The sequence below is a fragment of the Fistularia commersonii genome, chromosome 29, assembly GCF_037954325.1.
Source record: "Fistularia commersonii isolate RoL2024-O1a breed Wild chromosome 29, RoL_Fcom_v1.0, whole genome shotgun sequence".
Lineage (NCBI taxonomy): Eukaryota > Metazoa > Chordata > Actinopteri > Syngnathiformes > Fistulariidae > Fistularia > Fistularia commersonii.
Genome location: NC_141312.1, coordinates 5,572,260 through 5,682,500, shown reverse-complemented (window position 1 = coordinate 5,682,500; position 110,241 = coordinate 5,572,260). Strand labels below are relative to the sequence as shown.

At 43.9% G+C, this 110,241-nt stretch overlaps 3 protein-coding genes across 6 annotated transcripts in view; 2 read left to right on the top strand and 1 right to left on the bottom strand.

The window, feature by feature from the left end:
- Nucleotides 1–18,201, top strand: part of rtn4rl1a (reticulon 4 receptor-like 1a) — a 141,003-nt gene extending 122,802 nt beyond the window's left edge. For all 3 annotated transcript variants that reach the window (XM_086177301.1, XM_086177299.1, XM_086177300.1), the window contains 2 exons: nt 14,252–14,706; nt 15,207–18,201. In XM_086177301.1, coding sequence (XP_086033427.1) covers nt 14,252–14,706; nt 15,207–16,109 — 1,358 coding nt within the window. In that variant the 3' untranslated portion in view covers nt 16,110–18,201. The remainder of the gene's footprint in view (nt 1–14,251; nt 14,707–15,206) is intronic.
- A 37,011-nt stretch (nt 18,202–55,212) lies between these two features.
- LOC147216773 (replication protein A 70 kDa DNA-binding subunit-like) lies at nt 55,213–94,369 on the bottom strand. 2 transcript variants are annotated; one of them, XM_086176771.1, is made up of 17 exons: nt 94,253–94,369; nt 93,894–93,941; nt 93,255–93,333; nt 92,890–92,998; nt 92,557–92,645; nt 92,380–92,469; nt 85,493–85,655; nt 82,806–82,908; nt 82,614–82,682; nt 79,900–80,092; nt 76,043–76,179; nt 74,498–74,646; nt 72,337–72,466; nt 65,016–65,192; nt 64,767–64,874; nt 64,487–64,573; nt 55,213–56,667 (listed from the first exon to the last, which is right to left on the bottom strand). In XM_086176771.1, the coding sequence occupies exons 1-17, from the start codon at nt 94,283–94,285 to the stop codon at nt 56,566–56,568; spliced, it is 1,866 nt and encodes a 621-aa protein (XP_086032897.1). In that variant the 5' UTR covers nt 94,286–94,369; the 3' UTR covers nt 55,213–56,565. The 2 variants fall into 2 exon arrangements, with proteins under 2 accessions (XP_086032897.1, XP_086032898.1); XM_086176772.1 differs by lacking the exons at nt 93,255–93,333; nt 93,894–93,941; nt 94,253–94,369 and adding an exon at nt 93,121–93,239.
- A 343-nt stretch (nt 94,370–94,712) lies between these two features.
- smyd4 (SET and MYND domain containing 4) lies at nt 94,713–101,302 on the top strand. Its single transcript, XM_086176770.1, has 10 exons — nt 94,713–94,899; nt 95,095–95,239; nt 96,059–96,148; nt 96,613–97,588; nt 98,482–98,730; nt 98,926–99,113; nt 99,497–99,644; nt 99,725–99,841; nt 100,000–100,123; nt 101,039–101,302. The coding sequence occupies exons 1-10, from the start codon at nt 94,766–94,768 to the stop codon at nt 101,166–101,168; spliced, it is 2,301 nt and encodes a 766-aa protein (XP_086032896.1). The 5' UTR covers nt 94,713–94,765; the 3' UTR covers nt 101,169–101,302.
- Nucleotides 101,303–110,241: the final 8,939 nt, after the last annotated feature.

Genomic DNA, 110,241 nt, shown 5'->3' with positions numbered 1-110,241 from the left:
TTGTTGACAACGTAGTGGTTGAATTTCCGTGTGTGCATGTGTATTGTGACCGAAAGAAACTGATTTATTTTTGCTATTAAGAAGTGCTGAAGGAAAGAAGATCAGAGGAAGATTGACCTTCGGATTAAGAGTCACAGTCCTCGTGACCTAAGCCACCGTCGCCAACCTTATTAATGCAATTTTTTGTTTTTTACCAATAATTCCACATTTGTCACTTTGACAAAGTCGCTTTTAGAGGGCAGTGGTCAGTATTTTTTATGAAAAAAAAATTATAAAAATTCGGAGCTCCACAGCCAATCTGTATAACGTGTGACACTGGAGTTCCTGCCTTCAGCTTCAGGTTGAGTCTGCTCAAGGTCGAAGTATAAAATTTAGTTTGTTCGTTATTTGGATTTGATTTTGAAAGGCGTCGCGAGTGCGGCTGCCTCGTTGTTAGTGAGTTTACAAGCAGGAACGAAGACAGATCTTTTATCGGCGCGCTGGCTTTTCATCAATATGGCTGGATCTCATTTTATGCATGAATAACTACGAAATATTTTTCCCAAAAATCAAAATAAACAAAACCCAGGGGGCAAAACTGCACCCTGTCCACTCGCGATGTTCAAGGAGCAAAAAGATCTCCGGGGTCTGTGAGATCAGCAAACCATTTAAAAAGTCTAGGGCAGGGGTCGGCGACCTTTACCACTCGAAGAGCCATTTGGGCCCGCTTCCCGGGAGCCACACAACACTATTGAAATTTAAAATTAATGAACACGGAATATAACATAATTTTTTTTTTTTTGCCTTTATGCTATGTATAAACAAAATGTGTTGCATTTTAATTCTTTCAAACCGATGAACAACTGCAGAGAAAATGAAAAGGCATTTCTGCATGCAACAGAACAGACGTTGGGTTGAAGGTTACTTTTAAGCAAAATATTCAATGCCTATTTGAGTCCTTCTTGTATTTGTGAAAAAAAAAAAAAAAGCCAAACTTAAATCTTCCACTATCAGCAAAGCAAAAATACTGTCTCTCTCTGTGTGCTGCCATTCTTTTTCTGGCATGTGCAGTTGATTATTAAGAGCGACAAAATTACTTTTAACACATTCTATTTAGATGTTACCAGATCACCACAATTTTCAAATTTAATATCACATTTTAATGATGAACAAACTAAAATAAAATGCATTTTAATTAATTCATAATTTAATCTAATTTAATTTCAAGCAGCCACCAAAGCTGTAACGAAGGCCGCCGTCTCCAGCCTGGCAATACATCCCATTGTGACCCATTTTCTTTACAGGATTGAGAAATACCCATCCCGATGACATCAAAAGCAATCACCCTTTCGGATTTAGTCATATTGTCAATCTGGAAGATTCAATTCTGAAAAAAAAAAAAAAGAAAATTGATTTTTATGGCTCTCGACCATCATTTTTGATGTATATGACAGTAAAAGAGGGAATCCCCCCCTGGAAAAAAAATAATAAAAATGTCATGAAACTTCTAGGACTGACTGGGTGTTGCAGTTATTTATATTATCTTGAAAAAACAAGTTATATATAGCACTAAATGTGTAAATGTAATATATTTCAATGCGTAACAGATCAGTCCATCTCAGCTTTCCAATAGCGTTTACTCAAACCTCATTTTGAAAATCAGAGGTTGATGATTCTCATATATGTGCATTTTCATTCATTTTTCAGGAAATACGACACGGACCTTGGCTGAGCTCCGTGTTCTCTGAGTGCACTCATGCTAAAGTAAACGGATATCGAAGCATCATGAGGAATAAAAGGTTGCAATATGACGGCTCGGTCAGGAAACCGATCCTGATTACCGGGTCTGGCTTACTCTTTATAGACCGGCCGACTGTATTCATTTAGATCATTATTTTGAAAACAAACATGTTTCTATGCTTTGGCTCTCTGATTTCAAGGGTTTCCATGATATGTGGAGCTCTGCTCTGCAAGATCATGATTTCTTCATAAAATGATTGTTTATAATATTCACCTGGATTCCTCCTGAGGCCGAGAAACCGTGAATGACACTTTTTTTTTACCGACTTTATTAGCGGTTGTTTAAGCACGGCTCTGTGTGCGAGGCATCATTATGTTTGCACTCGAAGTTCCCTGGTCTCTGTCACCCCATCAGGTGAGCAGAATCTTTATGATGTGATGTCATTACATCCCAAACTCATAATGGACCCAAACTCTGTGTCTTTTGTCATTTTTGGACTATTGAGCACAGCTGAATATAAGCCGCACCGGTGAAAAATGAATAAATATATATATGTGTACATCTGTAGACTGCACTTGTCTTTAAGCCACATGTGTCCATGTTTTAACATGAGATATTCACAAGAAACATTTTTTTTTAACTTTTAATTAAATACATACCACAAATACTGGAGATACTTTTTTCCCAACAATGCCTGTAACACGGCTGATGAAAAAGATTAATAATAAATAACACAAGGAAGTCCATCCATCCATCCATTTTCTATCCCCGCTTTGTCCTACTCCAGCTGATCGCTATTCTCGTCTTCCTCCTGCACACTAGAACCATAAGAGTTGTCTTCTTCATTGTTGGAATCGAACAGCCTCGGTATTTCCAGATAATGTCACTGATCCGATGCGCGGCATGAAGCTCAATTGCCCATCGATAACTTGGCCACCTTATTGCGCGTAGCGTCCAAAGCGTGTGGAAAAAAATGTAGCGGCTTATAGTCCAGAAATGACGGTAAAAAATAACAAGGAAATGGTTGGATTCCTTACAGGAGGCCTTTCTTTGTGGGGTCTCCATGTCCCCCCGTTGTTTGCATCGGTTTCCATTACGGTTCTCCACTTCCTCACAGTCCAAAAACCTGCAGGAGTTTCATAAGAGACTATAAAAAGGCCGTCAGTGTGAATGAAAGGGTGAATGGATTGTGTCTCTAAATGACATGTAGATGACAGAGACAACGCTTGTATGTCCATATGACATGTGGATGAAAGAGTGTATAGTTGTACGTCTCTATATGATGTGTGATTGACGGAGTGAACGGCTGTTTGTGTTTACATAAGCCTCTCGTCCAATGACAGCACGCCCGCGACATTGAGAGCAGGATTCGCAGTTTAGATAATAAAGGAAATGAATGACTGAGTATCTCCAAAATACGGTCCGGTGATCGGTCACGACACGATTTGTATACGACGGGCAAGATGCATTATTCGTGTTCTCGTGTAATCACAAATTGAGACAATGATCGGCGTGGAAAACAAAACAGTTCCAGATGGCTTCGGCCTTCACGGGACCAAAGTTTAACCAGTTTAACCGGCAACCTTCGAATCAGCGTGAAGTGCGGAAAGTCTAGCAGACGCTCTCTCCTCCCTTCATCCATCTCCCTTTGGTCTGACGTGAAAGAGCTGTGACACCACCTCCTGTTGTCCCCTCGTACTTCCCTCCGCTGCCTTCTGCCTCACTTCTCATATCCCCTGACTAATGTCTCCTCTCCGCTATTTCTCTGTCATTCCACCTGAATGTATTTTCCTCCGGCTGCACGGTGTGAAAAATGTCAACAAGTAAAAGCAGGCTAAAGGGGAGCGCAGACGCCTCCATGATAAGATCATGCTAATGGCGCCGTAGAAATGTCTGAATTGCTGTCAATTGAACGCTATTACAACCGGCTCGGTTTGACATTCTGCATTTAGATGAAGGCTGTTGATCCAGGATATTCATTGTAGTAAGATGTGTGTGTGTATGTGCACGCGCTGGCGTGTGTGTGTGTGTGTGTGTGTGTTGTTATGCTCTCAGACCATTAATCATGTTATTGTTTTGTTTGTAGCTGTAGGTCTCGCATTTGTCAGCTGCTGCAACATTCATTTTTGAAAATAGTAAGGAAAAAAAAAAAAAAATGCCTGTCGCATTAAGTGCTGACATTTCTAGAGTGCTTAAAATGATTCTCAGAGGGAGGCCTCTTTAAAGACACAGCCGATGTCGATCTTTCCGCCTCTTGTCCGGGTCAACGCGGCTGAAAAACTGCCCGATTCCTGCTTGTGATTGGTTGAGTCAGAGGCGGGGACGCCTTAATGACTTGTTATCTGATAAAACGCCGCGGTGACAGTTGACGCCTTGGACATGTCACCGCCATGAAATTCCTCACATCAGTTGTCATCCCGGATTCGCAACCCTTCATTTTTTTTTTTTTTTTTTTTGCATTTCGCCTCCACCGACTCTTTCTTCCCTCCTTTTTTCCCCCCCCGAATCAGCGTGCGTCTGATTTACAAGTGTAATCCCCGAGCATGACGGAAATTACTCTCTCCGCGAGACCCGGAAAGAACTACGGCGGAAACGAGGTGCGAGAGCGAAAGAAAAAAAAAAAAAAAAAACAGCATTAAAAAAAAAAGTCATGGCTACGGAAGATTTATACAATAATAAGTCCCGATGTACTTTGAAAAGTCTTTGTAATAGAGACAGATGGGAAACAAACCTAACAGCACGGAGCGCGGAGGAGGGTGACAAAGGGTGATTCATACCTGCGGCGTAAAGCCGAGAGCAGGGAATGATCTAGTCACAAGGAGAGGAAGAGAGCTTTTCCTCTTACTGGGGGAATTGAGTAAACAGCTATTAAGAGAAGATCTGGCGAGCCCCTCCGTGCTGCACTTCCTCTTCCTCTTCCTTCCGGGCCGGACGGATGGCGAGCCGGGACCGGGAGAACCGGCGCTTTAGCCTTCGCACTCAGACACAAATATTTCATTTGCGTTCACGCAAAGCATCTGAGCGGACACGGACGTCTCCTGCCGGATCGGGGTCAGTAAACTGTGAAATTCCGTCGATTGGCGTGTATTTGCTCCGCAGCGAGTACACATCTGTGTATTCATGCGCCTCTGCACGCGTGCACCACCCGCGAGCGCGTGTTGCAATTTCCCTCGGACTGGTGGACTTTACGGCGTTTGAAGACGGCTCGCCGTTATCGCCCAAGACCACTCGAAAAAAACAATCTAGGCCAGCTTTGCCGCTCCCACACAGGGACATTTTATTTTCTTGCTTAAGAGGATTGCGATCGGCGGTTTGGACTAAATAAGGCCCTCCGTCAATACGGACAGCTCATTGAATAAACAGAACGGAAAGGCGATGATGTGCTGGTTGTTCACCGCGGCCGTGTTTACTTCTTCCCCACGCTCTGAGAGCCTATGCTGATGAGAAGTCTGGGCTTCCCGTGTCCTTGTTTTCCCACGTACATTGATTTTATGCATTTGGGCTATTCGTCGCCTCAGGAGGAGGTACGACACCTCCTCCTTCCAATCCCGACGTCGCCCCTGGTTCCCAACGACACGTGTCCTCTTGTCAGTCTGTATCAGCGTCTCGTTTCGGTTTCTGCAGCGCGGGTCGGGCCGCAGAGCCGGGGCCCGTATCCTCATTAATAAGCAGTTAAATAGCAAAAATCTGTGACCTGCATCATCCAACTATGAACATGCAGACTGTGTGTGTGTGTGTGTGTGTGTGTGTGTGTGTGGGTGTGTGTGTGCGAGGGATTTCTCGAGAATAATTAGGGCTTGATTAGTGCTGAGATAAGTTTAGCCTTTGAAATGACCCAATTACTCCATGTAAAGAGGGCAGGGGTTATTTTTCATTTATTTTCCTCGCCTCCCTCCTTCCACCCGTCAACGGCCTGCCCCCCCGCACGGACACACAAACTCACTCGTCGTGATCAGAGGAGGGAGTTTTTGTTTTTTAATGGGGGGCCGGTGTGTTGTGTTCGGACCAGATGTCAAATCGGGGCGCGGCTGAGTGACACATCATTCAAGAGCGTCGGCCCGAAGAAATGCACCTCAGAGGACCCGCATTAATTATAAAATACCTGGATGACTTGAAAAAATAGAATTCAGAACAGCTTTATCGAGTTTTCCAGCACTATGTAATAATCAACATCGATTTTTCTTTTCTTTCTAAAGTCCAGCCACCCTGCCAGACTAAAGAAAACACCGCGCAGTTAAATATCATGTTGATTGTCACAGCAAATGCTTAATTGAAATAATGGCGTTTCGGTCACCATTTGGTTTTTTTACATGAAACTGTCGTCTTTTCAGGGTCCCGCCCTCCCTGCCACACATGCTGCCATCACCGACTCGCTCGTTCCCCGTCCACACGGGGCAGCACGCCGAAAATTATCTGACACCACGAGGACAATTTTGAAAGGTGTCATTGATGGTGCGTTCAAGGACAATTAAGTAACTCCCCCACCCAAAAAAAAAGAAAAAAAAAAAAAAATAGTCAGCTATTGAGGATCCCGAGCTTTTATTTCTGTTTGTCACAAAGCTCAGTTGGGTCGAGACAATCAAGGGCACCTCACTTCACCAGGTTTGTGCAGGAACATTTTAAAACAGCGGCGAAATCGCCATTTTAAAAAACCGCGACCGACACGGGTGACTGCGGCATGAAGATGCGTATCGGACGATGGGAACGGCACTGTTGAATTTGCAGACTATTTTCCTCCTTCATTAAGCAGGTGTTTGAGGTAGGAGGTGGAAAAGTCAGACGTCTGATTTCGTATTTCAATCCGAACATTAACCGGCAATCAAAATAGCTTTTGTCCCTAAATGATTTGATTTGAGCATACGCTCCGCGGGGTATATTCACGTCAATTTCTTATCGACCAAGCTTCGGGGAAGAAATATAATCACGGGCTCGTCCCGAATGGAAGGAGCTGTGCAACCAGCCAATGAACATCTGTCTCAGACACGATACTCTTAAGCTGGCCGATATTAACAATAAATTCAATATTTATCGACTGACACTATTGTTTGAATGTTGACGTTTGGTTGAGTGTAGAATTTACACCCGATCAAACGTCAACCTTCAAACATCGGTCGGTGTCATTGAATCTGATATCGAATGTCGCGGAGAGCGGCGATCATGACGAACGCCGAATTTCTCGAGGGCATTTCGTCTCTCGCCCAAGAAACCAAGAGGTTTGACCTCGAGGAAAAACACGCGACTTCTGGAGCCGCCCAGAATTCAGGGTGAGGGAGTTGCCGGGTTAGCGTGAGACTCAGGTGAGCAGGGACATATTTCTGCCTGCAGAAACCTTCATTGTGGTGGGCGGCCGTCCAGAAGGTTCCAAACACGGTCCTTGCGGCGTCTTGCATCCTCGGTTCCTTGCGGTCGTGACCGCTCCTGAGGCGAAAGCTATACATTGATTTATTCGACTTTGTCAGCGAAAATCCCGCAAGTTCCCGATGTGATGTTTGGCGTCGGCGACCGGAGGGATCGAGCTGATACTCAGCTGCAGAGACAAGACGTTTTTGTCAACACACCCATTCAGCCACTTATAATTCAGTCCCGAGATGGACTAACACCCGCCCACCCGTGCCGACGCAAGAAAAAGACCCAAACGCCTCCCGAACGTATCACCAACCCCTTTTCACCCCGGAGTTTCCATTCTACACCCCCACCACGATTAACTTAAAAACTTCTCTCTGATTTCTCGTGTCGTGTTGGGTCACGGAATTCAAACACGGAGAAAGTTCACGGATCGGAAAACAGCGATTCCTAGCAGAGAATTACTGGTGCAGAGCCGGCAGCGTTGACCTGATTTGTCTCCAATATGAAGATGGATGCAATGATTATGTAGTATATTACATGAGAGGGGAGGATTATATAGTGCAGAGATATTTCAGCTGTGTCTTTGAGGCAATGACGCCATAAAAATCTCTCATTAACTCTGCCACAGATTTATCACCATTTCAATGAGCAATACTAAATGATCTTTGGGATTACGCTAAGCTAAATCAACCACCAACAAGAGGGGAGCAGCGTCTATATTGAGCATGTTAACTAGCCATCTTTACTCCTGTATCCTTTCTCTCTCGCCGCTCTCTCGACACTTTTTTTTTTTTTTTATTTCTTATTCCTAAATTTGACTCGCAAACATTTTCGCTCTCGTTCCTCCCCCTGTTATTATTTTTCTATTCTTATTTATTTTACATACAGCATATCCTGGTAGTGCTCCTGCTGCTGCATAATCAGTTTTATTTATGCAGGTGTGTGTGTGTGTGTGTGCGTGCGTGCGTGTGTGTGTGTGTGCCCGCGGCCCGCTCACACATGTACCTGAATGCAGAAGAGAATGCCTGTTGACAGTGAGACAGTGTGTGTGTATGTTTGTGTGTGTGTGTGTGTGTGTGTATGTGTTTGTGTGTGTTATCAAAGTGTTTACCTGACTCATCTTACAGAAAGTCATGGAATTAGTTGGCAATTCATGTCAAAGTCGTGTTCGGCGCCGAGCAGACAGGCACGTACACACACCTACCTATATAATGGCCTGCACTCCACAGTCGATCCCTGTCATCCCCATCATCCATTTTTAGCTGTAGCCTCACACGCTTTGCTGTCTTTTCCCTCCCACACCTCCCCGCTGCGCTTCTCCCCTTGCCTGCGCTTTCATGTTTTTTAGAGCTCCTCATTCCCTCTCTCCTCCCTCTTGAACATTCCTCGCTCTGTTACCTTCTCCTTGCATTTGCCTGAGTGACTGACAGCTGTCTCCTCCGGATCCCGACTCGTACGGGAGGCAGCTGTGATGATGGCCTGACATGCAGCATGTGATGGCGGTTTATTTTGCACACGTGTGTGTGTGTGTGTGTGTGTGTGGAGGGACAGGAGAGAGAGAGAGAGATTGCTCTTGTAATTGAACTCTGGCTGTGCCTGATGAAGCTTTCAGCAAATATCTAACCAGGGAGGCTAAGATGAGAATTTAGACAAACAACAAGCGGGAAAGGGATCCTGACGCAAAGAGGGCCAAAGGACAAGGGATTGGGGGGGGATTTTCATTAAAAGGCTGCACTTCTGTTAATTGACAATTACGAGAATTAAGGAAAAAGCAAGCCTGCCTACGTTTTTCGGAAGGGGAACAAAAGGGAGCGAGCCTCACCCATGTGATTATAAGCAAAACATCTCGGGCTGCGCTGGAAAGATCTCTTACTTTCAAATGGTTAAAGGAAAAAAACATAGGCGGAGCGATAAGGGCATACGATGCGATATGTCCCGTACGTTCTGCAGAATAGATGTCAACTAAATTTCCCTGTTCCGCGGGATGCGACGAAAGATTAGCGGTTGCTCGGCGGCTCCTAAATTTTGCCTCTGTTTCAGTGAGCCACTTGGTCTTTTTCAAGTAGCGGTGGGAAGTCTGTTCACACCATTTGCAGAGTGCACTCGCAAAGAGAATTCAATTAAAAAGGACATCAGTAGTTCACAGACGGCGTCCTGAAGTTTGAGCCGCATAGCCGAGGATTCGAACTCTTAAGTTTGGACTTCGGCGCTTAAATATTAGATGCTGCGTCGACGCGCCGTTCGAATTCTTGCTTACTTAAGTGCGTCTGTGTTTGTGTCTCCGGCAAGAGCTATTTCAGATACGGACGAAGTCAATCAGAAAAAAACCCGACGTTGCGGATTAAAGGTTGGATTCTGACCAGATGAAAAGAGGCCGATTTGATGAGATGCATCTGATGCAAAATGATGTAAAACGTCTTCCACGAGGAAGCTCTGAAACCACAAGAAAGTGAACGATGTTGCCATTTAAGTTTATCACCCGCGTTTTACTTAATGAATTCCGGCACAGATATTTAACGATATAAACATCTGGTATGATCTGCGACCAGAGAAGCTCGTCTCTGCTTTGAAACGAGAAAAACTGCGTTTCTCAGGTCCAATGATGTTTCCGCTTGATAAACAGCTGAGGCGGGCGGAGAAAACGAAGAGCTGGAATGCGAGCTGGCAGGAGCCGACCAATCAATGCCCACTAAAGTCGGCAAATTAAGTTGTAATTCACATTGAAACAACAAGGAACTCATTTGGAAACTCTGAAGGAATAACGGGGAAGTGTTTCAGTAATTATTACAGGTGAGGAGATGCCGATGCACATCGAGCCGTCGAGAATTAAAGGTTGGGATTTAATTCCGATCGGATCCTTCGTCTGACTGCAGATTTTCAGCGTATTTACCATTCAAGCTATTCGAGTGAGGCTGATGCAGACGGCAGGCGACAACCACGCACTGTATTTCATCCCAAAACCCAAAACTCTTAAACATGTTTATCGCGTTAAATCGCATCGTTAAACGCGTTCGATAATTCTTTTTCTAAACCGGGAAGTCTGCGATAGAGGTGATGCTTACACGTGTTACGCAATCGACTTATACAACTCACAGGATGGGAGGGCGCAGGTGATTTTCAGCGCAAACCAGATTGCTTTCCTGATGCGCCGAACGAAAATAGATTCCTCAAGGTGGTGCGTCTTTTAGGGGCAAGAGACTCGTTTGACCGATGCCAGAGAAGGACATCGGAGTGCACATCTCCCAGCAGCTGGATGGTTTATTTTTTTCCAAATTGTATCAATTTAACAGCTAAATTGGGAAGAGTCGAATGACTTCTGTGTTATACACCTCCGTACCGTGCCTGTAAACTCCCGGCGCCGGCCGAAAGCTCGGGCAGATAATCTGTTCTGACTAGTCTGGAAGTGGTGAACACGCCCGTGAGCAAATTAGATCCAAAATTAGCAATTATTCCGTCGCGTGCACGGAGAAATGTGATACCTATCTGTTCGGAACAAATTGAACTGATGTTTTATTGTCAATTACAGAGCTCTTGTTGGCATGCAGATTGCTTTTCCTATGAAAATATAGAGGTTTAAATCCATTTTTTTTTCCTTTTCAAGGAGGGAAAAAGTGGATAAATCATTTCAGAATCACACCCGGTGTGACGGACGGACGGACGGACACGCATAATGGACATGCTCTCGTGGCATTCCATAGCACGCTAAGTGCAGCTTTCTATCTAATTAACAGACACGGCAGGCAGGGCGGGAAGATAAAGCATCGGAGGAAGGCGCGTGTAAACGAAAGAAGGCGGAGAGGCACGAAGCAAAGGGCAACCCAGATGGACGGATAAAGCGGCGGAGTCGAGAAACGCGGGCAAAAAAAAAAAAAAAAGGGGGAGAGATAAAATCATTTTAAATTCCCCGGGGGAGGGGGGCAGAGGGATGGATACACACTGTACGTTACGGCTTATAACAACAACATTTGACCAATCAAGCCTGCGGCGTAGATAGCAAGCGGGAGAAAAGGGAGTGCAGAAGAGATAAGTGTTGACACGGGAGGATTGGGGAGGAGGGCGACACGCTGTCGGGAGCGGTGGCTGGCTCGGAGCCGCATTTGAATAACATCACGTTGATAATATATGTTAATGAGAAAATCGTTTCGATAATTTAATTTCGCGACGCTAATTCCATGCTCTTCAAATTCACCTGCAGCAAGATAAACCACCGGTGAGTCGCATTACGACAAATGAACTCACTTTATACGTGTTATATTTATATACATACATGGGTCGGGTGGGATGAAGCAAATTGGGATAAATAATGTTTTCATGTTATACAAGTGCACGTTGAGACCCTGAAATAATCACAAATTTAGGGCCCTTTGGTCGCCATTTTACCTCACATTTTTATCATTTTTTTACGACGCCTGTGTTTTATTGGTACCGTTTTCAGTCTCCTATCATGGACCAATCAGGTGAATGGTGACATCTTAATATAAATAATGAAATGAGTGTGTCTGTGTGTGTGAGTAAGTGTGTGTGCCCAGGGGGCACAGAGGAGAGGTAGAGCTGCGGGGAAGGAGCATCTGTGTGTGCGTTAAGCGAGGGGATCCCTCAGGAGCCGTGCTGTAAGGTGGAGACGGAGTTTTGACCATGACAGGTGCAGACATCACCTCTCTGTACCTGATCATGTGCCGTTAAAGAGCTCATGACAGGCCCCGGCTGCTGCGAGGCGTTTTTTTTTTTTTTATTTATTCGCAAGATGTTCAGGGCCTGAAAAACTGAGCCGGAGAGCTCAGAGTTTCGGGACTCACCGAGACACGTCAGTGCAAAATGACACTAATGAACAAATTGAAGGAAAGTGTCGAGTGGGTGAAATGCCCTTTTTGTTTCAGTTTAGGGTGACACGCATGTTTAAAGAAAACAAGAATAATCCAGCCTTTTTGTCCTCCTCCGAGTCCATGTCAGTCCCCACGGCCCCTCAAATGTAAGTCCGCATTCAATCTTTTGCTATAACAGACCATTGCAACAATCAGTTTATTATTATTGTCAGTAGATCACCGAAAAACATACCGGGAATTTCCCTGAAATATTTCAGGGAATTTCCCTGGAACACAGAGAAGGTGAATAACCTAATTCACTTAAGGGAAGGGTGGGATCAAGGTGAAAATACTGGATTTTTAACCTTTTTTTCCTTCCCTTATTCAACTTGGCAAGATAAGGTATTTTTTGACGTTTCCATTAATATCTCAGGAAATGTGACACGGAGCTCTCAAGGTTTTCGGCTCTTATCAAATTCAAATATGGCCCAAGAACTCTTTGAAAATCCGTGTTTCACACAGAAAAAAATTTGTCGTTTGTCTTTTTTCTCCATCCTTGGTAAAAAGCCCGAAAAGCCCTTCGGGTCTTTTTAATACTTCGATCGGCGATTTTGCTCGCCTAAGCACCCGACTCTTCTCACCTGGCCTCTGATGACTTTGTCTAAAAAGAAAAGAGGGGGGAATAAAATGCTGGCGTATCTAAATTGATAATATCTACATGCGGGAGTTAGTGCAGATCCACGGCCGGGTGATGAGTGGTCTGCTGGCCTTTGCCGAAGTTTTCCTAGAGTGCCCTTCTGGGTTCTTGTTTTGTTTGTTGTCCCTGAATGAAAAAGGTCAGACTTGTCAAACAGGAACTACTCTCACACAATATATTTATTTATTTATCTATCTATTTATTTATTTATTTATTTATTTTCAGATAAAATGTCATAGAAATAGAGAGGCATGCTCATCCCACACAAACACATCCACCTGTTTGTGCACATGGTTACACAAGTGTACTTAGAACAACAATGAGTACAATACTATATAATACTGCTCAGTCCACATATTAGAACATGCTGTTCTTTGTGGAGTAGCAGGCGTCCCGGCCAACCTGGGCAACCTGACATCTGTCCTTCACATCTGTCCATGTTACTGACACACACACACACACACACACACACACACAGACAGCGTCACAGATGGAGAGAGAGGTTGCACACGCGTCTCTCTGTTTGAAAAATTCCACCTGGGATCGGCGAGTCTCCGCCCTCATCACCATTTTATTTTACCACGCTCTTCCTCTCCGGTCCCACAATTCATCAAACACCAAGGCAGATGTGATAAAAAAAAAAAAAATAGATACCAAGATGAGGGGTATCTGTGAAGAAAAAGTAATATCCACTTCACAGGGATACATCCCATGGATGATTCCTGCTTCATCCCCCGCTGTCTCGCTTCTCGTCTCTCCTGCTCCTTTTCTCTTTCATTGTGGGGCAGGATTACAGGTGCGGTGGGTGTTCACTTGTGTGCCGGAGCAACATCGTTTCTCCGTTGCCTTTCGCCGATAAGCAAAGCACCCAGCGAAGAGTGAGATGCAATGTTATGTTGTGTACATGTGTGTTTGTGATGTTGGAACACGTGAATGAAAATGTGTGTATTTGTTCACCTTTGCAATCTCTCTCCGTCTGTGCGTGCGGTGATGAGGTGCCTCTCACCATTTGGGATTTTCTTGGAAAAAAAGAAAAAAAAAAGGAGGTTGAAACGATAAGTTACGAGCAAAGAGACGGGGGATTGAGTGAGGCGCAAAATATGAAAAAGATTAGGCTCACAAAATAAAACACGGACGTCTGTGTGCACAATGTGTGCCGTTTCACAAATGCACGAAAAAACCTGAGATTATCTCGGCTTTGCACAGATGGTCTGTTTGTGCGGAAGGGGGAAAAAAAAAAAAAAAAACAACGTCCAAGCAGGTTGGATCGGGCCTGAACGCAGGCTAGTTGCTGCTAGAGCAGCACCTTCCGCAGCACCCGTGTCCGTGTTTGTCACGTGACCGGACATCAAATTACACTCCAAAACAAGCCAAAAAGGATGCAAAAATAAAAAAAAAAAGATCCGACCGGAGTTGAGTGTTTTGGTTGCATCGTGCCACTCCACCCTTCTAAAGGGGGTTAAAATGCTAATGTGAGTGTGTGTTTATTTGCTATGAATCACTCCTGTTGTTGTCCCTGTAAACAAAAAGTGACGAGCATCTTGTTCAAGATGTGTTTGATAACGCAGGCTCTGCCAAATAACTTCAATTAACTGCGCTTGCAATTCGCTCGCTCTTAATTTGTGTCTGTGTTTCATCCTCACGTCCTCGTCTCTCTCTCTCTCTCTCTCTCTCTCTCTCTCCCAGGTTATGGCGGGGTGGAGTTACTGTTGGTGCTGTGTGGCCTGGATCTCTCTCTGCCTTGCCCTCGCCACTGCATCTGCTACACCTCGCCCAGCACGGTCTCATGTCAGGCCCACAATTTCCACGCCGTTCCCGAGGGCATCCCCGCCCAGAGCGAGCGTGTCTTTCTGCAGAACAACAAGATCCAGCGGCTGCTCCGGGGCCACTTCTCGCCCACGACCACCATGCTGTGGCTGTACTCCAACAACATCTCCTACATACAACCGTCCACGTTCCACGGCTTCGACCGCCTGGAGGAGCTTGACCTCGGGGACAACCGGCACCTGAAGGCGATCGCTTCAGACACCTTTGTGGGCCTTGGTCGGCTTCACGCCCTCCACCTCTACCACTGTGGCCTGATCAGCCTGCCCCCAGGGATCTTCGCAGGCCTCCATAATCTCCAGTATCTCTACCTGCAGGTACGTGTGAACAGCCACCCTCTACCGCCCCGGTATATTGCGTCCGCGGCCACAATCGCATTACGGTGTAATCTGTCCGGCAGCCGGGCTCGGCGCCCCGTGCGCGCTCATCAAACGCCAGGGTTCCCACGTGCTTATCGCTGATCAAAAATCAATCGGTATCGATCGCGCTTGAGAGGGGGGTCAAAGGTCAGGGTTTGAACGCACTGATTAACGACCCGCCGACCTGCGAGACAATTTGAATTCCCCCGCGCGGAGCAGACCTATCGACACAGCTGATTGTGTATTAGTGTAATAAGACAAATCTCATTAGGTGAGTACATTTGTGCGTTCTTTTTTTCATAACGTAATCGTTTCTTACGGCTCGTGCGATCGCGACGCGCTGAAATTTTCCTTTCAAAAGCACGGGAATATTTTATGATATTTATAAGTGAATCAAAAACAATCCTGCTCTTTAACACTTTTTCTGCTCCCTTAACTTGGCTTCTCCATCCTGGCAGGATAACCAATTAGAGTTCCTGGAGGATGATCTCTTCATTGACCTGCTCAACCTCAGTCATCTTTTCCTCCACGGCAACCGATTGTGGAGCCTTCGTCAGAACACATTCCGCGGTCTGGGGGTCTTAGACCGCCTGCTTCTCCACCAAAACCGAATCCAATGGATTGACCGACAGACGTTCCATGACCTGCGGCGCCTCACCACCCTTTTCCTGTTCAATAATTCTCTAACTGAGTTATCCGGCGCCGTCCTGGCCCTTCTTCCGGCCCTCGAGTACCTTCGACTTAATGACAACCCGTGGGAGTGCGACTGCAAGGCTCTCTCGCTTTGGGACTGGCTACGGAGATTCCGGGGCTCAACCTCGTCGCTAATTTGTGTTTCGCCACCGGAGTTGGCGGGAAAGGACCTGAAAACACTGAAGAAAGAGGAGCTTCCCAGTTGCTTGTCGGAAGAAGGCCACGCACGGGGCGGACCGTCCGTCGAAATGGAGCACGGGGAGTCTTTGAACCACCTGAATCGCCATCGAAGCCATCACGACCGCCACCAGCGGCCGTACTTGCCACACGGGGACCAATACAGCTTACCCTCGCCGTCGCCGTTGCCACGACCCCCCAAAGCGGGCCGCAGAAACTGTACTCGCCGGGGCCGCAAGACAAAAGGGGGCCTCAATGAGGTGCAGATACAGGAGATTGGGGACAAAGACTATACCCCGGACGGAGATAAATATGACCTGTCTGCAACGGCAAGAAGGAAGAACAAGTGCATCCCCAGAACTTCGGTAGGCCCACCGAGCGGGGTGCAGAGGGCAAACAGTACGGCTGCGTCACACTTTGCGGATTTTAATGTTTGTTTCGCATCAGCTGTGCTGATACAACTCATCGCACTGATGTTGTGCCGATCCTAGAGAAAACTGACAGGTGGGGGAATTGATGACAAATTCTTCTGAGCCGCCGCTTCCTGACGTTTCAGCTCAGGCATGTGTGAGCAACTAACTGTCTGTAAATGACTGTGTACAAAGAACATTATCAAATATATACTGTTGAAAATCCCACATCATTCAGGCAGAGGCGTTTAGGAGACCGTATCACGACGTGGAAGTCAGGGAAAAACTAGCAAGCCCATTGCTTTGACGATGTCACCAAGGGGACCAACAGGAAAACTCCATTCATCTCCGTGGCATCCGATCGTTTCACGGATATTTACATTCTCGAAAAGTGTACAGTCGCGTAAAACAACAAGCCAATGAGAAACAAACCACTAAAGCCATGTGACTGGAAAGACACTAGGTTGAAAGAGTGCCTCATGAGAGCCGGATGCGGAGCGGAGACCTCCACGAACCTGAAGGGTCAATACGTGCGGGCCGATTCACGAAGCGTCCAACTCCCTGAAACCCCTATGCACAGAAAAAAATTTAAATCAAGCAGCTCTGTATTCATACGTGGCAAATCACCCGGATCCGGAGGGACGGACATTCAGGGAGGAGAACGCTCTCCTCGGCAACAACGCTGCAACATCTGCCTGCGCATTGGTTTACCAGCTAGCGAGGACGGAGGAAGAGCGACAGATCGGCTTCGGAATTCGTCTCTTGTCCTCCCCGGCGTGACTTATGTGCTCTCGGACCGATGGGCGTGATGAACTGACGTTGATGAGCGGGGAGTCGGACTGTAATGCTGCTATGTCCCAGGAGAGTAAGTCCTGGAGCCTCTTTCTACGGTTTTCCATTCTTCTTCAGGAAATAACAAGGACAGAGCAGAGTGTGGGACACCGTGCCCTGTGTGAACTCCAGTGGTTAAGCACACACACACACACACACACACACACACACACACACACACACCTCCCAACAATCCCGACCGGTCACCTTCACAGCCTTCTTGTCCTCCCGCCAACCGCTAATCCCCGTCAGTCCGAGGCTTTGGAATCCCACGGCGGAGTGTCGCGGTCTTCAGACCTGAGCCATTTCAGAGTCAAAGTCCCCGGAGGCTCCATCGTGTCGTGGGTGGCGAACCTGTACAGATTAACAGCACCCCTCCGGATACCTGACGGTAAAAGATTTTTTTTTTTTACAGGTGTATATTTTCAGAAAGAGACGGCCTTGTATGCAACGGTTGCCTTGGCGACACATCTGCAGTCATGACATGCTGATGAAAGCACAAAAAAAAAAAAAAAAAAACGATCACACGATCGAAAGGTTTGGCCAGGAAAGCGAGTGCGGGTGTTTCCCTGCAGAGCCCTGGGTTTTCATGTCTATCTATCTAAATGTCGGGGACGAATGGAAGTCACTGGTGTCGTTTCTCCCGACATGTAGGATTAGAGACCCCTACTGGTGAACCTGTCTGTGCTGCTGTGACCCCCCCCATTCTCCCGTCCCCACCCACGCCCATCCCAACCCACCCAAAGGTGATGTAAATTTTGTGTCTGTTTATTCCTGTGAGGATGACTTTTGTAAGAAAATAAATAAATAAATAAATAAATGACATTAAAAAAAAAAAAATTTAAAAGAAATGCAAGAAGGGAGAAAGCCAGAGAGCAAACAAAAAAAAAAAAAGAAAAAAGGAAGGAAAGATGAAAAAAAAAAAAAAAAAAAAATCAGACTCAATTGTGTCTCTGAAGTTTCTGGAAAAAGATAAATGGGAGCTTGGCAGCGGAAGTTTATTTTTTATTAATACCATTGTTTCTTTTTCTTCATTCCTGTTGTTTTGCTGACTCATTTAAGATAAAGTGTACTCTGCACTGTCCTCCGCCCGCCAGGATTTTCTTTGCTATCCGATCCCTCGCTCCTTCTGTCCCCCCGCCTTTTCTTTCTGCTTATTCTACTCCTCCCTTCTTCCCTGCTCCTTTCTCCTCTACCCTCAGTGGCCCTGTCTCCCTATTCTCTTCCTTTCCCTTTTTTTTGTGCGCCCCCCCCCAATTTTTTTTTTTTTATGTGGTTATCAAACAATGCCAGACTCGAAAGCTGTTTATAAATAACATTAAACAGAAAGTGTCCTCAAATGGCTGAGGTGGTCCGTGTTTGTTTGCCTCCCTTTTTTGTTCGAACGTTTTCACGTCTGTCTTTGTGTGTCTTTGTGTGTATTTGTGCTTCTGTGTGTGTGTGTGTGTGTGTGTGTGTGTGTGTGTGTGTGTGTGCTTGCGGCTAATAAACAGCCCCAAAATATAAAAATTAAAAAAAGAGAGACCTGAGGCTGCATGATAAGCTAGGAAAAGGGAAGTAAAACAGTTGAAGAAAAATCGGTAGTGAAATAAACACATCCAGTGACGGGACGGGAACACACCACTTCCAACCCGTCTATATTTTGGCCTTGTTCATGTCCTAGTTCTGCTCACACACTCGGCAGCCTCATATGAAATATGCATCGGGATGACGGCTGTAAGCACATGCGCTCACATACACACCCACGCATTAACCCTCAAATGCGCACACCTGTCGAGCTGGATTAGTTGTGACGGTTTGAGGGAGGTGTCATACGTCGGGTCAAGGTGAGTCGAATACACCGTTAGTATGTGCTCCGTCCACTTCCGCTGTGTGTATTTGCATGTGTTTGCATGTGGCGCCAGGGTGAGCATTGGCCGTGTGTGTTGCTTGTCCATTGGCGTTTGGAGAATGCGCGGGTGTCATGGCAGATCCGGCCTGACAGGTCCGGTAAGGGCAGGAGAAGAGGCGTACCTCTGAGATATAGTATCACCTCCTCATTGGTAAAACAAAGATGACAATCATGAGCGGGAGAATGGAAGACAGAGAGGACGACACTGGGATTCAAAGGCCGAGGATTAGGGATATCTGTGAAAGAGATCCGTGAAGTAGTTATCAGAATCGAACAGAGCGGCAGCGAGGGAGCTGACGGATACGTGGCTCTGAGCCGAGTTTGTCAGTCACAATGTTGCCTTGGAACCGGGGCCACTGCGTGCAAGAGGCACTGAGGAGGCAAGGTTAAAGTTGCAGCACAAAGATTGCTTCAAAATTAGTTTGGGGAATTTGACAAAATAAGAACATGCTAAACCCAAACCCAAACACTAACCTAACCCTAAACGTAACACCAACCCTAACCAGAGCCCCTAATACATCCCTGATTCCAACCCCAACCTCTAATCCTAACCCTAACCCTAACCCAGAACCCAACCCTTTTCCTAATCCCAACCCAACCTTAACTCTAAACTGAACCCTAACAACCCGATCTGCTAACTGCTAAATCCTAACCATAACTTCCCTAATCAGAACCTAACCTAAAGCTAACCCTAACCCTAACTCTAACCCAAACACAACATTAATCCTAACCAGAACCCAAAGCCTCTCTCAACTCTAACCCAAATCCTAACCCTAAACTAATCATAACCCTATACCTATTCCTAACCCTAAACCTAACCCTAACAGTAACCCTGACCCCTACCCAAACAATAACCCAACCTTAACCCCAACAGTAACCCAACTTTAACCCTAAATCTAACCCTAACAGTAACCCAAACCCTAACCCTGACCTTCACTCTAAATCGACACTACCCCAACCCTAAACCCTAACCCTCACTTGAACCACAAACCCTTAACCCTAACTCTAACCGCAACCAAACTCTAACCTGAACTGTAACACTAAACCCTAAACCTAAACCCTAACACTAACACTAACCAGAACCCTAAACCATAATACATCCCTTATCCTAACCCTAAGCCCTTGCACTAAACCTGATCCAACCTTAACCCTAATCCAACCCTATCCCTAATCCTGACCCCTAACTCTCACCCTCAGCCTTCTGACGGTTGGCCTTTCTCATTGGAGTTTCCATATTCCATATTCCAACATTCCATATTCATATTTCCATTTTTTGCTGAGGTTTCAACACAGTTCCCCAAAAACATGCGGGAGGTTCATTGAAGACCCAAATTTCCCAGACGTGTCGTATGTCTCTGCATGTGGCCTTCTGATCGCCCGCTGACCCGTCCAGGGTGAACGCCGCCTCTCGGCTAGAAACAGCTGAAATGGGCTCCGGCGATCCTGTTCCTTGTATCATGAATGGCTATAATGATATATTATAAAGCATGTATATAGCTCATATATTTCCAAAAGCAAAGTAATGGTCTCAACTTATATAACCTTGCAGTATCAAAGCATTTTACAGCTCTGCCACACGCCGACGGTGGCAGAGCTATCCAGGCCAACGGAGAGTAACATGGGGTTCTTGCACTAGGACACTCTGGCATGCAAAAACAAACAAAAAAAAAAAGGGTCGAGCCGCCAAACTACTGATTGTGGGACTGCACCTTCTACCGACTGAGCCGCAGCCGCAAGGGACATTAATAATTAAAAAGGGACAATTTTTATTAATGACTGATAGGACGGGGGATGAAACAGTTAAAGGTTAGAGATATAAGAAGAAGCGTCGTATAAAGGATAAGTCATGAAGGTAAAATAGTTCAAAAAGATGAAGATAGAGAAGTTTTATATTTACCTGAATTTTCGCATGATCTGCTAAATCTAGATTCACAATTTAAAGAATAGACTGATATCTATCATTAAAATTTAGCTTTCAAAAAATCGGAGAGGGGAAGAGAAGCGCGAAAAACATAGCGACAATAAGGAGGCATGGAAAGAAGTTACAAAATGAAGAACCGCGCTCAGAGAGAGCGGCCCGAAGAAAGTGATGGGACGTACATTTAAATTACAGAGCGTTGCAAAGGGCAGTCAGAAGTTTCAAGGATATGGAGAATTAAAGAAACAAGACGGCGAGGGAAGAATTGTGGAGGACGTGCTGCATTGGGGAAGACAGAAATCATCCATGGAGAGGCCTGCGTGCAGGCTCCATGATCAAACAGAAGAACAGCTCATCCACTGTTTCAGTCCCAGAGCAGAGGATCTGAAATAGCCGCATGTGAATATTTAAATATTCCTGTGTTCCCTGGCAGAAGCAGAGGGGCCAGGCAAAATTGATTTCTCAATGTGAATCCCTGAAGAGTTGAGACTCGACGAGAAAAAAATAGAAAAAGAAGAACAGGAAGCAATGAGAAGGGAGAAGGAAAAGCATCCAGTCAAAGAGCGGCGGAGGATTTCGTGAATCAAGCGAGATGGGAAACACCGACGAAGACGCAAGATGCGATGCATCCTTCCCCCAAGAAGAGCCTCCCCGACGTTTGGATGGATTTTTGTCGTCGCTGGCTGGTGAGCGCCAACGTTTTTTCACGCATCAACTCACAGTGCATCGCTGTGAGCCCCGTTTAACACCTGCCTCCACCTCCGTGCCATCAGGCTAAATTACACTCATTATGGGCTGATATATGCATCTAATAAAGTTGGACAACCTCTAGCTTACATGATCAGGAAAATGTAGTACTCTGCTGCTTCAAGTCAAAATATTTGTGGACGACTCCTTGCACTCTGCCAGTTAGCATTTCAGCACCAGAGTCGAATCTAAGAACTGAAAAAAGGGCATTTGCCCAATTCTTTTGTCATTTGTTGCGAACCCAGCCGGCCGCTACGAACATTTCCGAGTCTTGCCGTGGGTCCATTGAGCGTTTCATCATCCCGAATTAATGTTTCGAATATGTGAAATCCGTATGTGAGAGGTGAGCGTCTCAAAGACGGACAGCTGGGAGGAGGCGGACGGCTGAGAGCTGGCCGTCACCGCCGAACCTTAAAAGTCGTGACAAACCAAGGATGAACGAAGGTGGAGATTTGAAAGTATTTGTGACCATAAAAACAAATAATCCAAAGAGAGAACCCTGAATGGACTGGTACTTAAATAAGAAGTACTTCTCTGCCGACTGCACCGAGTTATTTTACTACAATAGGAGGATATAAAAATAACTGTGCTGAAAAGAAAGTGTCCGCAACCCCCCGGTAGAGAACCTGAAAGTTGCTGATTGTCTTGATACTATGATTATTGAAAATTTTTCCGAAGGCCTCCAGTGAAGTAAGTACTTCGAACAGAGTACTGCAATGTCAAGAGTATTTCCTGCTGGACTGACCTGGATAAGGTCGGGTTTAGAACCAGCCACGAATGAGTTGAAGAAGTATCTCTTCCGGACATGTTCCAGCTTTGCTTTGGTTTCCCATCTGGCTTGAGCTCCATATAAAATCCCAGGTGGCGCTTTTAGTCCATGTATCATATTTATTTATCGATGGGATTGGACTAATCTCAAGGAACAGAGCCGTTGCAGTGAGATCTACTGAAACGGCTGGGAAACCGAACGGTCAAAATGCTCATCTGGGTTGTACTTTAAGCGCCACCGCCCACCCAGATGTTGGAGGCAAGCTCAGGGTGGCGACTTGGCCTCCAACTTCAACAGATGGACAAACAAGCCTGATCTGCGAAGGCCACATTTGCAAGAAACAGGACTTTGAACGCTCTGCTGCAGTTTTCTCGGTCCTACATCCCATGGTACATCTTCAGTCAGGTGGTTACAATGATATGGCTGACTGGTGCCTATGTCGCCATGGATATTTCACATCTGCAGCAAAAAGGAAAATACGTCCATTACGTACATTTTCGGGGGAAAAAAAGGCCCACAATCCCAGGACGTAAATGATAGACAAGGGGGAGTGCTTCGTCGAAAGGCAAAGGGTCCTCATTCGTATGTAAACAGTGCCAAATATATGAATGGAATTCCTGCGCTGCATATTCAGTTTTCAAAGAGGTTCCCTGAAACCGCTGCCACTGCCAGGAATGTGATAATTGTCTTTGCTGCTGTGGAGCTCTGCTCATCCATGCGGAGGCATTCATCTGCACCCCAAAGAAGGCGAGCCACCGCAACCTTTCTCCACTGCATATAGGCACACAAAACAATGACCATTTTTTTCACATACTGCAATAGAACTGTAATAGACATGAAAAATCAATTAAATTGGAATTCTTTTGACATTTCTACGTGACCGACCGGTGACTCCAAACGCACGCGTCCGTATTACGGCTCCTACGTCCCGCAGCCCGCTATCCCTCATCAATTCATAACTGCTTCCTTCTATATTCACAAGACGGACAATTCTTTAAGGTCTGTAAGAGTCTACAAATGATTTAAATCAGAACCGTCTCCATATCAAATGTCTTAACACGAGCGTTAATTACTCCGACACCGACTTCATCTGTGTTCAGAAGCGTTTAAATGGCAGTCTTTCATTCTGTGTGTTGTCTTTGTCATGTCAGTGTTGTAATTGCTGTCGTTGACTTTGGTGACACGCTGTGCCGACTCCCCTCAAATGCTTAACTGATTGGATCTCGGCAGGAAAAGCCAGATTGTCATGCATTATTCACACCGAGATCTCTAATTATGTCAGACCCTGGTGAGGCGTCGGTGCAAGAGGGTTACCCTCTGACCGGTGACCTGTGGAAACAACCAACTACGGTACCTTGACGTGTCACAAGTTATTATTTGATCGATGTCAGCTGCGCGGCGTAGCCGGTGAGTCAGCAAGGAGACTCGAAACACAACCCCCACCCTGCACCGAGCGCTCTTCAACATGATGGCAGCTCTTCTTAAATAAGAAAACATTCACGAAAAAGCTTTAAAAAGGCCTTCTGCCCAACTTTCTTCTAAAGGAAAAAAAAAAATACTTGGAAACATCATCCATAACTTCTCCGCTAATGGGGTCTTATCTATTATTTCTAAGTCTTCTGCTGTACTGGGTGGTTTAAAAACGCTTCCTAGAAGAGACATCATCTCTTTTAGTCTCCCACCTGTCATCTAGACGTTGTACCAACTTAATTTCTACACTATGAGTCCTTCTATTTTATTAATCGGCTTTTTGCACAGTGACTCACTGTTTCAATCTCAGGGACGCCTCACCTTCTGTATTGATCAAGAACTTGTTTTTTTTTTCCCCGTCGCTTCGTCCCCACTTTTGAACCCGTCGCACCATCTAGTTTTGCAAAGGCGATAAATACACAAGGAATTATGCATTCAATTCTTGGGATTTTTTTTCTTCCCTCTCTTTTTTTCTAAAAGAAGGAGGGATTCATCATTTTTGCATGTCTTCATTCAGCTGGAGTGTGAGGGAGGCTCGACAGCTGGAAGCGATCTGGATTACTGGAGCTCCTCTCGGAGGTAGGAGATGTCACTGAGTTTGAACTGCTTCGCTGACACACGGCGTGTGTGTGACGCGTCTCGACGTAACCGGCCAGGCGTAGGACCGTGACTGTTTTAGCACTCGCATTTCAAAATGTTATCCCGACTGTTAAAAACATCTGTTGACACTGAATTGAATCATCGAATCTGTTTCCTCACTGAAGATTTGGAGGAAAATTTATATGGGAATTTAATCCAGTTAATTAGAACTGCTGGCCTGGTTTTGACATTGTATTTCTGGAAAACAGTTTGTAATTCTCATCAGCTCAATAAATCTGGAGCTCCTCCTGTAGGTGCAGAGCCGTCCACAGCGATCCATCCCGTGAGTGAACGGGTCATTTTATCCAACTTGGACATTTTTTTCTGAATCTGAACCCTGACCTGTGGTCAGGTGGTGACTGGCCACACTCTGTTTGCTCTTATTAGCAAGTCTGTCATCTTCCGTAGCACAGCTAACATTAGCAATTTGCGTGCTAGTGCTAAGCTAATATCATTGACCTGCATGTTTGTTCAAAGATAACATTACATACCTGCATGCTTGCCCCAGCTTGTTTAGCATTGAGGTGGTAACAGAGGGTGGAGTTGCCCTTGTGATACCCAAACCTTCCTGCTTATAGTGCAAAGTACAGCATTTCTATTTCTTATATTTTAATTTCCCTTCAACCAACATCTTCTCATCTGCTACGTCCATCTTGCTAAATCACTGTGCGTCATGTAATCTGTCCCCATGGAAGTCGTGCAATGAGAAATTTTCTGCGGTGCAAATTAAAGTGCGATTAAAATGATTTTTTTTCCGTTGTTAATAAATCAAAATTAATGCGTTAAAGTCTCAGCCATAATATAAGCCATTTCTCAGCCTGGATGGGAGCTTTACCCCATGAGTCAAAATTTTTGACTCATTTTTGACTCATGTATGCTGTGTGAGTATTAACTTATGTACTATACTGGTGATGGGCAATTTGACGGCCTGCCGCCTGTGCAGTCCAGGGCGATGTGTTTGTAATAACGGGAAAATGGGAATCTGAATATAAATTGAAAATAAAACAGACAACTACAAGAGCTAAATGGCAGAATGTCGACATGACATTAATGTTAAAACAGAAAATTAAAAAAATGACAAATAGAGGAAAGACAACAAAAAATATATTACACATACAGACTGTTGCATAGTAATCGCTGCTAGTCTGCAGTTACATTCGCTTGTAAATTGGTTTCTGCAGCAAATGCAATTTGTTTGTAGATGCTTCCCTCTGTTTTTTAACCAGGCGCCAGCCAAAAGGAGCATTCGAGCTAAATATTGTGTGTTCTCGGTGATGAGGAATACGAGGAGGTGATTCGATTGAGGTTCTTACTCACCTGTTTCACAGGTGAATCACAAGGACCCTCTTGGATCCTCAGGAATGTGACCGCCACTGTTCACTTCCTCCCCGCACATCCTGAAACGGGGACCTTGCAATCCTCTCTGCCTTTTCCTCGTGTCGGTAGAGCTCTGAGTGGATCTCAGGAGAAAAGATCGGTTATCATGGCAACATGTGGGCCCAAAAAGGCACCTGTGAGTTATGACTGGCGGTATGGCGCAGACATTTATACAGTTTAAAATGCTGGATGCATCAAGTTGTGTGCATTGCACAACTGGAGAGAGAAAGCCTCATTATGCAAATATAGTATAAATTAGCTGGAGTTTGTGTTTGCTCTCTGACCCTGCCGGTGGAGCGGCGGTAATAAATTCCCCCAATAGATACAAATCACTTCCCCACATATAAAGTCAGCATGGTTATTTTCTAAAATGAGCTCTGAATTTACAATAACCACTGCTTTCTTTATTAAAGCTTGGTGTTGAGATAGACATGAAGTTAAAATGAAAGTACATTCTGTATTTTCAGTTCATGTCTTCAGTTTATCCTTTTCTGTGCAAGCATTTTTAAAATGCTTGTACGTATTGTATTCGTGCTCCGGCCACATTAAAAAAAAAAAAAAGCAACTGAATTGGCCAAAAATATTAGAATAACCTGTTGACATGCAGGTATTCACACATGTCTTGTTTTGTTACCGCTGGTGTGTTTTTATTGAGCGAGTGCATCTTTCCCAGGCAGGATTGAAACCTGGACGCCGACCAAAAGACAAGAGGACAAAACAGGGGGCGTCAATCCGGTTACAAACAAACTTTTTAAGCATTTAATATGCCAACTCGGTCCGAGTAAAGACAACCAGGACAACTCAGCACTTTTGGCAAAAATGCTTCCCACCAACAGGTCTATGTAGAAACCCGGGAAATGAATATTCATTCATTCATTCATTCATTCCTTATCTATACTGCTTATACTGCTGTCGGGGGGCTGGAGCGAGGATTAATCTGGACCTCATTCACACATCTGAGCGATGTAGGGTCTCCGATGAACCCCCTGCATGTTTTCGGACTGTGGGAGTACTTTTTTCCACTCGGATGTGCAGTCTCAGTGTGTACTATAAGGTTATCTTTGAATACATTTCAAAATAACGTGCACCGTAATCCCCCTGCTCTTTATTTATTTTGCGAGACAATGAAACAGATTTATTCACAGTGAACTGTATAATAGTGACATTAATCACCCTCTCACCTTGAATTATTACCTCAGATCCATAACTTGTATGACATTTCACTCCAACTCCATATCATCTCTCACAATCAGTCCGCCGCCCGAGACGAGACAGCAGGTCTGACCAGAAATAGAAAATGTAACTAATATGGCGATGATTGACGTCAAGTCGGCAGTTTCTCGTGTCGGAATCTGTGGAAATTAAAATACTATGGTGATGGAATATTTCTCTCCTGCTCTTTTTCTCTCCACCGGGAAACAACAATTATAGTCAGCTATTTTGTCATAGATAATTTTTTTTCAATTATTCCCTGTCCAATTTTGCCTTATTTTGTTACACACGGCCTACCTACCGCTATTAATTAAAATGCTGCTTGAACTGCAGAGGTAACCGCAATCCGCACGTTCGGTCCCAAAATGATTCTTAATTGTGGCAATTTTCCACTCGATTTTTTTTTTTAAAGACATTTTGAAACATCTAACAACCAAACAGGAAATAATGGAACTTAACCTGCTGATTTGATGCCGCGGACAGAAAGATATCTGCATAGGTCTCACCGTTGGAGAGCAATCAATGCCCGGGGGTTTCTTTATACATCTTGTCACAAGCTATATGGGGCCTCTTTATAATCATATTCGGCCACCCTGTCGTCAAGTGGTTATGTTGATATTATCCCCGCTGTCCAAATCAAATCACCAGCTGTTTACACTCGGCGGTAAAGACACAAATTGCGGTGGTGACGATGTTTTCCTTAATCAGAAAGGAAGGGGTGTTGACCTTTACGGCCGACGCAGACCCACTTTGTCGGAATGTCTGTCGTCCGCTGCCGTCACTGCATCCTGAAGCCACGTCCAACTCAGTCCCGTAAAAGGTCCGCCAACTCACCGACTTTCCACCTTGTCTTATATTTATCTTAAATTGGATTAACAGCCTGATCAGATTTGACACTCGGCAACTTGCTGTTGTCAGCGCTAGTACACCCGAACACATCCTGGTAAACATATTTAAATATATATGATTTTTTATTTCTTTCTTTATTTATTTTTCCACAGAACAAGGTTGTCTGACAAGGCAGCTCCACACATCAGATATTTTGAATTTAAAACGAATTTATCGGTAGCACCCCCCTCCCCCTCGATGTGCAAAGAGACTCGCCCTGCCTCTGGTTTAACTGATACGACAAAACATCCGAGAAGTGAGAGGGCCGGGGCCGACCGAGATGATATCTTCCACAAATCCCCCCAGAGGTGACGGGATTGGACCGTTGGCATGGGGAGCATGCTCAAAAAAAGCAAATATTTTCAGCGGGGTTAGCAAATGGCATCAACTGAACCAGATGGCTCAAGAGAACAGCTCGCTGTGTGATCACATGGAGTATTTAAGTGTGGTGTCGCGAACGCGAGTGATCCGCCTCCGTCTAACTCCCTCCTTTGCATCTTCTAATCCTACCGGCTAACTTCACGTCCTCTTCACTCCACCCAAACATGTCCTCTCTGGTCTTTCTCTAGTACCGCTGGCCGGCAGTTCCAACTAACTTCACCCTCCCTCCTCTGTTCATGTCCAGACCATCTGTGTCTGACTTTATCTCCAAGCATCTAACATGTGCTGTCCCTCTGATGGACTCATTCCCGATCCTGTCCTGTCCTTCTCACTCCTAAAAAGAACCTCAAACTCTTCATCCCTGCTACCTCCAGCTCTGGCTGACATCACCACCACCTTCTACGCCTTTCCTTTCATTCTGGTTCAAACTCTTTCACCGTGCACCACACCTTACACTTTTCTTCGACGGTTCCAAACCGCTTGCACACGTTTCTCCACATCTTTTCCACACTCTCCATTGCTCTGGACTGCTGATCCTAAGTACTTAAAATCCCCCATTTTCTTTATCTCCACTCCCTGTAGCCTCACCGTTCCACTCGGGTCCCTCTCATTCCACCGCGTGCTCTGTCTTGCTGCAGCTAACCTTCATTCCTCTTCTTTCCAGAGCATGCCTCCACCACTCGATATTTTCCTCCAGCCGCCTCCTGCTCTCGCTAGATATCACAATATCGTCTACAAACATCATGGAGAGACCGGTCTAACCTCATCTGTCAGCCTGTCCATCACCATGGCAAACAAGAGGTGGTTCAGAGCTGATCCCGGATGACTTCCAAGGTCCACCTTGGACTCCTCTGTCATACCTACAGCACACCTCACCACTGTCTCACAGCTCCCATACATGTCCTGCACCATTCTAATATACTTCTCTGCCACTCCAGATGTCCCCCTACAGTACCACAGTTCCCCCCTCTGCACCCAACCGTATGCTTTTTCTAGATCTGCAAAGGGACAACGCAGCTCCCTCGGACCTTCTCCGTACTTCTCTATCAACATTCTCAAAGTAAATACTGCATCTGTACTGGTGAGCCTTTTTTTTTATTTCCAAAAAGCAAACTTGTGGCATTGCTTTCCGCTCAGTTTCAGCTCTCTCAGAACTGCAGAAATGAAGAAATCACATTGTTATAAAGGGCAAATGCACGATTCGACCACAGTGGTCTCAAAATAATGAATAACAATAAATCTCTTGTCAGCAGAGACCAATTAACTCAGATTCAGTACTTTCGGTCCTCAGCGCAAGATTCAACACAATAATTCTGAATTTGGAAGGTCTCTTGCATGTTTCATAGAAGATTCTTAAACCTACAATAAAATGGAAAATACACAGCATTTATAAAATACAAATACCGCTTTGCTGTGTCTACTCTGTACAATAGGGCCAATCAGGTCACAATGATGTCCTTTAAGTCGAGGATGACTTTGGTCCGGCCGCGGGTGCTGGATGATGTTCAGCTCTAATCCTCTTAGCCTGAAGTGCAGGTTTCAACACACTGCGCCACATTTTGATCAGCTGGCTCAAAAACTGGCTTTCAGGTGACTTACATGGATTCTCTCCTCTTTTGACAGCAACCTTTCACTCGGTTTATTTTTAACGCCCCGGCAGCGAAATCGTACACACATGACCGCATGTGTCCCATTCATGTGTCCGCACGTCTCAGATATATCCCATGTCGTGGCAGATGGTGATGTTGAAAAGAAATGGTGGAAATAACCTAAACCATTTGTCCAAGCCTGCCTTTTCCCAGCTTCACTCCCAACCCACCCGGGGGAATCCAATAAGGAAAAGGAGAGAAGGATTATTTTTTTCAAAATAATTCTGCTAAAATTGACTTGGAAACAATGATAAAGGATAAATAAAATAATACAATTATAAATTCATGTGTCATTGAGAGATTTACTGATTGGCTAACCCCTCCCTCATGTATATTTGAGAGATAATAGATGTATAATGTATATTTCCTCATTGTGAAATCTCATTAGCGACTTAGCAATTACACCCCAATTTAAAAGAAGTAACAAGGCTCATCAAAACCTCGAATAATGAATAGATTACCTGGCAGGACAGCGGTATAGATACATTAATTTCAGGACTATAAGCCGCTACTTTTCTCCAACACTTTGAACACAATGGCTTAAACAATGATGCGGCTAATTTATGGATTTTTTCGGGCTAACGAGCTCCATGCCACTAAAACATTTAGCCCGGTCACATCGGACCAATGAAATTACCGTGAAAAGCTGAGGCCGTTCAATTCCAACACCGAAGAAGTCGACTCTAATAATGGTTTTAGTAGGAAGACGACGATAGCGATCAGCTGGAGTAGGACAAAGCGGGGATAGAAAGAGGATGGACCTTACCTTGTGTTATTTATTATCAATCTTTTTCATCGTCCGTGTTACAGAAAAAAGCATTTCCAGTACATATTTGTGGTTGTTATCAGTACATAGTTAATTAAAAGTAAAAAAAAAAAGTTCTGTATAAATATTTCATGTTACAACATAGACACCTGCGGCTTATAGATAAGTGTGGCCTATGTATGTACACATATATGTACACATAAAAAAGCATTTCCGGTACATATTTGTGGATGTTACCGGTACATAGTTTATCAAAAGTAAAAAAAAAATGTTTCTGTGTAACTATTTCATGTTACAACATAGACACCTGCGGCTTATAGACAAGTGTGGCCTATATATGTACACATATATATATCTGTTTATTTTTAGTCGGTGCAACTGCTATTGAGATGCATTCAATAGGCCAGAATATATGGTAATGGAGAGAATGGATAGATGGAATTAAAATCATCTTCATTGAGCGTTAGCTCTTCTCTGCCTGGACAGATACTGTGATATATATCAATACTTTAAAAAATAAATAAATAAAACATCTGATTTCAGGATAACGTGCTGTATTGTTTCCCAGCAGTAATGCAAGGATTTCCAATACTTTTAAGCATAATATAATCCCGGCTGAAAATGATTGTTCTGTCGTGCAAGCCTTCGCGGAGGCATTGTGTTTTCGTTGAGAGGGGGAAAATGGAGCGGTCCTCTGGAGCGCTAGTTGATATTCACAGTAATGCTTTCAGTTAAGGCCTTCTCTGTTACCCCTATTAATTAAAGCCTTAGCGTTTTCAAAATTAAAAAGCACATAGAGGGATTCAGAAAAAGAAGAAGAGGGTGGAAGAACAATGACTAAAGTGTAGGTGGCTTGTGCCTTGAGCTTTTTGCGTGTGCGAGTTAGGGTGTTTGTGTGTTCACATAATGGCAGGCAAAACAGTTGGGAGGAGAAAGAAAGCGGGACTTAAAATAAAAGCAAAACAAAAGAGCTTCTTGTCATTCCCCTCCTTATCTCCTCCTAATAACCTCGCCCTGTTTATCAGATCTGTGGTATACTCATCATGGTTTAAACCATTTTGTATGAGGCCTCCTAAGCTGTGTGTGTGTGTGTGTGTGTGTGTGTATGTGTGGGCAAAGAGAATCCCTGTCTGGACTGGAGTCCCAAGAATACTCCGGCTGTCCTTTGAGACCGCGCCGGTGTGGAAGTCATGTAAATCCTCAAGGCAGAAATACCTCTGACAACACATCGCCATGGTATTTATTGACAAATCCTTTGCAGGGATTGGAGCTGCAGCATTTATCAGCATTCCAGATAAGAATGTTGTTTGCTGATCTCCTTACTTGTACACCAGTGGATAGTGGCACAAGAGTAGTGGACATATTGTGAGCAAACGAATCGAACATTTCTCTTTCTCTGTTCCTCTTTAAGCAGGTAAACTGTACTGCGAGATGACATTTATCTGCCTCAGTGCCGGCGACATCAAATAAAATTGAAATCTCTGTGATGCATCGAGGGTATTTTCTGCGGCGCTGTCAAAAAGGTCCACTTGGACTTAAAAAAAAAAGAAAAAAAATGTAAAAAGTGAAAGGTAATATGCCCGCGTCATATTGTCTGTTTATGTTTTTTCGAGTTATAAGACACGTGGATTATACAAATAGAAGACGGTGTGATCTTGAAAGGTGGACGGGCGAGGTACTTTCACAGATCTCTGCGTGTTATGGTTGAGGAGGCTGCAAATCGAACATCGCTGCTTCAAAAGAAATCAATACGTCGTCAACAAATATGCTTTTTTTTAATTTACTCATCAGAAACTGACATACACTAATATAGAACATCACTCATACCCTTCTTGAACATAAGAGCATAATGGATGTAAGTCCACCCGTTCTATGCAGGGTTTATGTACACGGAAGTAATTGTTCTAAAATTACACACAAACACAAACCCCGTTTCTTAAATCACTGCAATTAAGTCAACAGAGAGATGCCACAATTTGATTTTACATCTGCGCCTGCTGCCTGATATCTCCGGTTTTACCCTGATTTTCCACAGGTGTGACGGAGCCAGAGGCCAATCAGTCAAACGATTATTGTCAATAATCATATAAATTGCTCTGCCGCAGCCACGGCGGCAGATCATTGAGTGTATCCAGTCAGTTATCTCATTTCCTCAATTATTTGATTAACCCTTCGGCTACTTCGTTGATGTGTGTTGTGTTTTCCAGAGGACTGCTTCTAGCTCCTCGCCACGATAAACTCACCTCATCTCCTCTTCAAACCTGATCTGGTTTCCCGCCCGTCCCTTCAAATTTGGCTTTTTACGGTTCGGAACGTCAAAGCAATGTGTTCACACTTCTATGCTGACGATGTGATGACCTGGTGTCATCGTTTGGGTTTCAGCCTTAATCTTGTTTTCTTCTTCAATTTCCTTTTTCTACTTGCATGCTGGTCAGAGACATAGCTGCAAAAAAAAAACCCTGAAGCATCATCATCATCATCAGCACCCTACAAATTCCATCACCAGATTATTCCATCATCTATGACAGCAGTTAACAGTGTCTTCTGCTGTGTTTGGTTCACGCTGCTAGCTACCTCATGCATTCCAACCCTTACCTGTGTCTCATTCTTGCCGAATCTCTTGTGTGCATTTGTGTGCATTGTGTGCTCATCGGCCAGCTTTTGTATCCAACCCCCTTTCCTCCAGTTCCTTGTCCAGCACATTTGTAATGTACCACATTTGTATTGTGGTCACGGAAGCCAAACTGCAACACACACCACCGTGAATTTTAAAAACAAATCATTTTAGCCATTGCAACAGCTAAGAAAAAGACTGCAGTGGTAAAAAAACAAGCAGCTTAGCAAGCCTTATTAGCCCCTACATTTTAAACAAATGACTTGACGGCAAGAGATAATAACAAACTATATTATACAAACTATATGGCCAAAAAGGTTCTGGTCACCTGCCTTGACTTGCAAGTGACATCCCATTCCTAATCCATAGGGTTTAATATGACGTCGCTCCACCCTTTGCAGCTGGAGCAACTTCAGTTCTTCAGGGAAGGATGTCCACAAGGTTTGGGAGTGTGTTTATGGGAATTTTTGACAATTCTTCAAGACGCGCATTTGTGACGTCACACACTGATATTAGCCGAGAAGGCCTGGCTCTCAGTCCCCGTTCTAATTCATCCCAAAGGCGTTCCACCGGGTTGACGTCAGGATTCCAGTCAAATTCATCCACACCAGATTCTGTCATCCATGTCTTTATGGATCTTGCTTTGTGTACTGGTGCACAGTCATGCTGGAAAAAGGAAAGAGCAGCTCTAAACTGTTCTCACAAAGTTGGGAGCATGGAATTGTCCAAAATGTCTTAGTGTGCTGAAGCTTTCAGAGTTCCTTTCACCGGAACTAAGGTGCCGAGCCCAGCTCCTGAAAAACCCCGCACCATAATCCCCCCTCTGCCAAACTTCACACTTGGCACAATGCAGTCAGACAAGTAGCGTTCTGCTGGCAACCGCCAAACTCAGACTCCTCCATCAGATTGCCAGATGGAGAAGCGCAATTTTTCACTCCGGAGAACACGTCTCCACTGCTGTAGAGGTCAGTGGCGGTGCATGTTCCACAAATGCATCCGACGCTTTGCATTGCACTTGAATGCAGCTGTTCGGCCAAGGAAATCCATTCTACGAAGCTCTCCGTGCACTCTTCTTGAGCTAATCTGAAGGCCACGTGAAGTTTGGAGGTCTGTAGCCATTGACTCTGCAGAAAGTTGGCGCCCTCTTTGCACAATGCGCTTCAGCGTCCGCTGACCACGCTCTGTCAGTTAACACTTCCTGGCTGAGTTGCTGTCGTTCCCAAACACTTCCATGTTCTTATAATACAGCTGACAGTTGACTGTGGAATATTTAGGAACGAGGAAATTTCACGACTGCATTTGTTGCTCAGGTGGCATCCTATCGTAAAAACAGCATGGATACCTAGGTGCTTGATTTTAAACACCTGTGGTCGTGGAATTGATTGGAACACCTGACTACGATTATTTGGATGGGTGAGCAAATACATTTGTCCATATAGTGTATGTATATATATATATATATATATATATATATATATATATACACACACACACATATATATATGTGCGTGTGTGTGTGTGTATACATATGTGTATATGTATACATACATATACACATATATGGATATATATGCATTTATGTATTGTGTATATTATATTTATGTATATATTAGCTAGCTAAAAAATAGCTTAAACTTATGCACTTATTTCGATTATTATCATCAAATGGGATATTTTTTTAAAGTTTTTAAATTTTTTAAGCCCTGAAAACATACATTTAAAAATATTTAGTACTCTCTCACAAACTTTCCTAATGTCATCTGAATTACAAAATCAAATCCACATACACATAAAAAACATTAGAATATAAAATTCTTTTTTGATTCCTATGCATCCCATGATGGCCGCTATACTTCTGATTCCAGAGGCTCCGAAATGCCAGACTCCCTCTAAAAGCTCTCCTGAAAGCGGTTGGGGTTTCTTCCGAAAGCTTTTCCCAGCTTCCTATCCGAGAGCACAATGATGTCTGAAGAAAATCTTTTCTTTTTTCCCCCGGACAAAAAAGCCGTCATCAGATTATGTGGGAGGACAGCGAGTTGACGAGATTTATCAGTTTAAACTTGTCCTCCTTCCTTCCGGCTCCGTCTCTCACACGGGCCTCCGCCGGAGGCAGCCAATCAACATTTCATATTCCAATTAAATAAATAGAACAACACGAAGAAAGGCGACGTGGATAAAAAGATTTACATGTATTACACCGCGGTATCCCCTTTTTTGTCTGCGCTGCTGTTTGTCCCCTCCGAACAAACCGCTTCCCATGGTCTCCATCATCCTGTCTCCGCTGGTCTCCGGCTCCGTCACCTCTCCTTATGTCTCACATCTGAGCTCGCCGCCTTCCCTCCGTCTCCCCCCTTCCTGCCAGATGCCTGTGATTCGCATTCCTTGCGTTTATGCCTCCTGCTGTTCCTCTCTTCCACCTACCGTCACTCTCTCGCTTCATCCGTCCGCCATCACTTTCAGCTTTTCCCCGTCACTTCTACGTTCCTCTCCGCCGGCTCCCCTCGTCCCCGCCCACTGTTTTTATCCTTCTGTGCCTCTTAACAATAAACGTCTTCTCCAGTGACACCTTCATCTCCTTAAGACCGGTGAGAGGAAGCGTGGGGAGGAAGGGGGGGGGGATGGGCGTCGGGGGGGGGAGGTCGGGGGGGCTCGACACCCAACCGTGTCACCCCGCCACCCCCTCTTCATCCCTCCCCCGTCTTTATTTCCGATCCCGCTTCCGGAGCTCCTTCGATTCCCCCATCCTTGTCGTGTGGATCACCTCCGGTCCTTGTTACCGAGAGATGAAATGGCGTGGTGGCAGACATCCTCAATAGCAGATCCCGGGTTTCTTTCAATTGTCGGGGTGCATAATGCATCGACGCGAAAGCTTTCGAGCCCGGCATCCACTTTTGGGCAAGGCTCCTTTTCTCACGGCCTCATGCATAATTTCTCAGCTCGGGCTGAAACTCACAATAGGCAGGTTAAGGTTTGGGGCCAAAACAAACCTCTTCATAACCCCAGGCTGCTTTTCAGGGAAATAATGAGCTTTAGTTGAAATTTTCTTGAAACTGGAAAGAAAGTTTTTTTGTCTGCCGTTTTGTATAACACTTTTGCACAGTCCTAATGATTTAATATTTTAGAAATGTTAAAGACATTTCAACTGCAGTTTGGTGTCTGATGTAATATTTGAACCTCACGGCACTTCAACGGCAAAAAATCGCATTCGTCAATCTCGCGTCAGCATTTTCTGTTTTTCAGTTGGTATTCATTCATCATCAAGAGGCTCTTGTCTTTTGGTCAATGTCACTGTTTCTAAACCTTACAGCATCGCTTGTGTCGCCACTGTCTTGTCCACCTTTCCTTTCATTCTGGACGATAGTCTTCTATCACATAGTACCCCTGACACTTTTCTCCACCTATTCCAACCTGCTTGAACCCGTCTCTTCTCTGACTGTTGACCCCAAGTACCTGAAATCCTCCAACCTCTCGATCTCCACTCCCTCCCACATATACTCTGTCTTGCTGCGACTAACTTTCATTCCTCTCCTTTCCAGAGCATACCACCACCTCTCCAGATTTTCCTCAACCTGTTTTCTAGTCTCACTACAGATCACAATGTCGTCTGCAAACATCCTGGTCCATGGAGATTCCTGTCTAACCTCATCTGTCAGCCTGTCCATCACCATTGCAAACAAGAAGAGTCTCAGAGCTGCTCCCTGATGGAATCCCACCTCCACCTTGAACTTCTCTGCTACCCCGTCGCGGTGGAAACCCGAAAACCTAAAATCGCGGTTGAATATTCAGCGAGGATACAAACAGCTGCGCCGCCGGTCGGGCCGACTCACGGGGGCGGAGGGATCCGGTGTTCCTCGATTATTTTCGGAGTTCCGGTGTGTGTTTTCAATGGCGGCGAATCAATCACTGTGAGTGGGGCGCGTCAGTGAACCCCTGCGTACGGCTGATGGCCCATTTCTTTCCGCAGGGCTGACCCCGTCAGGTGGAAGCTCCATATACGACACCAGTCAGTGTGTAAAAACTATTAAAGAAACCTGCAGGTTTCGGGTCTTACTAACAGTCTTTACTGGCAAAGTGCCTCATCCTGATGTAATATTTGTCTTCACTGCAGGCAACGCATAACAAAATACAGTAATCCAAAGACCTCACCGCCGCCGGCCGCTCCGTGCTGAAGTGACTGCTGCTGCTGCTCAAATGTTTCAAAGGAAGCTCAGAGAAATGTGGCATGTTTGTTTTGGGTTTTTTATTTCACGATTTCTCGCCATTCACTCTGGATTCCCCTTTGAACCGCACACACACACACACACACACACACACACTCCGCTCGTACCCGATGGGAAGCTTTGAGGGGCAAGCAGACCCTCCTAGAACACAGATCTGTTTTTTGGTGAAATCAGATTTCATTTTTAGACTGTCAAACAATGTGACAGTCCTTCACGCAACTGTGGAAGAAGTAATAAAATAAGTGATGTCATCCACGAGAAAATAATGGTGGGCGTACGACCAAACAGCAAGTTGCTATTTGAACACCCTCCAACCTGGTGGCTCTGCATCCTGTCCTGATTCCACCGTCCTATTTCAACTTCAGCGCTCTTTAAAATGCCAAAGATTAAAATACTCCTGATCTGATAGCAGTCCAGACGGTTCCCATATGCAAGCTGCCCCACCGAGTTCCTCTTGAACCTCTTGGCAGTGGAGATTTTCAAAATCGGCATTTTCAAAACTAATAAGGTGCCAGTTTTTCTGGCGTCAGGGACAAGTGGCAGCAAACTGACCCCGGCCCTCAGTTTTTCTTTCACATAACAAAACGCTGTCCATTACGAAGTCATGCTGTGTGAAGTGATGCTCCATCTGGCTCTGTCTTCAGCCCTCTCAGTCCTCATTATTTTTGCATGCCCAGTTGCCCAGGACCACGCAGACAGCTATTTACTGACGACAACTAACTCACTCCATGGGCCAGGGGAACTTTTGCCTACGTTTCCTTCTTTTTCTAACACACACACACACACACACACACACACACACACACACGCACACACACACACACACACACACACACACACACACATTTCCTCCAGTGAGTTGTCCCAGACAGATAGACCTGCTCCCTCATAAACGCTAACCTAGATTGTGTGTGAGCGTGTGTGTCCTAGTTCTGCTCGGTGTTCTGGATAACCCCTCGGTCTTACGCCTGGGAACCTGAAGACGCTCACACACAGACAAAGTATCGCCAACACACATCAATAACTGAGAGTATTTTTTTTCTGCGTGTTGAGCAGATATCTCAGTTCTATATGTTCGGCGGAGAAATGAAGGCTCTGTCATAAGAACCTGAAGCCGCGGCAGGATTTGAAAAATGATGGTTAAAACACTGCAGACTGAGGCGCGGCGTCCCAGAGGCTATTGACTTCCTCTGCTGGACTCCTGAGTAAGGCGGGTCTAATAGACTGCAGTTATTATAATGTAATAAAGAAAGGCTTTTATTTGGGTGACACCAAAAGATCCTTTTCATACTTATATCAGAATGCATGACAAGTATCGTCTTACGCGTCTTACGTGGGATGATGCCGAAGATATCTGAACTAATAATAAGAATAGGAATAATCAACATCTTCAAATGCGTCACCTAAAAAAAGAAAAAATCGGAATATATGACTATGCAAATATTTTTCATGTCATATTTTAGGGTTGGATGGACATCAAAACTGAACACCAGAATGTTCTTGCTTTTACGGTGATATTACAACAGGCTTCAATCACCACGTGCTGTACACCTGTAATACAGTACGAGCAATCTTCTTGTTCTTTTTCTCTTTATATCTTACAAGAGGAGACTTGGCAGAACATGATGCAGCCTGCAGCCTACACACAACATGCCGTCACCTGAGTCACTCTTTTTGAAAAAGATAACAAAGCCGTCAATTAGATCATTTCTTTATCCTTATGAGCATCAACACCCCCCCCCCCCCCCCTCGCACCCACACACACAGACACAGAAAAATTATTCCGTTATGGGATAATTACTGTTGAATGCTGGCAAACAGCCTAGATTTCATCACAGCTCTCTGTCTATAAATAATTTGTTGATTAATTTGAAAATATAGTTTCCTTTTTTGCAACTCAGACTTGAAAATATGAAACTGCTGGTGCGATTTATTCTGGTCTGTTGAACAGCAGAACCAGGCCTACATTCGAGCCTGCTGCAGGAACGGACATCCAATGACATTTTTTCTCTTCTTCCTCTGCTTAAGAATGTTCCCAAGTTACAAAATGATGGTCTTTGTGAAACAAAAAGAGAAAAAAAATCATTACTGGCCCTCAGTGCTCCTCTACTACAAGACTATTCATCGTGAAATATTTAATTTTTCCCCTTCTTTATCTTCAAATCCTTATGAGAATAACCTCTACTCCCCTTATTCCTTTGCTTGGGAAAAAAAAAAAAAACATGTTGGAATGACTTTTGAAATCCAAAGACTTCTGAGCAGATGCAAGGAGCAATATGTTGAAAAAAAAACAGACATGGGGGAAAAAAAAATCAAATAGAAACCGGAGGATTTTCTCCACACTTCATTGGTGTCTAAGTTAAAAGACATGCCAACTAATTAGCTGAGGGTACAAGATAGATGGGAAAGCAAAGAACTGAGGACAGAAATGCTAATTAAACCAAAATTAATTCAGCACATTATAACACCAACCAGCACCATACTAGATGGAAAGCTATGGTATGGTATGGTATGGTATGGTATGGTATGGTATCCTATGGTATCCTATGGTATCCTATGGTATCCTATGGTATCCTATGCCATGCTATGCTATGCTATGTAATGCTATGCTATGGTGCAGAAGAGCCAGGCATAGTGTAGCACAGCACTGCATATGATAGCACAGAAAAGCACAGCTGACTCATTTTAGTATGTAAAGAAAACATTGTTTCCATTTTTTGATCCACGTGTTGACTAGGAGGGATTTTAAGTTTTACCCAAAGCGCATCTAAGTGCTGAAAAATAAATGAATAAAATCAAATGAAAACACAGCAAAATCCAGCGGAGGTGGAACAAAGTGACCTAAATCACAACAGACACCCCAGCAGAAGCAGATTGGGTGTCTGGAAATCATGTTTTTGCAATACATGTCACTCCAAGTACCTCCTCTGCTGGGAAAAAAAAAAAACAACAAAAATAAAAACTGCAGCATCCCTTGAAATAACATCCTCTGTCAGCCAGCGCTCCATCACACATTCCTCTAGTTGATGTTTGACCCGCACTCCATTTACAACGTCCCGGACAGCGCCATTACTTTCAACAAAATTAACCATTCAACTGCATTCGCCAAAAATTATTTTTTTATTTTTTTTTTAGTATGACATGATGAAATATATCCCAAAACAGAGGCCTCTGTATATTTTCGCGCAGAGAGCAATTTTCATGCGGGGACGTGCGCAGCCCCGCTGCTGTCGAACCCCAGAGACACACGCTAACCTCTTGAACAATGAAGTGCTATTAAGAAACAAGACCAGCTCTGGCACGGTCGGACCGAAACAATTCTCCTTAACGTAATCCTTCTGAGGTATTAACAGCACAAACGCGTAATCCCTTGTTCATTTCCAGATATATTTTCTTAATTTTCCAAATGAGCACCGTCTGTTTTTGTCCATTGAAATAAAAATACACAACTGTTTTGTTCTACATATTATCATTTCTGCCGTATTTGGGGTTTTCCTCGAGACATTTAGAAAGGGCTATTGTTGTTTTGTGCAATTAATCAATACTTTATTGTTAAACAAGCATTAAATACGGATTTTGTAGGTGTAATCTTCTTAAAAAGGCGACAGAAATGAAACATGGGATTAAGTCTACTCTATCAGTCCAGTCAACGTGCGTATTAAAGCAAATGTTTCCGAGAGTGCGTGTGTGCGTGTGTTGGTGTTTTGTTAACTTTGCGAAAGTATTTCTATTCGAAAATATCAGCACTATTAGTGCCTGTGGGATGGCGGTCCTCGGGTGGCAAAATGTCAATTCTGTGTACCGTAGTCGAGGTCAGGGTTGAAGTTTGTATTCAGGTCGGTTTCGAGATTATGGCGAGCCCGTCCGTAATGAATACATCCGTTTGAGACTCGGGCCGCTGTTGCCGGGGCATTCCTAAAAAGAACAGCTGAAGGCTCAGGAGGAAGACTGTCTGGCTGTCAGAGATTTACTGGTTTGATTCCAGGCTCCTGCAGGGACAGTGTCAAAGTGTCCTTGCGCGTCAGCCTCCACCGTCGGAGCGTCAATGGGCACTTTGAGAGCCGCCAAGTTGTAAAGGCAGAATGTGAATGCAACCCTTTCACATTGTCTTTGGTTTAAACAGAGACGTCTTTAAAGGATTAGCGTCGGGAGGGTTTAAGGTGAGGATAAAGGTCCGGCATTAAGTTGGGATGTTGGGGTAAGACTGAAAGCCTCTGTAATGCCTCGTGCCCCTGAATCTCCTCACAAAGCTGGCTGAACGAATGTCCGTCTCCGAGCTGGACCCAGGCGTCGTGGAAGTGCGAATGATTCATGAATCGCTTAGTATGTGTGATTATATATGTGATCTCACATAGTCATATGCCACACAGTGGTGTAATTGAATAATTATGACAAAAGATGTCTCCCTGCATGCTGATGGAACTGCTCAAAACAGACACCCTTTCCACACTGACAGCCTTAACTCTCCAATACCCTGTTTAATATAAGCCATCTTCTTTTTTATTCAAAATCTAATTTCAGGAATTACCGCCTCCTGAGGTCATGTGTTTCAGAATGCGGTACGCGGCATTGTTAACTCTCAGCTTCCCGCACCGATAATCCAGTTCAATAACTGAGCTTCACACATGTGGCGTGTCTGCGATCGGCCACGTCCCACTAGGAGAGAGGTTTATTAGATTCAAGCTGTATTATTTTATTACAAGTTACACACACGTGTGCTGAAAACCCAGTGGCGACACAGACGGGTTCTAGCACGTCTATTTTTCTTTTACTTTTTTGCACAACCCCATCAACATTTAAAAGTGAGCTGGCCCAAATGACCCAAATAATGCATATTTAACAAGAAGAGCGCCGCATATCTAACTTGGCGATGAACACACTTACACACACCCGTTACACATTCAGAATGCACTGCACACTCCCATGGGGGGCTGTAATTGCATTTGTGGTGTAAACTGTGTAATTAGCTACACCTCCACTTAGCTCTCAGCTGGAAACTGGGAGAGGGGCAAGAGAGGCAGCAGACAGAAACATTGTCACATCTGTTGACGTTGAATCGGCGGCAGGATAATGCAATCCTGAAAAAAATCGTCACAAAAACAAATGGTCCTGTAATGAGATTTATCCCTATGCTGAAAATGCAATTAACGTCATTCTCATCCTTTGTGTGTACCTCTCCCATGATAAAGTCCCCCCGTTATTCAAACAGAGGTGATGCATATCTGCAAATATGCATATGGATTAATCACATCTAAATCAGGAGCAATTACTGCAGCATAATCGTGCATGGAGGTTCCACCGGTAACAGAAGTGATAAGTTGATACCGATATAAGACATGGTAGTTCAGCAAAAATCAAATCACAAAAGGGAAGCATATCATCAACAATTTAAATATACAAATATGCAGATGTGTTTCTATGTATGTATGTAGATATGTATGTATAGGCCTATGTATGTATGCATATGCATATATATATATATACATATATATATATATACATTCACATATAGACATGTTTTATGTATGTTTGTATGCATGTATGCATGTATGTGTATATATGTATTGTAATATATACATATACTTTCTGAAATGTGATGGTTATCTGAAAATCATTTTTAAATCATCTAAATACCGGTTGTTGTTGGTGTTTGTTCATAGCAGTGAGGGGAAGTAAGAGTCCATAAAATTAGAATTTTAGTATGTTTCTGGACTTTTTTCATATTGAATTTTAAACAGTGAATTACTGAACCCATGACGGGTGTGTGGTTTGAGCTTTAATGATCTGCACACCAAAAAATGCTCCAAAAAGAAATATGATTTATTTTACATATAACACAAAATACTTTTTCTCCGGGTGTAGCCATGGACCATGGTAGTAGTTCTGAAAACACTCTACTGGGTCAAACTTTTCTTTTGATCTAGCACTCATCCCTAACTGGGCAGCGGATGTGCGTGTTTTTCTTTTCTACTCTTGAATTTTAACAATAACTGTCAAAAATAGCAAGAGTGATCATTTTCCTTTAATAAGGAGAAAAAAATTCCCGTGTGTATTTTCTTTTTGTTTTGATTTTCACTTTGCCTTGCATCCCTCGGCATGGTTCAGTTTGATCCTCAAACTCGCGATGGCAAATTCAATTCTTTTGACTGACTCGAGTACATATGAGTCAAATCACCAAAGAGAGCCATGTGTTTGAGTCACCGACTCAGTCACCCGTTTTCTGAACGGGGCGGCTATTGTGAGTAACTGAGCGATTCGTTCGTTGAGTTACTGAGTGAATCGTTCATTTTGTGATTGGGGAGGGCTTCTTTACAAACTGTGTGATTCTAATTTCACAGCTGATTGCGGGGAGGGAAAGAGGGACACGAGTTAAGACAAGCAACCAGAGCTGTCGGTCTTGCCGCAGGGCCAATAATGTTGGATTCGATTTATTTATACAAATGCCGATAACGTAGCAGTCATACACGGTGACTTATTTGCATCTAGTTGTAACAGGGACGCCTTGTGGTCAAAGTGACGAGGGAATCATGATACGCAATGGGTTTGAATACATTTTTTTCACAGAGAGATGCAGCGATGTGAATTTCATTGTCATCTGAGCAATCATCACAGCGATCCAACAACGTTTATTGATCAATGACTCGTGAGTCACTAAAATGAACGATTCGTTCACAACTTGCACACAACTACCTCAGACTGCTCCATCGATATAACACTTCGAGTCTTCCCTTTTTAACAGTAATAATCGCCAATATGTGGTCCAGTCAGCCGTGTTAGACTGAATTGAGCAAACTGCTCCCCTCTCCTGGCTGGTTGCACGCAATGGCGGGTACTTAATTATTGTCACGGGATCTGAAGTGAAACAACTGATTGTGACAACAATTCTGGGAGAGCAAGAAATAATATGTTCCTCGGGGGTGTAGCATTGCAACGTGGTCAAATACATCATCATTTTATGATAAAAAAAACAAGGGCATTTGCATATTGAAGCTGAAAAGTATCAATATCACCACAGGTTACCACAAGTTCCTCTGCATCTTGTTTCCCTCAGCTGCCTCTCTCCATGCAGGGTCTTCGTGTGTGAGGTTTCTCCTCCCTGTGCTCCGGATGCCGGCTCACCTGCAGCTCCTCTAATCATCACACCTGCACCGTAAGAGCCGGGGCTTTCCTCCAGTACCGTCTGGCCGTGCCTTCACGCTGCGGTAGCTGAAATTCACTCTCTGATGTGCAATTTATTTTTTTTTTTCCGTGCAAGTTCTTGACTTACCAGCTCTCACCCTCTGCTTCAGTCCGTTTGCTTTTGAAAAAGCAGAAGTACTCTTTTCCCCGTCATCGGCCTGCTAAGCTCACCTGGACTCCATCAGCAGGTTTCAGTCTTACCTGACTCGCCCGCTGATGACTCTGAGACTCACATTGTCTGTAGCAAAATATTACATGCTGAATATCTCATGTTTAGTAATGGAAAATAGCTCATAGAAGCATCACAATTAAAATGGCATGAAAGAAAACTAACTCTTGCCCTCCGTACGCTCTATGTTAAGTAATATTTCTTCACATCACTTATGTAGCAACATCAACGGTATATCCCATGATTTAACTTTCCTACTTCCTGCCAGAAATGAATACGGAAATGCTTTGACTACTTTAAAACGCATTTCACCCCGAGACACTGACGTACACCCAGATTAGGGGCAAAGACGTGACTGAGGATTTTAAATGCAGCAAAAGATTCAATTCTCCAAACGGCATCTTGTAGCACGGGTGTAAAACCATGTGCCACGCTATTTGCCGTACAGGCCGTCGTGTCAGCAGCGTACACGAGGCGTATAAAACGGCGAACAAAACTACATTAACTGAAATCATTGAAACCAAAGAAAGCGCTGACAGAAGCTCGAACGAGGGGTGGAGCTGATTCGGACAATTAGTGCGCAGAAACGTATGGGACTTTTGATATAATGAGGCAGAACGGACTGCCGTTGGAGGTCCAACGGTGCACGGGAAGTGTAGTTACACCTGCAAGCCATCGCTGAAATTTATGGTAGGTTAACACCCACTTGACCATTAAGAACATGTTAGAACGTGTGTCACCACAACACTGGGAAAGAAAAGGAATAAAAGAAATAAAAACCTCAACAAACTCTTCCGTTGCCAACTTTCACTGACATTTCCTTGAGAAAAACATAGCGAGATTTGCCTTCGATCGTCATGTGACTGCTGACCTGATTTCCAGTTGTTGAAAAATTGAATGGGCTCATAATGCTTGTCTCACACTGGTTTGGTGCCACATAAATGATTTACAGCTCTCTGTTTAGCACAGCCTAGTCTCTATTATTTTTGTTATTATTACTTTCTGTGGAGCCAGTAGTTGTGAGTTTGCCAATGTCTTATTCTGTCACTTGTCCTGAGGTAATGTTTGCCATTAAGCTGTTAACGCCTGAAAGGTCAACCGAGGCCACCTCCATGGCAGTAGATGTAAATGCAAATTGCCATTTAATAAGAGATGTGGTGACTGCATCGCATTGCACTATTCATAAGTATGTTAATGGCCATCTGTGCAGGAGCTAGCTTAGCTTCTGTAGCCACTTTCGAAAACCCGGGCTGATCGCAGAATGTGACAATCCATTATGTATGTGTAGCAGACTGAAGCTAATAGCGCATTGTCGCTAAGTGCACTAGTTTCATCATCCATTGCATGACTATTATGGAGTAGCGTAAGACTAATAGAGGAAAGAATTGCTGACAGTGGCTAAGATAAAACAACCAGAGGCTACAACATCCTGAACTGAAGCTAATGGAAAGCCAACAGATGGTAATGCATGTTAACTGATGCTAACAAATGGCTAACCCGGCCTACGTGGATCGTAAAAGGCTAAATGACGCTGGTAAGTACATGTCAGGAACCACTTTGCAAAACAGAAACTAATAACAAAAATCCTTAAAATGTGGATTAAAAGGTACGATCGATGTGTGGATATGTGGCAAGAAAGCGTGGGTCATTTTCTTACGTTGAGCTTCCAGCAACACAGGGAATATGCAAAATAATGAGGAACAAAACAGGTAAATATTTACGACCAACTCTTCCCAATAGCGGGATTGACGACTTCACACCTTGAATTTTACTGGAGCCAAGTGCGTGTTTTGACTCATTCAAGGCGGCTGAGTGCCACGCTGCCGCCACGGCTGTCATTTCTATCTTAAAAAAACATTTTTGCACTGTTTTGTACGGAGATCCTTCTGGACCCCTGCAATGAAGCTGTTTTTCGCTGGCAGGCTACAAATCACAGATTTGACATTGAAACTGTCTATGGTTTGTTCGAGGTGAAAAAAAAAAAAAAGATAGATATTCTAAAGCTTTATTTTACTTAGCGTAAAAATTTAACTTTCAAACTCGATCTAGATTGATTCAGTACATTTTTTTTCGTTGAATATGTGGAGAAGATCAAATTAACAGCTTAAATTTCTCAAGGCATTTTCACAGTATCTATTATTTTAATATGAACAAACAGCTTTGGGCTGCTCTGAGAGTCATTATGACGGTCTTAATTAAGTATTAATGAATTTGGCAAAATGGCGTTAATCCCCTTCCAGTTTGTTGTACCCTTATTTCTTTTCTTACTTCCACGATTTCTGGGCTTGTTAGATAATGCTGTTCGAGTTTCGACACCACAGCGGACGCGATTCCATTTAATGTGTCTTTTCTTTCCCTTGGACGCCAGGTGTTTTTATAAAAAATGCAAACAGCACACAATAAATAAGGTGTTCATTGTGCCTTGTGCCTTCCACATTTCTTTCTTTTTTTTTTTTTTTTTTTTTCAAATCATCCAGAAATGCATGAAAGTCTTGAAATCTCATCATGGGAGAGATTTAAAGTGGGATGAAGTCGGGGGAACACATGAATGTACACATGAATATCCAGAGCGAGACAGTGAGCCATTGAGTGAAGTCTCCCGACTGCACAGACTTCATTAAAACAAGGTCCGGACCTCTATTTCTCTCACTACCTGGCGCTGAGAAAGTAGAGCAGGTAAAGCCATCCCAGTCGGTGTATCTAATCCTGCATATAAGAGAGGCAAACAAGGGGGTATTATCATAGTCACATCTGTCTGTGAGCAGTGAAGAGGTTATGCAGATAGTGGCTTAGGATAGTTATCTACCAGCTTATCCCGAAGATACAACAGGTACACACAGATGGGATCGCGCGGACTGACTAGACACCACTATAGGAATCCTGCATGCAGACTCATTAAAGTTCTAAAGCAGCTTTACGTTATATTAGATTTATATATATATCCAAAATTCATATTCTGTCCACTGGTTTGGGGTTCTCTTTTTAATTTTATTTGTGACTAAGTTTTCCATGGTGTGTGGGTCTCATATTCAAATTTCATTGGGTGCAGTCCAAATCAGCTGATGAGTAACTTTGGAGCGTTTATACAGAGAGGAAAACGAAGCTAACCGGATAAATCATGCAAAGATAATCCCTTCATCCGTCCGCCAGATGTTAAATAATCTGGTGGATTGGAGAAATCCTTCACCAGCAAAAGGAAGCAGTGAATCTTGGCCTTCCCTGTTTGTGTTAGAAGAATCAAGGGGCCGATTCAGCAAAAACTATATATTAAAGTGAGGTTCCGGACCTGTATTTTGAGGATCATCAGCTTTGACTATCAAATTAACATCAGCAGGAAACAGGGCCTGTTTTGTCACTGTCTCATTAAGAGAGTAAGAACCGTGATAATCATCATTTTCAACGCTTCTATGATCCACAATAGATAATACCTAATAACTTTCACAACACAAAACAACCGCTGATATTCTCCATCCAGCAGTTTCTTTCAGATATATTTGTCTGTTTGGCAAAATATCGCAAATTACTGGTGCAAAGTCTCTTTACCAGGCTTTTTCCGTAATTTTCAAATACATTTTGAAACTCTTCGGTGCATTTCACCGCTCCACCGATATCTTATAAATCCTTTCATTCAGTCGTTCATTATCAAAACCGCTTATCCCACGCTCAGGGTCGTTTGGATGCTTTGGTTACCGTTCACTCTCTCATTCACATCACATACAGGCATACGACCATTCACTCACTCATTCACACGTCTGATCTCCTATTAACCTGCTGCACTTTTTGGGACTCTAGGAGGAAACTGGAGAGGAAACCCTCACAGCCATGGGAAGATCACGCAAACTCCACACCGAAAGCCTCCCGGTCGGAATTCAACCAGGGACCTTCTTGCTGTGAGGTATTTTTTGACCCCTCCTTTATAAATGACTTAAAAGTTAGATTCTAAATGCGGTAATTTGATATCTGCAAAACTGCAGACCCATCTATTGCGCAGCAACAATAAACACTAGGGGCAAATTAACACCACATCGCTGTTCCCCATCCTCAGATTCCCCTTTTTTCACCCCCTTATTGCCCCAAAACTCGCCAGAATGTTTCCCACGGTGGCTCTGAGCAGGCAGCATTACAGCGCATTAATGTATCATCTTAGCTAATTTAATTGAAGGTGCCACTTATTCACTAACAGCAATTTTGCACATCCCACACAAAGACGTCTTCCTCTCGAGAGAAGCTTTTGTAGTGAATCCGCTCTCAATTATTCTCCGTCACAGACTCGACTCCATCGTGCAGAGACCATCCGTTGAAAAAAAAGAACACAAAAAGCTAATTTGATTCACGACTGACACGAGGCCTCCCTGCATGCTGTTAATGTATTTCACATAATCGCGCGCTGTTACCGAATGCACTTCAGTTGTGCTACAAATGCTCCCAGCGATTACATTTCCAAAAGTCAGTAGCCACAGCATGTGTGCAGCCTTCTGCACCACTGACTCGACAGAGCAGCGGCGCCCAGAGATACCAATTTGTCCATCAACAGAAGCCACAAGACCTATAGAAATATAATTCTTCTTGTATTAGGGCCAGCAATTCCTCTATTTTTTTTCCCCTCTGAAATCCCTGGTTCCTATGCTTCCTTAATATTTCCAGCCTCCTGTGGGCAGATATTAGTGCAGAAAGTTTCCGTCCCACCACTGCGATGACCTGAAAGGCGTTCTTAGAAATAATTACGCAGAGTGCATTGGACTCTAAATGTAAACTGGAGTGTGAAGTTTTGCCAATTTGCAGTGTGTGTGTGTGTGTGTGTGTGTGTGAAGGACCTGTGCCGCTCAGAGGGCTTGTGTGGGTACAGAGAACACCAACTCAACAATGGTATTAGAAAAAATCAATTATAAAGACTCCTTACAATATAATTCTCATGTGGAACCCTTAGAAAAAAATGCTAGGATTATTTTCAGCGAAAATAAAGCGCAAAATTCATTTTTCCCCGAGAACCATCAGTCATATCACAGTATCGGCAAAGATAATGCGGAGGGACGAACACCGAAAGGCTTTTTTTTTTTTTCACACTCCTTGCCCACTCAGCCTGCTTTGAGTTTCTCTGACCTTCGCAGATGCAACGCAGGAAGGCCATTTATACACGACAGAAATGTTTCATTGACATCCAGGAATAGACTCTCGGTCGCTGCTGAGTGACAGCTTTATGACGAGCCGAGAGCTCTGATGCTGTGCACGGCCAACCCCTGCCGTTCACGGAAAAAAATCGAATCATAAATTGGAAATCGAGAGAATGAAACTAGGAGTTTGTTTTTGTGAATATTAAAGAACCTTTTCAGTTATCGGCCTTGTCATTGCTACTGTTGGTAGTATTAGAAAATTAATTTGAGTTTGTGCTTTATGTGTCCTCGTCTCTGGCTCTTTTTCCCCGGCTGGTCGAGACAGAAGGCCGCCCGCACTGAGCTGGTTTCCTTCTCTCCTGGACACCAATTGTTGCTGATGGGCAAAAGTTGGGTCTACCGTAAACATAAAACGCAATGATTCAACTCTGTTGCGAATCGGCGCTACATAAATAAATTCTGACTTGACTCGACTTCGTGTCGGCGGGGGGGGGACGTCCTACTATAACCGTTTCCGTCGGCAATTTGAGAAACAAGTTTGGAAAATGGTTCACGTCTCGGGAATGTTCTGCGGACCGTGTCAGCACTCCTTCACTACTCGTGAAGTCAGGCCGGATGTGATTCTCATTCTAATCCTCCGATCCCCTCATCACAACCTTCCTGGTTTAATAGAGTTGAGGCGGACATCTATCCAGCGTCATTTTGGAATTCCAGTGTCGATGCAGCCTCCCAGTCACACTGCACCAAAAACAAACCACTGCGGGTTTTATAAAAAGTGGGATATTGGATTAGCCTGAGAAGGATATTGGGTTAGCCTAGTGCTAATGTTCAACTTACACAGAAAAAAACTAGCACAGAAAAAAAATAAATATCAATGCAAAAACATACACCGGTCATCTATGTGTGTTGTGGAGATGGAGAGAGAGAGAAAAATGTGAAATTAACTTGCGGTGGGCAGAAGAGCAACAAAGACAAGTGAAGATGAGAAGCCGTGGGGAGTGCAGAGAGAGAGAGAAATCAATAAGGAGCTGAGAGAGATATGATGATGATGATGCTGTAGAAAGTGAGAGAACAAACAGCACAAAGTGTGGGTGGACAGCGAGTGCGAAGAAAACGGGAGACGGGAGAAGATATTGGAAAGACTGCGACATTCAAAGGGGAGGAATTGGTCAGTATCGGAACAGGGGAGGGAGGAGACAGGAGGGGACGGCGGTGGAGAAAACGGAGACGTCTCCGGGAAGTGTGAAAAGCTAAGAGGAAAAGGCAACGGGCGCTGAGATAAACAATGAAGAAGGCGAGATCCATCGCCGGGGTTCATCCAAATGCATCCAAATCACAAATAACTGCCGGACCCCTGACCTTATTCACCAAAACCTGACCTGAACACCAGAAAGTTAAGTCGGACGCAGTTTCCGACAGAAACTAAAGGAAATAGTGAATTAAAACCCGCATTTAAAAAGCATGTTTTTTCTAATGCTGCAAACATTTTTTGAAACATTTTCAAAAAAAAAAATCAACAATGCACATCAAAGTGCGCGGCGGAGTCGATGGGAAGCCGTTGCACGGACGCCGCCCCGCCATCTCCACAAACCGAAACAACCCCCCTCCAGCACTTTTATGTTCACACATTTGTTTGACTCCTTTTTTTCCTCCATGCAAAAATAAAATATTAAACATTTCTTCGTTTTCAAACACAAGCGTGCATTGTGGATGTTTTTAGCCGGGAAAAAAACTTGTCCTCAACTTTAATTACCTCATTTCAGAGCTAAATCTGCTCAGACTCTGAGCTATTTACTATTTACAAAGATATTACATTTATATGCAGGTAAATCAGGCGTTTCATTCGTGATCAGGAAATGTGCTGAAAACTGATGGCCTTCTTTCCAGTCCTCCTGTCAATGTTTGCAATCGGTGCACGTCGACCGCAAATCTGCAAATGGCAATTATAAAAGAGGGGCCAAACGCTTCTAATAGGTTCGGATGATCAGCGAAGTGTGAAGACCGACCATCGTGATTTATGTAATGAGGACTGCGTCGGGGAGTCGCAGCTGAACACACTCGCTGGCTCACTCAGGGACGGTCAAACTTCATCCACGGTGCGGGAGTTTTTTTGTGAATTTTCCTGTTTAAATCGGGATCGAAATATCAACTGATCCGTTTTTTTACCACCGACTTTACATCGCATTTACGCAGACGCGGTCTTGTCGGCCACTAGCAAAAGTCTGTTCACATGCACATTGATGTACATTTCTTTTTCTGCATTTTGCAAATATCATTTCATCCAAAAAAAAGAAATAAACACTCTGAACTCCGTGTCACAATTGCGATACTATTTTCAAACTACATGAGTCACCGGCTGGGGCTGCTGGATGCGATTATTGAACTCCCCAATAATCATTACATGTCGCGTGTAAATGGACTCAGAAAGCATGTGAGTGAATTGGAAATCCATTAAGACATTCTAGATGGAAAGCCGTCAATGCTATTTTACTAAATAGCAGTCTGGCGGACGGCCGTGGAGAAACATCGGCGATCGGCCGACTCACTCCGTGTGCTTTTCCATGTCAGAAAGCACTGATCGGCCTCACACGGCTTGACAGCTCTGTGAAACTGAAAACATTTGCACCGCTACGATTCAATGTATTTTTTTTTTCTATGTGTTTATAAATGACATAATGAAGTGCCAATTCTAAAAAAAATGTTCCATCCTCATTTGAGGATGCAAATTAAATGCATTTGTCGGTTTCTATGTTTGCACATCTCTTGGAGAAATGCATGGGGTTGTCAGAGAAATGAAGATATACATATGTGTGTTTGGATGGGACTAGGATTGTCTTGTTTTGTAGTTCAAGAATGGCCTCTTAGCCATTAGTTGCTGGTAATGACTGGAACTGAATGGGGAGATGATACTCAAGAAGTGTGTTTTGTCGCCTCTTCGTTCGGCGATTGAAGTTTTACTGAAAGACAGCTTCTGTTTCCTCGACGGCCATCTGTATCACTCAACAAAACAAAGAAAAAAAAAGCTCCTGCCTTCTGTACCTTGAAGCAGCACTCAGTCAGATCGAGGTCAAGGTGGCGGCGATCGGACGTTAATGGGTTCATGTTTTGACTGGAGAACAAATGATTCTTTTGCTGCCTTTAGCGGTTACGGCGACGACTGGAAACGGGGCAAACGTCCGCCCACGCAGATGTTTTCTCGCAACATTGTACGATTACATCATGGCCAGTGGGCGAGAGCGGACTGCGCTCGATTGACGGATCGCTCTCCCTGTGGCGTCGATGCGCCCGAGGCGGGACGAGTCACGGCGGCGACCGATACCGTCGTTTCCATCGGGGCTCCAGGATCGTACGACTGGAGAAAACCCTAACCCGACAAAAAAATTAAAACACGTCAGAGTGCATCTCTAACGCTTTGAGAAAACAAAATGTGTTTTCACTCGTGTTTGTTAAAAGATGCCATAAACAGGCGAGCCGCGATCGCTCATTCCCATTGGCCGGCCTTGCAGCCCAGCACAGTCAGCAGATAGAGACAGAAAAAGTCCAGGATGAATTTCCCACGTTCCTCGACAGCAGATATGACAACCTCACCCAGATAGCGTTCAGTGAGGACGTTGTTAAAAAAAAAAAAAAAAAAAAAAGGACATATTTCCGTTTATCTCCTCCACTGTCTTCTTCCATCCCATAATGCCTCGGAGCTGCAGACTGACGGGTCTACGTCTTGTCATCTCTCTCTTTTAGTCAGAAATGAGTCTTGGACTTCCCTTTGAGCGAGCTATTTGAGAGCTACTCGGCTCCCATTCTGCAGGTTCCCAGAGGGCGGGACTTGATCTACTGCGGCGTCTCATCTCGTCTTTCATGAATATTGAAGGCATCATTGTATCGTGTCACCAGAGTCGTGTAGCTGTTAGCGCTACTTTTGTCATTAGTATGACATAGACTATTCGATCACTTCTTGCTTTCCGCCCGTCTCTCGCTTTCTCTCTTTCTACGCCAGCCGATCGAGGCAGAAAGCCGCCCGAATTAAGCGGGGATCAGGTTTCTGACCGAAAAATAAGCCCAAGTGCTCGCTCATGGGGGGATGTTAGGTTTATTAAGTGTCATGAAACAACTGTGCTGTGATTTAACGACATTTAAATAAAATCTGACTTTTCTAGAGAGTCAGTGAATAATGCGGAGCTTCTGCCCGACGGTTTTCACAGTCGCAGACCTAAAAGTGAAAGTTGGAAGGAAATCTCAAGGGCCTTACCGGAGTCACAGCTCCGATACGTCCAATGCCATCAATACCGCACCAAACGGTATTGATTCGTCTGATTCTGCTTCGTATGGCTTTTGAAAATAATTAATAGTATTCAATTAAAATGTATTGACTTTGAGTTTGTTCATTTTTAAAATGTAATTCTGAATTTGAAGATTATAGCGACCTTGTAACATCTAAATAAAACGTGTTAAAATATTTTTGTCGCTCTTAATAGGCGACTGCACGTACCAATAAAAGGACGACTGCACACAGAGAGAGGACGGCTTTTTTGCTTTGCTGCCAGGGGACTATTTAAGTCTTTTTTTTTTTTTTTTTTTTTCATAAATACAAGAAAGATTCAAATAGACATTGACTATTTCGCTTACAAGTAACCTTCAACCCAACGTCTTTTTTCCGGAGTTCAAAATGTTTTGTTGCATGCAGAAATGTTATTTAGTTTTCTCTGCAGTTGTTCATTGATTAAAAAAAAATGCAACGCATATTTTGTTAAACATAATATAAAGGCAAGAAAAATAACGTTATGCGCCGTGTTAATTCAATTACATTTCAAAAGGGTTGTGTGGCTCCCAGTGTTTTCGTTACGGTCAGAAAACAGGTCCAAATTGCTCTTTGTGTGGTAAAGGTTGCTGACCCCTAGTTTGACCGTCCAGGAAGAGGAGCGGACGGTGAAGCTGTGAGCAGAACAGCCCGGCGTGCACGACATCAACTCTCCATCGTATCACCAGCCGTTGGAGAAGGAAAAGCGATGGACTCAAATAGCAGAGCCTCTGCAAATACCCGGTGAAAACATTGTATGACGGGGAAAAATATGCTGAAACACTCTAGCTGTACTCTTGTAAATAGTGACCCTGTAAGTGTAATTCACAGTCTTTGCAAAATCTCTGACTTGAAACTCTAAAAACTAGTCTTTAGATGTGAGCGGGTGTGAGATGATAGTTTTACAAGAGTCTTTTCAAAGTCTTTAGACCAGGGTCGGGCAAACCACGGCCCGCGGGCCACATCCGGCCCGCTGGTCTTTTTAATCCGGCCCGCAAAAGATTGGTAGAGAATTCATACTTGATGTGAATGATTGAATGATTGGATCAATGAACGTGGGAGCTCAAAAAGGAGATTATTATTTTATTTTTGGAGCTACTTGAGAATTTTCCTGAGTTGATTGACACAGATTAGCTTTGTGATTTAGCCTTTACTGTGGACATACTGACACACGTGAATGAGCTGGACGTGAAGTCACGAGGGAAAAACTGCAAGCAAACGTCAGAGCTTTCAGCTTTCCAAGCTGGTTTTGCCTTCCAAACCAGCTTTCAAACGCTGTTAACAAATGCTTTTTTTTTTGTCTATAAGTATCGTATCTTGTGCTGACCCGGCCCGTCTGTCATATTTTAAAAGTCAATGCAGCCTGTGAGCCAAAAAGTTTGCCCACTCCTGCTTTAGACGTATGGCTGGCATAAATATGTGGGGAAAAGTTTGGAGGAAAAGCAAGAGCGACAGGTAGGAACTGAGCTTGACTCACCGGCGACTGGTGTTTGCACCAGAGAGGTGAACTAAAGCGCATAGTTTGTAATCATTTCCTGAAGCCCGCTTTTAAACGGAGGTTAAAATGTGGGCCGTTTAAATAAATGTCAAGTGGCTTAAGTTGAATGCAGTGGGTCAGACTGGATATTTAAATACAGCCTTTAAGACTGTGGACTGAGAGGATCGAACTAAAGAGCGGAAAGTGGTTGGCGGAGAAGTTGAGGGATAGGTGACGGCGGGCCGAGGAGATCGGCGCCCGAAATGTTTAATCTGACAAAAAACTCGGCGCGGGCGGGGGACGGAGGCGGCGGAACTCAGCTCGCAAACATAAATCAGTGTCACGTCCTTGAGCCGCACCTTCGCAGGGAAGCAGGCCATAAACCTCGTCCTCGCTTTCCAAAGTCTGAATATAAACTCACAGGGAAACATTAGCCTGAAATGCTGAGCTACAGACATTTCCCTTGAAAGTTTACACTGCGTTGTTTGCGGACTTGTCAGCAACGCGTCCCGGCTTCTGAAAACCATAGAATAAAGATGGATGACAATATTAACTTAACTTCTTTTAGTCTGCTCTTACTGCTTTGCCTTTTCCGTTTCCTTTTAATTCTGGAAAACAAGCGTCTTGATTTTCAAAAGGATACAACGAGCATTACATAAATCTGACTCATCTACATCTGGTTCGGCAAACACGGGACCAAAAGGAGACGGCTCCTTTTCTAAAACTGTCACTCCGGCGTTCACGGGCGAGAAAATGAAATATGTAAAAACCCGCAGTTGTGCATTTGCAGTCAAACGCCTTTGTTAAAATGGGTTTAAAATAATTTAAAAAAGAAAGCTGTTCATGGTCACAATTCCCGACGTTTCACTGACGCTCTTTTGGAGTCAAACTGAGCATCAGCCTCTGGTTCCGGCAGACGGATCTGGATCTCCACCTCAGCTGGACAATGTGTGGATGCTGCTGAGGAGGCGCTGGCTGTGCTCCCTGTGGTCCACGGGCCGCACCTCCAACACCGTCACCTTGATCCGGCTCTCGTCCTGCAGGAGGAAATAAAAGAGAGGTCGAGTTCCGGGCTTCGATCTGACCCCCTGACCCCTCAATACCGAGCCTATCGGGGAATCTGCTCGGGTCAGAAGATACACAACACAATTAATCGGACGGCTCCGGCCTCGTCAGGCGTTGGATAACGCTCTTATTTACAAATGTGTGAGGAAAAAGGCCTCATAAGCCGGTGAAGGAACCCCGCGTTGCACTCGGCGATGATCCGACCTTTACAGGGATACGTTCGACGGCAACTAATGATCTGTCAGTAAATTTGATGTTTTTCTAACTGTTTACAAACCAAACATCTATTTTAGCTAATTGCTCGCAGAGTCTCAGCACGCCAGCTTGTTTAATATTTTCAATGATTTCTTGCCAATATTGAGGACTTTTTTTTGGCATCTTTTCACCCAAAAATTGCCCATTTTCAGGTCATGCCTGACACTTTTCAAGCACTTGATAATGTCACGGCAGCTAATTTAACAAAATCATAAACAAAAAAACAATAAGCAGACATCTTTCACGGGTGTTTACCGGAGAATAAAATTCGGAATTGCGAATTCAAAAACGTGGATTCAAAAACAGTGTGTCAATGACTGTCGGACATTATTTACTCACTTGTTGATTCATTCGATCATTCATTCTTTCATTATCTATACCGGTTATCCTGCATTACGGATAGCAGTGGAAGCTAACCAGCGCCCCCCTGCTAAAGGACGAACAATATTCACTATAAATAAATACATATGTATATATGTATATACCGTAATTTCCGGACGATAAGCCGCGACTTTTTTCACTTAAACAATGACGCGGCTAATATATGGACTGTTTTTGGGACGTGCTTGACGCTGCGAAAACATTTTCGTCATATCAGAACGATGAAATGACCATGAAATTCTGGGTGCGTTCAACTCTGACACCGCAGAAGACGACTTTGACGGTTTTAGTGCGCAGGAGGAAGCCCAAGATAGCGATCGGCTAGCCATTGCGGCTTATATCGAGGTGCGCTCAATAGTCCGGAAATTACGGTATATACACATAGTCAAGAATTCATTTCAATGCGGACTTATGTTAGCAACAACAAAAACGACAAAACACAAACAGAAGCTGACGAAGGTGTTTGTCGGGGTCGAGTTTGATTATCGGGGGGGATCTGAATAGGCTTTGTTTTCTGTTTTGTTTTTCCCTCCCTATTAATTCCTTTTTCCTTAAACCCGTCAGAATGGGACTCAACACCTCACCGTTTTCGTTTTTGCAGACACACGAGGGCGGTGCGCAAATTGAATAATGTGGGGGGCTTCTGTCAAAATTAAACGTTCCATTACAAATGCACCGTGCTAAAAAACAAACAATAATCTTCTTTGTATATGGCCAACCTACAATTTTGTTATTCATCTTTTATTTCTGTTTGCCTATCCATCAAAGCTCGGCGCTGCTTGTAGTTGGAATATACTTTGCTGTTGAATCTTGAAAAGAAAGAAAGAGAAAGGATATGTTAGTCCTGAAATGAAAGACTTTCCAAGAGCATGAATATATTAACATTTACCATCTCTTGCTGTGCTCCTTTATGCCCAGAGTTCCTCAACTCAATGCTTTCTTGCACGAAAACAGGATCCAAATTTTCATTTCCAATAAGATTCGCCCGAGTAACTTTATGGGCTGCTCTTAAAGCCGGACCCAGCTGAACATGCACTCGCCCGTACGGGATTGAACGTAAACAGAAATTTGGATATTTTACTTTCAGGGGAAGTGACCAGCCCAGCCACCGCCGCCAGGCCGCTCCAATTGCATGCATCGGGACGGCGTCCGGGTTTGTGTTGGTATTTCACTTTCAATGTCCGTGTGTTCAAAACCTTTACATCCATTGTTTTGTTTTTTTTGTGTGGTTTTTTTTGGGGGGGAGGAGGGGGGTAAAATATTCAATATATAAAATTCATATTTGAATTTCAGACTCCTTAAGTACCCAGAAAACCCTGGAATATACAATAAATGATGGTATTCTAAATCACTGTCCCCAGCCCTTAACATGGACTCACAAGGACGGCAACAATACCTGATGTGCTTCTGTCAAGGCTGGGCTTTGGCGATGACGAGACGTGAGTGTGTGTGTTAACTTTCTGCACGGCTCTAAATGGCCTGTCTGTTCACATAAAGCAGAGAAACCGGTCCCCCGTGACATTAATGTATTCACTGACACAAAATCAATTCATTCACGTCAGACAGCCGAGGGAAAACACACACACACACACACACATGCACACAAAGGCTCTGCGTCCCCTGTCCAACCATCTCAACAGGTCTTGAAAGAATTGTATATCCTCACAGAGACTCATCTTCACGTTTGGGGTTTCTTTGTGTGTGTGTGTGTGTGCCATGTGGAATTTACACTTCATGTAAATCCTCAATCTACCTGTATTCATTTATTCATTCTTTATCCATCCAGCTAATCTGGCAGCTATTGTTTGTGCGAGGGATGGAGGTTCACCGGGCGCCAGTAGATCGCAGGGCCACAGACAGACATGCAAAAATTCACTCATTCATTCACGTCATAGGAAGACGTACTGTACCGCTATTTAGTTTCTAATTCACACGTCATATAGAGCCATACAACCATTTGCTCATTCCTTTGTCTGACCGATTTGGGGTCTCATCATATTTTTGGATTGTGGGAGTAAACCGGAGAGGCCGGGGAGAAGCAGCAAACTCCACAAACAAAGGCCCCCTGTCAGAATCGAACCAGGGAGCTCCTTTGTGCTCTAGACTTATATGTGATATAGCTGATGCAACTTAGGTGGGATTGGAGTGTACTGTGCTAAAGACGCTAATTCATCATGTATATGTTCTCTAAGAATCACATAGACTTACTTTATAAGCAAGAGAAGGTTCACATTGATCTCTGGAAGGGGTCGTCCTTTGTCTGCTTGTCGTCGAAAATGAAAAACCTTAAATGCCCCTGTTACTTTGTCATCTTGTTAAAGCTCACACGACTCGGTTCTGTTTTCACGAGAACGCGGCGCCCGACGTCTGATCTTTTTGTCTTGCGTTGCGTTTAGAAGTTCAGGGGAGCACACCGAGGGTGAGGTAGAAAGACGCACCGAAGGCGTGAATCTCGTGTTTCGAGTCTTTTTTTAAAAATCAGGACTTTCAAAATAAAAACTGTAAACTCCGACTGAGAGCCGCTGAATTAAATTCTGGCGACGACGAGAAATCTTGTGAAGACTGTGCGTTTTACTCGGAGCTCATTATCTCAACTTTATGGGGCGGGAAACAGCCTTCTGTTTCTGTGTGAGCGCTGTTTTGTTACATGTGTTGGCTTCCCCTTGTTTTATTGTAAACAGTGATTCAGACCCTCTTTGCCGATTTCACAACTCCCAGATTTTTTGGGGGCAAACCCCTGTCCAAACACTGATTCGGGAAAATTATTTGAGCTGCACGGTGGCGCAGTGGTTAGAGGTTAGATCGACTGGCGACCGGTCCGGGCCGAACCAAAACTATTGCACAATGACAGCTGGGATTGGCTCAAGCCCCTGCGACCCTGAGTGAGTGAGTGAATGAATGAATGAATGAATGAATGAATGATACTATACTGTTCAATCAGACGCTGGCCATGTCAGCAGTCATGCCTGGAGTTGTCTTTCGAAAAACAATGGCTGCTCTCGAAAAGATGTTGGCCTCACAGTAGTTACTCGCTATAAGTTTCACTCGAATTCCAGCAACGGCCTGTTAAACTACTGTCCCCGAATACAACCCGACCAAATACCCCATTCTTTATCCAGTTGTCGCATTCGTGGGACAAAACACAGCAGAGGAGGCCACTGATACCGGGGAGTTCAACCTTACTGTCTAATGTATAAAGATAGCAAAACAAAAAAATATATATATAAATATATGTCTTATTGATACAAATTGAGTCCTATCTCTGCTGGGCGAGCAGCGGGAATTGAAGGCAGATGTTGGTCTCGGCCAGCTGGATTCGGTGATTAAAGAAATATAAAAGCACGGGGTAATTATCAGCGCTCTGCAGTATTACTCAACAGCGGTGTTATACAGACATAAGCCCTCTTTTCTGGGCTGAAAACAGACCACTATCTATCCGGGAGTCAACCAAACTAGTTTGGACTGAGCTCTGCACTGCAGGGAACGCTCAAGACACCCGACAACTAGAAGTAAACTTCCGTGTTCGACCGAATAAATAAACAAATAAATAAAAGTACATAAGTAAAGACTGTGTTTGTTGTTAAAATGCCAAAGTCCATTTGCGCCATTCATTAAAAAATGCGAAGCAGGACGCGCAAAAGGGGAGGGACGGTTTCACATGCCTCGGTTATTATTATTCGAAACCCTTTTTTTTTTTTGTTAAAATCCCCCCCCGAGCACTCCATTTACAAGATAAATGTGGAACACTTGAGACACCTGATGACAAGAAGTAAACTTCCAGGTATGGCTGGATGGCTCGCGGGTGTTTTGCAAAACTGAATAAACAAATAAATAAAAGTACATAAGTAAAGACGGTCTGTGTGGTTGTTAAAATGCCAAAGAGCTCCAAAGTCGATTTGCGTCATTCGTTAAAAAGCAAGCTTAATGTGTGAAAGGGGAGAAACAGTTTCACGTACCTGTTATTATTATTCCAAACACATTTTTTTTTTTTCCCGTTGTTAAATACCTCCCGAACCTCCCATTTACAAGATAGACATGGAAAACTCAGTACGGGGATGTGGAAGGAAATTTCATAATTACTTAGAGCCAATATTAAAGCAATACAACGCTTTGAAGGCGCAGCCACCGCGCCGGCAATTAATATTAGGTTAAAATAACATTTGATTTCATTTGACTTGCTTTAATCTAACGCATTAATTTGTTTACGTTTGTGCTCTGTCTGTCTCCTATTTTACAATAATTATTGCAAAATACACTTCCGACATAAACCACCCACTTTTAATTTTGTGGGTGAAAGGATACAGATAATGACGTCTCCGCAGACCTTTGTGCTGGATTTGTAGCGGTTACGCTGCTGCGTGGAACTCCTGCATAGAAATGAGCATGCTTGTGGTGTTTGGGGAAAAAAAAAATAAGGATAATTTGATCATATTATCCATTTCATCAATAAATTAAGTTTATTTGTGTTAAATATGCTGTTTAAACAAGTGCTTCCAGATGGAGGTGTTATTTATATACAGCGCAAATAAAGAAAACAACTATATTGAATATGAGACGGTGCTGAATAAGCCAAGAAATATTTCGTACTTCACAGCGCACAGTTTCTAGATCTACAGTCAGTCCGGTAGAACATCCCTGCACTCACGCAACAGAATTCTTTTTTTTTTTTTTTTTTTTTCCTCAACATCAACCAGCAATTATTGGCTTGCCAGAACTCGAGATGGAAGGGCGGAAAAACAGCGTCGAGCACATCAGCGGTGTGCAGGCGGCGGTTAAATCTGAGACGAGTAGACGAAAAGGTTGTGGAGCAATTAGAGCTAATAAAAAACAGCATCTCCCGGCTTTCCAAGGAGAGATTATGAGCAGAAAGGAGAGAAATCAATGGAGAGACAGAGAGAGGGAGGAAAAAAAAACAAAACAATGGTAATTGGAGAAATGAGGGGACTGACAGATGTCGCATTACCGCTTCAGGACAGGTGAGTATTTGTGGACCTAATTTCTGCGGTGGACAGGAGGTTACAATTGGCCCAGGACCTCGTTTAATGACTCCCTCCATCGATTGACGTTTGTTCCCTCTTCCCCGATTTGCAAAGAGAAATTTGAAGAAATAAATTACTTTTAGTGCCAGGAGGGGGAGACAAAAAGGCCCGGGTTTCATTGCGGCTTTAATGGATGAAGCAGATGTGCCAATTGAATGACCGATAAAAGAAAAAGGATGCCGTTACTCTGATTAAAAGAAAGGCAGCGATAAACAATTGTTAAGATTTTCCCGAATTCTCGACAGACGACACGTTCAAACTACTGTCACTCCAAATTGTGTTTCTGGAATTTACAAAGAATCAAGATTCGTGAACCCTGACATCACAAACCTGCGTTTTGAAAATGCACTCACAGGTATAATCTATTTATATACGGTAAGGAAAAAATAAGTATAAAAATAATATAATAAATATAAAACATAAATAATAAAATGAATATATAAAAATAAGTGGTTAGCGCCTTTGTCTCGCAGTATAAAGGTCCCCAGTTCGATTCCGTATTCCATATATACATGCTAATGAATGTACAGGGCTGTCTCAGAAAATTAGAATATTGTCAATGTATGACAAAAATGTCATACATTCTGGATTCATTACAAATCAAGTGAAACATTGCAAGCCTTTTAATATTTTAATATTTCTGATTATGGCTTACATCTTAAGAAAACTCAAAAATCCTATCTCAAAATATTAGAATATCATGAAAAAGTCATTTTTGATTTTTGAATTGCATTACAGAAGATAAAGAACTTTATCACAATATTCTAATTTTCTGAGACATTCCTGTATATATAAATGTGCAAAAAGGGCATATAAAGTATTTTATATGCTTTGCTTTGACAAAGTTTGCTTAGACAAACCCGGAGATTCCCCCCAATCCAAGTACGACAGTTGTTTGGCTGCGTTTCCCCTCGACGGGGATTCTCCGCCACGTATTTCTGCGACTTCCGGCCTCCGAACCGTTCGGTACAGCCGCCGTGTTTGGCGGTGGTCGGGACGTGACAGCTCGGAGCTCCGACAACATTTCAAAACCCTTCCTCTCAGGCTCACAGGATGTGCCCCCGACTAACGAAACAGATTCAAAATAATTAAGCTAATTGGGCTTAGACAGACAATAGCTAATGCATGTTAACGGCTAATTAATAGAAATGAGTCCGCAGCTGCACTTGTGTTCTGTAATGCAACGTGCAGCGGCTACATAACAAGTCCCCCGTCGCCACAATACTAATTGAAATGATTTTGGATTTATTTGCTGCGACTGACACCGTGTTGAGATTGCAGCGCTTTTTTTTTTTTTTTTTTTTTTGCGCGCGCCTCTTTCCATGCCGTTGGATAATGACAGCTGACGAGCGCAACTGTGGTGAAGTGACGGATTGTGAAGGCATATGTATAAGAAGCCTCAGAACCCATATGGTGGGGTTGGGTGTTAAAGAAGAAAGTTTTTTTTCTTATTTTCCTAAATTTTTATTTACTGATTCGAAGAGCAACCCCGAGGCATCTGCTAGCTGCCTGTTCATCCTTTAGGTTTTTTTTTGTGGGAAGAAATTGCCAGCAGTGACGGCCGTGTAAACAGTGCGAGCTGCGCGATATCATCTCATAAATATGATACAGATGAGGCCAAGCTTCAGTTTGTGTTTTAATGTTTACACACACACACACACACACACACACACGTATACACAAATGCCCTACTTTCTGGTTTGACTGTAACGCCTATTTTTTTCATTTGTTTTTTTTTCCCCTTCAAAAAAACACCACTCGCTTTTAATCCGATCATTTTGAAGCCCGTTTATTATTAGCGTTCTGGACTGTAACGGATTGGCTTTCGGAATGATTGAGTGTCCTCGCCGACTGGCACACGCTGTACGTGTGCACGTGGCACACACTGTACGACCTCCCCACCCCCGGCTATCTTAGCCTGGACACCTGGTGAATTTTTGCAGAAATCTTAACCAAATCGCTGACCGCAACATCTGTGAAATTAAATCTCCGCTAACTACTTTAGGGTCAAGCCTTCCTGTAACATCTGGCTGTTTGACGGACGATAATGATATTCCGCCCTTTCGTTCCCGATCAAACTACACAGCATTGCACTTCTCTGCCTTTAGCGACTTACGTTGTACGTTTCCAGCTTGACTCTGTTTTTGAAGATGTGGGTTGTGAAGTTGACTTTCTGGAACACTTCGTTGAACGCGTCCTCGTCCTCGGGAAGAAGGGGAAATAAAAAATAAATCAACAACTTACACAACACACCAGCAGTCTGGTGACGTAGGAACACTTCGTAAGAAAGGTAAATGTGATTCTCTTGTTAGATGCGAGCAAACTAGCTGGAGGAAAGCGCTGCTCGGCGCCGTGTGTGTATGCGCGCGCGCGCCGTGTGTGTGTGTGTCTCTTACTGTGTCTCGGAGCAGTCCCAGTGTTTCGGCGCTGCGACCTAACAAGACCTCAGCTGTCTCGTGGAAGCATGTCACCCACTGGTTATCCCCAAAGTCTGCAATGTTGGCCTGAGAGACAGAGAGGATGCCAGGGATGAATTTCGGGGAGTGCACATGTAGGATCGCAGAACTTTCAATATTCCTCAAAGCCGGCTGTACAGTCCAGCGGACAGGAGTCTCGGGGCACGTGCGCTGCGGGCCTTCACTTACAGAGAGTAAGAGTCTGTACTTGAAGGTGGTGTAGTCCTGGTCGCACTTCTCACAGCGGTACAGGCCGTTCTGCTGGTCGACGATCTTCTTGTTGCAGTCTGCAGACGGACAGGCTCGGTACAGACAGTTCTCTTTCCGAATGTAGACGACGGTCGCCACGCAGCTGAAATACTCCGCCTGAGATAATAATACAAACAAGGAAATTAAGTAAAATTCCATCCGTGACGTTGCATTGTTTTCTGACCAAAATCCAACTTGTCGCAACCCTCGGAGTCAGGACCTTCATGATGTTCAACATCTTTTCTCTAAAACTGGCCACGTGATGCTAAATGACAGCCAGAGATTCGAGGATCCTTCAACAGTAACACACATTTCAACTCACCCTCACTTTCTATTCTAATGTTGACATGAAATCAGTGTACATTAAGTTTACAGATTATTAAATTAAATCAGAAATATTTAATTCATAGAAACTATTATGAAACATGTACATTTATGGAAGAAGGTCCCTGGTTCGATTCCCAAAGTCGAGGTTCATCGAAAACCCTAAATTGCCCAGATGTGAAAGAGAGAGTGAATGGTTGTCGTTTCTATATGTAGCCCTGTGATTAACTGGCACCCCCCCCCCACACACACACACACACACACGACCCTGGGTGCAGGATAAGCAGAATGCAGGATAATAAATGAATGAATGAACCTTTGTTTTAAAGTATGATGAATTACCAGATTTACAGACATCGCAGTCATTTCTCTTCCCAATTATCCGCTCTCAGTTAGGATTTCGAAATCTCCGGCGTCAGCCCCGCTTGTATCGAAGCGCCCCATTTGCACCTATAGGACGCTTCTTTTCATTTGAAGGTGATGGCATTTTTTTTTTTTCCCCCATTAATCTCAGGAGGAGAGATAAACTCAGGACCGAGAGAAAATTAGGCACTCTCAATCATCAAATAATGGAAATGTTTGCACTGTAGCTTGAATATTTAACACGTGGTGGGGGACGATGTTTTGCAAAGGTGGCTGTCTGGTCAAATGACGAAAAAAAAAAAAAAATTAAATCTGCCCTACAAGAATTGTGTTAATTAAATGTTGAGCCAATGTCACTTTGCTTGAGTGGTGTGACTCAACGGATGCATCGCCCGGGCGTCTGAGAGCAGACGTCACTGCTAATCTCATGGCAACGACAAAGAGAGGGGAGAAGGACGGCGGCGAGGAGAGGGGAAGTGACCAGGGATGAAGAACCCGCCCACATCGTCTGGTTCCACTATAGAATATTTACTCCGTCGCCACACTGGCGGTGCCGGGTTCAAAATTTTTATTGTTTTTTTTTGAGGCGACCGGCTTATCGTGAATGGAATTCGACGCCGAGAAATATCCAAATGCATTTTTGCTGTGAGTGTCAGGAGGCATCACGCCGTCGCAGGGCTTTAAAATGTCAGAGCGTGTAAGACAACTTGACTCGCATAAATAATCTAGGCGGCGAACACAGATTCACTTCGCTACGCAATATTTGGGCTTCTTCCACGATTAAAACTGAATTGCAGAAAAAAAAAAGTTAATTAATTTTACATTTAACAATCTGTTTTTTAGCGACGTGTCGTAAATGGCATTTCCATTTTAAAGGGCACAAACATGAACAAGTACACGGGATCTGGAGCACAGTTCTTCTTTTGAACAATTAAAACTAAATTAACTTGTGATAATCCCTGGTTCTTGTGCCATCTTTGCCTAATCTTTTGCAGTGAATAAAAACAGTATCCGAAATCCAAACTTTAAACTGTGAGTGAAAAAAAACCCTAGCAGAAGAACCGGGTTGCCTCGGTCTGAAGGACGTACTGTTACCGAAGGAACCGCTGACTAATGATTCATGGGAATCACAACACTGCCCCTACACAAGATACAGGCATGTGGTGCATTGATGCATAAACGTCCATTTTTCATACATTTTTATATTTAAAATTATGATAAAATATCCAATCAGCAGTTTAGTTTTCAATTAGTGTTCATCACATTATTGATTCAACAATCAAATTGCTAATGAATAAGTTATATGTTGGTTTTTGATGCAGGATCTTCTCAACTTTATCCCATCCCATGGCTGAACCGTCTATTCTATTCTATTCCATTCTATTCTATTCTTTTCTATTCTATTCTATTCCAGCTATATTTTAATATTTCTGATTTCTCTTTTTGTGTTTTGCTTTGTTGCTGTTTTTTCCCCAGACACAGGTGCTGCTCTTCCCGTCCATGGAGCAGGTAGACTTCAGGCAAGAATAAGAGGCTGCTGATTATAAAAAAATGTGTTTGGTTAGGGGCTTGTCTGTGTGTGTATGTGTGTGTGTGTGTGTGGGGGGGGGGGGGGGTAATTTGAATTTTCATGTTTATTCACAACTCAATAGGCAATGGAGGGCATGGTAACCATGAGTGGCTTGTCTCTGCGTTTTTACATATACGTGTAAATATACATATATATTTACCTAATGACATTTTGCAGTACAAATGGTCCATTCTGAGTGAACTCATTGTGTTCTGCTCCTCAGTTTGAGAATTCATATTCTTAAATTGAGTAATATTTCGGCATTAACGAAGTGTGTTTTCTGCTATGAAAAAAAAAAAAGAAAACTCGGTGATGTGACTTGTCAAAGCCTTTGTGATGTAAGAGGTCGCACTTTGTGGACTGAACAAGTCACCCGGTTGGCTCTGGGCCACAAGAACGCTGAGAAAACACAAGTCCGCTGCGCAAAGATTTACATGACACGACGACGGCGGGCTGCGCCACATCGCCGAAGCACGTGGAACTTTTCCTGTGGCCCGACAGGAGAAGAGACAAGTTAGCTCCCGCTTGGTTTTCCCGAGGGTTATGAGGCACCGCCGTCTGACTGACTTGCGTGAAAAGCCCGGTCTGCCTGGTGAGTCCTCCTTCTGATGCTTGTTGAGCGAAACTGCGGTCGAATCATCCACGTAACACGGCCGTCAGCGCAGGAAAAGGAATGACTCTTTTTCTTCCAAACGGCGCCTCGGAGCAGCGATATTTTTCTCATCTGGCGGCGAATAATATTTTAAGGGGTTGCGCGACTCTCATCCTAATGGTTTGATTTCAGCCTTTCTTATAAACAAACATTATTGGCATTCATAAATGCAATATTAAACAGCCTCATAAAAATACAATATAATGATGGGGGAAGCAAACTGATGGAAAAGGGAAAGAAAAAGTAAGCAAAAGGCAAATGAAGTGCAGAAATAATATGTTTTAGCTGCAGGTCGAGAAGACAAACAGCACATAAAACCTGACTGATAATGCATTTCTGAACTCAATAAATCAGGTGCTATTCCATGCAGATTATGAACAGTTAAACTGTCACCGGGGTGTATAAGTCATTCATTCATTTATCATCTATAATGCTTATTTTGCACTCAGGGTTGCGGGGGGGCTGGAGCCGACCCCAGCTGTCATTGGTCGAGAGGTCGGGTTCACCCAGGACGGGTCCGTCACAGTACAGATATCTAAGCATATGGAGCTGCTGCAATGTGTGATTGCGAGGAGAAACCAAAGAACCTGGAGGAAACTCAGGACAGACGCGGGGAGAACACGGAGAGAACACGGAGACTGCACACGGAAAGGCCTCCAGTTGGCCTCCGGGGACCTTCTTGCTGTGAGCGGAAGCACTAACTACTGCGTCGATGTGCCGCCCACCAGTTCTACATATCAAAACTGAAAGTTCTCACTATAAATTTCATTTTTATTTTGTGATCACTCATATTTATTCCATTATATGCTGTGAAATCAGCATTCATTTACTGACATCAGAGACTGACGTCAGAAAAAATGTGAAATGTACTTTGAAATGTTTGAAACAAAATTGTTATTAAAATCTATTACCGGCAAGATGTTAAATGTTGACTTGTCCTGATGTTTGTCAATGTTGTGACATGGTTGATATTAGTTGTGTCAAAACCTTCACTTGACCAAATATTAATGCCTTAGCACTGGAGCAAATACATTTGTTATCAAACGTACGATTAGAAAATGAGACAGAGGCGCTTTCACATTGAAATATGTGAGCATCGCGGAAACCAAAATTGGCTGATTGACAAAGTTGTTGTTTTTTTTTCTCTCGCTTCCTCAATTTAGCTAAAAATGATAAATTAACTCTGATCCAACATTATGAATTAAGGCAATGTCAACAAGATTAAACAGGCTGCAAGATGAGTACTTTACTTGGATTTGACTTGCAAAAAAATAAGGGGGAATTCAATAGAAGAGAGGAATATCATAATGTGTAGAGAAATACAAGATATGGAGGGCCTGTCTTCCCTTTTCTGACACTTGCATTATCTTAATTCATGCAACCTCACAACCAGCTTACACACACAAACACACACACACACACACACACACACACACACACACACATACACACACATACACATACACAAACCACTAACATGCCTGGTCACATATAAAGACCCAATCGCAGACATCTGAATGACAGATATAATGAACCAAATGTCTTTCGGTTACAGTAATGAGTGCGCCGTCACAGAAAATTAATTTGAGTGCTCTGAGTTGGCGCTTTAAATGTAAAGGGCATCCTGCGAAAGGGCAGAGGATGTGATTTCCATCAATATAATAATACACAAAGCAGCTGGACTGCGTCTCTGAGAGACACATGCGCGCGCGCCTGCATGCAAAAACACACACATGGCCAGACACGAACCCACATGAACCCACACATGCCAGCGCGCGGTGATAAATATGGCGTATACGCATATTTAAACAACCAAAGAGAAATGTGTTTTCTTAGTTTCACCAGAGGGTATTTTCTCCTACCAGAGGAGTGGGCCTTAAACAAGATGTTGGAATTACAGCCAGAATCCAAAATGAAATGCTTTAAAATGCGTTCTACACAAGAACTACAAGCTCGAGCTGGGCCAAACTCATTATTAATGTTGGCCTAAATGAGTCTATCAAAGACTCTCTCTAGGATACGAGCCAATTTAACACACATGGAGCGGCCCAGCGCCGCTCCTCCTTCCATCAGTAAGAGCATTAAATGTGAAAAGGCTATTGTGTTGCCTCTGTCCCATGTGAGACTACTGATGCTGTATTTGGTGTATTTGTGTCCCTGTGACCTCTGCGAGTACTGTCAGTCAGACTTAGAGCGCTCTGACAGCCCCCCCTCCTCCCGGCTAACTGACTCACGGCCTCATAATCGGTCAACCAGTGCGTCCGCCCAGTACCCTGGCCACACAGCAGCAGCTGTAAAACACTTACTAAGTAGGTTTTCCTTAATTAGGAGAATTTCCCCCGTTAGCAACGGCCCTCTCCCCCTTCGACACTCCGCTCCCCGAGCTTCCGTCCACACGCCTGCCTCATCACATTTTTCAGACATGGGCGGATCGGAGCGCCGGAGGGCCGAGGGAGGTGGCGAGGGGACGGGCGGGGAAGGTGGCGGGTGGGAAGAAAGAGACGGGAAGCTTTCTCCGGGGCTCGGTGACGGAGCCGGATGCTTCAACGAATGTGAGAGCGGAGGTCGACGGGATCCGGATCACGGCGACTCATCGCGACCGGACCCCTCGAAACGAAACCCTCCCCGTGCTTTTGTTTCGTTCCCTCCTCTCTCGTGTTTTGCCCTCCCCGTGCGCTCCGGTGTGTGCACGGAGGCCTCGGGGCACAGCCTTAACCTTAAGCACGCTGTGGAGAACCTAAAAGAGCAGAGATGACTAAGTCTGCACACAAAGCCAAATGCACAAAATACGCAGACCAAGTAAACACATGCTGCAGGACTGCCAGTATGTCACACACACACACGCACGCACGCAAACATGCATACACAAATACATGTAGACTAACGTACACACACAGAAAATACTTTTCATTCTTATCACACCAAATCCCTGTGTCACCTTCTGGCACCTAAATGCAATTAAAATTTGTATGTGGAAGGGCAACCAAGTGAAAATCTACTTCACATAATTGACGTGGCTGCACATGCCAACTTCTGCTTCTCCCAAAATCCAACGCTCGCGCAGACGCAGCCATGTTAATTAGAAATGCCTTTTTTTTTTTTTTTTTTACGCTCCCGCTACGCAAACACGAGCGCGCGCGGGCGACACACACACACACATGCACAAACCGAACGCGACGCGTTTCGTTTAGCAGAAGTCGCGCACGCGTGAGGCAGACAGGTGGAATGTCAAATTAAATTTATTCAAAGTGTAAGCCAATGATTGGGACACCATTTCTAATACCGAGGCTCTCCCTAAAAAGCTGTATGAGAGACGCTCTCCTCGGAGCTTTTAAAAAACAGATACTGAAGGAAGGAAGAAAAGAGGGCGAAGAAAACACAGAAAAAATGAGGGGAATTTGATTTACTTTCCCGCTGTCACTCATTTCCAGCTCCTTCTACCACATTGGCAAGCAAACAGTTCCAGTTTTCCTCAGTCCCTCCTCGCCACCTCTCCGCCGAAGTCTTTTATTTCCTTCATCTCTTTGTCAGTGTTTCTGTTCTCATCCATCCTTCAGCGCAGGTTTTTAACCGACATGAAGTGTTTCCTCGCGGCTCCTCCCGCTCGCGTCTGACTCTCTCACGTTCCTCTCCCTGCGCGCTGCCTCCCCTCGCGCAATGTTATGCCCGGTAGGCTTCGTCCACCTCCGGCGCATAATTAGAAATTTTATTTGAAACGACACTGATCTTGAAGCTACCCCTAAGTAGCATCTAATTAAACGTGAGGGGAACAGGAGACTGGTCGGAAATAAACCTAATTAATTAGATAAAAAGTTTGGGAGTAACAAAGCTCGCCACTTGCACGTAGTGTTTTAGTTGAGACTGTGATAATTCCGTGCAATTGGACTGCCTTAGAAGCTGCGCGGTTCACAGGGAGGCTCCTTCGATACAGCGGTGCAAACGGTTCAGCTAATACGCGCGCCCTTCCGCAGCTAAAAGAAGAGGAACATGACTCTAATCCACAAAGTCATGGGAAGGCGCAGCCTAAAGCCGCCCCACTTACAATGGATGGGGTTATGGCAGCGGATTTTATTTGTCTAAATGCTTACGTTCAAATTAGACTGGGAAGGAGTGTTTTTTTTTTTAAATCCTTAAATCCACGCCTTTCCGCAGAAAATCAAGCTTAATTGTTTTAAATAGGAGCTCTCCGACCGGATTGAAAAAAGGAAATAAAAGCCGACCCCACTTGAGTGTTATGCTTCAAAACAAACTTATTTGTGATAAGTTTCTTTTTCTGTGGCAGCTCTTTGGTTGCATGCAATCGTGTTCAAACACCGGGGAAACGCGAGATGAAGACGTGGAGCCGGAGGTACCTTGTCATCGTGTCCCATCTTTTCATCCTTAACCTCGCTCAGTGTTTTCCAGTTGATCCTTGCGCCGCCGCCCAATGACCTCTGCTCTGTCAAAGACTGGCTTCTGAGTGCGTGACCTTCCTGGTCGTACCTGTGGGTGGACATGCGATGACCGGACAAATACGATGGCGGTTAAAAACACACATTTGTCTTTTTTTTTTTTTCCTTCACGGTGGAAAAATACAGAAAGCGTGGTGGTTGAGTCCAATGTGATCGACCCAACATCCCCTGAAAACTCATTAAAGTACAAATGAAACACTATCAATGATCTGTGAGAATACACGGCAGTGTGCCTGTGTTTCAAAAAAAGGCAAGGGTGTGGAAAAAAAAAAGCTTTTTCCATTTAACCATTTAGGTGTTTGCCTTTCATGAACAGACGATTATTTTTCTCCCACTGAGAAGGTATTGCACCTTGCCAATTATTATCAAAAGAAACTCACTTAATCCCATAACTGATTTTCAGTTCCCGAGTTTACAATCAAACCGATGTGAAATTTATCTGCCCATCCCGAAATGCACTCATATATAAATTAGCCTTTTTATTTTACGCATCTTTTTTTCGATCTACTTGCATTGCATTGAGACCAATTTGTTGCTTTCTGCCCTTTTGCATTTATTCATTATCAAACTTTTTAATATTCCTGAGTAAAAAAAAAAAGAAAAAAACAACAAACGCATCAGTGAAACTCCTGCTCTGTATTCTAACCAAATAAAGAGATGTAATCAAGGCATCAATGAAATTCATCATTTCCCTCCATTTATGCATGCAGCCCGGGTCAAAACAATCCCACAAAGCACCGTGTCGCCACAGGAACCTGAGTCAGACACTCCACGTCTTTGTAGAGCGCGGACCGTAATGTATTAGGAAAAAAAAGGGAGTGGGGAAACACTGTCTGCTCCTTGAATAACATCATTGTCATTCGCTCGGCGCCGTCGGCGTGTAAACTAGAGAAAAGACCAACTAGCAGAGGAGATCAGGGCAGAAAGCCAGGGATTACAGAAGAATGGAAGGAGGGAGGAAAGAAAGGAGGGGCACCGGGTTTTAGTTATTTAGCCCTTTGAATGTCAGGATGAGATGGTGTATTGACCAGAGACTAATAAGACCAAGATTAAAGCTGAAGCAATGGAGCCGGCCCCTCCCAGCCACCTCTCTCTAACACACACACACACACACACACATATCGGTAGCACACACATGCTAACACACTTCCAACAACCGGCTCAAGGTTGATCAGTTTGCTATTAGCAGCAGTTATAAACCAAAGTGGGCGAACTCAACAATGCCCACAGGTAACCCAAGACACGCCCTTCTGTTCCATGCATTCACACTTTGAAGCTCTGATTATGCTATTTGGCACTGGCACTTATTCCTAAGAATAGCTTTCTATGCAACACTCAGGCAATCACGATCAAGCATTGTTGTGGGGAAAATATCCCCCTCCCCCAAAAAAGAAAAAAAACGTTTACAACATTTATGTTTCAGCGGTGGCCAGACTCGGGAACAGCCTTAATGAGGGAATGAGTCATAATTTTAAAATCCCTCCACGGGCGCTGGTAATAAGAATCCAGTTTTGATGCAGCTCGCCCTCCACCCCCCTCGTCTCTCGGCGAGTGCGCGGCAACAGTCGGGAGCTGGAAACCAGAAATATCTGAATTTCTGCACCTCTGTTTCTCCCCTCTGCTCAATCCCGTCTACATCCTGTCTGGAGTCCCACTGGGATCGGGGAGGCACATGCCACCGGTCTCCCAGCACGTGTTTGTCATGGGCTTGGCACTTAGAGATTCCGCCTGTGTGTGTGTGAGTGTGTGTGTGTGTGTGTGTGTGTTGTGTGGGCGCTTATTTATATTTATAAACATCAACATTATTCACCATTAGTAACAATCCTGAAGGGGATACAAGGGGGTGTTTGGTGAAACATCTTATTATACCTGCTTTTCACATTTAATGGAAAGCCCCCGGAATCGTCCGGTCATGCCGACAACCCTTATGTTGGTGACAATCTAGACCAGGGTTTTCGTGGTCCAGCTCGCTAAAAATGCCATATTTTCATGGTGAAAATGTGAAATGTGCACGTGTTCATAGGCCGGCGTGGGGATGATCTCTGGGCGAGAGGTGACTCACCAGGCCCTCAGTCTGAAAGCCTCAGGTAGATCGGGGTTGACCAGAACTGTGGAGCTGAACAAAACGGAGAGCGATCTCCCCCCGAAATCTGACAAGCGAGCTCCTTTGACGGCGACCACGGGCTGACTGGAGCCGTCAAACTTCTCTGCCTGCGGAGAGACGGTAATTTAGGAGGGAAGGATGGAGAACAATAGATGACAGGAGCGGATGTGTCATTGCCTCTTCTATCTTTGCCGCGTGTAGGCAACACGGAGAGAACCAAATATATGCGGTTGAGTTTTGATTTTATAACTGGAGAACCTACAAGTTAATTTGAAAGTCATTTTGGATTTTGTCAAAGAGGAGGGATTAGCTCTTGCAGATTGAATGAGCTTAGAGAAGAATAGTGCCATTTCATGCACATTTAAGACTTATTTCGCCTTCGGTCTCAAATCAGGGGCCGCGGTTCAAAACACTCCTGAAGGTCACACTTACGATTTGAATGATCCAAATTACACAGCCCGGAAAACACAATCGAGCTGCTCTAAATGCGCGGGCGCGGACGGTGGCGCGCCGCTCCGTTCCACGTGCGCACCGGCGTGGATGCGTATGGGCACTCTGGCGGGCACCTCCGTAAACACCATGACCCGAAAGCCTACTTGGCATGCAAACCCCCTCCCCCACCCAAAAGACCCCCAGCCATTTCAAGACAGAAAGGGGGCAGGAAGACAAGGAACTGCATGAGAAAACTGACTGTTTGCATTAATACTACTAGAATGTAAAAGCCTTAACATTATTAGAATGTGAATTCTTAAGTGAAACTTGAAATGACCTTGAATTCCGATCGCCCAAGTCTCGACAGTTTAACTAACTTTGAGTCCGGCGTGACATTTTTGGTGCTCTGTAGGAAGTCCACCTCACACACCAGTGCATCGATAATTTCACCTTTTATTAATGTGGGTGCCGCTGGGTGTAACGTAACAATAAACTAATAATTTGTCAGACAGTCAAATACAAGAATGATGTCCTTATCAAATAACCGACAAAGGTAAAACTAATATCCTAGAATTTACATCGATTCCTTCTTTGTGTGTAACCGAATCTATGTTCATTCCAGCAATTACCGTGGCATCAGAAAGCAAACTAAATTTCCCTTCCATGCCGCGATACACGACTCCGCTTCACGATGCACGCCCAAATTATAAGCTCTTCGATGGACGTCGCATTCATCTCGAAACTAAATGTTAACGAGCGTATCACACCTCCTGGTCTCCAATCAAACTGCAAATGAATAACCGCATTTTCTTTTTGTGAACTGCCGTATATAGTCTAATATCTTGGAACAAATTAACCGGAGGAAAAATATATTTCTCATCGGGTTTAGCAGAGCCAATACTGATGCAACACTGTACAATCAGTCCAAGAGTGCTCCTCTCCATTTATTAGCGACAGAGGCGGCGCGTGAGTTCAGTACGCTGGAGTGTGAGACAAGAGGAGAGGCCTCTGCCCACCGTTCGCCGAACTGTCGGAGATACGAGACAGCGGGAGAAAGAGTTGAGTCCGTACCTCTTCTCCCCACAGTGTGACATTGACCGTTTTCCCCGATTTGTCCACCAAGTTGAGAGTTCTCTTGGAGACCTCCCTGCCGGCCTTGGTCGTGATGCGGGAGACGTCCTCGGCGCTCTTGCACACTCCAATCACATCTGCGAACACACAGGAATATCTCAAACCGACCTCCTTGGTGAGCTTCTTCTCAAAAATTCAATCTAAAAATGAAGATACATATAAAGTAAGGCGTTCAATTTATTGAGTGCAAAATTTGACCTTGGATATACTTGACATGAAATGGTGGAGGGATCCGATTATAAGCTGTGAAAATGAAAAAAAAAAAAGGGGGGATACAGCACGGGGTGACAGTTTCCTAGCCCTCGGACAATTTCCAGTCAAAACACACGGACATTAGTGTCATAACAGGCTGGCGAAAGTCCAGATCCATCGTCCAAATTACAACAAACACACTCATTTCTCATTCATGTTTCCTGTCGTGCTCAGGGCTCAAAGCCATCGTTCAGGATTAGTGTGCTGAAGAGCAGTGAGTTCTGAGCTCGAGGAAGGTGCGAGGCCCCGGCTGCCACCACCGGAATATCAACCGCGTCTGAAGCACGGATTTTATGTTGAACCGAGGTTTTTTTTTTTTTTTACCTGCGGGGTGGGAGAAAGTGAACCCGAAAGAATATATTAAACCGAGGAAAAGGGGCAACAACGGGTATAAAGACGCGTATGTCAAAGGGTGGGCGGCGACAGGCTCCTCCTTTCAATTTTACAAAAATCACTGCAGATCAGACAGCTCAAATTTTAAAACCGGGATTTAAGTGATTCACACGGGCTAAGAGAAAAAAAACACATATCATTTGATGTCACTACCGAGACTTTCATTCATATTTGAAATAAAAAGGTAGGAGTTAAGAGGGAATCCCTTAAAATTAATCCCATTGATGTGTTTTTCTGAAAAAAGAAAGCAAAAAAAAAACCAAAAAGTTCTGTCAAAAAGATTTTGAACGAGCTTACCGGAGGACGTGGCGCAGGCCCTTTCAGACAAAACTTTTGAGTAGATGCTTTTCGCTAGCTGGTATGTTGTGCAAGCAAGTAGATCACGAGTGGGAAACGTGGCTAATGCTGCCAACCAGAAGGATATCAAATCAACACGTTTTTTTGGTGTACAGAAACAATCTGGCGCCGGTGGCTCGGTTTCACGCCCGCGACTCCAAACTATTCCCGTCTTTGAGCTCCAAATCCAAACAGCGACAGATCAATAATTACTTGATTATACAGCTGGACCGCCGCTCCCATTTTGCGTCCAGCACCAAACAAACTCGACAGACTTGCGATATAGATTTTGCAGAACCTGCCAGTCTTGGAACTTCGCGCTCCCGTCTGAGCTCCCCCTCCTGACCTTTCTCTAAACTCGCTCCCGACTCCCCCCGATTCTCCCTTTCTCCGTGTCTGCGTGCTCCCGGTCCTGCTTAATTCCATTATGATTGAGACGATGTCATCCACCTCTGAACTCCATTATCACCGCAGGAACAGGCTGACAGTTCTCATTACCATGTAATAATCCCCCATTTAACAAAGGGAGCGGTGAGGGAGGAGGAAGCCGGCGCGAACACACACACAACGGAGGGAAGAAAGGGCATGTAACACTGCCCCTCGGCAAAATATCGCAAACACACTCCTACAGGTAAACAGCCAGGTGCGTCACCAAACCGCCTAATCGTGGTCGTCCAACCACGGCTGACGATGTGCGCGCCATTGTAGTTTCTTGACGTCCGAGCCAACCTCGAGCTTTGGTCATATACCAATAAATGGAAACTCAAATCTCCGACACAGCCTGTCTATGCTGGTATTTGAGAGCTCACCCCATACAGAGCATACATATTTACGACAACCACCTCACCTGCAAGGCCCTCTTGCAGGTGATCCCTTGCACCCGTCTCATAGCGTCTTCAGTCCGCCGCCATAAGGACGGACCGTGGAGTCTCCGGGCCAGGACCAGCAGACCAAGCCACGGCTTCATTCACCTGGCTGTCAGGAAGCTCAACTCCCTCTCACCCTCCACCACAACTGCATACTACGGATTCTGAGCACCCCCCCCCATAGACACACATCGAGTCATCGAGTACCTGCCATAAGAGCTCATTCATGGACTCACATACTCATTCACTTAAATGAAAATGTACTGTAAAACTGCACTTCCTATTCACTGCTATCACTTGGTTTTTTGTTTTGGTTTTTGCAACCGCACCTGATTACTCCTGTCACTTTAAAAAAAAAAATCAAACCCAACATGGATAACTTGTTGTTGTTCGTTGTTCTCCGTGATGGATTATTTATACTTTTTTGTACGCTTGCACTGTGGATCTTAAGAGTATTGACAATAAAGTTGACTTCGACTTTTGACATTGTTATACTTGTATGAGATATGACTCGGGAAGGCCGCCGCTTCTCATCTAATAGCGGAAGCATATATATTGTCTGGCGGTTTGTGATTCTGTGTCACTAAATGCACAAATGAGACGGGGTAGATTGAGTTTATACTGCAAATTCGAAACCTATTTGTACATCTGAGGAAAAAGTTTCTGGTCACCCGGCAATTGGAAGGAAGTTCAGTTCTGCTTTTATATTTCTTTGGTTTGGTCTCTAGAAACCAGAGAATATTTGGCTCCTTAGTCAAATTCTCCATTATCTACTTCCTTTTATCAGTCTTCCGTTTGATGCTGATCAGAAAGTAAAGCCCAGTCTGAAGATTTTTTTTTGTTATAGCAAATGAAAAAAAAAAAGTACTTTTCTGATCCTAAATAACGATTTAAGCGGGTAAACTAAACAAAGCAAAGAGTCTAGAAGCTGCAAAAAGGTTGAGGGAAACTAGGGTGGGGGGTGGTTGTGGCAGACGTTTGAAATTGTCAGCACAAAGGAAAACCATGGATCGACTTCATTGGTTTTCTATGTGTCGATGTCTACAACAGAAAAGTCTGAGTTAAAAGGGGACTGGAGACATCAAATCGGTCACCGCCTTTTGAAAATATCTTAATTATCGAAAAATTGGTCGGTAATTTGATCAAATTCCAACTTGAAGCAGGAAGGTCCCTGGTTTGAGTCCGACATGGGAGCTTTCTGTGTGGAGTTGGCCCGTTTTCTGGGTTTCCTCCGGGCTCTCCATTATATTCGGCATACATAAATCCAGGATTGTCTCCGGTGGGCAAAAAATGTGGATGGATAAACGGCTCTACAGTTTTAGGGTAGGAGGTCCTTGAAATGACGCTCAGCGGGAAAGGAAATATTGATTTTTAATGATTGTGTAACTGGCACGCTGCATGAGATGTTATTTCCTCCTACAGACCATAGCTTTAGATCACTGACAGCTCCCAAAATTCAGAAAAAGGCCCCGCCTTTCATGGCTGACCAGCCCACACTTATTTTTTGTTCCATTTTTCTTCTTTTTTTTTTTAGCTCTTCTGGCAGACAAATTAGTCCAAGTAAATGTTGGGCATCACTAACAGTTTTTCTCCTTCAAACAAATATCAACACTGGACTTCCTCCCGTCCTGAATTAATGCCACGCTTGAGCTATTTATACCTCTCTTTGATATTCAAACTAAAAATGCCCTGGACTTTCTTCATTTAAAGTCCAGTATAAACTTTCTCTGGAACGATCTCGGAGCAACACAGTCTTAAATCTACACTTTGGGTCTCATTAAGAATCTGGGAGTCCAAGTAAGTCATCTTAAGACTGCAGTTTGATGATTGTGAGTTAGGGCTGAATACAATCTTTATTTCCTGCTTTATTTTCTACTTCCGCCACATGTTAGACAGTTTAGCACCAGGAACGTGAGCGGGCCGCACACGGATTCATCCCTCCCGTCCCACCTATGATGGCGTCCGTGTCTCTGCGCTCCAGCGCTGCAATGGGCACGAAGTCGCACTGCACGGCGGGGATGCCGCCCCCGTCGCTGCACGGCACGATGGAGGAGTGAGCGTGGAGGGTCATCTCGTAGTCGTTCTTCAGCGTGTTGTACTGCTTGTTGGCCACTTTCAGCGACGCCTTGGAGATGAAGTACACCTGAAAATAAAAAAAATAAAAAATAAAGGCACCGGTGAGGTATACCGCGTCAAGCAAATGAGCCTGTGACCTCGATACTTCTCACAGCTCGGGCTTCCTTCTGACTTTTTGTGAAAAGAAGAGCCTTCAGGTCCGACTAAAACGTGGTGTCAAATCGACGCCGTCGCTCCTCTAATTCACCAGAAAATAAGAAGTGTCGGAGTCTCTGCAATACATCGTAATCTAAAATCAATCTGCGAGGATCACTTCTTCATTTACTACCCAAACTTTTTTTTAAAGATTTTTCTTTTACTTCCTCGCTCCCGCTCTGTTGTCAAGGAGCCTTACTCTTCCTCTTCCGTCTTTCCCTCTCTCTCTCTATTGCCACTTACAGAGATAGGAGCGTGAAACTAATGTGATAAGTATTCTGTCCGCTCAGAGCTGGTCACAGCTGCTCGCCATTCTGTCAATACTGAGAACACGAGGGGAAGACGGATCCATTCCTTTATTTATCTTCTGAGGTCACGGGGCACAAATTGGATCTGCCGCTGCTGCGCTGGGAGCCACTGCCAATGCCTGACACCTGAAGACCGATGGGGAAAGCCGGGGCCTTTTGATATGATTATTGCTACGATTACATCAACGAGGGTGTATTTGCGGACGTAAACACAATCGATTCCTTGAGCAACCATCAAATTTTGGGTGCATAATTGTCTGATTCAATAGCGCCGCCTGGAAATTCTGGATATTCTAAAAAAAATATTGTGAATTAAATAGAATAAACTGAATCCCAGGCTGAGAAAAATCGCAGAACACAATGTAACAAAAAGAAGTCTGGGGTTTTTATGTAAGCTTTCAATACTGGTGTTTGCCTGAGGTTGTACTTTTAACATCCCTACAGGTTTTTTTTTTTCCACTTTTGATTCCCATTAAGTTTTACCACGGCAATGTCCCTGACAACATTAAAATTCTGGTGTTTCACCGTGAAATAATGAAATACGACACTGTTTCGACTTGACTTTAAAAATCCTGCCGTGTTTCATAAGACCTGGCCTGATGACATTTATATGCCAAGATTTAGATTCTGCCCCTCATAGCATCTCCTGCCAACAGGAAATGCACCTTATATGACATCAATCAGACAAATTAAAAATAGCATCAGGTTTTATTGCTCCCTTGATTTGCTGTAACGCCAGCATGATCTGCAGGGGCCAGTACAAAAAGGCTTGCAGCGACTGCTGAGTTATTAAGTTCCAAGAGCCAGAGTGAACCAAGCAAGCGCCGATATTTCTTCTACCTGTCTGTTATTGTCTCGGCACAGAGGAAGGCGCAAGGGGGAATATTCTGGAAGCTAAGGTTTATTGATGTGATGTGCAACGTAAATATATCTCGGTGCAGATCGGCGGTTAAAAATCCAGGGTTTTGGTTGTGCTTAAAGAATATCACAAAATGAACAGAGAATAAAATAAGAATTAAGTTAAAGTCCCTTGGATATATTCACTTTGCGTACATTTGTATATTGAGATTGAGATTGAGAGTGAACTCGGAGAAATGGCAGCTAACTCATTGCTGTCACTTGTATTGGGATTTCCTATTTAAGATGTATTTGTAACATGCGAGAATATATTTAAGGATGCCACTTGATATAGTTGCGGGACGTTGGGGGTCCTGATGAGCCCGAAGACACATTCGGGCGGGGGATGCCACAGCAGCTTGTCGAAACAAGCGTGAATACTGAACGACGGGCAGAGAGATGGTGAAATAGCAAAGAGCCGTGTCCAAAAATCAGAGGCTCTAAAAGTAGACGTCAGAAAATGTAAAAGTGCTCAACAAGAATCGATATTCCTCCACGTCTTTCTATCGTGGCCCCCCCCTCACTCTGCCCGAACCCCCCCCCTCGGTGCTACCATTATGAGATAAGGGACAAATGCCAACATCATCACTTTGTCCAAGAATGGATTCTGACTTTCAGCCAAGGATAATATGAGGCTTCAGCATCCTGAATTAGCCAAAAATGGAATGGGTATCTTCCAAAGTTACATTATTTTCAGGGCAAGATTTCCCTCCGGGTGTTTCTCTGAAGAGCCAGGCCTCCGACGAAGTTTGGTGGATTTGGTGCGTTCTCAGTACAGGCCCGAAGTGCAAAACCGGGTAGTGCACTTATATCTTTACATAACTGTCTCAGTTTTGGTATCAGCGCGGGGCTGCTTCCGGAGCGCGGTTGCAGTTTTGACGGAAATTTAGTTAGGATATCTCCTCGCTTTCACCATCTTTCACCTTTCACGCTCTCATTAGTCCATCCGTGAGGTGTTGGTTGAAGGCGTGTCCGTAAATAATCACTAGCCGGAATCAAAACTGGTGATCAATGTAATTGCAACATTGGTGACCAGTCAACTGGAAGTACAATGGAATCAAAACATATATCAGTGTAAAATAGAGGTAGCGCCGTCGCATGTCCGGTGTGTTATCAAATGGCAAACAACAGCACAACTAGTGAGTGTGCGTGTTGGTGTGTGTGAATGGTTGATTGAAATGTGCTCACCTTGCCGTGATCCAGTAAAGAAAAAAATGTGTCCACCTCCTTGTTGAAGGCCGTGACCTTCATTTCTCCCTGTTGACCAGCACATTGACATAAAACAGCATTAAATCTCACAAATAACGTTGAAACAGCTACTGGAAACAGCTCTGTGCGGGCGGTGGACAGACGTCCGGGCCGGCACACACCGCCACTCACACTCTCATCCACTATCTCGAAGGAGAAGAGCTTTCCCTCTCCTCTTGAATTACTCCAAGTGCGGATATTAGACTTATTGGTGACTCTGGCTCGGACAGTCCACCTATGGATATGAAGAGAACATACGCGTGTTACAATGAAGCCGTATCATAGTATTACTAACACCTCACTTAGGAGTTTGTTGCAAGAAGCCGCTGTGCAAATATATTACACATCTTTGGATAACCAAGACCAGACAGATGAATCCTTTTTTTTTTTCCTTTTACCCATTGGAAGAATATGTAGCGTGTGGTGGGGAGACTTGCCGGCAGAACCCTGGAATTCTTTGCAGCTACAATGACCTTTGAGAGCCTGTCATGGTTCTGTGTCAGAGAACTCCGTTGTATGAATAGCTGTACAATGTTTTTGTTGATGTGTTATATGAACCTGCACCTTTAGCTGTTGTAAAAGGAGATGCAGCCTTAGTCTAACAGTCTGCATTGTGAGATGCACCCCCTTGGGTTCTTTGTTTGTGTGGTTGAATTAAACACCTTCTTCTAAAGAGCAATATCCCATGAGCAAAGCATCCTTGATTCCATTTGTCACATTGCAAAAAACCCAGCACGCCACAATATGATGGTTTTCCTACGACAGTTGATTGGCAGATTAAACAAACATAAAAACATAATTATAATTCAGATAGGAGATATAATATACGTACCAAATTTCAGTAGTTTTTAATTTTCAAATATATCAAAAAAAATACCATTGAGTCAAGCTGAATGAATTTTATATCACAACAAGTTGGAATACTGTTGATAACTTGGTAATAAATCATATTAGACAATAAATATTGAGAGTAAAGAAAAAAAAGTTGACTTCAAATGTATTACCCTCTGAGTAATAATCCTTGCCAACCTCCAGCTTTCGGTTAGCCTTTGCATAATGTGCGTTGACCTATTTCCACTCAAGACTCATATGTATATATATATTTCATTAATAAATACAAGAACAACAATTACAGCCTCGCTGCTGGATTGCCGCATGGCTCCAGCGACCAGCGCGAGCAGACAGTTTACATCCATCTGCGGTCGCCTGCAGCCTTGGATTGTACGGTAAATATGAGACACTGAGATAACCTTCTCTGTTCTTGAGTCACGGCAATCAGAAAAAGCCCCCCCCCCCAGAAAAAAAAGACATTCAACAGACGCCGCAGTCCAAGTCAAACACAAACAGGAAAGAATGCAACGGAGAGCCGTCTTTTAAGTTAATGAGCATCCCAACTTTGCTCACTTCAGTCACCAAAGTGATGCAGGGCTGCGCAAAAGAACAATTCCCCAGAAAACTGCTCTTTTTTTAAAAGTACCACGATTGAGAGAGAGAGAGAGAGAGAGAGAGAGAAAAAGAATCAGCAGACACCAACTTTATTTTCAAAGATTAAACTAGGTGTTGTACATCTGCCAAACTCTGGGATGCTTTTAAAAATGTGCTACTTGTTCTTTTTTTTAACAGCAGCCAGCCAAACTCTACCGTTTGAGCTATTCTACTATATTGATAATTGCAAAGCGAAGGATATTCACACCACCACTTTGCCTCCAATTAAATGCCAGATCATGAGAGCAGCAGCTGGCCAGCACTGAACTCCACCCTCTGCTCGGTACGGACAGCGGCTCCGCTGCAGCCAGGAAGCCAATTACCGTCTGCTCTCCTCGCTATTTGCTTAACGTCGGCAATAGATCGCGGAAGCTTTGCGAACACGCGCCTCATCCTTATGACGTCAACACTTACAAACGGGGGGCAAAGGTGAACACCTGCAATTTCGTTCCTTTTTTTTTTTTTTTTTTTTTTCTTAAACTTCATATCGCAAAAGCCATATTAAGGGAACCGCGGCCACCAAAGTCATTTGTTTTGCTCGGTGTGTGTTCTCCCTGACTCCGAGGCGAGACCATTCATCAGGTCGTTACAACACCTGGAGGCACAGTTGTTCTTTACGGCTTGCAATTTTAAGCAGAGCCACGTTCTGAGAGACAACGCACGGAGAAAGATTCGACGGTACCTTTGTCTCAACTTGGAAACGGTGCAGTGCTCTGCTATTTTCGCTGAGTGAGAGACTTAAGCTAAATGAAATTATATGAAGTGAACAGGGGCGTCAGTGAGTGTGTGTGTGACGGAGGGGCATTGAAATGGAGCCCTAGAGGAGCAGCTGAAAAAATTGTGAGTGGGAAAGTGTGTGTGTGTGTGTGTGGGGGGGGGGGGGCAATTCCCCCACCGGGCCAAATAACGGAATCAAAACCTCAGCAGCAGATCACTGAGACCCCAGCAGTACCTGCCATTAAAGGGTTCCTTTCTGAGGCGAGATCGGTCATTTCATTTCATTTCCATGCAAATGGGCTATCTGTCATGCACACGCAGACGCCCGCACACATTGATAAAAAGGGGGGGGGGGGGGGGGGGAGACACATGCACGCGCACAAAACCGAATACACCCCAAAGTCCTGCTCAGAAAAAGCCGCAAACAGGGAAGCGGAGCCACGGCCTCGATGATAAATACCTCAACTCATGAATGGGCAAAAGTGATTTCTGCCTTGAATATAGGAGGAAAAATATGTGACCGGTTCAATGATTCATAAATGTTCACGGCAAAATGTGTGGGGGGGGGGATTCTTTTTCCAGCGGCGTAAAAGACATGGAGGTGCAGGGGAACTCACTTGCTCTGGTAGGGGTTGAGGTTCGCGATCGGTATCACTTTGGGGTGCTGCGGTGACCCCGGGAGGGTTTTAGCAGCCGTCATCAGGGACGTTTTCACTGGAGAGCTCTTCGCGGGGGATCTTCCCATAAAACCTCTCCCGCGGCCCAGGGGGGGAGAAGCAGCTGCAATAAAAAAAATAATAAAAAAAAATGAAAAGACGGGGGATTATGATGAAGTGGTGAACAAACTTCATCGACTGGTTGACAGAGAAAAATTTAAAATTATTTCTGAAAATGGTTTTATTGATCAGAGGTTTTATTGATCAGGCTGCTGTTAGTTTGACTTTGTGAAATGTGTCTCGGTTATTCATTATTGTGCACATTTTATAGAGCAACCAGCTGCTCTTTATGATGCTCAATACCGTAATCAATACCGATTACGAAGAAAAATGAATAGCAAGCTTTAGAAGAAGGCCGGCCAAAATGACACAATGTAAGCTGAATAAAACATTTTCAGATTTGTCTTCCTATTTGGGTGCCAGCTTTGGAAAAACACACTATAATCACATTTTTGAAAATTTGGACCGATCCAATGATCGGATTGAATGGATTGGATAAGGAATATTTAAGAAATGATCACAACTTAGAGCCCTGTATGTTGCATTTGGCTTAAGTCAGTGTGCTGCACATGATCTAAAAGAAACTGACCAGCAAATATGGAAGCAAGAGGAACAATAATAAGAAATAAACAAACTGAAAAAATATCAGAATAAAGCAGAGAATAAGAGCAATGTGTGAACGATTTTGTGCCGTGTAAACTATCCATATTTATAAAGGTATTGATAATGATGGCTATTGGGCAGTGCAACGTTAACACAATTTAAATGTTCTCTCCGTGATACTGTATTGCTGTATTTTATCATCATCTGATCATTTGTGAAGCTGCCAACATCATAAAAATGCCTGAAAATGGCTCATTTTCCCTCTTTAAATGGATCTCTCTGTGGAGTTGTTTCAATCCCCCCAACATCGGTTTGTGCCAATTACTAAAACGCCTTTTTTTCTAGGGTATGACTGCCAATCAATTATTAATTTTATACTTAATCTCCGCATTCCATTCAATCATTGGGAAAAGAAATTAAGGAAAGTAATCAGAATTGGTTATCAGCGAATCAGTCTGGCGGCCACCTCGCATACCACGGACATCCATCAGGAAGCTATAAGACCACACTAATCCTTCAGGGACGAGGACAGGAAGATTCATTTGAGTCTTTTACTTTTATGCAGGAAAAAAAAGATAAGACATTTTCTCTCATCCTAAGGAAACAATAGCTATATTCATCCAGTGCTGTCACACATGATAGTTGCTTTTTTTCCTGTCAGGTGATTCTGAATTTATCGGACGATCGTTCGCCTCCTCGCGGCACACTATTTCAGCTGCAAAGATGCAAATTTCCATTTTCTGCAACCTTGAATCGGATTTCGATGCGGGCGATGCGCACGTGCCATTTACGGCGTTCGCACGTGAATTCATCAACGGTAAACCATTGTAAAGTATCCTCCGTCTCTGGGATGACATGGCTGAGCGTATGCGGCTGACGGTGGCCGAGAGCGTGAACAGTTTGGGCCTGCCCACAGGACTACTGGTGTTTAACTCACCTCCCACATTCAATTACAATCAGGCCCATCAGCGGTGACTCAGACTGATAGTTACGAGGTGTAAAAATATATTTTATGCAATAGCTAATCTTGGCATGGATGATCTGCCATATTGAATAACAGCATTTGGTATATAGAACTGTCAGGGATTTATTCCACAGAGGATACTCCCCTGATTTAAGATCCTGTTCAGAACACAACAAATATTCACCCCTATGAAACCCGTCCTTTGTGAGTGTGTGTGTGTGTGTGTGTGTGAGAGAGAGACGGAGAAGAGATCAAATTCCACGGGGAAATCACAGATTGAACAGCTATTTTCAGGCGAGGGGATAATTAACATCAATATTCATACGCACACACACACACACACTAGCTAGAATAGAGTGTTAGTGGGAAGGAGCAAAAAGAAAAAAAAATGATGATGGTGAAAGTGAAGAGGAGGACAGAGGTTGTTCAAGGATCCATTTTTTTTTTTTGCGATTTGGATCGGTGCAGGTTTCTCGGCATGCCAATAATATCCCCCGTTTGACGACGAGAAAGAAAAACCAATGCATAAAGAAAGCAAATACAAATGCGGCTTTGTTAAAGAGAGATCGTGTGTGTATGTGTGGAGAAAGAAATAGGGGAAGAGTTGCGAGGACAAAGAAAACCTGCTGAGAATGGTAAGTGATAAATGATAATTTTTCTAACTGCACCCCATTGAGTGCAGACATATTTTTGGAATTTAAATATTGTTTCTGAAGCAACTTAAAGATCCCTTTTCCAGGAGCTGGCCTGTTGATGAATATCTAAGTGGGAACACAGGCTGCTGCGTTATGACCTTTTGACAAAACCTACCTCCGAAACACTTGATTAGACATAAAAAAAAATCGCAGGCGATTAACAATTACATTTTGACATTTTCTTCACGTAATCCGAAGTGTCTGCACAGAATCCGTCCGTGTGCCGTTATGTTTGGGATTTATAGTTTGTTACTGTGAAACAACAGTGAACAATCACGGCGACACCTGCTCTGATTGAGGAAAAACCCCGACGGCGCCTAAAGCCGGAGCAGAAGAAGCGTCGATGAGAGAGAATGAAGCACATCCCAAGGTGAGGGTTCCTCTGCAGCTGTTTTTTTTTTTTTCTTCAATCCAAAATGATCAAATGCATGGTGGGAGACCAGTCGATTCTTTACTGTGAGAGCGTCCCGCACTGCATTCTCAATATAAAAATGGCCGGTGATTCGAACACTTGGATTGATGGATCTCCACGGACACCGGAGAGGAAATTGTTCTCCGCCTTTCGGATCCCAGGGATGCCACAGGTCAGGGCAGAACTGCCGGAGCCGACAGACGGCTTTCCCTTAATTATACTTCGATTTGTGGTGAATTGATCAGCCTTGCCATCCCTTAGGAAGTCCCGATTGCCTAAATGTGGTCTCGAAGTTGAGGGAAGAGTGAGAACGCTCCCGGCGGAGGGCAGATCCAATGAAGAGGAATTTTTCGGTAGGCGACCTTCGATTCTGAGCGGCTCCCAGGCAGGTCCGGACTCACTGGATCACTGGTCTTGAGCCCCGCAAGAGGCCGACTTGTCATATATTTCATTCAGAGTATTTACAGCATCGCCTTAACGGTCCCTCTTGTCTGTCTGTTTTACTCATTCAGTGATAAACTTGTTTTATCCCCATCCCGGGCTAATCTCATTGTAATCGCACCTTGATGCGACCCTATATCTTTTATTGGTGGTTTTACGCTTGAGGAGGTTTTCTTTTAAGACACCTGACAGGACAATCGTATAGGAGCCTTTGCATCACGACTAATTGTTGCGCCCTTAAAATGGAACCGCAGTGAACGAGGATATTGAGTTTGGTAAATAACATTGTTCTGTCTTATCTGTGTGTCATGCTACAGGAGCTACCAACACGCAAAGGGAAAAAAAAAAAAAGTAAGAATCGAAGTCGCAAAGGAAAGGAGCCAAACAGAGGCATCTAATGATTCTTGGGAGATGCTCAAGGACGCCTCAGAATTTGACAGGCGCCTTCTTCCACAGCCACCTCCCGTGTCTTTATCGGAAACGCTGTATTTTCTTTCCATAAAATGCACACACAAGTCGGCGGCTAAAATGCAACTTGCAAACGTGCAGGGTGGGAAAAAAATCTCGAGAGCGTCAGTATTCGGAGGAATAGAAATAAATAAAAAGGACCGAATCTTTGACATTTGAGCGCCTTTTGGCACGATATTAACAGAACAATTAATGGGAACAGCAAGTTCTCCGTATCTCCCGATAACGTGGATCAAAGCATTTACTGATGAACTACTTAACCTAGAGCCGGTCTTTCCTCAGTCAAATGAGTCGGCTTTCTCCCTCTCACTCCCTCCGTCAATGTGTCGCTATGAGGGGGATTCATTCGACAGCACAATATTCATGAGGTCTTGAACTAGAGGTGCGCTCGGCCCACACAGGCTCCCTCAGTCGAAAAACATTAAAAAAATACACAATAAAACGCACAGACACACACCTACACGCGCGTACACACACAACATGTACCGAGCACTCATTATCCACCCACATGCCAGCACTCCTCCACCGAGGACTATTAGGTATGTTTCTGCAACATAACAAAACTCAATGGCGACGCTAAAAGCAGCTGGTATGGGATGGGGGAAGGGGGGGGGTAAATAAAATAATGTCGTGAAACAAAAGGCTAAGCTAATAAGTGAACATCGATAAATGACAGCGCGGCACCAGGAAGCCCCGCTTTCGTCAGCCGCGGTGGCGGGAGGGCAACACGAGGGCTTCCCGCTGACAGCTGGACAGTAAATATGATTAAACCAAGCGATGTGATGTGAGAAAAGGGGGCACTTGGGCCGGAGGAAAGGCAGCCTTCCATTAAATCTACCACTCCTCGTTGCCGCCCTCCGACAGCCGAAGACCAAATCGTGCCCGGTGGTTCTGCCTCGTCTGGTTCTCAGCCCCCTCGTAGCCTTTAGCCTTTCAACGCTGAAGTGCAATGAATATCAAAGGGATGAAAAGCAGGGTTTACCATTTAGTACGGAGTGCCGGTTGAAGTACGGCACGGTAAAAATAGCAAAAAAAAAATTCTGAACTACAAAGACTGTCGGTCCAATACTGCGGCTCAGAACAGAGGATTCAGGAGGAAAAAAAAAAAAGGGATGCGTTCCTGGAAAGGACACATGGCTCCATCTGTTGGCAGGTAGAGGCCTAGCCACAATCTGACCTCCAAACCCTTCCCCCCTTTCCGAAATTAAAATAGTATCTGCAGTAAAGCTTTTGAAAGAGGTCTCAGACTGAACCAATCGATCGTGAAAAGCAGAGGGCTGTTTGTAACCCAGAAGCCTCTCCTTTGACAGAGATTTAAGAGTCGGAAAAGTTACTCGACAAGTGAAAGTGTTTTTTGATGTGTCTTTTTGCTCATCTCAGATTTTCCCCAAATGACAGACCACATTTCAACCGTCTCGAAGGGCCGGGGGGGTGGGCTGCATCAAATGCATTGAAGTGTGATCCACCTTGAATGTCCCAAAAAAAAAAAAAAAAAAAAAAAAACAACCTTCCATCGAAATAAAGCACCCCGGTCTAAAATTCCCATGCTTCCTCTGAACAATCGACCAAGTGTTTTCCTCTAAACTATACAGCTTGATACACTTTTCGCCTTCCGTCTACCCTGAGAATCACTTCTGTCCGTTACAGGGAGTGAAAGTGTGAACGCTGCATCTACATGATGTGCAAATAATTGCTTTCTTGCAAATGCAAGCTCAACAACAGTTCCCTGAATCAGTCCGATGCTTCACTGAAGCAACCTTGATTTCTTTTTTTTTTTTTTTTTGGATGTTTTTTTTTTTTTTTTTTGTGGAAGTCAGCTCGCCTGTCGATCAGGTGCGCGACTGCATTTGCGCCGTTTGCTGTTATTTTCTGCAGGATCCCTTGCGAGCGGGTACCTCGCTTTTTCTGTGCGGGGTTTCTGAGCCACACTCCTGCGGCGTTTCTACGTGCACAAAAATGCGGTGGCGGGAGGCGCTGGCTGCACTTGCCATCGTAACCGAACAAACGCAGCGGCTGTCGGTGGGGAGGGAGAGTTAGAAAAGGGCATCTGGTGCTGGAAGTATTGAAGTCAGAGTTTTGTTGAAACTGCTTGCTGCTTCCAGAAGGTCAGAGCAGCACTACTGTGTTACCTGCGGGTATTCGTATTTCTCTTAAAATTGTTAGCTATGGCAAGAGAGACGGAGTAAAAGGAAACATGTTGCTGCCCTGTCAGCTGTGAATAGATGGGAGTACCAATGAAACTCTATGCTTGACAATCACGGCCTTTTTTCCTTGCGAAATTTCACAAAGCATTGCATTTGTTGCCCTGAAATGTGGACAATCTCAGGCGGGGCGGTGTTTCTCCTGGAGGCCAGCCGGCATGGACAAATGTGATGTCGCCATTAGTCAGAAACGGAATTTTTCACATTCGCAGCTGCCTGGAACATGTTACGCAACTTGTTGAGCGGTGGAACGTGATGGAATTGTGCGAGCTCTAGGTCGTTCATAAAATATTTTTGCTGCAGGTCAGAGTGAGAGGCAGAAGCGAAGCATCCGATTGTGCAGCTCTGTTCACCCCTGTATTTATTTCACAAATGTATTATTTATCTTACTAACTTTTACAGAGTGATTAATGTTAATGTCAATAATGTAATAATAAGCTTTCCGGAGTAAATTTAAGTGATGCATGCTTTTACAAGCTTTTTATACTTATCGTGAAAAGTCCTAGTGAAATAAATGATAAGATACACTCGTAATATGAATATAACACAAGTCAAATACTACTGATCCCAATCTCAACCGAAAGGATCTAAGATTAGCGGTACACATAAAATCTATTGAGTCCAACATTAAAAATGGTTACATTAACTTTGGATACTTATAGTAAAATTGCTGATAAATTCTCTAGTAATTTTACATCAATAACAGGAATTATTACTTCATTTAAACTGAACATTTTGTTCACACAAGTGTGTTTGCTTTCAGTATAGGAGTGGTAGATATTGTTATTTTGTCCAAATTTTTAAGAAAAGTGAGTACTTTGCCCAGCATACAAGACATTTCAATGGCATATTGCGCTACTTCAATAATGGAGTATGTTGTAGAAATGTATTTATCAGGCTGCACAAATACAAGCTTCCTGACTGTCGTTGCCATAGTGAGGTGTGGAATGGGTCGCTCCCTCTCAAACATAGAAATACTATATATCATATAAAATGACACTTACTGTTCTTGTAAGAAGGTCCTGGTTTTTCAGCAGATGAAGCGACTGCTGAATCGAGTGAGGAGGGCAGCTTCTCTGGAGATGAAGTGTTCCCTGCAAGTGCCGCAAACAAACAAGTAAAAAAACTGACATGTGCAGACGGCTAACCGTGTGAATACGGACAGTGTAGGAATGATTTACCATATGTGTATGGGGTGGGATTTCCAATCTTCCCCCCGGTTTCCTCGGCCGATTTTACGATCTCTAGGTCCACTATCACGTGCACATGCCTAGATTAGAACAAGAAAAGTCCAATATAGGGGTGCACAAGAGAACCTTTGGGATCTCGCTTTTTGACGCACTTTAGTCACTGTCACTCACTTTTAGTCCAAATATAATGCTATTTTACCACTCCTACTAAACTCAGGAGGCTTACTAGACAATTTTATGTCAAGAGCAGTGTCTAAAATGGACACTGCCAAGTAAACAGCAGGCAGGGTCAAGAAGGGAATAAAACGAGGTAGAATAACACACCTTCCATCAGACAGAATGTTGGTGACGGTCCTTTTCACCATGCACACACAGTTTGGGACGAGGAGGTTTTCTTCAGGTAGGTTGTTTAACTGTGTGGCTAACAGGAAACCTAAATACACAAACACATGCGTTCGGCAACACAACAACTGAGGGAGAAGGGAGTTGTTTAAGATATCACATTGATCCATCAATGGCAGTTGATGATTTGCCCGGCAGAAACAATTTTCTCACCAATTTTCATGTCATACTGCCATCACTGAAATAAAATACGTTCCTTTGTTTGCCTGCTGCCCGAGGACATGGTATACGGAGTTCTTCAGCACAATCGATGTTTGAGAGTTTGAAGCAAACCACAGGACACTCACTGGACAGAGAATGAACACCATCACTCAACATTATCCGGAAACGTGACGGACCCGCGGAAGTTGGAAGTTGTCGGATGTTCTGTCGAATGAGGAAAGGTGGGTTAGCGAAACTTTTTTTTTTTTTAAATGGTATCTCTATTTTGTTCTTTTAAATGTATTGCCTTTCAACATACAGCACAGCAAAAGAACTTTAATCAAATTTCATTATTTATAGATGCAGTTTTGACTCTGATTCCGTCAACTACTTGGATTTTGTTTTGTTTTTTTGGTTTACATATTAATTAAAATTTGTCATTAATTATATTGTACTGTACTGGTCACATTGATCTCGGCATTGTACTCAGTAATAATATGCCACACCAATGTAAATAGAATTAGAATGACAGTTATCTTCATTTTACGCAGGTACAATGAAATGTAATAGCCTCTACTTAAAAAAAAAAAAAAAAAAAACTTGCAAACAAAAAAAAAGCTAATGAAATTAGAAGCAAAAATTAATATCGGATATTTACCTGGATATTTCAATATATTTGAGTGTGTGTGTGTGATCTCTATATATAGCATGCTGCAATAACAGAAGCACACTTTACTTCTGCTAAGAATACATCACAGATTGCATCAGTCAGGTGAATCTCCTACCAGGACCTGGAGCACAGGGTTCTTCACTGAAGCGTCTTTGAACATTGTCTGCACACAAACACACACTGTTTACACTGTGGAAGCTCGTGATGTGAACATTCCAGTAAATTAACGTGCATATTAATTTTCAAATTAATCCCTCGAAAATTTGGAGCATATTCAGTAACAAACACGTTAATCTAAAAGCTGGTGGTGATTCTACATCCGGCACAACAGTGCAACTGAATCAACGGTGACGAACTAGCTACGGTGTTAGCAATAACCGCTAGCAGCTGTGCACTGCTAAATGTCAGTCATAAAATACTTGACAAAAACGTTAATAACAATATTATCAATATTCAACCAATATCCATTCTTACTGCAATCGCCCCCTCGGTGAGTTTAACACCCATGGCTCTGAATAAAGTTGCCGCTGAGCCGCAAGACTTTGCGTTTCCAATGTTTTGTCTCGTTGGCGACGGGATTGTATCGCGAGATGAAAAAGCCAAACAATAACAATAACAGTGTAAGGTAGCCATGACCACGGGCTTTCACAATAAAAGCGGTATCTCGCGTAACAGTCTTAAAATGAAAATTGTTGAAAGTAATAGTGGTTCTGAGGAAAACGCGTGATTCTTGCACGTCCACATTCTGTGTGTTGGCTGAATGGCTTTTGCGTTTTTTCTGCCTCTTCATACAGTTTAAATTAATGCTTCACTCGAAAAAGCGAGACAAAATTCTGTTTTATTTTGAAGGGCTTAGCCGGAACTTGTTTTAACATAATTCAGGATGTAAACGCTAACTTGACTGCCCTGAGCTAGCCTCACATGTTTTTTTACACCAAGCCGGAATCTCCACCTGGTCTCCTCCGTAAGGGTCTGTCAAACTTAGAAATGGACCTTCCTTGCGTCCAGTGGCAGGATCACGTTTCGCGAATATGGACTGGACTCGATCCATCTGCGAAGGAGCGATTTACATCCCTCTCTGAAGTAGACGACGTTTTTAAACTCGCCTACGATCTAGTAACGTAAGTAGCTAGCTGACTGCTGAAACTTTGTTTTCTGACCATCCGTTCATCTAAGATCATTTTAAAACTAAATTTGTCTCACTTGTCAAATGTGGCATCATGCAATTCATAACGAAATCACAGCTTCCCCAACATAGTAATGCTCGTGTAATTACCGATGGGCCTTTTTTTTTTTTTGTCTGTGTTTATGTGCAGCCCTGCAGATTTGAACTTTGTGCAGACTATCTCAGCACAATACCTGACGGAGAAAAACGCAGATGAGGCGTTGAAACACAGGGAGAGGGGAAACTCCAGCTTCAGGAGTAGAGACTACACTTCAGCAGCTCTACACTACTCTCGGGTAAAGTGAACATCATCATCATTATCTTCTCTCTCTAGCAGCCATGATTTTGAGATCATCAAATCCACAGCCATGCATCACATTGTGCACCAAGATATTCAAAATCCTCTGCAAAGATAAGATCCCACTTTATTGATCCAACGCAGGGGAAACTCAATAGACACAGCAACATTACATGGGAAAAAAGTGTGCAAATAGTAATAATACAGAAGACTATGCAAATAGAGGATATAGATACAAACAAACAAGACCATAACAATATAAACAATAGAAAACAAAATATATGAAAAGAAATAAAAGAAAAGTGCCTCCTGCAGAGAATGGTAACAGGTATACAGTGGGAGATGCGGGTGGTAAAAGTCAAATGATAATGAGTAAGGTGTCCCAGATCGGTCTTTCCCAACCTTGTTTGAGCCACCGCACATATTTTGCATTGGAAAAATGACATGTCACACCACCAAATGAATATGTCAAAAACGTTTTTAATGAAATAGAATGACACTATAGTCTCAATTTGCTTACTTAGTGTGAAATCTGGCCCTGTTTGGTTGAACAAAGCTGATATTGACATTGTACTGTCTTGAGCTCACTTTTTTTACTTTCTTCTGACCACTACTTATACTTGGGCCTTTATCTGGGTCACAATGTTCTGCATTGTTGTGTCGATGTGCTTTTAGTATTGAACAGCCTGACAGCCAATGGGATGAGGTGCCTGTTGTAACGCTCACTCTCACGGTGACGCCACAGTCTGATAGTTTGCTTTTATTTGTATTCATGTTTTACACATTAGCATGTCTCTTCTGTCTCCTGTCGTGGCAGGGCGTATGTTTTGCTCCTCGAAGTTCAGAGCAGCTGTCCATGTGCTATGCCAACCGCTCTGCTGCGCTTTACCATCTGCACCAGGACCAGGTGAGACGGCAACAAATGCAGCGATAAAACAGAAAGGCCTAACAATATCAATCGACTGCTACTGTTGTCGTCACTTACATCAGTGGTCACTTGAAGAGGTTTTCGAGGAATCCTAAGAGAAATTCTGTTTCATATATGTTGTATCATCTTGATTCCCACCACTGAGTTAACTAGCATCAGCACACGCAAGCCCATTCTCATAAATGTGTGTGTACCCAAGACACACAAGTGAAATTGTTACCCATTCAGTATATACTTTAAATGGGAAATTTTATGGTCACTGAGCCTAAAAAGATGACCTCATTAATTTCTCTACCTGTCTGAGGTGTTTTCTCAAACCAGAATCTGTTTTATTTTGTGTGACTTTAATTTTTGTCTTTTTGCACCATAGCAACAGAAATCTATGCAGTGACACCGTCAATGTATTTTGGAATCTCAACCCAGTGCTCCTTCTCTTCCTCCAGGACTGTCTTGATGACATTGACCAGGCTCTGAAGAACGGCTACCCGTCTCATCTTACTCACAAACTGGACGACCGCCGGGCCCAGTGCCTTAAACGCCTCTCAGGCCTGGCTCACAGCAGATCATTCTCAAAGATTCACAAGGAGTCAGACGGAGGTGAAGGACCAGCGCCTGTCGCTCTCACTAAGTGGATTTCTCCTCAAGCTGCCGTTGAATTCAACCCGCGGAAAGGGCGACACGTAGTGGCTACGGAGAGAATAGCAGCTGGAGATGTGGTTATGAGTGAGAGGCCTTACAGTTGTGTCCTCATACCGGGGAGGACAGGAGGACAGACGGAGGTGGACGATGGAGTCTTTTTCGGCACGGAGCACAGGCGCTGTCACAGGTGCTTGACCGAAACGCTGCGTTCGCTGCCGTGCGACGGGTGCAGTTATAGCCGATATTGTTCGGCTCGCTGCAAGAGGGACGCCTGGGAAGAACATCACCGCTGGGAGTGTCCGCTCGGGGCAGAGCTGATGGCGATGGGTGTGATGTCACAGCTGGCTCTCAGGGTTACACTTAAGGCGGGGTTAAAAAATATCAGACTGGCGAGTGAGACACTTAGAGACCAAACCACCAACATGAATTCCAGTCCAGGTCATAAAAGTGAACCCAGTCCCATTTTATATTACGGTCACTCTTACTTGAGTGTGTTTTGCTTACTGCATCACCTCAGTTGCCACAGCGCTAAAGTGCGTTTCCTCTCAGCGGTAACCGTAGCAACCCTCTACCTAAAGCTCAGCAGGGCAGGACCACCACCTGCATCTTGGGAACTCAGTAGACCCTCAGGGGACACCGACCGGTCGGCTGACGGAAAAGAGGCGCAGACAGGCATCACAAGCCTCCGCCCGGAGCAGTGGCTGCTGGGAGGTGCAGTTCTGAGACACCTGCTGCAGCTGAGGTGTAACAGCCAGGCAGTCACCGTGCTGCAAGACTCAGGTTTGTCCCATTTTACCAAGAGGTTACATTATGAACTGAGACAACTGTATCTCCACCATAATGTAAACAATGCGCTGTTTTTTTTTTTTTTTTTATCAAAGTTTAAAAAACATGCAGTTTAGAAGCACTTTATACCGTACACACTTGGCATGCAGACAAGAGCATAGAATTAAATGGCTTACGGAGGATAACATCATAAAGTAATATGGTGTGAATATAAAAAAAATAGAATAAACTTAATTAGATACTAAATCAGGTTCAAGCACTCAATAAAAAACAGTGTTTACAACTTCTGTGGTGCTCATAAAAACTCTTCATAGATATATGCATTAATATATATAGATATTTTTTCACGGGCTGGTGTTTGGAGGATGAAACGCTAAAGCTAGTAAATGCAAGCAGCATGAAAAAGCACCACGCAGCACTTTTTCTCTCAATTATGCAAAGTGGCTTTTTTAAAGAATACCTTCATAATTCTATTTCACTTTATCTTCATTACTTTGCCGGACAAAATGGCAGCATTTGGGCTAAAAATAGTCTTTTAATTTGCAAAATGTGAAGTAAACAATATTCCTTCTGATCATTAGCTGGCAGAGTATCATCACTTCCAATATTTGCAGACTTCTGTGACATATTCTCCTCGAGAAGCATCCAAGAGAGCATCCTCAAATCACCACCCACTGTATTTTGGGCATTTTCAGAGGACCACTCTTTTGCTCGGGAGTGATTTTTGAGTTTTAAAAGTTTTGGAGTAGCTGATAGTAGAGTGCCTTAGTCCATGGAAGAAAAAAAAAATGCAACCAGGTTTTAAGCGATTGGCGAAGCCTCAGAGTTCAACGGAATAAAACCAGCCCTCGAGGACCATTTCCTTTTCTTACTATTTCATCTCACAGGGGTATCGAGCTCTCCGGTGCAGTCCAACCAGGAGATTCGAATTGCTACAGCAATATTCCCGACTCTCAGTCTCCTGAATCACTCCTGCCGTCCCAACACCAGCCTCGTATTCGCTACGGGAAGCGGAGGCGGACGCTCAGGAATCGTCGAGAACGTCACGGTATGCGGCGACGACGCCCGCGGAGTGTCTGTGACCATCAGGGCTGCCAAGACCGTCGATCCTGGACAAGAGATCCTGCACTGTTACGGTGAGGAGATGACTGGTTTTTATGAATCCGAGCCGTTCCGATTCAAGAACTCTGAGGTCCAAAGAACACAAAGCCCGATATCTTGTCAATACTGATGTTGAGGAATACAATTCTGGGATTTCGATCAAAATATTATGAACAATTGTTTCTTCTAAAACATTATTTTCATTCATCACCATCTGCGTCCTCCTCCAGGGCCTCACAGCAGTAGGATGGTGACCTCAGAACGCCAGCGGCTCCTTCAGGATCAGTATTATTTCCTGTGCCGGTGCGAGGCCTGCACAGAGGAGGGCGGCGTCCGTGACGGACGACAGTCGCCAGACGAAGGAGACGCTCAACAAAAGCCTGGGTTTCTGTGTGGTTCGTGCAGAGGGCCTCTCAGAGTGAGTGTTCCGGTTTAGTGTAGCTCAAATGTAGCGTTCACTCATTTAAGGTGTTTTTTTTTTTTTTTTTTTTTGCCATATATTTTGTCCTCATGATTTCTGTCGTAATTGAATCCCATTTCCAAAAAGAAGCTGTTCATGAAGAATTTTAAATGTCATGTATTTTTCCCTTTCAGCTGCATCAAAGTATTTCTAATATTTCATCTGTTACTTTATTAAATGATTTTAAGTTTTAATTTTATCAAAATATCCACCCCTTGTTTCATTTGACCCCCAGAGGTTCTCAGTACCTATTGATTTAATTTTTTGCGGCGTTTTTTTTTTAGACAGCAATAACCTATCGCCCTGTGATACGATCTTTCTTTCACTTCTCTTGGTCTCAGAAAACCATCGAAGACGGGGGCGGAGAATTTAGATGCGCTCGACCGTCGTGCGGTCGGTGCGTTTCGTCCTCTGCGGTGAGCCAGAGACTACGGGAAACAAGACTGGCCCTGGAAAAGGCCGTGGAGCTCATGGAGAAAGACAGACCAGGTGATCGTGGGCGTCCAGCTCCAAAATTCACCTGTTCGTCTTTGGAACATCCATCTTAAATATCCGCGCCCTTCCAACAGACGAGGCCCTCCGACTGCTGGGACGACCTCGAGACGGACGCGACCTGATCCTGGCGGAGACACACCCACTCCAGGGGGAGCTGGCAGACGCGACGGCGAGGGCATACGCTACCATCGGTGAGAGTAACAACACGTGTTGAGCCTCAGGAGAGGAAACCACAGCGTGCAAGAGGGCAGGCATTTAAAAAAAAAACAAACGGCGATGCAAACAAAAGGACAAAAAGATAACGTTCGATAATCTGAACCGATGAATACATAACTTGCCACTGTTGCAGGCGACTGGAAGAGCGCGGCCTCGCATCTGGAGCGGAGCGCCTCGGCTGTGGGCTCCCAGTACGGAGAGGACAGCGTGGAGATGGGTCGACAGCTCTTCAAATTAGCCCAGCTACATTTCAACGGGTGAGGGAACGTTGTTATGCTGCAAGACCGCGGAGGGGACGGCATTATTGGGGACACGGAGCTCAGCAAATCCTGCATATGCGCCATAAAGTTTTTTTTTTTCTATTAACATTACATATATACACTGCTCAAAAAAATAAAGGTAACACTAAAATAACACATCCTAGATTTGAATGAATACAAGATTATTATTAAAGACGTTGTTCTCTACATAGTTGAATGTGCTGACACAAAATTACGCAAAAATGATCAATGGAAATCAAATGTATTAACCCAAGGATGGGCAATTATTCTGACTGGCGGGCCACATTTCTTATTTATTTTTTATGCCCAGGCCAACTAGGTATCATTTAAATTGGACAAAATAAAAATCTAAATATTAATTTTTTTTGGCATTTAATTCCAACTTTAAAGTCATTCATGATCATATATATACACCGACATTATTTTGTATGTAATCATTCATACAAAATTAAACAAAAGGGAAAAAATCAGGATTTTTTTAAAATTCAAATTGATTGAAAACGCTTATTAGAATATTCAAAGAAAATAGTTTGGCGAGACGGATAAAAAAGCAAAACTGGCCGTCAAATGCCCAGGTCTGTATTAAGCCATGGAGGTCTGGATTTGGAGTCACACTAAAAAAATTAAAAAGTGAAAAAAAAAACGGATCCAAATTTAATGTAATGTCCTTAAAACAAGTCAAAACGGATCAGTGTTGCTTCCTAAGTGGACAGTTTGATTTCACAGAAGTGTGATTGACTTGGAGTTACATTGTTCCCTTTATTTTTTTCCGCATTATATATATAAATATGAATGTGTATGTACGTGCACGCATGTAAAACTTAACAGTCTTTATAATTCAACTGAGAGGAATAGTTGTCACAATTTAATGACTTCTCTTCTGTCTGTTAGTGGTGCGAGACGCCAAGCCTTGACCGTCATCCCCGCGGCGAGACGTCTCCTCCGCCTTCACTGCGGCCGCCACTGCTCCGAACTGCAGGAGCTGCGTGCCATGGAGGACTGTCTGCACGGGTCCACTTAAATATTCACAAAACGGGAAAAAGAATTTGGATATTTTGTACCCACATAAACTGAATAAAGTCTGAAAACGTCAACTTTTTGTGTAAATTGGCATTTCCCCCGTTTCGGCCTGCGTTTGATCCGTCCGTTCTTCCGCGGAGCTCCGGGGTTTATTATAGTTCACCGTAGCTCTCTGACCCCTTGGCGTCAGAATGTATCCATCAATAATTTCAATTTCATGCTTCAGCGGTGGACATGCAACATGAAACAACTTATCCAACGAGGTACTTCCAGGTTACGCTTACCTCTAAATTAAACTCTTTTTTTTTTTTTTTTTTTGTCGTTGTTTGCTTTTCAGCCTGCTGAGAAAGCTTTTCCGGCACGGCGACTCAATCAATTGTTAAAACTTGCTAATGTAGTCAAGGTTCAACAAATACCAGGGTGGAACGGAGGCAGGGGTGAAGCACTCCTGACCTTTAGGGGGCAGCAAATATCCAGAAACAATTAAAAACCTGTCACACCCAGAGCAGAAGCAAAGCCAAGCAAAATGTAGTTCAGACTGCTTGAACTTCCAGGATCCACCCTGTGTCCTCCAGGAGCACCTTGACCCGGTATCTCCACGGATCACTCAGGGTTATTTATTTTTCTTTTTTTTTTTTCAGGCTCGCCACTAAAAGGTAGAGGCTCACTGGTCTTCAGAGATTGGGGCGGCGGGCGGGCGGGGGGGGGTTCCCATAGAGAAAAGACAATAACGTTTGAATCGCTGCTGGAAATGCTGAGGCATCTGCCAGTTCGACGTCAGCGGTATGTGGCGTGCAGCCAGTCCTGACAGATGCGGGGCGGCGGACTGTCAAGGTCGGGGCGCAGCTGCTGAAATCAACCTAAAGATTTCACCGTAACGGTGAAATATTTCCAGGTGGCCAAATTTTCTTGCTGATTTTTTTATCCAGCGCAATATTACTGTAGATCCAAAACAAGAGCATAAATATCAACGATACTGCGACGAGTCACAAATGTTGAGGTTTACGTTGCTGCTTGTTTTCTGTGTGATTTCGGAGTTGCTGGGAATTTTGTAGTTGCGGTTCGGGGTGCGAGGAATTCTGGGGTTTTTACCTGGAATTGAACGGGAACAATTAGTCGCATGGCAGCTTGTGTGGCGAGGCTGTAGCCAACGTTTTACCGTCAAACAGGTGTGTTTCCCTGACTAAAATGCAACAATGTTATGCTTTTTTCTGTTAAATTAGAGCTAAGTATAGAAATCCCTAGCCTTAATCTCTTCTATATTGTATGCTGTTGCTATTGTTCTGCCTGTGACAATAACTTTCACCACCCACCCCTCTCACTCTCCTATTCTGACCCCTCTGGAGGGTCTCATATTCACCTTTCTCCAGTGAGTTCCTACCACCCTGAAAGGTACTTGAGCCCCTCACTCCCACGACACAATGCTCTCTGGTCTTCGCGTCCCCCTCCCTCCTTCCCTCCCTCCTCCTCTAAGTGGATTTGTTCCTTTCGTCCGCTACTTCCGATCCCCCCCCCCCCGTCTTTCACCGCCGCTCTCCGGCGCCGAGGACATCTGACACATGATACAGAGGATGGGGATGCGGTCGGCGCTCATGTAAAAATAAAATCCCCCATCACTCTCCTGCACAAGGTTATTACCGACTATCATGGAAATGGCCGGCAGTTAATCACAGTCACCCTGGAGTGAATTTTAAATACTACCATGGATTAAAAGACGACAGCTCGGAAAGATTCGGCTCCCGGGTCGGGACCGGAATTGAAACGTGAATTGGTTTGCGGACGAATGGTTCATTCTGACCCGAAAGAGAGCGAGAGAGGCTGAATAGGGAACCCTGGTCTGTGTGTTTGAGGGGCGACGCGATTTCAGGTTCGGGAGAGCGAGGCTTTCTAAATTTGGCACATGTGCACGAGAGGTGTGTGTTCCAGTGGACACGGCGATGGGTCAGCAGGGCTGGCAGAGCCACGGGCAATCACTCCGCTGAAGCAGCCCCAAACGCACTCACACACTTATGACTAAGCAGCTCCACTCGTACAATGTGAGGTTTGGATTGGCACTTGGGTCTACATTTTCCCTGTTTTGTTTTTTTTTTTTCTTCCCCTTAGACTGGCAGGTGAAGTCACGAGTTTTACCCCACCTGGTGCGTCTGGAGGTTGTGCACGTTCGCATCGGGCGGCTTTCCGCCCGTCCTCTCGGTTTTAACTGCTTTGTCGTGCGAAACAAGCCGACAGATTGTTGACACACTCCCTGGGAGGTCGCTCCTCCGCTCCCGGTTGATTCCAGATATGAAGGCGGAATATTGCTGGCATTATTCATTCCACTCTGGAGAACAATAACCCAGGTGACGTGCTAAAAAAAAAATAAATAAAGGGAAATAAAAAATATTGAGGAGAAAGTTGCCCTTGGGGAAATTTATTTATTTACTTAGTTTATATTCAGGGGCATCAGCATTCTCCTCTGCTGCCCGCAGCACTAAATATGTCGAGTGATAAATAAAGGTCTGCAACGCTCCTTTTTCCTACTTCTGTAACATCCATAAAAGTGTATTTTCACAATGACACACCACGACTAATATGAGATGTAGCAGGTATTTTGTCTGGAGTGCTTCTCTTCTCGACGCAGCCAGGCTTCGGTTTCAAAAAAACAGGCCGAAGATCTATGTTATCAAGCGGGGTAAAAGCTAAGAATAGATCTGCCTCCTCCCCTTTGATAGAAATAATGACCTCCCCTTTTTAATTTGCCCCATCGTAATAAATGAAAGATAATCTCTTCCTCCCCTTTATCCATCTATTCACGTCTCTTTTGCTCCGCAAATGTTCCCCTCTGTCCTACGTCTCTAATGGCCAAGTATTTTCAGCACCGCGCTGAAACACTGGGTGATGGAGGACATTTACCCCCGTGATTTCTCAATCTTCCCCTTCATTAGTTATCTCTTGCTGCCATTCAATGCAATCCTTTACCGCTGAATTTCACACACACACACACACACACACATACACGCTTTTTTTTCCTCGGAAAATATCACCTGCAGCCCATGTGGTGTATTTCTTTGTTATTTGTGCAAAGGTGCTCCCGGTGGCCCATCCCCAAGCGTTTTGGTTGTGATATACGAACAAAAGCACACTAAGAGTCGCAACTGCGAGGATGATGGAAGGAAATGCTAAAAGAGAACTGAGATGTTTTGTTTGTTTTTTTTTTCCCCAAATTGTAGTTTTGAAACAAATACGATTCGTATTTCATTTTCTTCATGCGGCTATAAATACATACTCTTTCCCGTGATGATGATGGCGATGATGTTATTCGAGCTCCGAGGTTCTTCAATGTCGCTTAAATCACCAAACATGAACTGCAGACTGTTCATTGGATTGAAGGAGGATTTTATGCTTTTCCCTGGAGATAACAAAATAAAACCTTCTTTGCAATGCACCTACTAAACATTAATCATCTGTGTAAAATAAGAATAAATGGGAAAAGTTCTGTTTTTTTATGCGTGTATTTATCCTTCATCTGTTGCAATTGAGCTCTTTGAAACGTAAACTTATTTAATATTATTTCATTTTTTGGAACTAGCGCTGTGTTTTTTATTTCCATATGTCTCACCTGCCGTCTCATGAGGTGAAGGTGACTTTGAGAGGAGCGGGTCGTGAGGGTTTAAAGGGTCAAATTGGGAGAAATTGTGTTCCCAGTGGTTCATTGTACTGTTTATCGCTATACACACTCTCACAAACACACATAGCCATGTTTCTACGGTATTCCCATTACATATTTGCATTATACCAATCTTGATTGGAATACTCGGGGGTGGGAAATTCTCCTAATATTTACTAATGTTACTTTCATTTTCAAAAATGCATGAGGGTTGTGGTGATTTGCATGGAATCAAGGTTTATGATGCTTTGGGACCAGGCAGCTGCAAATCTTCAAAATAAAACACAGAAAATACACTTTGAGGTTTCATCGAATGGGACCGACTTTCTTTAAAATTGGAAAAAAAAAAAAGAGATAAAAAAAAAAAAAAAAATCAACAAATGATGTCATGAAACCGTATCGTGTAAAAGCGGCACGTACAAAACGTATTTGAGAGTTATTGAAACTGGATCGCCTCTCGGCGGGACGGGCCGACCCCTCCTAACGGGACTGGCGGCGGGCCAGCGCCTTGCCCTGACTCAGGCATCTGGTTCACTTTCCAAGTGTCACCGATACACTTCACCCCCTCCAGCCCGAGTGTCTTAACCGCCACGGGGACCTCGGTGTCTCCGGCCAACGGCAGCCATGAGGACTAACGACGGTCACCTGAACATCAGATACCAACCCTTTTGTAATTCAATCTAAAGGAGGTGTTGCGAGCCGGGTATCCGTGTCAATACTTTGTCGCGTTTGGCTTAATGTAAACGTTATCGACCAATGCGAGAAATCTAACTGCTCAGGAGTAGTGGGAGGTTACAAACATACAGGAAGTCCTGAATATTTATCTTCCGTGCCACCTGTGATTACCCAATCTCTTAGCAAATTGTATGCATTCCCATTTCCTAATAGTATGGTAAACGCGACGAATTAGAAAACACAATCCGTTGCGGGTGAGGAACAAACAATAGCCCACGAAAAGTAATCTTTGCGGTAATCTTCAAGGTCACACAACACTGCAGGCACTCCCGGGTGGCTCTCACACACTTTGTAATTCAATCTAAATTCCCTCTTAGCAGGTCAAGTATCCGCATCAATTGATCATTACATAGTCATAATTAAATCAATATTTAACTGAAAGAGGTCTCGGATATTAATATTACCGGACGGGTATCGTGTTCTTAAAGCTCATTGCGGCACCCGTTGGGCTTCCCAGACGTAACTGAGACTAAACCGCCTGAAATGAATATGAAGATTTCTCCTCTCTTATTTACAAAGCCGGCGGCCGAGCCTGATTTATTCCCAACATCGGATCACATCGAGACGTGGCATCTCACGCCCAGCCCGCTGCAAAAAAATGCAGAAAGCACTGCAATGATGATTTCATGTCTTTGGCGTTAAGGTAACAAAATCATAAAACTTTTAACCAGTAGCACTACGGTGATATGGTCGATAACATACTACATTTTGTAAAGTTAAGCAAAATACTGTGCTTTCAGAATTTGCCCAACATTAGCTAGTTCTATCCTGTCTTGCTTGGTCATGTAAATAAGCCGTCTTTATTTCTATAATTTTCAACCTTGGTATCAGATTTAAATGGATATTCCCATCCAATGTGAATATAGTGTTTTTAAAATTTTTCTTTATCAACATTTCCCTTTTTTACATTTCTAGTTTCCAGCTCTCAAGAATAGGAAATCACCCCTTTGTCACATAAAATTAAATAATCTGTATACAAACTGGATTGTCCTTGAATGTGAAATGTATTCAATAATCAGACTGGTTACTTCTGCCTGTATTTTTTTTCTCACCACATTCTCTGTTTTGGGATTAGAATAGAAAATATTGGAGCCGAAATCCCCTGCCTGCAAGTGAGATGCGAATAATGGGGATTGTTGTATATATCCCAACATATACTGCTCAAAAAAATAAAGGTTGAATAAAGGTTCAACACTTGAACAACACAATGTAACTCCAAGTCAATCACACTTCTGTGAAATCATAGTGTCCACTCAGGAAGCAACACAGATTCATTTTGACTTGTTTTAAGGACATTACATCAAAGTTGGATCAGCCTGGAGTTTGTTTTTACACTTTAATTTTGAGTGTGATTCCTAATCCAGACCTCCATGGGTTGATACAATTGATTTCCATTGATCATTTTTGTGTGATTTTGTTGTCAGCACATTCAACTGTGTAAAGAGCAAAGTATTTCATAAGAATATTTCATTCATTTAGATCTCGGATGTGTTTTTTAAGTGTTCCCTTTATTTTTTTGAGCAGTGTATATACACAGAGAGTATGTGGATGATGTGAAGGACTCTCAGGGATTATTTTACAGAAATGTATATAACCTGCAAAGAAATGCACTGGCGGTACCCCAACGTGAACTCCTCGCTTCCCAACCGGCCAACTTGGTTCTGCTGGTCTGGCAGAGAGCTCGCTCTATTACAACTCTAAATGACTAATTAATGGTCCTGGGACAGGTGACACCGTCTCCTCTAGATCCGTTTACACCCTCGTCCCCGCAGCTCCGACTGGACCCCGCCGAGCCGGGTGTTTTGCTTCTCCCTCACCTCTATCCTCCTTGTCACCTCCCTCGTCCCCTCATCTCTTATTCATCCCGTGGCGGAGTACTGTTTAAGAAGCGGGTGTGTGGGTAGAGACCAGGACGGTCGAGCGGACGGGGATAAAGGCAGGGACGGAAGCAGATTAACAGAGGAACCCTGTTCTCGGAAAAGGGTCGCGTTAAATGCGGAAGCCGGTGTCCCCCCCCCGCCCGCCCCTCGCTTGTAAGCCTCCATGTTCGTAGTCGCCTCGGAGCCCTTGAACCTCTAACCCCGTAACCACTTTAAGTGAACAATATTGCACGAATTCACAACATGGCAGGCCGGAGAGGATGGAGGATTTAAGGTGGAACGGCCGTTACTCCTGAGCTCCCTTGTGTATCATCATCTGTCTCCTGGCACTCGAACGGAGAGCCGCAGGATGAGAGTGTGCATGCAAAGCTCCTTTTTCTTTTTCATTTCCTTTCGGCTTTACCCTTCAGGGCTCGCCACGGCGAATCAACCTTCTCCAACTAACCCTATTCTCTGTACCCTCCTCTCTCACACCGGATGACTCCATGTCCTCTTCCTAAATCCATAAATCTTCTCTTTGGTCTTCTCTAGTTCCCCTGCCTGGCAGTTGCAACCTCAGCATCATTTCTACCAATATATCTACTATCCCTCAGTCTGGCTTCTCTGACCTTCTCTCCAAAATATCTAACATGTGCTGTCCCTCTGATGGACTCGTACCTGATCCGATCCATCCTGGTCACTCCCAAAGAGAAATTCAACATCTCCATCTCCGCTACCTCCAGTTCTGCTTCCTTTCTTTGCTTCAATGCCATTGTCTCTAAGCCATACAGCATCACTGCTCTCCCCACCTTTCCTTTTATTCTGGCTGATACCCTTTTATCATATATTAGCCGTGACCCTTTTTTTTTCACCCATTCCAACCTGCTTGAACCCATCTCTTCATGTCTTTTCTACACTCTTCATTGCTCCGAACTGTTGACCCTAGGTACTTGAAATCCACCTTCTTTATCTCCACTCCCTGTAGCCTCACCATTCCACTTGTGTCTCTCTCATTCACACATATATTCTGTCTTGCTGCGACTAACCTTCATCCCTCTCCTTTCCAGAGCATACCTCCGCCTCTCTGGATTTTCGTCCACCTGTTCCCTGCTCTCACTACAGATCCCAATGTCGTCCGCAAACTTCATGGTCCATGGAGATTCCTGTCTAACCTCATCAGTCAGCCTGTCAATCACCATCCCAAAAAAGAAGGTGCTCAGAGCAGATCCTTGATGAAGTCCCACCACCACCTTGAACATCTCTGTCACACCTACAGCCCACCACACCACTGCCTCACAGCTAGCATACATGTCCTGCACCCGTCTAAGACACTTATAGTCCCTCTAGACTCCCTCATACAGAATCACAGTTCCTCTCTCTGCACCCTTTCGTAGGCTTTTTCGAGGTCTACAGAGGCACACTGCTGCTCGCTCTGACCTTCTCTGGACTTGTCTATCAGCAGTCTTAAAGTAAATATTGCATTTGATGTACTCTTTCGATGCCTGAAACCATACCGTTGCTCACAAATGCAAAGGCTCCTCAAGTCACTTTAACAGCAAAGGGAATTTAAAATTTCTAAAAGTGAGGCATGTCGACAGCAGGTATGTCACTCCGCTTTAAGTCTTTTTCTAAAAAAAAAAAAAAAATAATGAACGGGAGCCAAATGTCTTTCCAAAGGCAAGAGACTCTGGTGAGGATGAAAAGTAAGGCAAAGGCATTAAAACTTGTGTCTGCTATTTAAGCTTCGGGATGAACGTGGGCGCAGTTGGGAAAAGTTGTATCACACAACCATAATTAACAGCTCTCAACACGAGCAGCAAAGTTGTTCTTTAATAAGCTGTCCTTACCTGTGCTTCGCTCAAACTACACACAAAGGATCTGTAAAAAAGTAATAAACATTGTAATGTGTATCTTCAGCGGTTTCGCATAATGAAAACACAATGACAACATTAAAATCAGCAAAACCACCCACTCAGTTCTCATCAAGACCTGTAATTCTGCAAGCGCTTGACAACAGCTTAACGCGAGATGTCTCTACTTGACAGTGACTTCTCAGTTTGCGCGACCTCGAGGCGTGGAGCCTCCACGTCACCAAAATATTTTTGATTTTTAAGAATCAGGTCATTTCCGCATACAAAAAGCTAACACTTTCAACAGTGAAAATGGAGCAACGGTTTCTCCTGTAAAATATATCTGCATGGTAAAGCATGAATATTTCGCCCGGGGCAGTCCATCACCTGGAGGGGGGCATCATATTACAATAATATACAGTCATATTTTATCGGCTACTGTTGTCAGGTGTTGCATCTTCTCACAAAACTCACCACGGGGGAGTGTCGGGCGAATGACGAAGGTGACGGCAACGTGTCCGCTGCTGTGTCGTGACATTCGCGGATTTAAGGGGACAGGCAAGAACGCACGCGCCATGTTTCTCTCTATAATTGAAATACTTAAGAGTACTACAGCATTGACACATCAATAATCATGGGTAACACTGCAGGCTGGTTTATAATCCACTGTGTCAAGTTCTAGTAAAGCATGTAAACTAAATGAAAATAGAACGCTGTGAATTTACACTTCCATCGGACACTTTGTTTTCAGTATCGAAATATACAGCGCCATAAAATCCTCCTCTCTCCTTTTCCTGAAGTAGGCGAGAAAAGTGACAGTAATGTATAGCCGCAGTCGGGCGGAGCAGAGACGCTATCTCACGCACTCAGAGGCAGTAAATCTCACATGTTATAAACAGTCCATGTTACTGGGACTAAATAACGGGGGCCAAGAATGTAGTATATAGCACAGCGTAAATGAAGGTGTAATGAACTACTTACTGG

Excerpts from the sequence above, each read along its gene's own strand:
- LOC147216773 (XM_086176771.1), bottom strand. The coding sequence starts at position 94,285 with ATGGGTGTTAAACTCACCGAGGGGGCGATTGCA. Across the intron at positions 92,999-93,254 it reads TGGTGTTCATTCTCTGTCCA|GTTTCCTGTTAGCCACACAG; the intron begins GTGAGTGTCCTG and ends TTGTGTATTTAG. Across the intron at positions 85,656-92,379 it reads AGGACCTTCTTACAAGAACA|CTGCTTCTCCCCCCCTGGGC; the intron begins GTAAGTGTCATT and ends TTTTTATTGCAG.
- smyd4 (XM_086176770.1), top strand. The coding sequence starts at position 94,766 with ATGGACCTTCCTTGCGTCCAGTGGCAGGATCACGTTTCGCGAATATGG. Across the intron at positions 95,240-96,058 it reads CAGCTCTACACTACTCTCGG|GGCGTATGTTTTGCTCCTCG; the intron begins GTAAAGTGAACA and ends CTGTCGTGGCAG. Across the intron at positions 96,149-96,612 it reads ACCATCTGCACCAGGACCAG|GACTGTCTTGATGACATTGA; the intron begins GTGAGACGGCAA and ends CTCTTCCTCCAG.